This window comes from Actinia tenebrosa, unplaced genomic scaffold (genome assembly GCF_029948245.1).
Source record: "Actinia tenebrosa isolate PJP-AT-01 unplaced genomic scaffold, QUT_ActTen_1.0 PGA_scaffold3__52_contigs__length_22856419, whole genome shotgun sequence".
NCBI classification, from domain to species: Eukaryota; Metazoa; Cnidaria; class Anthozoa; order Actiniaria; family Actiniidae; genus Actinia; species Actinia tenebrosa.
The window spans coordinates 21158114-21298882 of NW_028292580.1; the positions used below are offsets into that span (position 1 = coordinate 21158114).

General features: G+C 37.5%; 17 protein-coding genes, 1 long non-coding RNA gene and 2 pseudogenes across 23 annotated transcripts; 10 read left to right on the forward strand and 10 right to left on the reverse strand.

Annotated features, from left to right (window-relative positions):
- Positions 1–2173: 2173 nt before the first annotated feature.
- Positions 2174–7269, reverse strand: LOC116296654 (uncharacterized). The gene has a single exon (XM_031704708.2). It carries the CDS (start codon positions 6542–6544, stop codon positions 3788–3790), a length of 2757 nt encoding a protein of 918 aa, XP_031560568.1. The 5' UTR covers positions 6545–7269; the 3' UTR covers positions 2174–3787.
- A 3670-nt stretch (positions 7270–10939) lies between these two features.
- On the forward strand, positions 10940–17776 carry LOC116296655 (EKC/KEOPS complex subunit TPRKB). 3 transcript variants are annotated; one of them, XM_031704709.2, is made up of 6 exons: positions 10940–11249; positions 12771–12893; positions 13306–13395; positions 14067–14153; positions 15035–15150; positions 16809–17776. In XM_031704709.2, exons 1-5 carry the CDS (start codon positions 11094–11096, stop codon positions 15119–15121), a joined length of 543 nt encoding a protein of 180 aa, XP_031560569.1. In that variant the 5' UTR covers positions 10940–11093; the 3' UTR covers positions 15122–15150; positions 16809–17776. The 3 variants fall into 3 exon arrangements, with proteins under 3 accessions (XP_031560569.1, XP_031560570.1, XP_031560571.1); XM_031704710.2 differs by lacking the exon at positions 10940–11249 and adding an exon at positions 11464–11661; XM_031704711.2 differs by lacking the exon at positions 10940–11249 and adding an exon at positions 11465–11619.
- LOC116296656 (uncharacterized) lies at positions 15878–17671 on the reverse strand. The gene is made up of 3 exons (XM_031704712.2): positions 17606–17671; positions 17434–17531; positions 15878–16841 (listed from the first exon to the last, which is right to left on the reverse strand). Exons 1-3 carry the CDS (start codon positions 17623–17625, stop codon positions 16612–16614), a joined length of 348 nt encoding a protein of 115 aa, XP_031560572.1. The 5' UTR covers positions 17626–17671; the 3' UTR covers positions 15878–16611.
- Positions 17777–22774: 4998 nt separating the features above from the next.
- LOC116296661 (uncharacterized) lies at positions 22775–29195 on the reverse strand. The gene is made up of 3 exons (XM_031704715.2): positions 29079–29195; positions 24156–24259; positions 22775–23441 (listed from the first exon to the last, which is right to left on the reverse strand). The coding sequence occupies exons 2-3, from the start codon at positions 24232–24234 to the stop codon at positions 23206–23208; spliced, it is 315 nt and encodes a 104-aa protein (XP_031560575.1). The 5' UTR covers positions 24235–24259; positions 29079–29195; the 3' UTR covers positions 22775–23205.
- LOC116296660 (dol-P-Glc:Glc(2)Man(9)GlcNAc(2)-PP-Dol alpha-1,2-glucosyltransferase A) lies at positions 28170–32453 on the forward strand. Its single transcript, XM_031704714.2, has 2 exons — positions 28170–28548; positions 30742–32453. The coding sequence occupies exons 1-2, from the start codon at positions 28174–28176 to the stop codon at positions 31801–31803; spliced, it is 1437 nt and encodes a 478-aa protein (XP_031560574.1). The 5' UTR covers positions 28170–28173; the 3' UTR covers positions 31804–32453.
- A 689-nt stretch (positions 32454–33142) lies between these two features.
- On the forward strand, positions 33143–50628 carry LOC116296651 (uncharacterized). The gene is made up of 11 exons (XM_031704704.2): positions 33143–33223; positions 34720–38701; positions 39402–39579; positions 40659–40862; positions 41686–41767; positions 42061–42311; positions 42832–43060; positions 44159–45510; positions 46066–46422; positions 47167–47731; positions 48011–50628. Exons 2-11 carry the CDS (start codon positions 34764–34766, stop codon positions 49207–49209), a joined length of 8355 nt encoding a protein of 2784 aa, XP_031560564.2. The 5' UTR covers positions 33143–33223; positions 34720–34763; the 3' UTR covers positions 49210–50628.
- Positions 50629–50694: 66 nt separating this feature from the next.
- On the forward strand, positions 50695–55300 carry LOC116296672 (QRFP-like peptide receptor; annotated as a pseudogene).
- Positions 55301–58541: 3241 nt separating this feature from the next.
- LOC116296665 (QRFP-like peptide receptor) lies at positions 58542–61181 on the reverse strand. The gene has a single exon (XM_089036060.1). The coding sequence runs from the start codon at positions 60403–60405 to the stop codon at positions 59353–59355; it is 1053 nt and encodes a 350-aa protein (XP_088892186.1). The 5' UTR covers positions 60406–61181; the 3' UTR covers positions 58542–59352.
- A 2084-nt stretch (positions 61182–63265) lies between these two features.
- On the reverse strand, positions 63266–72559 carry LOC116296653 (protein AATF). 2 transcript variants are annotated; one of them, XM_089036068.1, is made up of 12 exons: positions 72235–72559; positions 71442–71705; positions 70538–70675; positions 69602–69849; positions 68599–68721; positions 67941–67985; positions 67460–67567; positions 67211–67279; positions 66522–66586; positions 65985–66065; positions 64859–64930; positions 63266–63401 (listed from the first exon to the last, which is right to left on the reverse strand). In XM_089036068.1, exons 1-12 carry the CDS (start codon positions 72539–72541, stop codon positions 63326–63328), a joined length of 1596 nt encoding a protein of 531 aa, XP_088892194.1. In that variant the 5' UTR covers positions 72542–72559; the 3' UTR covers positions 63266–63325. The 2 variants fall into 2 exon arrangements, with proteins under 2 accessions (XP_088892194.1, XP_031560566.1); XM_031704706.2 differs by having other exon boundaries at positions 71442–71708.
- On the forward strand, positions 66022–68321 carry LOC148908885 (uncharacterized). Its single transcript, XR_016120868.1, has 3 exons — positions 66022–66162; positions 66505–66734; positions 67477–68321. It is a non-coding gene; the product is annotated as an uncharacterized LOC148908885 (long non-coding RNA).
- Positions 72560–72840: 281 nt separating the features above from the next.
- On the forward strand, positions 72841–82627 carry LOC116296652 (eukaryotic translation initiation factor 4E type 3). The gene is made up of 8 exons (XM_031704705.2): positions 72841–73049; positions 73141–73213; positions 74035–74129; positions 74750–74810; positions 75362–75428; positions 76171–76265; positions 76692–76752; positions 77720–82627. The coding sequence occupies exons 1-8, from the start codon at positions 72856–72858 to the stop codon at positions 77794–77796; spliced, it is 723 nt and encodes a 240-aa protein (XP_031560565.1). The 5' UTR covers positions 72841–72855; the 3' UTR covers positions 77797–82627.
- A 3728-nt stretch (positions 82628–86355) lies between these two features.
- On the forward strand, positions 86356–90081 carry LOC116296658 (beta-lactamase-like protein 1). The gene has a single exon (XM_031704713.2). It carries the CDS (start codon positions 86667–86669, stop codon positions 88308–88310), a length of 1644 nt encoding a protein of 547 aa, XP_031560573.2. The 5' UTR covers positions 86356–86666; the 3' UTR covers positions 88311–90081.
- Positions 90082–90086: 5 nt separating this feature from the next.
- Positions 90087–91965, reverse strand: LOC116296657 (beta-lactamase-like protein 1). Its single transcript, XM_089036067.1, is given in 2 exon segments — positions 90087–90757; positions 90760–91965. Coding segments are annotated over 2 exon segments (1713 nt in total). The 5' UTR covers positions 91909–91965; the 3' UTR covers positions 90087–90193.
- A 2956-nt stretch (positions 91966–94921) lies between these two features.
- On the forward strand, positions 94922–97482 carry LOC116296668 (beta-lactamase-like protein 1). The gene has a single exon (XM_031704724.2). The coding sequence runs from the start codon at positions 95497–95499 to the stop codon at positions 97246–97248; it is 1752 nt and encodes a 583-aa protein (XP_031560584.2). The 5' UTR covers positions 94922–95496; the 3' UTR covers positions 97249–97482.
- Positions 97483–97683: 201 nt separating this feature from the next.
- LOC148908886 (uncharacterized) lies at positions 97684–100090 on the forward strand. The gene is made up of 2 exons (XM_089035444.1): positions 97684–98103; positions 98427–100090. The coding sequence occupies exons 1-2, from the start codon at positions 97889–97891 to the stop codon at positions 98842–98844; spliced, it is 633 nt and encodes a 210-aa protein (XP_088891570.1). The 5' UTR covers positions 97684–97888; the 3' UTR covers positions 98845–100090.
- Positions 99668–102815, reverse strand: LOC148908887 (uncharacterized; annotated as a pseudogene). The gene is made up of 2 exons (XR_016120748.1): positions 102418–102815; positions 99668–102007 (listed from the first exon to the last, which is right to left on the reverse strand). The product of XR_016120748.1 is annotated as an uncharacterized LOC148908887 (transcript).
- An 864-nt stretch (positions 102816–103679) lies between these two features.
- On the reverse strand, positions 103680–107999 carry LOC116296667 (cytochrome P450 3A1). Its single transcript, XM_031704723.2, has 2 exons — positions 107418–107999; positions 103680–106585 (listed from the first exon to the last, which is right to left on the reverse strand). Exons 1-2 carry the CDS (start codon positions 107899–107901, stop codon positions 105609–105611), a joined length of 1461 nt encoding a protein of 486 aa, XP_031560583.2. The 5' UTR covers positions 107902–107999; the 3' UTR covers positions 103680–105608.
- Positions 108000–109581: 1582 nt separating this feature from the next.
- LOC116296664 (mitochondrial inner membrane protease subunit 2) lies at positions 109582–112414 on the reverse strand. Its single transcript, XM_031704720.2, has 5 exons — positions 112244–112414; positions 111963–112066; positions 111754–111819; positions 111404–111506; positions 109582–110672 (listed from the first exon to the last, which is right to left on the reverse strand). The coding sequence occupies exons 1-5, from the start codon at positions 112364–112366 to the stop codon at positions 110400–110402; spliced, it is 669 nt and encodes a 222-aa protein (XP_031560580.2). The 5' UTR covers positions 112367–112414; the 3' UTR covers positions 109582–110399.
- Positions 112415–113210: 796 nt separating this feature from the next.
- Positions 113211–118621, reverse strand: LOC116296663 (proton myo-inositol cotransporter). 2 transcript variants are annotated; one of them, XM_031704719.2, is made up of 5 exons: positions 117922–118621; positions 116716–116872; positions 115784–115989; positions 115518–115632; positions 113211–114993 (listed from the first exon to the last, which is right to left on the reverse strand). In XM_031704719.2, exons 1-5 carry the CDS (start codon positions 118370–118372, stop codon positions 114195–114197), a joined length of 1728 nt encoding a protein of 575 aa, XP_031560579.2. In that variant the 5' UTR covers positions 118373–118621; the 3' UTR covers positions 113211–114194. The 2 variants fall into 2 exon arrangements, with proteins under 2 accessions (XP_031560579.2, XP_031560578.2); XM_031704718.2 differs by having other exon boundaries at positions 115518–115635; positions 117922–118618.
- Positions 118622–119039: 418 nt separating this feature from the next.
- Positions 119040–134450, forward strand: LOC116296662 (sugar phosphate exchanger 3). The gene is made up of 25 exons (XM_031704716.2): positions 119040–119199; positions 119837–119942; positions 120391–120423; positions 121574–121633; positions 122338–122369; positions 122512–122563; positions 123119–123197; positions 124046–124112; positions 125151–125217; positions 125453–125482; positions 125740–125824; positions 126253–126303; positions 126716–126798; positions 127275–127352; positions 128121–128196; positions 128287–128352; positions 129032–129057; positions 129562–129637; positions 129952–129999; positions 130548–130612; positions 131030–131116; positions 132024–132095; positions 132492–132544; positions 132950–133044; positions 134314–134450. Exons 1-25 carry the CDS (start codon positions 119141–119143, stop codon positions 134328–134330), a joined length of 1563 nt encoding a protein of 520 aa, XP_031560576.1. The 5' UTR covers positions 119040–119140; the 3' UTR covers positions 134331–134450.
- The last annotated feature ends 6319 nt before the right edge of the window (positions 134451–140769 follow it).

Consider the following 140769-nt stretch of genomic DNA (forward strand, 5'->3'; position numbering starts at 1 on the left):
ACGGATGTATAGGTTGGTGTGTGCGTGAGTTCGTGAGTAGAAGAAGAATCAGTGAACGGAGAGATTGATGAAAAGATAACTGATCAATTTCAGATAAGAACTCGATCCGACTGATGATGTGGATAGCACGCAAATGTGAGAGAAATACAGCAAGTAAAATAAATATATGAGGTATAAAAAGGCGCAACCAAATGTAGAGGCCAAGAAGGCGCTTTTCCTTATTTTTGCAATTTGAGTTTGACCAAAGACTAGTTTTATCTTTAAGGTTCAATATAAAAAGCCAATTTCAAAATAGTTTTGAGCTATCGACGGAAGTTTGTCCATCAACAAGGTTAATATTCGTTGCGCTGTCAACTTTGTTATGCCGCTATTCTCTTATCTAAATGGATCGATTAGTTTAGGTGGTAAAACAAAAGGATACCAATACTATTTCATATTAATTATTACAGCAAAATGATCACAAGTTTCCCAGGAAAAATAGAATAACCTTACTTTTCTAAACAGAGAGTGATATATCAATGATGACTTCTTAAGTTTGCCGCGAGGCGCCGGGGAGATCGCAGGATCGAAAGGCGCCATGGGCGTGGTCCAACGGGAAATTGATTATTGGACCATTAGATTACTGGAAATCTTCACGCCACATGCAGTAGGTACCATTTGATTAATGGATAAAGGTAATAGCGGGATTGATTGTTTGCTACATCAAACAGTCCCTTGGAATTTTGAAAGTTATTAATCTAGACAGTCTAAAATGCGTGAAAAGCAGCGTTATTACGTTCAGGCGCTAGTTTACTCACGGCCCTCTCCCACGTTTCCTCCCTGGTGGCGGGGAGTAGCTGTGCGCAGGCTGCTACTTGTGTGTGTATGTTCTCCACTTACTTATTCTTTTTGCCATAGATATGGAGTTAGGAAGAGATAGATAGAAGCAGCAAGTGGAGTATGCCCGTTCGGGGTTTTGGAAAGGAATGGCAGGAAGCCAATGCGACATAGACCTGTAACTGAGTCAAAATGGGATGAGATAAAAAACGAGTCGTTTTAGTCATCAACTGAAATGTTGCCACTGAAAAAGGACTAATGAGATGCAGACATGCAGCCGGTGCAAATCAGGAACGTTAACTCGATCTGTCCTCGTACCTAGCTGGACCTCAATATCTCAATATCGCTACTTCTTCGCATGTTGGCTGTATAGGCACGTTTTTTTTTGTTTGTTTTTTTTACTGACAGGAGGGGCCGTGGGGCTTCACCACCCCTGGATCCGCCCCTGCATGAACCAAAGTCTTTGTTTAGCTGAAACAAATATGACGGTCTCCTGCCAGCCAGTTATCCCAACAATGTCATTCACCTCTACCCACAAGAATTCCATACCAAGTATATATAGTTAACATGCAAGCATGGTGTGCTGGAAGTCAGGGATCAGTTCTTAGTGAACCGTGAATTGATGATCAATAACATGGCTAGTTGCATTAGCGTAGTGCATTACAGCATGGCAGCTTTGCGTGACGACCTCTTTTGGCGTGACCCTCCTTAGATTCCATTTGTCCTTCAAAACTAGTGCATAACAAATCGACCCGAAAAAAAATCCAAGGTGGTAAATGGCATTATCAATCTAAGACTGCAAAACATATAAAACTGACCGCAGTACAGTCACCGTAATAGGCTCCTGCAACGAACAGAATTAAAATTTGATCCTCGACGTTTAGGCATCTGTCATTTTTCAAAATATTCGCTTTCATAACTTCATGTTTTTGGGCGTGATACGAGACATTATAGATATTATTCTTACCGGATGATAGAGTATTAAATGTCATTAAGATATTAGTGATATGAATAAAATTTAATCTAAGAAAATGGTGGTAAATCTAATGTTCAAGCTTTGTAATTGTGTGGGTGGTAAAACGAATTTTCTTAAAACATGGGTGAGGAATTCTAAAGAAAGCTGTTATACACAGATGGTGTTTTTTGTTTTTTTCGAATGACCGAGAAAAATATCAAGCCAGCAATAAATTATGAAATTTTGGCTTTAAGTTGATGATGCATAAGCTTGGAAGCCAAACGCCTAACCCAAACAAAACCGCAAAAGCCACTGAACCAAATGGTGAGACTCCTTCACACACCTTGAGAGGGGAGTTGTTTACAAATAACATGAACTTATAATACAAATAAAATTACACGATTTCATGTGCAAAAATATTTTATTCTGGTAATAATTACGGAATAGCTGAATAGTAACCTTTTATGATACAATACTCTTTCGCTTTTGAAAACCATTTTATGTACATAAACAAGTGTTTATTTACATGTTAAAATGTTCTAAGGCTGGGTATATAACTAACCTAGAATGCTGTTCTATAAGTATTAAAATTTCAATCAAAAAGATTAAAAGGCGAAGATGGTCTCTCGAAGTCTGGTTACTAAATTGACAATGAAAGAAAACATCCTGAACAAAACCAAAATGGGTTTTATTCTCGCCTGTTTATTGTATAGAGAGACAATCTTTCGCCATACCGGTAAAAGCCGCTAGTTAATCTTTTATAATGAGAATATGACAATTTTTGGTCAAAATTCCTCGGCTTAAACAATAAGTGTCTTGCTGGGAAGCTAAAGTGAATGCTTGCATAAACAAAAACGTCAATAAATACAACTAAACTAGTACAATTCAAAAGAGAAGCCAATATTATTGTTGTACAAAAATGGTGTTAGAATAGACATTACATAGAGAAAGCTACAAAAATATTTTTATTGTTTTATTAGATTTGAATAATACAGAAGCTCTGGAATATGGGGAATCAAAATATTTCCGTTTTAAAGAAAAATACTGCAATATTGATACCAGGAATAACAAATGCTTAATTATTATTATTAATGCTTTAGTTTAAGCTTCTGAAAACCTAAAAAGTTGCTACAGTTCCTCTTAGTAGTATTTTCTGAAAAAGTTGTGCAAAAACACATAATTTGAAAGTAAAACTGAGTCTATTATTAGAAAAGAAAACTTAAATCTAAAAATAAAACAAAAGCAAAACAATATAATATAATTTTAAAGTAAAGGTCAAATAGAGTGTTTGTGATCTCTTTTATGTATGAAAAAATATGTTTCCGATCTAGAATGAAATTCTTACTCTATGGAAATAGCTCTCTCTCCCCTATTTTGAAGATAAAATACAACTTTCTTTACTTTTCAAAAATATGAATAATTACAATTAGAAACACAAAAATAATACTCCTTCAATCTTAAGTGTAAATTGGAATTGTAAATTAAAGATTAATATACAATAACAATAACAATAACAATAACGTCATATGCTTTAAGTATATCCTTAACACTCATTGAATGTAGCTGCATTTGTTAGAAAATAGTTGTCCTTTGAACTCAGTAAATAAATGTTTTATGCTCAAATACAAGGATCAGAACAATTTCAAAGTTATAGTGAAAATGAAGCTAAAAGCAAAATATAGAACAGCTTGTCATCTTTTTATGACGGAATATTGACAGGTATATTTTGTTTTCATGTCAGTACATGAAATTAATCTTATGAATGCAAAAAAACTTAAATTCTTTTCTCATAAGTGATGAAAGCTTTTTTTTTTCCTTATTTCCATTAGTTTCATACTTCCAATAATTTTGAAAGTGCTCTATAAAGTTTGCTTTCAAATTAAGTTATAATAACTCTTCAAGATTACACACATTTACATCATCATGTATGTACATATTTTAAATTAATTGGCAATACTTTTAACATACTTTAGTTTAGTAATAGTGTTCTTTGCCGTATGGAGTTAATTAGCCCGATCATGATCTTGGCTTTAACTTTAAGGATCTTTCAAACAAGTCATCTTCATTCAAAAAGTTGTTGAACCCTCCAAAAAATTGTCGAATTTCATCCTTGACTTCAAATTCATACTGCATCAGTTTAAATCTTCGGAAGGTATCGAGGATGTTAAACAATTGCCATCGCTTGACAAAGTTCACCTTCCCATCAGGAAGCTCATCTACATTCCCAAGGCAGACAAACGTCACATCTTGTAGGATCAACCCAAGATAGGGTATACAAGGAGGTGTAGCCTCGGCTAGAGCTGTGCGATAGGCTCGGAATGATGAAGAGCTGTCAATCAAATCAGTGTATTCTGCCAGCTGGTCCAAGTAGTGTCTTGGCCAATCCAAACGCCTTACTGCTGAGCAATCCATTGCCGAGAGAACAGCCAAAAATGAATTAAAGTTATTGAATCGCCGAAGGTGCTTCATGATTTTCAAAAACTTGGCGTAAACTTTCTCCCTATCTTGTTGCTTCTCAAATGATAAGATGTACGATCTTGACCAGTAAGACACTTTGTTGAAATTGTCAGTGAAAATTGCTAAGTTGGGACTGTTTGTTTCACTTTGTTCTTTACCCCATGCAAGTATTTCAGGGATTTCAATTGCTCCAAAATTAGCAGCATCAATCAAAGTCAACTGTTGTGCGAGATCTTGTGCATGGAAATCCAAAATGGTGCAACTACTGTTCCCACTGGAAGGCTGAGGTGTGGATGGATTAGATGAGCTTCGCAATCTGTTGTAGTAGTTGTCACACTTTGGCAGCATTTTACTTCTCAAGATCTTGCCAATGTAGAGATCTCCATTGCAGAGAAGACGGTAAACCTCTTTCATAAGCTGCTCCAAAATACTTCGCTCAACTTTGCCGTTTAACTCATCAATGACTCTTAGAAGTAAGAAAAAGGCATTCTGACTTGCTTTCTTGTGGCCCCTCTCACGAAATCTTCTTTCTCTATAGAGAAGTTTGTTAATTAAGTCCTTGGGAGAAATGAAAGTTCTATAGGTTGTTAAGAATGCTTCGTAGAAAATCAAGTCACTTTTGCTAGCACCTGCTGCATATACAATCAAAGCATCTATAGCTCCTCCTACCAGCATGTTTCCTTGGCCATCGTCACGGTAAACAAGGAATCTTGAAACATCCAGACAATCTAATGCTGGTGTGGATTCATCTTCATCTGTGCTACTGATGCTACTAGAGCTTGCACTTGTATTACTGGCTTTCCGACTCGCTCCTTCTTCTACCAAAGATAACAACTTTTTCTTTGGAATTTCTTGAGATCTACTGTTTTGGTTCCAGTCAATCTGGGTCTCTCGTGTTGGGGATGGCGACGGTAAATGCGGAGTAGAAAATGCACGGTTGTCTTCTGTTCCATTCTGATTATACTGTCCTGATGCATGATGATTCCCTCTGTGACTAAGGGAATGTATTGCTGTAGAGCTTGCACTGTGTGATATACTCTTTCTAAATGTTTCCTCGTATCCATCAAAAGCTGATGTTGGTCGTCGAAGTATGTCTTCCGAAGGCTTATTGTAGCTTCCTAGTAGCTCAATATAAACTTGGAAGGACTTTTTCTTTTTTTGTAGTGGTGGTGGTTCATGACTGTTGTCCTCAACACCAATTAAGGTTGCCGGAATAACTTCATGGTCATTGTGGTTGTCAAGTTCATCCACTGAGTAAAAAGAACCTTCAAGGGAACTTCTGGCAGAGTGAAAGGGAGTCCTACCAAATTCCTGCGAGCCAGATGGTGATACCATTGGAGACTTAAATACAGTACTATCACCACTAAAACTGGAAAGTTCAGAGTCTTTTGAAGTTCTACTAGATAGTGTGTTGCGTTGTGCTCTCCTAGGAGACAGAAACTTGTCTGACGAGTGAAATGACCCATCTTGTGCCATGTGACCATTATTTGTGTCTATAATACAGTTATAAGATCCTCTGCCTGAGTCTCTTACAGCACGAGGAACAGGAGAGCGTGGTGGATCCCTCATATCACAGGTTCCACTACCTTCACTGATCCCGGAATCTCTCTTGTTCCATACCTGCATTTCATCACCATTTTCTCCTCCAACTAAGATACTTTCAGTACTCCCTTCAAACAAGAATATAGAATTCCTGATTTCTTCTTGAACTTCACTTTTTCGAAGTCTTGGAATAGTTATCTCGACCACTTCCATAACACTTTTTTCTAAAGCATTCATGTACTCGATACCTTCTCTCAAGTCGCCTTTTACATTGCCCCGGACAAGTAATTGGTCAGTCCATCGAGCTAAATCAGCCATACACTTGTGAACGGCTTTCCGATAGGGAACGAGGTCTTTATTGACTTTTTGTAGCTTTATACAAGTAGTTAACAGATCATCGATGCTGATAACCGAATCAAGAACAATCGCCGCATTATCCGGAATTTTTGCCATGATAATATCCATGTTTTTGCGTTCGAGTACGAGACAAAAATATAGAGCTGCGCTGTTGAGTTCCTTTTGAAGACGTTCAAGCTCTTCAAGATCGCGAGCTTGCTGTGATTTTCGGGAATTTGGACGTCGTAGAGTGTCTTGTTGGTTTTCATAATCAAAACTCGGGCTTTGGGTTGAGTTTTTTTTCTTATTACTGAATGAAGCCCTACGCAGAATCTTCAGAATTTTTGGCTTCTTTCCTCTAGGGAGAGTAAAATGTCCTTGAGGCGATTGGAATTCTTTAGTGAAACCCATAATTTTGCTAAAAGAACTTGCCATCATAAACTCAAATACCTCGGTTATTACAGCATTATTAGGCAAATTTCATATTCTCCTTTACGAAATTTCTCGCTTGAGAGAACCAAGAAGTTTTCTTTGAATATTTTCACTTTCGAAGCCTCGACAAGAAAATATTAAGTTCCTTAGTCTCGTATTCTCTAGTAAACAAACCGAAATGATGTCGGCCTCGAAGCATCCGCCTACGTCAACCTTGCCTAGTTCTTTGATTGAATCCAGTAATGGTCTTTTGGAGACGAAGAAAGGGAGATCAACGCTGCTGTTGTTCAATTTGAATAGAAGTCGGCTCACTGACGACAATTCGAAGTAGAATTCCTTAACAACATCAAAATCAGTTTTGCTGAAGCTTGGTTTCCTTTCAGATAATGTCGAACAATCGTAATCTGCGAGTTTTCAAGCAGCTCTGGAACCCATGTTTCGCCAAATATTCCCTGCAACGTACATGTGTGTCATTTACAAAATGAATTACTTTCTTCAGAGAAATCGCTAATTGCTCAACGAATTTTCCTCAATATTCCTAAGCGATTGCCAGTAAACTCGAACGGATGTTGAAGTTTATCCTCCAGCAGCTTTCAGGGTTCGCGAGTTCAGCTTTTTGGTATCTCTTTTTCGGTTTCTTTCAACCTTGATTTCTGGGTCGTTTTAGTTCGAATCCACTCAGGAACCACTTTGCAAAGGAACGTGAAAAGTACCTTCCGCTGACCTCTGCCTGACCCATACTGATCTCTGATTGGTTGATAAAACAAAAGAAATGGTAAATAGCCATAGCGGAATACAAAAGTCAGGGTTCGTGTATAAAGGACCCTCCATAAATGGATTTGAGGAATGATAAACTGTTTGAGTTTAAAGTTCACGGTCTGTTTTGTACTTGTGATTCGTGAACGAAAAAGGGTAGTTTTTTATCGTGATGTAATTTTCAGCTAAGTTGACAGCTTTGGTTTCCGGTCTTTCGTTGAGCGAACAATCAATTTATTTAGATAGTAGCGATATGCGGTATAGGCAAGTCTGTCACGGAATGAAGGAAGTCTTACGAAACTTTATATGTATTGATATCGTATCGGAATAGTACAAAGTGTTGCGAAAGCCCTCAAGGGATTGCAGGTAGAACAGACTTCACTCTAGTCGTATGTACAAAGGTCGCAACGCAGTAGCGAGCGTGGTTCGACTACCCCACCCACGAAAAAGACTAGACAAGATATTGGTTCAACGTCGGTCCATGCCTCACCTTTGTGATATCATAATTTTGCGTGACAAAGCAATGGTAAAGCCTCCGAGTACTTTCGAAAATTCTTTCAAATCATTATATTATACCACCCTTTTTTTCATTTGTAGGTCTTCGTACAGTACAAGTTAAAAACACATACGCGCACGCGATGATATCACGAATTTATAGGCACGCACATTAGAATCGCCATTAGAGATTCAGTTTGTTTCTGAACCTCATACTATAAATTAACAAAATTATCATTAGCTATAAGATTCAAATTCTCTTTAGAAGGTAATCTTTCCTAGTGTAATCGTATTAGCACAAGGCTTTACGTAATATGTCAAATAGAGGACAAAGATCAAGTAGTGTTTCTGTGTTAACAAACAAAGCAAAAAATTATAATGATAATAAAACTTACGTCACGGTTATGCTTATCCACCACGTTGCAAAGGTTTGGTCCCGACTTCCGTTCATACATCGTAGACGACCGGAGATAAGTTAGAATTGTGAATCAGGAAGTGTTTGGGTTTATTATGGCATTCTAGTTTTCAGTATTACAAAGCTTTGCTAATCCTTTTACATTATAGATCCTTGGATCCTAGGATTAAGAATGTGAGGAGGGGCACACAGACAGTAGTGTCATAAGATTAGGCTATTCTGATTACTCGTGCTTTACTTCACGTACAGTTCTAATATCCATAAAGAGGTTTTAGCGTATCGAGAATAAAATAATGTGAAAAAATCTTAATCCATTGTGGTTTCCTATTCATCACATAGTTAACTAAAATCTTTAGAAACAGAATCAAACTGCAGCAGAAATGAAAGAAATGTGACGCACCCACCGTCACATACCAAACATCAACCTCAACATTTGTGTTTTTTTTTTATGCCATACGTGGCCGACCAACAATAATGGCTTCTATTTGTTTAGTGTTTAGTTTAAAATCCTGTTGTAGTCTGAACCTGAGTATCAGGCCTAAGGGGAGGGGAAGGGGAGGAGAGGAGAGGGGAGAAAGCGGGGCGAGAGGAAACTCAGATTAGTTTTAGTGGCGATCTTTGGGAATGGTATCTTTAGTACTAGGCTTAGGCGAGGATGGATGGATGTCTTAATTGATTGATTAATAGATATGAATCGGTTGCCTTATTTAGGATAATTATGTGTTGTATATTAGAGCAGTTTTCGTATGACTGTGAAAAGCTCGGTGCCGTATGCGTGCCTTGCCGCGACCGTGATGTTTTCTAGCATTTCAAATGGCTGATATTTTTACGCGCAATTTGATTGGTCTGGCAGTGCCGTGACTTTGGCTTGATTTTGTACACGCCATGTTTTACATTTATGCGTTTCACACGACTTTAGACTCATAAAAATGAGGAAAAAAATCCACATTCATAATTTTGCCAGTTACCATTTTATTTACTATTTAAATATTGAGGCGCTGTTTTCATTTCTGGTGTTCATTTTAACACCATTTGGGTATTTTTTGGGGAAGAAGGCTAGGGGGAGCTAGGGAGTAGGACACATAACCTGTTAGTGCGAATGTGTTTTCAAATTATTAAAAGTGCTGTTACGCTAGACTGACAATATAGTCCTCTTTACCTTCGTATGCAAATTGCCCATTTCAGATCATTTGACATTCCCTTGAGAATTGTTCTTTTATTACTAGCAAGTTAAAATATATTTACTCATTCTCTACTTTCACATCCCCATAATACTTTGCGTCTTTGGGGGGTAACCAGAGGGTAAAAACCCACTTATTTTGCTGAAGGCTGATCAGACAATGTTGACAATACCTTGTTTGGTATCCAAAAATAAAATGAAGAAGTAAAAAACAGAAAAAGGTAGAAGCTTGAAGATGTTTAAGGTAAATTTAAAAAAATGATGATCTGTACACGCAAAAATAACTTGGAATAAACTGATAATCAGTATTGTACAGATAAAAGCAGGTATAGTATAAATTCAATTAAGAAATTTTCAATTTGGGACAGTTTTTTGATTGGTTACCCCCCAAAGACGCACGGCATTATGGGGATGCGAAAGTAGAGAATAAGAGAATCAACTCCCAAGAGCTAGTGGCATCACATATATGGTCTGAAATGTGCACAACAAACCACGAAGCTAAAGAGGTCTATTTTCCTTCAATTTGTCTCAGTCGTAAGTTTGTTCCTGCAACGAAATATTATAACACCACTCCCGCAAAGGGTTTTACTCTACAATGAGGCAAAATAGAATAACAATTCACAAAGTCTAATGGTTGTGACACCTTGTTTGGGTTAGGACGGGTCTATGTCCGAGAAGTCACTCAATCTCCACTACCTACCGTCCTATATAGGCAGTGGTTACCAGATGACTACCATCGACTCATGGACCATGAGACTTGTGAATTGTTATGCATTTGTTTGACTCAGTTTTGTTAGACAGACATGCTCCGTGGCCCTTGGGGCAAGTCTGCGTGACTCGCTTGAGCCAAACAAATGCACTCTATAATAAGTATGGTTACATATTTATATGAGTGTCCAGAGCCACTGAAAACTAATGTGGGATATGAAAAACCATGTTCCAACAAAGTGTAAACCATTTTTATTTCCAAAGTTATCCTTCTGTGATAAATATTTCATATCTTAATAAATTCACGAGACACACACAAAAAATGACCTCTTACAGCTGTAAAAGAAACCATGTGCTTATATTTATTTCTATACCATTGTATTACGTCAGAGACATGCGCCTTGATTTTATAACAGCACGTCATGAGATTAGTCAAAAAACAAGCTTTGAGTAAGTTTTTAGAAACAACATATAATGCATCATAGTTACCAATACCATTGTCGATGAATTGCGTCCCGCAAAGTTCAATGTCTCGCTTGCCAACCAGCATTTTAACGACCGTCAATCGGCCGAAAAACTGAAATTTAAAAACTATCTTTAGGGAGATTTTAGACTGAATTAAAGATTTTAACCCTCTAATCCTGTAAAATATTCTTAAAGATTGAAATTCAGGCTAAAATATCACTCAATATATTGTTTTTTATTTCAGTTCTTTGATTGTCTCGGGTCGCACTTAACAGATGGTAGTCATTTAGATCCATTAATGGTATCATATAACAAATTTCACCATTGAAGTTTTAAAAACAACGCACACACACGCACAGCATTTTCCTTTAAGGATAAAGTCCGCCAACACGAACTTCCTAAATCTACATCACAAGACTTTAGAAATTTACGAAGATCGAAAAAGCAAAAATATCTCCTTACCCTCCCGTCCCCTATCTTTTTTACCGTTTATATGTACTACCGCTGTTTTGTTTGTTTACTTTTCATTTTCCAAGATGGCGGAACAAGAAGAAATAAGTGTTTATCAGTTAGAGAATTCTACAGAACATTGTGTTGCTTTATCATTATTTGTGGACATAACGAATAGCCCTGAGATACGAAAACTTGTTATGGAAGGAAGGATTGAAGCTACTTTCCTAAAACCATCTATGGTGAGTGTAATTTTGAGAGTGATTTCAATATCTTATTTTCCGTACTTGCAACTCTCTGGATCCTCATATAAATATGTAATCATTATATAATAGTAGGTGTATTTGTTTGGCCTATAGTCACACTGACTTACTGCGGGGATCCACGGAGTCTGTCTCTCTGATCATGGGTCAAGCAAATGCGAGGAGTCTCGGTCATGTGGTTGGGAGTTAGCCAAGGTAGTCTTCTGATAACCACTGCAATGTATGGAGTGGCAAGCAGAGGATGTTGGTTGACTTCTTGGATATGGATCCACTCTATCTATGTTTAATTAACATAGAGTCCCACAGCCATGTGATCGTGCAGGCTCCAGTGTTGGGTTTATGGATTAATGTAAGGTTTGATGAGAGATTTTGTGGATTAATTGGAGTTATGGTAAGGCATTTGATATAAGCGCGGAAGTTGCTTTTTAGTGTCAAAATAGTCATTCTATGTTTATTTTTTTATTATTCTAAAGCTTGTTTTACATATGATTGCTACAAATATTTGTACAATGTCAGTAAATAAAACACTTCTGTTGGCTGGGATATCAGCTGATAATGCCTGAGAATGAGAAATGATCTGAAAAAAGAACAGTAAGTTGGCCAAGAAGTGGAGCTTCTAGGGCATATGTATGTAACTGATCTAAGGTGGATAACTACTTTGGCAAATAATAAACAGAAAATTGAAATTGAAACTTTCTTAACCTGAAATTTAATGCTGATTTCAAAAATGTTTTTGAGATAATCACTCCGGAATGACATGCGTTTGTACAATTTTGTAAGAAAAATAGCAAAAATCAAGGTCTGTACAAAAAAATCATAAAACCGAAACTAAGGAAGAAATATGAGTAATTTTCTCCGAACTCGTAACTTACACTATATTTATAAAATAAGGATAAAAGTTGTTTTAATGAACTATTATAGACATTGGAAAAACTTTTTTGGGTTCAGGTTCTACGGTGTGCAAGTTATCGTAAAAATTGAGCACAAAACAAACAGAATGATTTTTTACATTGTTCTAATAAACAGAATTGTCTTAAAATTTGAAAAATGATGGATTATTACCTGTTGTTCTGGAAAATAAGTCCTGTGCAAAATTTGAGGGTTTTGCCCTCTTGAAGTTCAAAATGTGTATGGTTCTTCAATAAATTCGTGAAGATTATTCCGCATTTTTCGAGCGCGCACATTGTGGGCTTAAATCGAATGTTGCAAAGTAGTCCATCCATCCATCCATTCATCCAATGTCATCTCATCTCATCTATCTTTCTGTATTGACAGATATCTAGACTTAGATCAGCCCAGGAGGTTGTTCTGGGTTCTATCTGTGAGAAAGCCACACCCTGACTTCGATCAGTTCAGAGGTTGTTTAGGGGTTCAAAGAATAATTATGAACTTTTCTTTGCCCAGTTAATACTGTAAGTGACAGGGCAGGGCACCAGAAATGAAAAGTTTCAGCTCATAAAAAATACAAATGTCTTTTTCTTTTTTTTTTTTGTCCTTTAGATAGCAGATCCCTTTCAAGTTGTCCTAGCTGCACATAAGGCTCTACACTTATCAAAACTACAAAAAACTAAAACTAAAACTCTTCATTCAGAAATTATTTTCAACCTTTCACCAACAAATAATGTAAGTGAATAGTAATATTGCCATATATTATGTAGATTTCCTTTGATAAGCTTGATATAATAAATATATGTTTACTCATTTCAGACCAAATGTTATTCTCTTGAGTATTATTTCTTTGCTTTCTGATAACACTTGAGAAGATACTTATTTAATTCATGTAAATGTATTTCAAACAAATTTTTTAAATGAATTGCAGTCTAAAATGGGAAGAAATGTCATTCCCAAATTTTGTTTTTCTTCTGTTAATGAAGTTTTATATTGCCTTGCACAATCAATACAAATGCAAATGTCGGCTCACTTTTTTGTTATCATTAATCTTGTAGAGATATAATATTTTTATTTTGAATTGAAATTCCACTTACGGACCAAATTTTAATATTAGTTTTTCATTAATTTCTTCTTTAAATTCTAGATAACAGATTCTTTTAAAAAGTTTGGTTTATCAGAAAATGACACAACTCTTCTTCTAGCTGTAATAACGACAGGAGATGGTGTTGAAAAGGTGAGGAACTCTTTTAGAATTGTAAAGGATTGTTAGTTTGGAACATGTACCACCACCCTGTTGGCTCTGCTGATTGCCCATCATACTTTCTTACAGAAGATAGGGGGCTCAATATCCAGCTATACCAAACACTCAGGGGTCTAAAGGAGAAGGTGCTGCAGCAGGCTTAGATTGTAGTGTGATATCCACAAATGGTTAGACCTTCATTTGACTCTTTGATGACCACATAAAATACCCGGGGGTACTCTTGCCAGTTTAGGGTAGGGATGTGCCGCTGAGCCCTCTGAACCCAGACCCCGTTCCAGAGTAAAATCACTGAAATTCATACCCTGTTCCAGAGCAAGATTGCTAAAAAACCATATCCCAGTTCCTGTATTGTGAAAATATACCCTGTCCCAGAGCGAGTGCGATTTTATACACCCTGTTCCAGAGTAAAATTGCTAAAATACATACCCTGTTCGGCAGCACGTACCCGTATAGTGAATATAGGGGAGCACTCCCCCCTCACGATAAAATAGTGGTTGAATCTCTCCACACTTACCTTGCATCTGAGGTACATAAGAAGAAGCTAACTAAGGACATAAAGTAACTGAATGAAATGAGGGGTTTCTCAAGACTGAGGCAGTTATGAAAGTTTTGGTTTTTATTGTCAACTTTTGTCTATCTTCCAGATGAGAGCCATCAGTCAGCATGTTAAGGGAAGACAAGTTCCTATATCAAATTTAAAGACTTTGGCCGATCAACAAGCAATTAAAAAGGTGAGAAATACATGGTGGGTGGTAAAAGTGAAAAGTAACTAATAGCATCAGTACCATCAGTGTCCCAGTTACCATTTGATGACCATTTGGCACCTGTTTTTTTGGCCCCTTTTTGGCCATTTCCTGGTCAACGTGTAAACAGTTTGTTGAATAACTGTTTCGATAACTTGTTATTAAACAAAGACTGTCAAGCATTTGTCAGCAATGCCATCTTCTATTCTTCTTTAGAACAATGTGTTGTGTTATTCCCTTGAGTATTATTGTTTTACAAGTCATGCTTGTGAAGATATAGTAATATGATATGATTCAAGCAATCTTATTTCAATTAGGAAAATGACGCATGTTGTTAACAAATTATAGTATGGGTTATAGTCCATCTTCCCCTTTTGTCAATGGCTTTTTGGTGTTTGGAAATATGGCTCTTTTTCATACCAAAATCTCCAGTTACTGCCAATATATTTTATTATGCAGCAGGCACAATTATTCCTTTGATAGTGAAAACCTTTGTGTATGCCCTCATTAACTGCAATCAGATTTTGAGTAGTCCCTTTTCTCATTCAGTAATACTGTTGTGTTTTATGACTTAAGACTCATCGGCACAGGCTTAGCCTCACATAAGAGTAAAATCTTTACAAAAGTCAGCTGTAATGTAAAGAAGGTACAGCTTGTACAATACCAATGTTTTGAAATCCCACCGACTTTTAATGGTATTATCTGTTAATAGCTGACTTATGAACAAGACTAAACCTTTGCAAATGAGTCTGTGGTCTTCAAAAACAGTGATATGCATTGAATACGAAACTGGTTTATTTGAGGCTGTGCAGGAAAAGTCTACTGTTCCAGTTAACATGGCTGCCCATTGATCTCTTTGTTTTTCATAGGTTTACAAAATACAGGACTGTGAGTTGAAAGTCAGTTCCCTAACAGAATCAGTTATTTGTAGAATGGCTACTAAAGATGTTTTATAGTCAACTTGTAGTACTCCAGTATCATTAAGGTATGCAACTTTATGATGAGTTTATCCAAAGGAGCACGCTAGACCAGCTCATTTTTACAAGTTTCCAGCTGTCATTTGTCTTTCGACACCATCTTGAATGGTTTTCCCCATTCATGTATGGAAGGCACGGGACACAAGCGCATTTTCTGTGACGTCTGCTTAATCGATATACTTGGCTTTTGTAGTTATTCTTGTAGAATTTCCACACGATAGAAAACGACAATATAGACCTTTTCCAAATTTGTATGATACCACTGTGTTCCTTGATTACAGACTTATTTACTCAAGATTAGCTTGGTCATTTCAGAGTCAAACTATTCCTAACAGTATCAAAGTAAAGATTGCACAACTTCAAGGATACGAAAACTTTAAAATTCCACTAATCTTCACTGGAGTACATCAGGGCCGTAACCAGAACTTTTACAGGGAGGGTGCACATCAAAAAAAATCGGACCATTGATCATTTTTTTTAAGAAAGCAGAAGCAAAAAAAAAAAAGGTGACCAAAAGAAAGTAGAACCAAAAAATAAAAAATAAAAAAAAATAAAAAAAGGTAACCAAAAGAAAGCAGAACCAAAAAAAAAAAAAGGAGATGGATGAGCGGACCTTATGCTTTTATGGGGGGTGCACATGCACCCTGTGCTCCCCCCCCCCCCAGTTACGGCCCTGTACATGAATGACTCAAAATCAAGGTTAACCCTGAGCAACAGATAATATTGAAACTCCAGTATCATGAAGACAATACTTTATTTAATCTTCATAATTTCTTGAACATCTTGATCTAAGAGAATATATCTGTCATAGAAGTTTGTTTACTAAATTCTATTATTCCTGAGTTCTTTCATATAAAGAAATCATCCATAAAAAACCTCTTCATATCTGTTCTATTTTGTACGTTTTTTCCTGATATATTTCCATAGTAAATGATCATAAACTATTAACTATACATCTTGTTCTCAGTAAGACAACAATACTTTACATCAACAAAATATTTTGATGATAACCAGTCTATATCACAATTCTGAACTCTCGTAATGATACTTTGTATCTTTGTTGTGCACAAATTGTCAGATATAGATTAATAATGGGAGGGCCATTGTTTTGGGGGGAGGGGGGTGGTGCTAATTTTGACTTTAGGGTAAGGCTGAGAACACTTATGGAACCATAATTGAACAGACCTTTTGCGGAATGCAGCTCAATTTGGAGGACATAAGAATAGGTTTCCAATTCTCCCAAGATTTTTTGTTTGTTTTGTACTCCAAATTGAGCTGCTTTGAGGTCACATGCAAAGGATTGTCAAAGTAGTGTGGATCCACGGGGCATGGAGAGGTCAGGATAGGTGCGCATCTCACAAGGAATTGGTGGGGGAGGGGGGAGGATTAAGACAAGCCATAATTTGCAACAACCCTACCTCTCTAAACCTAATAATTCCCATTCCCTAACCATGATTATATAGGTACATTTATTGTTTCTTCTCACAGCGTTCCCCACACACGTCCATGCCAATTATTTCATTGTCCTTGACTTTAAGCAATGGGCGCTGGATGCCATGAAGAGGATCCCTTCCCTTGGCTCCATGTAACAATAGTTCTGCTGGTTTGGAGTCATCTGATATTATACTAGCTGAATATTTGAAATCTTTCTTATTGTCATCCACAGGACATCGATGGCAAATTAGGAATTCCTTATAACCTGGAAATAAAAACACGAAAATGCTGGCACCAAGTCTAAAAGTATTGTAACTTCGAGATTGGATCGTGAGAGCTGCAAAAGAGGTAGTTATAGAAAGATTGTTGAAGATAACAATGACTTTGACAAAGGAATTTGATAGCATATACCTTATGACAAATAATTGTTAAACCTTGCAAGTGAGGACGAAGCTGGTGGGGACTTTTTCTTGTGAAATAATTCGAGAAATTTATGGTTTGGAATTGTTTGGAAAAACTAATTTCTATCTTGAACATAAAATATAAGAATCTAAAAATGGGAAAGTATAATGTAGGAAAACTATTGCAGTACTTAGAAGAAGTGCGTGTCATAAGTTATGTTATACATGCGTGAGAGAAGAACTTCTTAGTTTTGTAGTTATTATCTCTCTCTCTCTCCTAGTCTTCCTACATTTCTTTTCTCTTCTCGCAGTAAAAAATTTCTCAAACTGCGAGGGAGTATTCTGCAATAGGTTATCTTATGACCCCTCGAAATCACAGGATTAGTTAACATTCCCAAGGTATTATATATATTTATGGAAAAAACCTGCTTCATGATATCATGAAACAAAACTCACCTTCCGAGGTTGGATCTATTGTCGCGTCTACAGCTTGCCATTCGCTCGACAAATTATCAATCATAAAAGCCATGTTTTTTCTCCAAAGATACGAAAACCTGCACAAAAAAGAGCTACCTTTTAGCAACTTATTACTGTATCAAAAATGCTCAGTGTACGTTTAGGAAATAACCTCCAATAAGTCTTTCGCATCTAAAAGACCAAGTTTTAGTATAAGCTTTGATGTCAGACAAAAGACTATTCAGAAGCACATGTGAGGAGCTAGAATGTTTGACTTTATTTATAAAGGAATCAACGACAATAAAGACAAAACAAATAAAGTGCCAACCCTCAATGAAACGTATTCAAAGTACTTATAACTGTCGCAAGTTGTTAACTTAATGGCAAAGACGCTATTTTTATTAGTTTATAATTCGTGTGCTGTGATGCATCTGGGAGCGAAGTTCAAGTTTTAAGAGTTTTTTTAAGAGGCTGGTCGAGCTACATGTAGGACAGGATTTCTCATGTCACAGTCGCATGAAAAACAGCATGGGTTCTTTTTTTTTTTATTTAGTCTTTACAGCGCTTCAAGTATGCTTTACTCCCTCATTAAAGATAGCACGTTTAATTGAAAGCAAGCTTCAAAATAAAGAATGTCTTCCACGTGTTTTGATACAAAGAAGGCTCATCTTTTGTCTTGTCAGGAATTTTATGTTTTCAATCCAAGGACTCTAGGCATTACTAAGATGTTTCGGGATTTTGGCGTTTTTAAAATTTAGTACGACTTTGTCATCGAGAGGTCGTCCACAGTTCTCTTCCTCGTGTTTCGAGTTAGTTTTGTATTTTCGCTATTACATTGAATAAGGTGTTAGAAAGGACTTAAAAAGGTGTTTGTTATCAAATTAATCTTGGTAAAATCTGTCATATCTCAGCAGTGTTTTCAATGATCTTGAATACTCCTTTCTTTCAGTAAATCCGTCCTTAACTCGATATGCTTATCACCTAATTTAATTGAGCTGTGCTATAAATATCCATTACAAATCGCATAACTTCTGTTTCAAATGTAGAATACGATACGAAATGATATAGCGGAGTTTAAAACAACTCGAAATAACGAAAATAAACCCTACGGATGAATATACAAGTTACAACTAGAACCTCTCGCTGTTTTTAAGTTTTAAAAACAGTTTTTGTATTGTTTGATTTGTACTTTGACTAAGTAAATGAACAATACAGTTCAAAGCTACTCGCCGTAAGTGGCCAACAAACAACGTCATTTGGACAAAAAATATTATGTGTTGATGCTAGCGTTCAAAATGGCCAGTTTTAGAGGCAGACAAGAGTTTGAAACCTCTATCTTTGCTTTAAGTTAAATCCTTAAATAAGAAAGGTACGATCTTTATGTACACTAGTAAATAAACAATTAAACAAATGGCTCGCTTGAAAATACAAAAGGAATGCATTAAATTATTGTATGGAAAGCCATTTTAATGTAATATATATATACTGTTTCAATTTCTGGTATTTTTTGCGATTCGAATATTCGTAAATTTTTAAACAACCGGAAGAGAAAATTACATTAAAACTGGGAAATTTGAATAAATATCTTAGAGGAAGGATCCGGACAAGAGCTGTTTCGGTTTAGTTGTGTTGTCATGTGTTATGGTATAAGTGGTTTTGGCCATACATTTACGCGAATTTTCTGAGTCTACTTCAGTGATGTTTGGATGTTACAGGAAGACAAGACGAGAGGTGTATGAAATACGTAATTTTATATGCTTTATTACTTTGAAATCCAAAGATATTTTAACCATGATTTCTTTCCAAATTTTTACTTCAGTGAGCGATATATCTAGGTTAGAGGGCGAAAAAATGAAGAGAAAATGAAATAGAAATCAGAAAATATCGATCATACCCACCTGATCGGCAGTAGAAATTGAAATAAAGTCCCTTATCAGCCACCGCCTTCGCATCGACCACAAGTACGAAAACATTAAACCAGTGAAATATAGAATATCAATTGCAAGGTACCAAGATCGACGGTGATTGGTCTGTCGATTTGCACCTATAATTATTCATCGTTATAGACTATAAGCGCATAAGCTTGAACAATATCATAGCGCAACCGAGGGGGTATGGCGATATGGTATAGTTATAAGGCATCATATTTTTGATTTAGAGAGAAAAAGGTATATAGATGTAAAAAATATATAAAATATTACTATTATAACCCAGTTGACTCCCGCTCTCTATACCCTTCGTCTACACTACTATGACTAATAACAGAAACAACACGAGCCGCTTCAAAAACAGTCTCCAGTAATACAATAAGCCTTTTGTTCGTGTGTGGGCTGCCTGTGGTGAGTAGGATTTACTTTTCTTAGTCGCTCGTGTGTGGCGAATTTGACTATTCTGCATCATTGTGATGCAATCTCAAGTTATCAACTTCGAAATATCAGCCCTATTTATCTTGTTTTTTAAGTTTCTCTTGATTAATTTCAAGGAGTTTTCTCTCAAGATATCAAACATAAGTTTATTCACACAATTAGAGTTTGTTTTTGTCAAAAAAAAAAAAAGATGACCAAAGATAGAGTCCAATTAAATAACGCCTTTTAAGTACTTTCATTGAGGTCAAAAGGGTTGAGACAAGTATGATAACAAAGTTACAATTCTTAAAAAGCGAAATGGTGCAACTTTACACGCCGTATTTACTACTGGGGTGAAGTTTCTCTGCTGTGCCATCCTACTGGGTCGAAAGGACTCAAGCTGTTAGTAAAGGTCTCCGTTACAGTAACATAACAGCTAGACTACTGACCATTAACATACTGAGAGTTTTTTTGTCATTCTTATACTCAAAATAACTCATCGCGAGGATGGTAACATTAGTCGTTGGGACATTATTTAAGGTAAACATTTCAAGCGCGATCTTTTTTCTTCTTCTGAGGGGGCGGGCTAGGGAGGAGGGAGGCAGAAGGGAGGCGGGAGGTAGGGGCGGACAGGGAGGGAGGGAGGGGGGGGAGGGGGGGAGGGAGGGAGGGGCGGGGAGGGGGTGGGGGTGGTAGGTGGAGTGATGGGATGGTAGGGGCGGTGTGGGTGAGTGTGGGGGGGGGGGCGTGGGTGGTACGGTTAGGTATTTTGTTGCTTTCCTTTCTTTCTTTTCATCTTCCTTCCTTCCTTCCTTCCTTTCTTCCTTTTCTTCCTTCCTTTCTTCCTTTCTTTCTTTTTGCCCCTAGAACTCTCAAATCCCAATACCTTTTTTCAACGAATTATTTTTTCAACACATCACAATCATACGCAGTGTCCAATATTCAAATTGAATGTAATTATAATTTAATAGTGGGCGCGCCATCTTAATAGGCCCAGGATACAATCATCGGCTGCGCTTATTAAATTTGGTTTCCCAAAGCTATTACCAAACGCGGTAAATCTCCTTAAATCTTTTTTTTCGTATTATCTGGTACCCGGCAGCACAAAAGTAACAAAATGTTTGCAGCGATTGTTTCAGTCTGTAGCAAACGCGCGGTAGCTGTTGCTTTAAAGACCGCATAAAACCGGCAAGTCACGGCACAGCACAGCAGTCTACGAGTTACCGCTGAATAAAGCGAAGAATCTCGAAACGTTCAGCCGTGCTAGCAATGGGATATCAGCCACAGTGTGAACAGCCGAAGTGAAAGATTAATAAATGGTTTTTAAATGGCCAGATGACCTTGGAGGTCCGTGCGTCGTGTTTGAACAGTGTTGTCTGACCGAGCTAGCGACGCCAAAAAATTCGAACAATTTGATAGAGTGCGTACAATATATCCGTGAAAACGTTAACTAACAAAATCTTTGATCAAATTAGGGCAAAGTATTGTAGTTATACGGTCTACTGAGCTTACTAAGTTGTTCAAATTTGTGCAATTTCTTTAAAAACATTTCACGGATATATGGTCTGCACTCTAGTGGATCAAAGTCTTGGTAAGCTTAACCCGATGATTATATGGCTATCATCTGAAGAATCTGATAAGCGCGAAAGTTCATGCATGTAAAAATTGTAAAACTATTGCATATGTCATGCATAAAGCAAAATTTTTGGCCACGTGAGCCAGTAGAGATATAGCGAGTCATACGCGAAAATATTGAATACTGTCCTGGGCCCGGTTGTACGAAGGGTGGATAGTGATGTCCGATGGATAAATCCTTATCCAGTGGATAAGTCGATGCTGTTATCCAATAAATTTATCCAGTGGATAAGGGTTTATCCATCGGATAGTGCTATCCACCCTTCGTACAACTGAGCTGGGTCCATGTCTCATAAAAACACTCGGACCAAAGGAGAGAATCAATGGTGGCATATCGGTAGCGCCTCTCATGATCACCTCTGGACTGATGGACTCGGCATCAAATGTGAGTAGAGTTTGTTAGGTCTCTCCCTCGATTCAAGGTTTTTCGCTGGGTTTTGCAGTTTTGACTAGTTTTCCTCCCTCCTTTACAAAACCAAGTTAAACGCGCTGAATTGCTATTTCATCTGTGAGTTTGGCGCGTACCCCTCTGAGTACCATCATGTCAGCTATAAGGTTGTTTTGAAGCTTGATAAAAATAATTGGTTTGCGACCCGCGCGTTTAAGCAGATGACGAACAGTGATAACATTCCACCTCAAAACCAGCCGCGCTTCATTCATCCTAAGCATACCAGACATTATCGAATAACCTTAAAGCCATGCGTCCCGTCATTAACCGTTACTGAATGCGCAAAATGTGGGGTCACCTCTTTTGAGGTTATTGCGGTCTGTCATGCATAAAAAATACCCATTATGTAACCAGTGCTAAGGGACCAGTCATTATTTAAGTCGGAGGGGGAGGGGGGAAGGGGGGAGGGGGAGGGAGGGGTGGGGTGGAGGAGAAAATGTTTTTGATGCAAAAAATTTCCAGACCCAAACCTAACAGTATTAATTTTTTTCGGGTACCCCCTTCAATCGTTAAAAAAATCCTCCCAATCCTCCTTCTGACCTTTCAAGCTTCCCCCCCACCCCTGTTCCACTAAAAAAATTTTTAGGGTCCCCCATTATCTCCTCTGCCCCCCCCCCCCCTCCCCCTCCCCCTCCCCCTCCCCTCCCCTCCAACTTTAATGACTGGTCCCTAAATTTCAATTCGATTTGTCAGGTAACCTTGCCATGAATAGTATAGTCCGCAGCCGTCATTAGTTTCGAACCCAGATCCTAAGTGAGGAAGGCCCGTGAGGATCTGGGACCGAAACTAATGTTTGCGGAGGGGACAATGCTTTGGGATGCTGCTTCGATTAGAATGGTTTTTAGTCGAGTGTCGAGAATAACAGGTCGAAAGTCGAGAGAACAAAAATGCGACGAATTTGCAAAACTTCGACAAAGTTGTAAAAAATGTTTTACTACGCAATTCAATAAGATAAACGTAACACCTTTTGCTATGGATATATTGTTCTTCACACTCATATGGATTTAGCTTGAAAACATCTGTCCGCTTTGATAAGGTAATTCACAAACCGGGGCGTCTCATAATTTGGAAATACAGTTCTTCAAATCCTATTTCTTAAATAGCCCATATACGAAATATGCACTAGTCACGTGATCAGTGTCCACCATGTTGAATGACAAGAACAGACATTTTAAATACCTGAATTTTCATTCGCTCGTTACTTCTGGAACTGGCTGGCAGAGTTGAGAGTTCACGTTGTCATCCAATATGACGGAGATTGGTCACGTGACTTGGTGGATATTGACTATCATGGCATCACAATGAACACGGGTAACCTAGTAACACCCTTGGATCTCAATCGCTCTAGTCCTTCCTAACGAAATAGTCGCCCTCCACAGACACGATGGCTTTGATAGTCTTGCGATCATCTTTGATGGCCAAGCTGACAATTTGAACTCCTTTGAATGGGTCAGCATTTTTGGTGTCGGAGATCATGAGCTGGAAGATATCGTCGCAGCCTTCTTCGGTGCGCTGGGCTAAGTAGATGAAGTTCCCTCCTCCTTTTTCCATGTGTCGCGTGATACGGAATTCCTTGATATCTAGTTTGAAAATAAGAAACAGGATTCGCCAGTTGATCTGAGAAAAACATCCTAGACAATCAATGGAGACAATTTGCAAAACTGAGGTCTCACTTATCCTCTTGAAATCACGGATTTCCAGGTCATTTCCAGGAATGAAAAAAAAAACAACTATTTTTATTCCAATGGCGGGCATTTTTTTTTTTCGATGGTCAATTTTCGCAGGCTTCAGGATACCTCAGTTTTGCAATTACGTCATTTCTACGTCGCTATTTAAGATCAGTTGGTTAGGGGTGAGTTCAAAACTATTGTTATCTTTAGAGGGGAGGGGTAGGGCTATCCATTACCCACCATGCACCTCTGCAAGTGAAACAATGAATTTTGGTCTCAAATATCTCCAAAAATAAAAGTCAAATCGCCAACATGAATGTGCAGTCTGTTTTCATTATGCTAAAGATATTTATGTCACTATACGGACACCCACTACAAGCGGTCAGGGAGGGGGTGTCTTCCAACTACGTCAATGAAATGATCTCGGCATTTGATTTCATTCTATTTTATTCGTTGCCCCTTAATTAAGGTTGTATGAACTATTGGGATTGTGTTTGGGGGGGGGGGGGGGGGTGGAGGGGTTGAGTGTTTATGGAGAAGAGCGAAGCCCGGTAGCCTTGGTTGAAAACGAGGACACTAAATACGCAGACCGCTATGTATTATTGATCTTCTCTTTACTCATACCATCTTTATTCGGATAGTCACTCTTCTTCTCCCAGTGTGTTTCATTCAAGCGGTGAACGAGATCAGAGGTGTCAACCATGGTTAAATTAAGAGTATACTAGGACCTGAAAGTACAAAAAAAATAAAGTTCATATTTCAATAAAAAATACAAATTGTACGTTAACTGGTTTATTCTTGAATTGTGTTAAAATTCGAATGAATAATCTTTGATGAAAGGTCTCTGGGCATTTTTTTAAAAACCAAGATGCCGGGAATTCAAGTTGCTTATAACTACTCTTCTAGTGAATTTTTCACCCTTTTACTCAGTTGGAGCAAGGTTTGAGTATTGAATCTGCGCACAATGGTGTAAGAGAGATACTGAATATATCTGCGTACTAATCAGCGTATATATTTTTACTTGCAATACACGTAAGACTAAGTATGACAATTAACACTAAAGCACGCTATACAAGCACGCGATACAAGCACGAGATACAATCGCGCGATACGAGCACGCGATACGAGCACGCTATAGGTACACGCAATAGGCACACGCAACACAAGCACGCAGAACAAACACGAAAAATATGCGTCAACACGCTACTAAAACATCACGCAAGCAAAAAAAGTAAACACGATATTAAAATATCAACTCCAGCGATCCTATAATCAAGTTAACATCAAATTCATCGCGTCAACGAATTAAAATTTTAAAAGATGCTGTATTCAATACTCGTCACGACCAGACCTTGATCTAGGAGAGACGGTCTTGGTGCTAGCGCATACACTTCCTGGGCCTGGTTGTACGAAGGGTAGATAGCGCTATCCGACGGATATATATTTATCCAGTGGATAAATTTATTGGATAACAGCATCGACTTATCCACGGGATAAGGATTTATCCGAAAAGTTTGCTCTGATTGTATTGAACTCACTCCCAGCTTAGTTGTAATAGAATGCATACCATATATCCGTGAAAAACGTGGTGAGAAATTGCACAAATTTCCACAAATTAGTACTGAAGTTCAGTAAACCTCAGTACTGACCGTAGACCTACAACACTTTGCACTGATTTGTACAATTTTGTTATTTAATTTTTTATGTTAAGGACTGCGGAGTACCCGATGTTTGATAAAGGATAAAAACACTCAAAAGGACACCAAAGTTAACTTATTTTCTCTAAGATAATACCTCGACAGGAGGTGTCCTTCTGAAGAGTGTGAAGGAGTGCAGGGGGAGTTGCGTGAGTTTTACAAAAATCACAACACTCGAAAGGACACCAAAGTAAGCTTATAATTTAGGCCCCGTCCACACGTATCCGGAAATTTCTGTATCCGCAATTTTTTTATTTATTATTATATATATATTTTTTTGCGCATACGAAAATGTTCGCGTCCACACGCAGCGTATTCGAATCGTTTTCGAGTCGTTTTCACTGTCTTTCTTGATCCGCCCTAATACACGCTAGTGCCTAGTTCCTTTAACAGATAGTTTTTCTAATTGAGCATGCGCAAAATCGTGTTTGCGTCAGCGTATTTGAAAATTTGCGGATACGACCGTCCACACGTCCATCCGTATTCGGAGCTTATTCGAAAATTTCCACTCTGGAGACCGTTTTCGAAAATTTGCGGATACGGATACAAAAATTTCCGGACACGTGTGGACGCAACCCGTATCCGCAAAAAAAAAAAAAAAAAAAAAAAAAAAAAAATGCGGATACAAAAATTTCCGGATACGTGTGGACGGGGCCTTAGAAAGCACATTGACAGAAGGCGTCCCTTTGAAACGCGTGAAGGAGTGTGGAGTAGCGAGATTTACAAAGATAACAACATCCCACTAATATTCATGTCTCAGAATAAATTCATTGACACTAATGCAAACTTATTTCCTACTTATCAATTATCGATCGCAAGTCAAATGTCACGAATTAATCGAAGTTACAATCTTCGTAATCCAACACGTTAGCTCACTTTTCTTCAAGAAAACTAATCTTAGAAGATAATTGGAAGCGGTTTTACTGGCGATAATGTAATCGGTTAAATAAGCGCTAAATCTTCTCTATCGTCTCATTAGCCCAGTATTGACCTTGTCATGAAAATACTAAATGGCCGGCAGTTTCATTTTCTCAGGATTTTTCCTCTACTATATTTCAATTTGACGGATTTGGGTAGACAGAAATAGGTTTCTCAAAAATAGAAAAGTTTCACTATTCTATATTCTATTATTTAAAAAATCAAAAAAAAAAAAAAAGGAGCAAAAGCGTGAGTAGGTATAATAATTAGGTCACCCATCCAAGTGGTAACCCTTTTCGACGAGCTTGACCCAGTATCTTGAATGACAACGATTTCTCCACTGGACCACGGTTCCAGGTGAATCCGCATAACAATAGCCGTGAAAACAACGCACCGAATAGACTAGACTTTTTAACATTAATCTTTCAACCGATTCCGTGCGTGGCAGAGATGCAAGGGATTAGCCGACATGGTCTGGGGGCCGGCTGGTCTCTCCCCTGATGCTTTGGCTAGAACATTTTCTTGCGTAATTCGTACACCCAAGGGCAGAAGGATTTAATCGCCGTCAGGTCCGAAGTCCATACGCCGCCTCAGCTCTGCGGATGTCTCGGGGGTATGGCACAGTGGAATCGATTTTTTTTATTCTCTCATTGGGTTCGAACCCCATTGCATCCAGATAACATTTTTCTTTTTCTTTCTTTCTTTTTTTTTTTTTTTTCTTCTTTTAATCCATTTTTTATTAGATTAAAATCTTCCATGCTTTTTAATAAAAAAAGGTTTATTCCTAGTCGATCAGACATTATCAGTCATACAATCATAATCGATTTGCGAAAATTCAATTATCTTTTGGCTGACATTGCAAACGTCTTCCGCTGTACTAGGCCTCTGTGCATGATACAGGCAACCCAGTGAACGCCTATAGGGCGTCTTGTTTTAATCAACTTAGGCTCAAAAAATAGGAATGAGACCTCCTTTCAATACTGACTAGTATAGTACTCAGTTTTTTAAAGTTAGTAGAGTCATTTACTATTTAAATTTAATGCATAAATGCATAAACAACCAAGCCCCTGAATATCTTTCAAATTTGTTTAATTTGCTATCGGAAACGACATCACACAATCTTAGAGACTCAACATCGAAACTTTTTATCAAAAGATTTAATACTGAATATGGAATGGGGAAAGAGGAGTTTAACTTACAAGGGTTCTAAGCTATGGAACAATTTTCCTCATACTGCTGGAAATCAAGCAAGTTTTACATCTTTTAAAAATGCTGTTTTAGCAGATTTCATCTCAACTAGCAAGCTCTGACCTTACCTCTAGTTTTTCTGATATTTTTATTTTATTAATATTCAATATTATACATTAATATTATATCTTAGTTACTTGTCTTAGTTATATATATTTACGACTGTCATGTAAACCACTTTTTCTGTTGGTATTATCGTGTATAAATACTGAAAGGATGATTAATTGATTGATTGAAACACCAAAATGAAAAAATACATCATTTGTAAAGATTAGTTGATTTATAACACACTCAATACACTATGAAAACGAGGCTTATGTGTGTGCTGCAACAAAACGTGCAATTAGTTTTACCAGAGCAGAATAGTAAATGTCTTACTGAGCATTAAAGCTTCATAGTCATTTCACTTCTTGAATCTCAAATTGGTTTGAAAATAGGCTTTGTGGGACTTGTAGAAGTATCACATCTCTATAGAAACGGGGTTTAGGGAGTTGGATACAGATCGTCAGATAATGATAAAAGATTTGTAAGAATAGTTGAAAATAAGCTTTTGTGGGACTCGTAGAAATATCACATCCCTATAGAAACGGGGTTTAGAGAGTTGGATACAGATCGTCAGATAATGATAAAAGATTTGTAAGAAATGTCGATTAATTCCTTAACACTTAATTCGACTTAAAGTATCACATCTCCTTAGCAACGACATGTGTTTAGAGCTCCCTTAACTACCTTGAACAGGATATCGAGAGAGCCTGGGTGTCGTGTTTCAGTTTACCAAGATGGCGGACGCTATGGAGAATGTTTCACTTTTTGTCTTCTTGCTCGCAGTTTCCTTAGGCATTTTACTCAACTTCCAATCTATCCAACCCGAACCTTACATGGATGAACAATTTCACATCCCCCAGGCCCAAAAATACTGTCAATACAAGTTCAACGAATGGGATCCAATGATAACAACTTTGCCAGGACTGTATTTGGTGTCCTTCGTCCTACTTCAAATAACCGCCTTTTTTACGAGAATCAAGCTTATCGTAATTTGTTCGGCCTTTTGGCTACGGTTTACCAATGTCCTATTTATGATGGGAAATGCTTTGGTACTACGGAAATTGCTCTTAAAAATTCATGAGGAAACAGAAGTTCAAAAGAGTGTGAAGGTAAGATAAGCTCTTGCCAAGAAAACCAAATTTCTTTATCTTTAAACATAATATAAATATTGCTCTAAGTTCTGTTTGGATAACTGTAAGGTAAACAACGCCTTCTTTTGTTTCCAACTCTAAAGAACCGTCCAAGGATTTAGCTTCTGCCACGTGTTTTGTGTAATAATTTGAGCTTGTAAATGAATTCACGACTGTACTATGAATTATGTTTACTAACAAATTAATTAAGCTTCTCTTGGTAATTGGGTCTATACATTTGTACCCCCACTGTGTTATTAACTTAAGATATTTTGTGTTTATTCCCAACACACCCCATAGCATGCCACTCCAACGTATAAGTTACCCTTAGTGAGCACCATACAAAGCTTCATTTAGAGTTCAACTCAATTATCCCCAAAATTATTCAATTAAAGCTTTAGAAATCATAATTGGGTCACTGAGGAAGGCAATTTGTGCATAAAAATTAACAAAGAATATAATAATAGTCGTGAGATAGCTGCAATATAAGGAACAAATGTTTTACTTACTTCGTGTTGGGTAACCTGTAAGCAGATAGCAGTACAAAGAGTTACCCTTGGTATTTCACACAACTTTATCCCTGTAATGTGATAGGGAGACCATTTATGACCTTACGTTGAGAGATGTCATAATTGATGAAGACTTGAGGATTTCTGACTGGTTCTAATTCATCTATATCTTGACCTCCTAATGTTCAGAAACACCAGAGTCTAAAATGTACAAGTATCATTCTGGATTGAGCAAAGAAAGATTTACCTGTTAATTTGTCTCCTTCTTAATAGGTCTTCATCAAAATTTACTATAGTTTTAAGTCTGCTTATGACATCTAGTAAATGTTCCTACACCCAGTCAATTTTGTTGAGTTCTTTTGTTAAGCCTCACAGTTTTTTAAATGAAATCTTGATAATGGAGTACATGAACACTAAGGGTGTGTGCAGCTTAAATAATACTAAACAGTACTACATTATGCTAATTCTATTATTTAGTTAGTGCTATTTAGTGCTAAATATTATTCATTGCTAAGTATTGCATGCTTTTAGCATTCGTACTCTATTAATGGGTTTCACGTGAGGTCATTTCCTGTCTCAAGCAGAATAATGTTTATCAGCTCAATCACAAGTTTTCAGTAGAATTCTTTCTGGCTGACAACACATGGTGGTCAGTGTTTGACCACCATTTGGAGCAGATAATGAGATTCAAAGACTTTTATCAGCTGAATGAAGCTCAGCAATTATGGCAATTATAAATGATTTTCCTGTTATTTTCAAGAACTTTAAAAGGTGCATAATGTATTTCCTTGACTTAAAAAGAATCCCAAACAAATTCATCAATATATATTTCAACTTTTTTTTTGCTGTCCAACATTGTAAGATGTTTGAAACATGTTTTAATTTTCAATTTTCAATTAAAACATTCCAAGCATTGTTTTGTCGATTAACAACAATTGTTTCAGTTACAGCCACATAAGAAGACAATATTTTAGCTCTGGAATTTTCACAAAAGCAACGTCTTCTTGCAAAACAATTTCTTCTTGATTTTTGGTTTGGCTTAGTCTGCACAAATAATTTACAGACAAATTATTAGTTCAGGTGAAGTTGATATACCTTTATCTAATAACTAAACTTACATGACATGGGCGTGATCATACCGTTACAGTATGTATTCTAGTGTGAGGCATATTGTCCCAGAAAATATCTATACTTAACAAAGTGGGACTGCACCTTCCTAGGGTGGGAAGGGTCTGATGAGGGTATACATGTACCAGGAAAACTCCCTCCCCACCCCCACCCCCACCCCCCCTCCCACACACACGCACACACACTCTTAGATAAGTGTTGAAATTCCAAAGGACTAGGGTGGATATGATGAGCGTATATTGTGCAGTTCAAGGAAATATTGGTACTAGCAACCCCCATAGAGGATTATTGAAATCCAAAAGGACTGAAGTGGATATACGACCACAACAATAACAACAACTACAACAACATTAACAACATTTTATTGGCTCCATATAATATGTGTAGTTACAGGGAATCTCCATACCCCATTCCCAACCCCACCCCACACCTACACCCACCCCCCATTAGAGGAGCATTGAAATCCCAAAGGACCTGTGAGGGTCTGCGAGTTGAGAGTATATTTTGTATTTAAAGAATATTTTTCTCTCAACAGGATAAGACAACATCCTCTGATGCCCAAAGACAAATTTCATCCAAGTGTACATTCACTGCCATAAACATTAGTATTCTTCCAGTCTTATACTTCTTCACATTCCTGTACTATACAGATGTTGGGTCTACATTCTTTGTCTTGCTGATGTATCTCTTAAGCCTGTATGAACGACACACCTTGGCATCCTTGGCTGGTGCATATTCCATTATATTTAGACAGACCAACATAATATGGGTCATATTTGTTGCTGGTACGACTGCCATACGAACTCTCCGCCCACAAGTCACCAAACTCGTAACAGACAACCATAACATACCAGAACCGTTTTATTTTCTTTATTCGTTTTTTAACAACATCGTTCTCATGATTCGTACTCTTTATTCCTATGGCCTGATTGTCGTAGGTTTCATTTGGTTTGTCATTGTTAACAAAGGGGTAGTTGTCGGAGACCGAAGCAGTCATGAAGCATGTTTAAATTTCCCCCAAATATTTTATTTCTTGAGTTTCAGTTTATTTTTTAGTAGCCCTATTCTATTGCTGTTTGATAATGTCCTTGAATTCCTCACATTCCTGCGGAAAACCCTATCAAAACCGTTGCGAATTCTAGTAATATTCTCAGCTTTGCTATTAGCAATTGGCTTGGTACATCAGTTCACTTATGTCCATAAGTACTTACTAGCTGATAACCGCCATTGCGTGTTCTATGTTTGGCATAAGATATATTCTAGGCATTGGTCAATAAGGTACCTACTTATCCCTTTATATTTCTATGCGGCATGGGCAATGTACACCAAATTATCTTCTAAACAATGTTTCACATGGCAATTACTGTTTTGGATTTGCGTGACTTTGTTGACTGCCCCACAAAAGTTGTTAGAATTTCGGTATTTTATTCATCCTTATATAATGTATAGAGTTCATATTCCTTTTACTTCCTACTCCAGAATGATTATGGAGTTCATCTTATATCTGAGTATTGATGCCGTTACTATACATCTATTCTTGAATAAGCCCTTCTACTGGTCACATGACCCTAATGTGCCTCAAAGGTTCATGTGGTAATTTTTGTGAAGATTTTGTGAATTTTGAAGAATTTGTGAATTTTGAAAAATTCGTGAATCTTGTCAAAGAATTTGTGAATTTTGAAGAATTTGCAAATTTTGTTACAAATATAGATAGAAAAAAAACAGAGATATATAACATATTAGTCTATACCTAGTGATGGTTTATCACAAATCCTGCACTCTGATTGGCTGAGCCAAAACAATGCTGGCCAACTCTTGTTTTAAACCCTAATTTCAAAAAAAAACAACATTTATTTGAGCAATTAGTAGGTTTCAACTAAAACAATTAGTCCTCTAGCTTTCATGATCTACAAGTCAATAGCTATTACTGCCATTCTACTCTAACCATGAACACTCAAGTTTATTGTATTTTATGTTTTATTTGTATAAATATACTTTTAGTTTTTCTTTCTCATTCATCATTTTATCTCCTTAGATTTTTATGGACTTTCAATACATGTAACTCGAATTCCATTGTTTTCAATTTGTAATTTGATTGGTTGACAAACTCAAGTGTTCAAGGTTAGAGTAGAACGACATTAACTCATAAAACATTTTGGCTTTGGGTCTAAATTTCAATTATGTAGACCCCTAAGAGACAATCTTTGATGTGAGGCAGGCATAAAAATACAATAGTTATACTATAAATTCTTGATGGAATTTATTATATTTTAATGTTAACTCTCTTCAAGTTAATTCTGAGTGAGGTCTATCAAAAAATGAATGTAGTCACGAGAGCTACTAAAAGTTTTTTTTGAGGACTAAAAATACGTTAGAATTCATTGGTTATGATGACATATTTAATTTAAGATTTATCTATGTAATGTCAATTAAATTCCATGTTAAACAATAAAGATTAATTGAAAATCACTCCAACAAGCATATTGTTGAAGAAATAGAAAACGCGAACGCGTGCTGTGTGCTGTCATAAAGCACGCGGGGGTTGGCAGAACACGAGAGAAGTGTTAGTGTCGACACTTCTCGAGTGTTCTGCCAACCCCCAAGTGCTTTATGACTGCACACAGCACAGCAAGCAAGTTTTTTATTTCTTTTATAAAATACAAATTACAATAATAGATAGGAATGACGCAACGGAAAGTGCGCGTGCAATGTGCTCTCATAAAGCACGCGCTCCAAACCAATCAGAATGCGACATTCATAACAGTTATTTTATAAAAGCCAATAGAGATAATGTAGAAATGAATGAAAAGATGGGAATGATGATGAAACATTTTTTATTAACGTATCCAGATTGCATGAAATTTTCACCGAGAGCTTTGGGCTTCCTGTGGTTTTCATGTTAATGTTTCGATTCCGAGAATCGCAGAACTTCGAGCGTTCAGCTTCCTGGAAGATGCGATGAAATTTCTGCTCGAAGATGTCGCTATATATACAGATAAAAAGATGAAGAATAAGAGGTAAACCCGAATACTTTCTGAATGAAACTCGTTTCCAAAGAACTACCTAGTAAGCAGTCAAAATTTTAGTCAAAAAGTAAAAGATTATTTCACTTGGAAAATCTTGAAATTGAGAAACGTCGTTTGTAGTTTGCACTGATGCATCGTGCATGGATTCGGTTTGAATGTTTTTCGTATATCGATCTTATAAAGAATGCCTAAGCTATATTTAGTTTACTGTAAAGCCTTTATCTCAATAGACAGCAATTTAGGAATCTCATCATGTACATCAAAAGTTAACTTTTCTCAGTTTTTCAGTTTCCTTGGTGTTCAAATGGCAGCCTGCCGTGAGAGAAGTTTTCTTTCTGGACCCGGCGCTTGTACGAAGCCTGGATAACGCTATCCGGTGAATAAATCCTTATCCAGTGGATATAAGTCGATGCTATTATCCAATAAATATTTCCACTGGATAAAGATTTATCCACCGGATAGCGCTATCCAGGCTTCGTACAAGCGGGGCCTGCTCAATAATTTTCTACGGTGATGTTTTGCTTTATCCGGTGTATTATGTTATTTCGTTATGATTAGTTTCACATCCTTGTCAATGTCAGATCGTGCTCACTCGCTTGTGAGAAGAACAGCGGGTCCACTCTGTCGCTGCAAGCGAAAGCTTTTTAAAACGAAAAACGAAATATAGGAATAATATACTAGTAATTTTGAAACGTTTTTACGGAAATAAAGGAAAAAGTAAAAAGCTTATATGTAATAAACGCTTTCCTTTATTTCAGCAAAAATGTTTCAAAGTCTTCTCATTATAATTTATTTATATAAAATTATTTATTTTAGGTCCAACTGAACTTTTAATACCCCAGTCAAAGTAAACTTTTTTAACTCCTTTTATGCACCGAGAAAATGTCATTGCGTTTTTTAATATTTATTTTTGATATGAGGAATAGTTTATCACAGGGACTTGAATTTTGGTCTGCACTAGGAATGAGAAATAAAATTTATGGACATGGAATTTTTTCAAGGCTGATAACTATAGGACTGGGAATGGAAAACATAATACCTATATGGGATTTCTCCAAGGTTCATCACTAGGACCATTATTTAAACCACTGGATAGGACTAGTATTTAAACCACCAAGATAGGATTTCTCAAAGATTCATCTCTGAGCTGGACTCGATTAAGGTCACTGGGAATGGGAAATTGTATCATTTAAGGTGGGATTCCCCCAAGGTTCATCACTGGGACCAGGATTTAGGTCACTGGGAATAGAAAATAGAATCACAAGCATGGGATTCCCCCAAGGTTCATCACTGGGACCGGGATAAGTAACTGGGAATGAGAAATAGAATCATTAGCTTAGGGATTTCTCCAAGGTTCATCTCTGGGACCAGATGCTTGGCAAACTTTAGATTGGAAAATAAGATTCGTTTCTTAAGTATCGGGATTCCCTTTAACACCCATATTATAAATATTTCAATAACGTATTGAATTCTTATGTTTCCCAAAGGTTGGTGTACTGTTTGAATAAAGCTCATATAACTTGAGGAAAACATGGCGTGCAGTTATCCACACAAATGGACACTACACTGCAGAAAGTGCAAGACTCAATTAGCATCAAACAACATCCTTGTCCTTGGCATTGTACCGCCATCCCAACACCATTTGGCGGTCAAACCAGGAAGAGAAAAAGACGTTCAAGACTATGTGAGAAAAGTAGAAAGACACGAAGAGAACGCTAGGAGAGCGATGATGTCCAAGTATAAGTTGCTCTGTCAAAGCTGCGACGCCAAAGTTGGAGGAGAAGAGGTGATAGAGGGGGAAGAAACTCTTTGTTTTAAGGCAGAAGCGATCTTTATTAAAGATCGCTACGGCAGGGAAATCAAGGAAAACAAGCTCAAAAAACTTGTACCCGAGCTAAAAGCGTGTGGGATTGAAGAAATGAAACTTGTTTCAGTCCAAAAAGTAAACCCGAGCTTTGTCATTAACAGACAGCCACCAATCCCCCTAATATATTGTGATGTTTCCTTGATGTCCCGCGAAGAAATCAATTCTTTAACGCTTCATAACCCAAGAGAGTACCAGGCTGAACTGTTTAGGTACGCCATGCATGGAAACTCTCTGGTATTCCTTCCCACAGGATCTGGTAAAACACTGATAGCAGCAATGTCAATCAGTTGTATGAAGAAGCTTAATCCAGGAAAGCTTGCAGTGTTCATAGTGGACCGTATTCCACTCGCACATCAGCAAGGCGAATACATCAAAAACCAAGTGCCCTCTTTAACTGTAGGGATAATGGCTGGTGACGCCGCGTCCTCAGAAGCAAACAAGTCCAACTCTGAACGAACCATAAAAGGCCTTGCCGAGAACAAAATTGACGTGTTGGTCCTGACTCACCAATTGTTTCTTAACTTCTTAGCCGACCCAAATGGAGCAGTTCGTATGTCAGATGTTTGTCTTCTTGTCATAGACGAGGCTCATCGTTGTCAAGGTAACCATGTCTTCCATCAGATAATCCGAGATTATTACGTTAAAGTGAGCCCTGACAAGTATAAACCGTTAATACTCGCACTAACGGCTTCACCCGCTGGGGAGACTACTTTAGATGGCACGTTAAAGAACTTGGGTGGATTGCTTGGTAGACTATCTTGCTCTGCACGCATGCCAGTAACATCCGAAGATTTACAACTCTATGCTAATAAACCTGTGGCTTGTCACATAGTTATTCCTCTTTCTCAACTCCAACGAAGCCTTGAAGAGGCAGTTGTGAGCTACCTTAAAACTATTGACGCACGCTTGTTAAGGCATGTTCCAAATAGTACCATCAATGGAATGTCCCCTTTGGGACCTAATTACCGAGGTGCCCTGAGACAAATCATTTGCAAGTGCCACGAGGAGGAAAATACAGAGGGACATGCACTTGGAGAGATGGCCATGCATTTTATTGGGATCTTGGAGCTCAACAATGTACTGGGGTTCAAAGTCGCTATGGAATGCTTGCAGGAATGTTTTGAATTGATTGATAATGCATCTACTCCGATGGAAAGTCAGAAGAAAGACCTTGTTTGCAATGATTATAACTCTGATCATTTTAGATGTCAAATATTATCACTAAGCTTTTGTCGAGAAGTCGACCACGGGAAGTTTCCTCATCTTGTAAAAGAACTCAAATCATTTGCCCTTCGATGTCAAAACGATCCTTCCTCGCGAGGAATAGTTTTCGTTTACATGCGAAAAACAGCCTACAAGTTCTGCCAACGGCTCCAATCGTACCTGGAGATATCCAAAATACTAAAACCGAAGCCGTTTGTGGGACATGGTGATGGAGGCGATGGAATGGCATGGCTTGGGGAACAAGAACTCACCTTAAGGCAGTTCCGTTCTGGGGACACTAAGCTTCTAATCTCTACTAACGTGTTAGAAGAAGGATTAGATGTACCGATATGTAACTTGGTGATTCGGTTCGACACTTCACCGTCGTTGCGTTCCTTTGTTCAAAGTCGCGGAAGAGCGTCTCGTCGACCCGACAGCAAGTTTGTTGTTCTTTACAGTGATCCCAAGAAGCACGAAGAAGCAGCTCTTGTCGAAGAAAAAGAGAAAAACATGGAACTAGCTATGAGAATCCTCCATAACACTTCATATGCGTCTGTCTCGCAAGCAAATAAGTTCGTTTGTGAAGCAAGGAAACCGGAGGTCCCTGACCCCAATAAACCACCTGAACGCGTTCTACTTCAGGAAGAAGCGCATCTTCAATACACCGAAGTTAAAACCCCTTGTGTTCAGGTCGTAGCGCACACGATGCGATCAAGCACGACTCAAGAAATGCCACCAATCATTTCCTTCTTTAATAGCCAATTTGACGTAAAATCAATGGAACCGAGTGAAAATAAGATGAATTATATAAAAAGCGAAGAAGATGATGAATCTCCATCCTCGGGAGCGTACCGGTTTGAACTAGAATACCAACACGGGCAAAATTCATTTATCTTCATGGAAGAAGTTGCTAAATCTTGGTGCAGTCGCCCGGTCGGCCCAAACATCGTGCATTCCCAAGCTTGGTTGGAACTCCTGGATACAGGAAGAAGGAAACGAAATGAAGAAGTAGATGTTCTTTCGGCGGAGATGTTGTCCGTAGGGTACTTTCGCCATCCTACTAGTTTCTGCCAACATTGGCCTGACCCCCTAGGAACAGAGCTACGAAATATCCGTCTTTTGTTCCAACACGATCTTAACATGCTCTTGGTCTTCTTCACTATCACTGAAAATGGGCGGATGAATTTATATGAAGTTGAAATACCCTACACACAACTGGCAAGCTTTATTATCGTAGACAGAAAGGAGAAGTATGCCAATCTCTTTCTTTCCTTGAATACTACGCCAAGATTGTACATGTCAGAAGACAGCGGGTTGATGTGGGAGAAAATTATTCAAGACAGAGAAACTGGTTATTATTCTGGTGATGAATCTGACACTGAAGAAGGTAGCGATGATGAAGGATATCAGGTGGACTTAGTTAACGATGATGACAATGGCGATGTTGAAGTTAGCGCTGTTTATGATGCCGATGCTGATGATGACGACGACGATGATGATCGTCCTCACGATGAAAATATTATCCATACAGCCGCTACTTCTGAAGAGAATGATGGCCCCACCTTTTCACACCCGATACTGCGGGCTCTGAATTCCATCACAGAGTGGTTTCGAGTTTCGAGCGATAGCCAAGACGCATTTGGTCGGTGTTCAAACTACATGCTTAAAATCTCCAACACAGATCTTGATAAAGTTTATTCTGGCCTTAAGTCGTGTGGTAAAGATATATTTTTTGCCACAGTGAAAACCGAAAAAAGATCCTTACTTAGGCCCACAGAGGTGTACCTTCCACCTCGTTTGGACGAAGACATAAGATATGCTGTTCAGTGTTTGTTGGCTTACCATCCAGTGGTACTTGGCCGTATCACAGTCCTCAACTTTGGTCTTCTTCTATCGAGCAAACCTAAGAACACCGCTCTGGCCGCATTAGACAAACTTAGCAAAGTTCTTGACGAGGACATATTCTGTCAACCTGAACAGACGCTTGAAAAAATCCTTCAAGACCCAAATCTTCGTTGTCTACGCTTCACGCCTCAGTCAATTCCTGGTCATTGTGCTCTGGTCAAACGGTTGATAATTACACCAACCCGTCTCCTGTTCAGCCCAGAAGAAATCATGCAAAATAACCGGGTTCTGAGAAAATACTCTCCTAAAGACTTTGTCTGCGCGAACATCCGAGATGAAGATTACTCCAGGATTTCATCATCGAACTGCGATCTGAGCAAAGTACTTTTTCATATAAAGAACGTGCTTGACGAAGGAGTAGAGATTTGTGGAGAACGATATCTGTTTCTTGGTTGCTCTAACAGCCAGCTTCGTAGCCATAGCTGTTGGCTTGTCAAGTCTTCAACGAATCCAGGCGCCATTCGAGCTTGGATGGGAGACTTTTCGAAAATCAGGTTAGTCTTGCAACGCAATGTTGTTACTACCATTATACCACTTACACCAGTACCGCCAAACGACAACCATCATTATTACTACCGGCCTCCACCACTGCTACCACCACTACTACTACCACTACTACCACCACCGCCACCGCCACTACTACTGCTACTGCCACTAACACAACCACTACCACTAATACCACTACCACTAATACCACTACCACTAATACCACTACCACTACCACTACCGCTCCACTACCACTACCACTACCAACACCACTACCAACACCACTACCACTACCAACACCACTACCACTACCACCACTACCACTACCACTACCACTACAACTACCAACACCACTACCACTACCATTACCATTACCACTACCACTACCACCACCACCACCACTACCAACACCACTACCATTACCACTAGCACCACCACCACTACCGCCACCACCACCACTACTACTACCACTACTACCACCACCACTACCACCAACACAGCTACCACCACCACCGCAACCACCACCACAGCCACTACCACCACTACTACCACCGTATGTAGAATGACGTCCATCTCCAATACTACCACTACACCACCAACACTACTACTACATTGACCACAATTTCCAATACTACCACTATACCACCACCGCTACCGGCCAACACCACTCCTGAGTTAAGGTATTATATATCCACTTGTCTTTTCCAGGTGTGTTGGTACGTATGTTTCACGAATGGGTCAGTGTTTTTCGACATCCTTGGACACCGTTGGTATAAGCATCGATGATGGCGTTCGTTGGAATGACCAAAACGATATTGTTACTGAAGACGGGAAGTATACGTTTTCTGATGGGGTTGGCGGATTATCACAGGAACTCGCCAAGGAGGTAACGAAGAAACGTCCAGGGGGAAAAATGGCAAACTCACAAATCGAAGTATTCAGGAACGAATAGACTACTTCGACGATACGGCGGCCATCTTGGATCGCTAGGCATTATCAGTTTGCAAAATAAAGCTTTGTTTCATTAATGAAGTCGATTGATATTAACAGCTCACAACGAAAGAATACGACAAACTAAGACGTCACGATCACCTTTACCCAAAAAGATATACAAACACACGAGACTATATTTTTCCTGTCATCTTTGTTTCGTTTTGCCCCCTGGCAAGATGGCCGCCGTATCGTCGAAGTAGTCTATTCGTTCCTGAATAAGACCGGAGAACCCCCCAAAAAAACCCTTGAATCCAACGAGAGACACAACAACCTCCAAAAAGGCCTGTGTTTCCTCGAACCTTCTGGCATAAAACAAACGCTGAAATACCATTCTCCATCTTAAATCCTCACTAAATAGTCGGGGCATTCTGGATTTTCGATTCACGAGTTGAATTTTGCATTTAAAGTTCAGGCTGACGCACACGAGGCAAAGAATACATAATGAAACACGTGATATTTCTTTTAGTCTAAATGTGTAAATGTGTAAACGTGCAAATGTCTTTTTTCGGTGAACAACGTTAATGACATTGACTGTATACACCTATTCCAAAAATCGTCGCTCCAAAAGCCTCGAGCAACAAGCCAAGACCGCAGAGAACGCTGGTACTTTTAGCTGTAATTAGTTTATTCATGGTGCATTTTCATTTATTGACTTCGCAAATTGCTCCAAGCAAGGCTGCTTGAGATGATAATTAATGTAGAGCTATAGCCACTTGCATGAACCATGAATAAATCAATTATAATTAAAAGTACCGACGTTCTCTGGAGCCTTGGCTTGTTACTTGAGGCTCTTGGTTCGACAACGATTTTCGAAATAGGTGTATATATATATATATTGATGGATATAATACAATGCTTGATCTACTGCAAAAACTGCTACAACGACAATGGGTTAGCTATTGTCTGAGTCGAAATCATTAATGGAGAGAATTTTAGCTATATATCAGTTTCTTATGACGTGAAATTTTGTAGGTTTTAAAGAAGGTCGGAAAGAAGTTCAGGCCATCTGCTTTCCAAATCCGGTTTGCTGGCTACAAAGGAGTCTTAGCAGTTGACTCGCGGCTGTCTGGCAAGGAGGCGTATTTTCGTCCAAGCATGCGCAAGTTTGAATCAACACATCGAAGATTGGAAGTTATTCAAACCTCGCGTCCACAAGCTGTTTTCCTAAACCATCAGGTTTGAACAAACAATATTCTTATTACTCTGCTGATTGTTCGGCATTCTCCCGATGCAGACTTGGTTAAACTTATCTATATGGCCACCCCCAATACCATCCTCGGAATCCCAGGGACAAAGTTCTGTCGCCCCTTTAATTATCGCTCCCAGAAAAAAAAATAGGGGAGCGAGAAACGATCGAGCGACAGAGCTTTACCCGTGAGTTCCAGAGGGATGTCCCAATAGAGGTTTTGCACCATCACGTGCCGGCACCATAATAAAGCTTGGACTGCCTGTGGTTAGATGGCAGAACAATAGAATCCATTTGCTTTTGGGAATTGAATTCTTTCTCATGTAAAAAGACTGTATGCCAGCCATCTAACATGGCTGTCGTCACGTGGTGGTGCAAAACCTCTATAGTCGACAACCAACATTTTCTTCACAGTCAAAAGTGGTAATTAAAAATTATCAATTATTGTAGCATCTAATATGAAGTTGTGAGTAAATGACGCCGTTTACTCAACCCAAGCATTGTTCTTTTAGCTTTTAACCTAAAATTTCTTGAGGATAACGTGCTTAAAACATGAAGAATTTTTGGTAGAGTAGTTGTTAAAAGTCATCCATATTCATCGCTAAATTACGTACTTCAACTAGGAATAATCAGTTTCTAATTTTGACGGTTTTTCGTCCAAGTGTCCCTTAAGCTTTCGATGCGTTAAAACCAGTTGGAATTAATTTAGAAGTTGATTATTACGGAGGGAGAAAACTACTGCAAGGGAGAACCTGAAGAAAAACCCTCGCAGCACAGGAGAAATAACTTGTGTTGTTGCTCGTTTTCTTGTAGGTGATTATGCTTCTTTCTAACCTGGGAGTGCCAGAGGAAGTGTTCCAACAGCTTATGCGAGAGGCTTTGAATAATCTAGCAGGTATGGATGGTTAGGCGAATGTTTAATTAGTTTGGTTTACGGAAAGTACGACATATTCCGCACATACATTAGACCTTGAACCTCTTGATTAGAGAAGAAAACACATATACAGACGGCATGAGTACTAGCCTCCTCCGCAGACGTTGTTAGGGTCGTCACGCAACGCTTCTTCTGGGGAGAGAAGCGTTGTGTGATGACCCTAACAACGTCTGCAAAGGAGGATACTTGACTACGGATTTGCTGTGTGTTTGGCACTCTATTACCTTTTATACTTTGTTCTTTTTTAAAATCAGGGATGCTGTTAGATGAACGTCGTGCCGTTCAACAGATGTCCTCAGCAGTAAAGATTGGTATAGAATATCGCAGTCTTTCTGCGGCAGGCATCCCCCTGACTGTAGAGCCGTTCTTTCGATGTGTTATCGCCGCCGTGTACTATGACAGCTTACAAAGCTTGTTGACTAAAGCGAGAATCAAGCTACCTGCAGATAAAGCAAGATTGATGATGGGTGTGATGGATGAAACTGGGACGCTCAAATATGGACAGGTATTGTTTATTACACGAATTATTAAGTCATCAAGGTAGATGTTTAATAATAACGAGGGTAAGGACTGAACATAGAGTAAGGACTGAACTTTACGAGGGTAAGGACTGAACATAGCCGAGACAGCGCACGATCACGGCACGGTTACCGTACAACAATTTCACGGTACGGCATGCACGCACAGTCACCTTACGGCCATTTCAAGGTACGGCACAGTAAACGTACGGCAATTTGACAGTACGGCACGGTCACCATACGGTAATTTCACAACGGTCACCACTTAGCAATTTCACTGTACAGCAAGATCAAGGTGTAGCACGATTATCGCACGCCACGGTCATACTCCTTCACGGTTACAGTACGGCACGGTCAAGATACGAAATTCATATTCGTTAAAATAAGCACATCGCTCGAGTGCCGTTCATCTGGGTCACAGCCTAATGGGCACGGCACGTAAACCCGTCAACTATTTCTTAATTATTTCGTCTATTTATTAAATATCTTGGCAAATCTTCCCACCAGGTTTTCGTGCAGTATTCAGCAGTATCCACCAACCCAAAAAGCAACGAGGAATTTGATTTCACCAAGAAGATCGTTCTGAAGGGACCAGTGATGGTCACACGAAATCCATGTCTACATCCGGGAGATGTCAGGAAGCTGGTTGCCGTGGATACGCCTCAATTAAGACATCTTGTAGATTGTGTTGTTTTCCCCAGTGTTGGGCCTAGGCCGCATCCGAGCGAGATGGCAGGTTAGTGTAAACTATATCCATTCTGTCGGTCCAATTATACTCTGCTCTTTTCTCCTCTCCTCGTCCCTCATTCCATCTATCAATAGACCCTTTTCGAGTTCCAAATTACCGCTGTGTTTCTTGATTACAGACTCATTTACTCAGGCTTAGCCTCGATTTTGGGAAGAATATTCACGTGTTCCAGTTAAGGTCCGTCAAGTTTCACTCGAAACTGGACTATTGTCCCAAACTCCATTTCTTCCACTTTCCAAAACGGCTATCCTTTCAACATAATTGTCATATAAATAAATATATAATAAATAATAAATAAATTAAAAGAATAATCAACCAAAACATTAATTACTTCGACCAATGTAAGTTTAATAAATAAATAAATAAATAAATAACGGGGTTCTTATATAGCGCATTTTACGTGGTCTCAATGCGCTTCACAATCATGACCAGTGGAGGACTTTACGGGCTGCGTATTTAGGCGCTAGTAGCAGCCGTGCAGCTTACAACCATGAGTGATTTGTTAGTAAGTTAGTATTAATGCCTCCAGATTGGGATAGGCTGTTGAACCGGGAGACAATCCCCTACTCTTACACGAATAATTCAACAGGTTCTTTTATGTCCCCCATTTACTGTTGGTTAGGAAGGGTTGGGAGACAAGGCCTACGCTTTTAAGTCCTTGCCGAGAAGACTTGAAGGTCTAACCATTTGCAGATGTAATTACAAAGGCAGCACCTTCTCCTCAGTTATTGTAAAACCCTGAGTGTTGGTCCGGCCCAGGCTTGAACCACGACCTCCCGCACAACAGACCGACGCTCTTACCAACCGAGCTAACCGGGTGGCGGTTAATGGACGGAAGCACTAGAAAACTCGTGGGTCTGGTTCTCAGATAGATGATAAATAGCGATAAAAAATCGGTTAATCAGCCGTTTACGTGATGGCGTCATTTTACTATCACTACCAAAATGCTTCGCGAATTTTCTTTCTTATTCAAATTTTTATTTCCTCATGAGAATACTAAGACAATTAGTCCTAATTAACTGAACAAAAAAAAGTGTGCAAAGGAGTCTGGTACTGGTAGTAGATGACATTATTTTCATTCTACAGGCGGAGACCTCGATGGAGATCTTTACTTCGTTAGCTGGCACCAAGATCTCTTCTCACATCCAGAAAAAGACCTCTTCCCGCCAATGGATTACACAGCACCCCCCAAAAAACGCTCGCCATTTGACATCACCCCAGCCGACATGACCAGCTTTATAATGGACTACATACGAAGTGATCAACTTGGGGTCATCGATAATGCACACAAGGCGCACGCAGATCGTCAGGCCCAAGGAGTGGAGTCAGAAAAGTGCTTATTATTGGCAGAAGCTCATTCGTTAGCAGTTGACGCGCCTAAGACTGGGGTTTGGCCTGACGTTAAGTCATTAGATTTAGGTCTAGACCAGTATCCTGACTTCATGATGAAGACAGACAAGCCAAGTTACAAGTCGAATAAACTGTTAGGTAAGCTCTATCGTGCTTGCCGTGCCTTTAAGAGAAACGCTGAGCATAGTCTTCCGACTGACATCCAAAGACCTGTAGTTGACCGCGCCTTTGTTGTCCAGGGTTACAAGAAGTATGTTAAGGAGGCTCGTGACTTGTACTCGGAGTACAGCGAGAATTTGGATAGGTTGATGACCATATATGGTATTAACACGGAAGCCGAATTGGTATCGGGATGTTTTCGGAAACTGCACAAGCGTCTTAGCAGAGAACGCACTGAAGTCGCCGAAATCGTCGAGAGACTCGTTAATGACGTCCGGATGAAGTTTAGAAAGCGATTTTTCGAGGAATTCAAAATGGATACATCAAGACACAAGGCAGAAAACCTTCAGAGCAATGAAATGCACCGAAAGGGCTCTGCTTGGTACCACGTAGCATATGCCGAAGCGCCCAGTACTCCTCGTGGAGGTCCAAAACCCACACGGTTTCTAAGCTTTCCCTGGGTAGTTGATGACGTCATGGCAAGCATCCGGGAACAAAGGAAAACTGGTTTAGCCTGTAGTTTTTCTGCCGCGCAGCAACGCGTTGTTCCGAGTGGTTTCGCTCAAGACGTCAGTGAGATTCACTTCAAGGGACCGAAAGTGGACGTTATATCTAGGGACTTGATGAAGCGTCTAGAAGAGGACAAAGAAATGTTGCTGCAACAATACAAACGCCGCCTGAGTGGAAGAAACCTTGTCGCTCAGTCAATTCAGAAGGTGTACAGGGGCTGGAATGTGGCGGTGTTTGGATCCACTGCGACGTTGCTGTTTCGTGAAAATTCCGACGTGGATTTGTGCGTGTACGAGACAAAGTGGAAAAACCCTCGAAGCAGTAGCAAGAAGGAACAGCTTAAGCTATTGAAGTCCTTGACACCATTGATGGGGAAGATGTTTAAGAGTACACGGCTTGTTGCTAGAGCAAAAGTACCGGTAAGCAGGCTTTAATAATCCTGAAAGTGATAATCTAAATTTTGCTCTCTCTTTCTTCTCCTCTTCCTCCTCTCCCTCCTCTTCCTCCTTTCCATCCTCTTCCTCCTCTCTCTCCTCTTCCTCCTCTTTCTCCTCTTCCTCCTCTTCCTCCTCTTCCTCCTCTTCCTCCTCTTCCTCCTCTTCCTCCTCTTCCTCCTCTTCCTCCTCTTTCTCTCCTTCCTTCTCTTCCTTCTCTTCCTTCTCTTCCTTTCTCTTCTTCCTCCCCTTTTTTCCTCCTCTTCCCCCAAGTCAATCTTATTATCTGCTCCAAATGGTGGTCAAACACTGGCCACCACGTGCTGTCAACCCGAAAGAATTCTATTAAAAATTAGTGATTCAGCTGATGAACATTTCGCACGAGACAGGAAATAACATCAAGTGAAACCCAGCAATCTCTGGTTGGCACATGAATAATAAAAGCTTATGTCACATGAAGTATCGCTTTATCCATTACACGGCTCATGAAACCACTAGTACTTGAGAAGAAATTCTTAAAGAATCTTTAAATCGTTGCAGGTAATCTGCTGTAAGAATTTCAAGAATAAACAAGCCCCGCCCTTGTCTCTTGAAGTTCCCTTCGATCTGAGCGCCTCGAGAGATGGTCTGGATAAAGCAATCGTCGTTTCTTACTATATCATGTCCGAACCACTCCTGCTTCCAATCCTACGCTTTCTTCTCCTGTGGGGTCACAAGTCTGGTTTGACGGGTCACGGCAAAAGAGTATGTGTCAACACCAACGCCCTTATGTTTATATTCCTGAGTCACTGTTTGGGTAATGGGTGTGTGAATGAACTGAGTGGAGACGTGGTGAGACACTTTTATGACAAGAACAGAGAACGGAAATTTGTTGATCAACTTCAAGACTGGGAGAATGTAAGTGGAATTTTAAAATAACGATATACACACGTTAGGACAATTAACTGAGTGGAAAAATCCGTAGGCAGTTACTAAGTAAATCTGCATGTGCTAGGAAACTCCTCAGGACAATGGCGGGTGAAAATAGAAAATAACTGAGAAGATTGGTAAAACTAATACACCTATTTACAACAGATCTCTTTACCTTTGAAGTAATAATGTTTTCGCATTTATAGACATGCACGTGCCATTCTCTAGAGAATAAGATTTTGTCGGCCGTTTTATGCACAAGCGTTAAACAAAGAAATGATACTCTAGGGAATGACACGTAAAATGGGAAACCATCTATAGTCAAGCCAAAAAGCTATATTCTTGAAAAACGAAAAAGGGTTTTTCAAGCACCGGTGGCGTAAGCTGCTAATGCGCCGCCTCTCACCAATGCGGCCCGAGTTCGAGTCCTGCCGATCTCGATGTCATATGTGAATAGAGTTGTTTGTTGGTTCTCTCCTGTGATTCGAGGGTTTTTCTCCGGGTTCTCCGGTTTTCCTCCCTCCTCAAAAATCAACTTCGACAAAATTCTAATTCGATCTTTGAGCTTTCACCTAGTTTGGAGCTTAGCTCTGTTGTATTGTCCCACGCTGCAGCGAAAAGCTTCGTAGAAACGTACTGGCGCCGAGAAGTGGATATAAAAGAACTGGCTTCTCAAACCATTAATATAAGAAAATCAAAGCGAAAGTATCGTTTTCCCTTCTTTCCTTTCAGATTCTAGAAGGATTGGTAGGTTCTAGCCAAGTTGGCGCAAACCAACCAAATCTAAAAGGATTTTTACCGGGGGAGGTGTTGATTGAGTTCTTTGCCAGCCATACTTCACTCGATCGACTTAGAATACCAGAAAGTATTTCACGCTTGGTTAATGCAAAATGCGTTCAAGATCTCCTCAAGTCTTGCTCGATAAGCTTTCTCCAGGAGCAAATGCAGCGCGCATATCATTTGCTCGCTGTCCATGGAGACCTAGAAACTCTCTTGAACCTGTGTGAAGCTGAAGTTCGTGAAACTATTCATTTATCAACCGGACTCTCCGCAGCAATGAGAGGAGCTGAAAGAGAGAACGCTCATGAAATTCAAGAACGAACCGGCGCTAAAGTCAGCATCCGACGGAAGTTCCAGAGTTTCATCTATCGGTTGATTGTCGAAGCTAGAGGGACGGAGCTCCAGGTTGAAGCTGTTGAACATCTTATACAGGATATGACTCGTACGACGAGTGCGATGAGGGCCGCGTTTATGTCCATGTGTTTTGTTAAGGGCGCCAGCCAAATCTTGTTTGAAGGTACGTATACGATTAACGTGGCCATATTTGTGGCTCCAGGCAGGAACGTTCTCGTTATTAATTCCTTAATTTATATCCTACACTCATCATATTATATTGGACTTCTATTTATTATACATTTTCCTACATGGCTGTCATGCTTATATCTATTTATTCTTAATATTGTTATAATCTCCAAGATGGCCGCCCGATGCCTTTCAATTTTTCTCCTAGTTTTGTTATATTCTCCAACATGGCCGATACTTTTCTTAATCTTCTCATTTGCACTTCTCCTGTAAGGTTACCGTGACGATGACGACGTAGTCACGCTTGTCCCATATCACTCTTGCCACCACCCTCAGCACGATGGATCCCGTCTCTACACCCCTATGCTGGCCACCCCCATGCGCTTTAGTCCCGAGGACGCCCTGAGCCTCAAGGGTAGAGAGTTTGATGAGTTCCGACGAAAGTTTCTCACCCAGTTCGCACTGGCTGCCAAAGAACACGAACCTGCACTGCACGGTGAAATGGAGTTCGCTGTACGGTTTGGCCGTATCTATATCTTTCGAGTCCCAAAGTCCTTTATTGAAGATGCTGAACCTGTTACAGTACAAATGCTGCAGGCGAATCTTAAGCGCGGTTATAAGGCCAAGCCAACGGGGACTAAGAAGCCTAAACGTGAACTAGTTGTCACGAATTCTGGCGTGACAAGACGAAATGCAAGGTCACGCCAGAAACGACAGAAACCAAAGGAGAAAAAGGTTAAAGAAAAAAAGATGCAAGAAAAACCGTGTCGCAGCTCGTACTTCACGATTATTAAATCCAAGGAACAAGTGGAAAAGTTCCTCAGAAGAAGTGGTTTTATCGAAGTGGCTTCTTTTGAAGTGTACGACGTAAACACGAAAGGAAATGAAGAATTGAATGTGAAATTTGACGGGGATCTAAACTTCACCGAGCTTTGCTTTCCGTCCCTTCGTTGGTACCTCACTGACGTTAAACGAAGGTGGAGGAAAAGTCAACAGCAGAAAACCCAAGATGGCGACGAGAGCGATGTTCGATTCATCCTTCAGTCGCGTCGCTCTTTGAATCAACAAGAAATTCAGGACACCGAGTACGAAGTTTTTCAAGAGCTCATGCAAAAGCCAAGCCAGGCTGTTCCCGCAACGAAACCAACCAAGAAGCAAAAACGCATGTTTTGTATTAAAGACGATCTCTGGAATGAAGTCAGTATGGTCAGGCACAAGAAAACTCGGCTTTTTCGCAGCGAGCAAGATGATGATCCGTTTCTGTCGCTTGTCACCGTAGAACTCAAGGAAGTAACGGAACATTCGCGTCCGATGACCGAGTGCTCTTGCTTTCGCAAGAATTTTACGCGTCATGAGCTTGACATTCAGTTAGATACACCCCCCTTATCGACGAGTGAAGGGGAGCTGTCTGTGTTTTTAGAGAGAATTTGGCAGTTAGCTTTCGAAATTTCAACTTTTTTGTCTAATGGCTAACTTCTCCTCTTTCCTTCCTTTTCCTCAAACTTCATTCGACGACATTCACCCAATTTACTTTTTTTTCGGCGCGAGTCGTCACCTTGTATAGTTGATGCTGGAAGGTGTTACGAGGACCAAAAAGTTCTGACATTGTTCTCGGATTCCCATACAAATAGCAGATATAATAGATGCATACAAAGTTGATGCAAATAAGACAACAAGCACTGTATCGACCCGATAGCTTCACTCGTATAATTTGTAAACAAAAGAATATCTCATTGCGGACTCGACTGCAAAAACAGCTATTCACTGAAAATTCAGATTTTTAAATTTTCTTTCTAAACAGCAGTAAGAAAAGCTTTCAATGAAGTTAGAAAGGTGATATTTTGCTCGTATTTAGAGAGCTAACTAAACAAACCAAGCAAATATTATAATTTGTTTAAAAGGCAGTACATTCGTACGGAAATCAGAGCCGAACAATGTGCGAACTTCTTGGTGACCGTAAAACAATTCAACAACAGTTGATACCACACGATGGCTAGCCTTGTAAAGGTGAGTTAAAAACAAATTTACCCAGTTTTCGTGGGTTATTTGGATAAGTTCCGTTCCCTCCCATGCGGGACTCAACAGAAAAATTAAACAGCTGGAAAACCAACTGAAGTTTGATAAACGATCAAAGAACGTGTTATGTGGGTTGGTATAAGACTACATCACATCAACGGCATTAACCCGAATGGAAAACATAGCGGTTCATATATTGCAGTTTTGAGAAGCATTTGATGATCAGATTTAAGAACTTCTAATGACCGTCAACACGTGTGGGTTGTAAAAAGAAGAGGCCGGAAACTACTTAACAAGAGATATTGTTTTCTTTTTTGATTTCAACTTGTTTTTAATATAAAACGAGTGGTTATTTCGTCTAAGGCCTGCGGTCATATATCTATCAAGTGCGAGATATTCGTAGGCAACGAAATCCTCCTACTCGTTCGTTCAAAAGTCTAAATAGTATAAACACTTATTTCAATAAAGTTAGTTACCTGAAAAGCTACAAAGCTAAGACCGACAAGGATTATGGGTACTGAGATACATTTTACATGTTTCAACCGCTTGATAACTGTTGATGGACTCGAGATCTTCTACCAGTTACAAGTTCACCTCCTCTGCGCATCCTCAACTGCTGCAGTTTGTGTCAAAAGCTTTACTTATTGGATATAACACATTTTCCCATGATTCTCAGCGATCACAGATTTCTAGGTTTTTGTTGACTAACTTTATTGAAATAAGTGCATATAGACTGCTTTCTGCTTAAGAACAGACACGAACATTAAGATAACTGATGGAACAGAGTGATTTATGATCAGTCAGATGTTCAAGATCTAGAGGTTTTAAAGAATCGTTTCCCCTATTCACATCAATACACAATTGACACTTGTTTAATTCTGGGTTCAGTGTCGTTTTTATTTTTTCTTTCTTTCTTAAGTTTGATTTTTTTTTTTTTTTTTTTTTTTTTGTCATTCGCGTTTAGGCGTTTTTATATCAACATATTTCACCTTCTTTTAGAATGGTTCGGTATTTAAAAAAAAAACCGTCTCAGGTTTTTGCTTTCATCAAACAATATTTTACAATTTCACATGTTATGATCATTAATTTTGATGAAGTCAAAACAACAAAAAAATAGAGTGTTTTTTAACATTTTTATTGTGACTTCTTGTATTTATGATAAAATTTGAACCAATGCAAAAACTATAAAAATAAAGCAGAGAAAGCTGAAAAAATAAATGGAAAGCCACAAAAAATAGCTTGCAAAAGTTAAATGTTATGGTAAAAACGAACGAAAACCGAGGTGAAATCGTAAAACCATAAAACAATAGCTCTACTGGAAATAAAACTGTAATTGGATATATCGCGCGCATGAAAAAAAAGAGAAAAAAAAAAAATACAAGACTAAAATATTCAAAAATTGTATTCCGATATCTTTGGAGTCGTGTAGCCAAATCAGTATTTGTTCAAAATTCAATATTTTTATGTATAAAGTTCGTTAATATTGTCAAATTTGTTCTTAAATTTTTTAGATAATAACTTGAGTCGATGCGAAAAAATTCATGTTGTTAGAAACAGTTGTTCATTAAACATCATTTTTGTTAAGCCTTAGAATCTTTCAATTCATTATTTTCAACAAGATAAATATGACACTATAATGAAGTACGTGATTTGGCGCACGTATTTAATTTTCTTTTATACAGCACCCTTGCATAGATTGTCATGTCGTTCCCCGACAGTCTAAACCTCAATTAATTTTTGATAATTTTTCTAAATATTTTCTAAATTTTTCACATATCTTCCAAGCGCATTGTTTTCTTTTTCTCAGCAGAAAACAACAAAAAACATTCTAGATATAAAAGTAGCGTTTAAAAATTTTAAAAAAAATTATAAAAATATCTATATTCTCGCATTTCAAACTTCTAAAACTTCTTCAATTGATTGAGTGAACTTCAAATACACTTCTTTTTGGGGAAAAAAAGCCTAGGGAGAATTAACACGAATTTCGAAACTACGGACCGAAAATTATCTCAATCAACTTGGAAGCCGCTTTGTTGCAAAGCACTGTATCTATAAACGTGGTTTACATTTAAAATGTATATACCGCAGTGTGGTTTAGTTCCCTAGATAAAAGATTGTTTTTCGATAATCCTTCATTATTTTTGGTTCAAAATTTGGTCAAACCGTACAGCAACCTAACAATTCTTATATTTTTACCCAAAACAATTAAATATTTATTATCTTCTATGCCCTTCTTTAATTTGCCGTTTGATTTAGTTTTTCAGTTGAGCCTTTTTCTACCCCCAAGATTTTGGTTGTTATATTTGATTGCTTTGATCTCATAGAGAGAGATAATTTGATAGATCATCCAGAATCACCATGAGTTGTATGATTAAGTGCATGTGAAAAACATCGGCATTGAGACACGTACACCCTTAAATGAACTGCACAAGCCTTACAAGTCTATACTTGATAACAAATTATCTCTGCACGTAGCAAATCAGGTTTTTTCCACTTTTGTCTTACCAAAGGGATGTCATTGAATTCAAATGTAAATGTGAGGACAACTGCGAGAAAAGCAAATAAACTAATTGCCCTATTTCAAATGACGTCACATCAAAACAGTCTATTGTCTTAACGCTATGGATGACAACAACAACACAAAGAAAAACACAATAAATTGCATTCACAAAACAGAGAAGGGAGGAATAACAAAATGCTATTAGTATAGAAGGATAAACCTTGACACCTAACATATATGGAAACTGGACAATTTGAAGCCTCGCTTTCGGAGAGAAAGAAGATTTTGTCGAAACTCCCAGTGTTCTCGATGATTCTGTCCCCCTTGTAAACAAGTTGTGACGTCATTATGGAATAGGGCAATTAAGAAGCAGCTAAAGTAAATGAACTGAAAAATGGATTAAGCTGGCACTCAACCGAACATGATGAACATATCGAACAATTTAGGAGGAAACAGTTGCAGCTTTTTTACATCAAGCTCGGCAACAACGGGCAAAATCTTCGCCTACTCAATCCTCATCCCAGTGGCTCTTTTAGGGAACATTCTTACGATTCTCGTCATCTACACCAACAAGAACATGAGAACCACTCTGGACTACTTCATCATCAACATGGCCATATCCAATCTTCTGATTCCGGCTGTTGCTCTTCCTTATCAAATCATCAAGACTGCCAACAACTCGAATGTATGGTTGGTAGACGGTACGACTGGTGAATGTCTGTGTAAAGTAGTTTTTTTACTGGTTGATGTAAGTCCAGTTATTTCAATTTTCAGTCTTGTAGGATTGACGTTTGACAGGTTTCGAGCAGTTGTTTGCAGAAATAACAGTTCCTTCCTCGAGAAATCAAAATACATAGCATTGCTCATGGTGTTTATCTGGTTAATGTCGTTGACCATTTTTTCTCCGTATTTCTACACTTTTCGTCTTCACCGCCATAACAACACTGACGTACTGTGTACAACGCTGGAGCCCAGCTTTTGATCAAGTCAAAGCACATCGTACTTTTTCAGCCATCGTTCTAGTCCTGGTCATCATCATTCCATTCTTTATCCTAACTACTCTTTATTCGGCTATTTTGATTACCTTAATCAAATGGCTTCCACTCTACAATCCACAATCATCAGCAGCGCGAAGCCGTAGGAATCAAACTATCAAAAACACTACAAAAATGGCCTTTACTCTGGTGCTTGCGTTCGGGTTATGTTGGGGTCCGTACAATGTTTTTATGATCCTCTGGGCTTTTCCATGGGACTGGAAGCCATTACTCGCCTGCAGAATACAGATTGTATTCTTTTTGTTTCAGTTCTTCACGTATGTCTATAGCTGTGTTTGTCCCTCAATTTATTTCTTATTTTTAGCTAAATACAAGCGGGGAATCAAAAAGTTATTTGCTAAAATATTATCATTATCTTTGCACTGAAAAAAAAAATCAATGGAAAGCGTCTGGAACTGAGACACTCGATACTAAAATCTTTAATATCAAAAACTTTTTTTTAAAGCAATGATATGTATTTGCACGATTTTCGCTCTTTCTTTACAGTCGCTGTTGACATCGGAAGTCATATATCGATTTTCTTTAGAGAGGAAATCGTTTTTATGTCGTTAAATATAGGAGTTAGACATTATAATTAACGTTTTCAAGGTTAATGGTGGATCTAGAAGGGGGAAAAGAAAAAGAATTTAAAGCAAAATAATAAAGAGGAGAAAGAAAAAATAAAGCCGGTTTCTATACACTTATCTATAGGCACTTTTAAAACAATCATACGACCGTGTAGCCCCCTTTACAGCCAATCGCCAATATTTTTATAGTTTTTTCCAAAACAGGAAAAGAACCAGAAAGAGAGAGAAAGATCTCTAATCGATAACAGAACAGCCGTCGGGGGCATTTGAACTCCAATAAACGTTTCCCCGACAAAGTTTAATTACTAAAATAAAATAAATTATTCGAGAGTTCTAAGGGATAGAATTTGGTTAAATCACATGCGATACGCTTTGCCTATAAAACTCGTGATATACATTATGAGGACTGCTTGACTAATATTAAGGAAATCGAACACTTTGCTTAAACGTTAATTAAAAATAATAAATTTTCATAGAAATTGCTTAAAATATTTCAAGATTTTTTTTTTAACCTATCATAATGTTATTTAAAAAGTCGATCGAAAGCGATATCTACATATTGTTTTTATTAGTTTTACCACTTCGTCGTCGCATTTCAAAACAACGGGGGAAAAAGAGAGACCAACCTAGAGAGGACTTTCAGAATTGTTTTCATGGAAAAGATTCAAGAGTAGTCGTGCGTGCTGTAGTACTTGCTTCGCTACTGACGATTTCTGGCCAAAAAAGCACAAACAAAAAAAATTCATTAAGAATTTGAGCAAATTACTACATAACCGGTTTAGTAAATTATCGTCATTAGCAGCTACACAGCTTATAAAAATAAATAAATAAATAAACTGAACTAAATATCGACGTTAACTAGTCCATACCAGCAATGAATGCGTGCCGCGAATCGTACCAGAATTTGGATTATCTTTCCATTAACTGGCTTAAAAAATCGTATTAATTTTCAAACCAAAATGAGAAAAGAAAAAAGATTATAAAAATGGATAATTTTGTAATTATGGCTTTTTAAAATCAAAGTAGTTAGAAAGGGGGAAAAAAATGTCACTTTTGCGTACTTTGGTTGCTGTACAACCAGGCCTTCACTTTCACGTTTGCGCATGCTCGGTTGGAGTACAGTGCTGCCCAGTCTTTGTAACCAGGCATGCCTCACTTGGGGACCTTTCTCTTCGCTTCTCCAAATAGATTTTTGTTTCTTTTTCGTCTTCAAATAGCTTTTGAACTGAGCCAACCAGCAGTAAACGTCATTTTAGAGAGCCAATCAGTAAACGACATTTTTATAAAATACAAAATAAAATACATAATAATGATCTGATAATGATAGAGTACAAACACTAAAAGTTTTCAACACTTTGCACTATTTAGTAGTAAATAGTGCTAATCAAACAATATAAAGCAATAGGATTAGCATAATTTAGCAGTATTTAGTGGTATTTATGTTACACACTTATAGTGTTTGTACTCTAATAAAAACAATAATGTTAATATTGGATAATGAAATAAAACTGTATGATTCGGAAACCTCTCTAATACGACCTATATCTCCTCTGTTTTTGTATACACTCAATTGAAGAATCGTTGTCGGGTCCAGTAACATAGAACATAAAAGCTGAGACCGAAATGGCACATGGGAAATGATATAATTATATTATAATTTATTCATTTGCGCCATCCATGCATTCGGATTAGAATGCCAAACGCGTAAAACAGTAGATGGTGCCACGCGTCGCCGGTCACAGCATGCATCTAATTAATGTACTTCCCATGTTCCATGTCGGTCTCAGCTTCTATGTTCTATGTTTCTGAACCCGACAACGATTCTTCAAATGAGTGTAGGCAAGATTTGATTTTATATGACATTCATCGTTAAGAACAGCTATGCATCATACGTTCAATCCTTGTCTATTTAATATTTTCTTATAAAAGTAAACCTGTTTAATGCGGGCACCTTTATGATGTCCGTATTCAACAGGTGCGTGCTCTCGTACCTTCAAAACACTACTTGTGAAAAGGTCCAATCTAAGCGGGTCTTTAGGACATTAGAATATATAGTAGTACGCTGATAAAATGGTCGGGCTAATTTGAATGGAGAGACAAAATACGATTCATCTCAGTACTCTTGCTATCTCGTTGTGCACCTAGTTGCCAGTTGTATTTCCACCAGCCTTTGCATGGACAAATCTTAAAAGAAATTTCTATGAATGAAAAATGAGTTTTATTCCTTCCTTCCTTCCTTCCTTTGTTTGTTTGTTTGTTTGTTTGTTTGTTTGTTTCTTTCTTTCTTTCTTACATCTACCATCCATCCATCCATTCACAGATAGAATCGAATTTACCGCACGTTGCGTTTCGTTACCATTTTTTCTTTCTTTTTTTGCATTCAAGAACTAATTTTGACAAGTCGATCCACGGCTTTTCCACCGTACTCTACTCGCCCCATCCACATAAACGTAAAAATATTCGCCCTCATATGAAATGCCTTTTTAACATCATCTTCCTCTGTACTCAGAGCCACTTGACAATAAAACCACCATTAAGAAACAATATTGATATTTCAAAAGCAACAGTCAAGAAATACGATATCGAACAAAAGTTATGATGAAGGCAGACTGACACTTTAACCGCCCTTCATTTCGAGAAGTCGGTGCTATAATTTCTCTAGAAGTTGAAGAGAATTCTTTAAGAGCTCTTTGGCATAAAAACAATCAATCCTAATGGCTTTTTTCATGAACTACTTTTTAGTATTATCAGTAACGTGATGCGATAGCCCTCTATGAAGGGAAATATTTTCGTAAATGATTTTATTTTTATCAAGTCCCCGGTGTACGGCATATTAAAAATGCCCGGTGTCGCTTTAACCTTTAAAATACTGCGGGGACCCTAGATGAATCTGCTGTCAAAATGCCCGGTGTCGCTTTAACCTTTAAAATACTGCGAGGATCCTAGATGAATCTGCTGTCAGAATGCCCGGTGTCGCTTTAACCTTTAAAATACTGCGAGGACCCTAGATGAATCTGCTGTCAAAATGCCCGATACTTGATCAATGCTTTTTCAAAATTTCAATGATTGCATTTAATTGTACCACCATAATCATACAATCTTCCATTTATACAGCTATCTTGCTTTTTGCATAACAAGCCCGAACTACAATATGAGAGATTTGAATTCAATCAGCGAGAGGTCATATCGATATGGCATTTTATTTGTTTATCTGTACCTTTTCCCGGCATATTTGCATTAATATACGTTTCAAGAGTTCTGTTAGTAAGCAACAATCAAGATATATGCAGCACACAACATGCAACAAAATATTCTTCACCAACTGTTTTTGAAATAGCTGTATTTACAACACTAGACTAATGTTGTTTACGTTTTTGTCTAAAATAGAAAAACCCTTTCCTACCACAAGGGTTTTGTCAGGCTTCAAGATCGACATCTGGGTTGAGTGTTTTGTTATTAGATGAAAATCGAAAATAGTGTTGAGCGAGTAGAAGAGCGATTATCTGGTCGTAAAAAAACCCGATTAGTTGAATCCCACTGCAAGAATCACGCAAAACTCCAACTCCATCCAATCTGTGGGATCGAATTTATATATTAGTCCTTAGATCAATATTATCGGATATAATTTATTAGTATTAATGCTGATCACGCGCCCGGAGGGATTTTGCACTTTTCTTCCTTCATTCGAAGGATTTTCTCTGGATTATTCTCGATTTTCCCCCCTCTGTAAAAGTCAGTTCTAGCCAATTGGATCTGTGAAGCCATGCTTTGACTTCGATAAGCCAAGAGGTTGTTTTAAGGTATTGATAAAATTAGATAATTTTTTCCCCTAATGTGAAAGGCATGAGTACTAAGATAATAAACCGCTTCCTACGTGCTAAGCGTTGAGACTGCCTGATTCAAGCGACAAGGCAGTCAAGGCAGACAGCACGACTATTCCATTCCCATCTGTTGCCAGACGTAAGCGCCGGGATGGACAACAACAATGAAAAGTTAGTCGATTGTCGGATAAAACTTATCGTCGAAAAAAGATCTAGAACCGCTTGGGAAATCAGATGTCTCGGATTTTGAAACAGAAAAACCCTAACAATTATCTTTAAATATAAACTCTGTCCAAAAAACACTGATTATATTTTGAAAAGAGCATTTATAAGATTAAAAGTGTTTACTTATAGAACAAAATGTTTTGCAAATGTTATTTGAAATTCGCTTGGATTGGGTGCTTGAATTCTGTCAATAGGATCTCTTTTCAAGCGTCAGCAGTAGAGAAAGGAGTAGAACTCAAGGGAATGACATATGGCTTAAATACCGATCTGTAAAGCCGAGCGCCAGTTTTGGTTAGGCAAAATCCGAGAAATTCAAAAAAACTTTAGTTTTTGGAACCATCTTGAAAGAAATTGTCAACAGCAATGTATATCTCACAGTTGGTTGACATTATCGTTGTATCGTGGTTTGACTTCATTAAATTTTGATTTTTTAGCCAATGTTAATTCATTCATCTGTAGTTATCTTGAACAATGAAGCCTGTGCAAGCGTCGCACTGGACAATATCCCGAAGGGTGGGGGAGGGGGAGGGGGAGGGGGAGGGAGGGGGTATAAGAATACATCGCGCCACAGACTGTTCTCGCCAACCTTGACACCTCACAAGAATAATATTAAAACAAACCCCGCAATTATACTGTTTTATTAAGCTAAGTATTTTTCAAAACAAAAGACATACATACACTGAAATGACTTTACTAAGAGACACAAGTGCACTTAGAGTGAATAGTCTTCTCAAAATGAAGGGTTTAAAAGGAATGAGTTCGAATACCCCATTGAATATCTTATTCCAAAGTTGTACACATTCAACCAATAGAACCCTCGTCCACAAGCCCTTCCAGATGTCCCTAAAGAACCTTTCGGGTTTCGATACCATACTCACTTCATTTTCTTGTATAGAATTAATGAGTTCACATCCGCTATAGGGTAATGCATTTTTTTTCCTTTTAGTAATAGTATATCATTATCATTATTTGTTTATTTTTTGTTCAGAATCTCGTTTTTAAGTCTTAAGGTTTAGGCGTTGTTTTTTTATTTATTTAAAATATATAGCCGTAAATTGAGTGGCGTTCATAAGAACTGAAAGCGTTTAAGAGTTGATTTGAATTATAGACATATCCATGTCTGCAAGCGTAGCATCAATTTCTAATGAAGTATGCCACGTTGCGCCTTTTATTCGCCAGCGGCTCGAAGGTTTTTTCCACATTTTCTGAAGTGACAATTGAGAATAATATTCCCAACTCGAGTTGAACGTTTGCTGTGATAGTTTTGGTTTGAAATTCCTGCTGCAAACTTAACTTTGACTACTCCTTTGAGGCCGGCGCGTAAATTTTTAAATTTAACTGGAAATCCTGTCCCTGAGGCTCATATTAACATTGCATCATTTAACACCAAATCAATAAAATTTCAGCCCCACGTTTTTCAACATTTGCTAAGTTTAGCTTCCATTTGAAGTAACATATAGAAATCTTAGGAAAAGTCTCTTCATCCCTCGCTTGTATTTATTAAAAAACAAGAAATGAATCGAGGGACAGAGACAGCTGTATGCATAGGTGAGGAACTGTGCACAGAGGAAAATTAGGTACCAATTACAAGATGGAAGAGGCTTCCAGTCCCAGGCAAAACCCCAGAAGATCATGAAAACATTGTACGGGCCCCAACATAACCCGAACGCAAGCACCAGAGTAAAGGCCATTTTTGTAGTGTTTTTGATAGTCTTATTTCTACGGCTTCGCGCTGCTGATGATTGTGGATTGTAGAGTGGAAGGCATTTGATTAAGGTAATCAAAATAGCCGAATAAAGAGTAATTAGGATGAAGAATGGAATGATGATGACCAGGACTAGAACGATGGCTGAGAAAGTACGATGTGCTTTGACTTGATCAAAAGCTGGGCTCCAGCGTTGTACACAGTACGTCGTGTTGTTATGGCGGTGAAGACGAAAAGTGTAGAAATACGGAGAAAAAATGGTCAATGACATTAACCAGATGCATAGGATTAGCAATGTCCTACGTCTTGAGCTAACAAAGAAGTAGCTCTCGTTTCTACACCTGCAGACTATTGCCCTAAATGGCTTCAAGCTCATGCCTATTAAACTAAAGATCGAAGCAACTGGACTTACATCAACCAGTAAAAAAACTACTTTACACAGACATTCACCAGTCGTACCGTCTACCAACCATACATTCGAGTTGTTGGCAGTCTTGATGATTTGATAAGGAAGAGCAACAACCGGAATCAGAAGATTGGATATGGCCATGTTGATGATGAAGTAGTCCAGAGTGGTTCTCATGTTCTTGTTGGTGTAGATGACGAGAATCGTAAGAATGTTCCCTAAAAGAGCCACTGGGATGAGGATTGAGTAGGCGAAGATTTTACTCCGAACAACAGCACTCGAAGGAGAAAAGAGATCACAAGGAACCATCGCCTGAAGGCCATCACTCGATGTATTCATAATAGACGCATTAAAAGCCCCTTCGAAATTCGCCATTCTACTTTCAACTTCAATTTGAATAACTGTTTTTTTCTTTCTGCGCCAATAACCAATATGTCATTAACACTTCGCGCCTTTTTGGCTTTTCAAGACAAGATATCGCCTGCAGGCGGGTTTTCGGCTATATAACACTAGCTTGTCCAGTCTTACCGGCTATCTGCTTTAGAAACGGAAAAAGAAAGCAATGTCATCTATGTGAGCGGTAGCTGGGTTTGCAAAACCTGATCCTTGATCAAACAAATAATTGTGAAAGTATATCAATGTCCCGGAAATTTATACTGTGGCTACGTGCTGTCGGATTTGCTATCTTCTATTGCGCATGCGTAGACCATTATAACAGTCAAAAGTTGTCAGATCTTACCAAAATGTAGTTTAGAAATTCAAAAGACACGCCATCCATATATTGGCCTTATTCATACTCGGAAATTAAATTGCCGCCCTCTTTGCGCATGATGGCGACAGAATATACATTTTACTGTGGGAAAAGAAAAAAAAATCCTTGCAATTGTGAGGATTTTTGTACGCCAGGCAATTAACCTTATGTGCTCTTCAAGTTTTACGATGCGGTTTTACTTGGAATTGTTGATCAGATTGAGAGAATTCCGTCCAACTGTCAACCCTGACACCTTACAAAAAGAATAGCGTTCTCATGAGGTCAATATCCAAGAAATTCTGTGGTTGAAATATAGTGCTTGAGAAGCTTACGAAAATTCAAGGGATCAGTTTTGGAAGTACTTACTTTCTTGAGGATATCAGATTAAGTCGCGGTGCGCAAAACTGGAGTTAATTTGGTTGGTTCGTAATCAGTGGTTTGTCCACACGAAACGTTATATCAGTCTCTGCGTTATATGACTGTCGTTTTTTATATGTCCCGAATCATACCTATATTGGCCTTTTTTGGTTTAACGATTCACGACCTTGACACATGTCAATCTACAATGATATAATTAGAACATCTAGGAATATATATTACTATGGTTTTTGTAAGAAAAAAAGGGTTTAGTCATGAAAAGCGACATAACAAAAGGTGGAGTTTACACGAACTTTAAAACCACTGACATTTGCTATGCGGATTCCACACACTGCGAGCGAAAAAATAAGAAAATGAAGCCCCTTTTTCTTGCTTACTGATCAAGATATCTAAACCTTAGTTAGTGGTCAAGTTTTCAATTTATTCAAATCCACTTCCTAAGTCGTTTAAAGCAATTTCATATTTTTTTAAACTAAAGGACATCTATCGCTTGTTTTTCTTGCTATCTCCTCCTCAGTGCTCGTATATACAAGTGAGTGGAGAAGTGCTCGTTCTAAGTACTACCGGGAGTGTATATTGTTCTTTTAAAAACTCACGTTTAAAAACTCACTGCACGTACTAGTTTTGTATTAATACTTCTACAAAGAGCTGACAATTCGTCAAAAAACTCGTCTCTCTCTTTTTTTCAACTTTTTTAGTTGAAGACTTCACGGCTTCGTTTATATTTCAATCACAACAACGCAGTTTGGTTAATTTGTTTTGGTTTGATGAAAGCAGATTTATTTACATATCAAAACCACGGAATTTTTCAATGTGTCAACGATATTAATTATTTTGGCTTTAAAGAACACTTAAGAAGTTGTCCTACATAGCGAAATATTTACGAAATTAGTGGGTATAAGTAGTGATTAACAATAGCACAGCAAAGAAAAATAATGAATTGCCAACTGACCTTATTAATATCATTGATAAATATATGCATCAATTGTTACGTCTCTGCAATAACTGTATAAACCTAATTTGTTTACTAGCTTCGGCTGAAACTAGAATACAGATTATACACCTAATTCCAAGAACGTTTTCATATAAAAATAAAAAATAACAAATAGGACTGATTATTTTTTAAGCAAAACAGGTGTAATTATTCACAGTTTTGAAGATATAGACTATCCTCGTTCGTATTGACTAAAACAGATATTTTCATCAATGTAGGGAGGTTTAGAATCAAAATGAAAAAATATTATAAATAATTCCTTTATTGGAAATATGCGTATATAGATATAAAGTTGATAAAATCTCTTACATTCTGCATCAGGTCTGTGCATTTGTTTTGTAAAGATTAGCAGCCAACGTATTGAAGTTTCATTTGTGTCAACATACGTCGTTCAAAGAACGCCTTTCCTGCTTTTAGAGCTTCTGAGAATTTTGACAAGAAAAGTAATGAAAAATAAATCATAGAATCCCAAAAATCTAAGGATTTCCTCCTGCATTCGACTAAAATCTAATTCCTTCCAGCTACAATACCCTCAATATTGAAACAAATGAATAAGTATCATTTAAGAGTAATTTCTTTATTTATTTTGTGCAATAGATAATTAAACTTAGAAGTTAAAAGCAACAAAGCATTCAAAGGTCACGTCGGCGACCCCAAAATATGAGAATTAAAAGTTCCGCGATCCATTTCCTACTAAAAACCAATCTCTTTTATTAGCTTTCTTTTAATTGAAGAATATGAGCGTGCTTTGACAACTGGAAGTTTCTCTTTTGTGGCAAAGATTTGTTATCGAACTATTACACGTGTTTTAGAAAATAGGGCGGGAATTGGGCAAACGCGTCAGTGAATGTCACATGAGTATCTTGAAAATATACGAAAATATAGTAATGTAAAGAAAGAAACTAGAAATAAATAGAGAAGCCTAGTTATCATCTTATCGTGCAATACGACCAAAAAGGGTGTTTCCTTTATCAAAACAAATTCTTTGCGAACAAAATAAAACAAAATTTGAAAAGAAATATGTCCGCCTACCTGGAACTAAAACCTATTGCGTCAAATATACAAGGTCCATGACATATCCTCATTAGGTAAATCAAGATAACTACATCAAATGAGGTACAAACTATTTTATTGAGTAGATTTTTTATCGTAAATACTGATCAATGTAAATGTTATCTGAATACGTCCAAGTCAAATATTTCTGTCTGCGTTTTGCTTTGTCCAAACAGTGACGAGAACAGCTCGTTTCTAGAAAAACAAAAGATCTGATAAGATATTGTGAATGTAGTGAGCCGTGGAGTAAACGACACACGGGTGGAAAGGGAGGGGGATTGATTGATCATTCGATAATTAATACAATAAAATAAAACAAGTAGAAGAATTACAATGTAAACCAAGACACAGTATAATGACAATATGAAGAAAAACAGCGGAGCAATAGAAGCAACAACAGCAACATATCAACAACAACATATCACTTCATATCACATCCTTCTCGCAGATTCCGTTGAATTTCTAGTGTGTGATGCACGTTTCTCGTCGACATCACGCAAAAAAAATAAAATCGAAGCGTTGCTAAGCGGCCACAGAACGTGCTAGATAAAAACATCGACCCAAGTTTGTGGAACACGTAAATAATAGTCAATATACTTGGCTCGTGCACGTGACTCATGGAAAAATATCATGGGCCAAGTAAAGTAGCAAGCATAATACAAAGAAGTGCAAAATAATTCCATTTTTTTTTCTTGTTTTACTTTGAAAATTGAAACAATGGATAACAAGGCGGTCGTCTTTGACGTTATTAAATTCAGCTCATGTGAAGTTCGACGTTTGACCTGAACCTTGGTCACTGATTGTATAGAGATTATTATTATCACACAGTTGTGTAACCTAGATGTGTAATAAATTTATTTATAAAGTCATTTATTACAATTAAAGGTACGATATCAGTGCGATCTAGCCTGCGTCACATCCGGAATTTTCTACGAAGAAAATTCCGGATGTGACGCAGGCTAGTGCGATCAAGCCGTGAATAAAAACCATACTATATCAGTGAAGTGATACGATATCAATTCAAAGTAAACTGAAAACTGTGAGTTTTGCTATTGTATCGACCTTACATGTGTAATAAAAAAATTATTAAGAGCCTATCTTTTCTGTTCACTCGTTTTCCATATGATATCACTCACTCATTCGCTCGCAGAGTCGCTCGTTCGCGATATGATATGGAAACTCGTGAATAAAAACGATATCAAACTCTTAACATGTTTTAATTTTTAAAAAATAACAAAAGACACGTCGGCCATGTTGGAGGATATAACGAAAGAATTCATTGACAATTCTTTTGTTAAAGTCCTCCAACATGGCCGACGTGAAAACCATTAATTGATTTCACCGGCCTAGTAACGTCACTCTAGTTTAATGACGATGGATTCCATATCACCAACTCGGAGTGATATTTATATAGTTTGACGAAATTTTTGTCTTCCCACTTTTGACCCCAGAGCTCTGCATTATTACTGCACATGATCAAAATAAGACGTTTACATGGTGTCATTTGACTTCCACTACCATAATGCTTCGCGATTTTTTTTTTAATTGAAATTCCTTTTATTTTTCTCTTTTTCTCCAAGCCCTTTTTCTTGGCATGTTTTACTAGTTGCAGAGTCAAAGAGAGAGCTCATAGCATATTATTCGGTACTGACCTTGATGAATCTGGCATGGTTCCAGTCTCGATAGGAGGCATGTATCCTTCCAACTTGCTGTGAACATTGTACCTTAAATGATATCATTGTCATCATCAGTCACTAACGATCGGCACTGTAATCATCTTTATCATCAACATCCGTCATGGAACACCAGCACCACTTCCAACAGTGTCAACACGCATCATCATCTACACTATCACCGTCATAACTATCATTATGAATACCCCAGTCATCATTCCGCTACCACCTACATCATCATCAAAAACACCATCCCACCAACACCATCTCCGTCACCACTATCATTACGGATACCCCAATCATCATCGTCATCATCGCTACCACCACCACCCGGCATCGCCATCGTCATGCTGGTGTTCTTTCTTCCTGTGGAAGCCTTCTTGCAACTAGGTGTATATATATATATATACATATACATATACATATACATATTATATTTTATTTTATATTAGTTTTATATATTTCTTAAGGACTAGTGCACGTGCGCATTTTAACTGAGTATGTGAAATGCTCCTAGGCGTTATGTGGATAAATAAACTATTATTATTATTATTATTATCATTATTATTATTGTTATTATTATTATTATCATTATTATTATTATCATTATTATTATTATCATTTTTATTATTATTATCATTATCATTATTATCATTGTTATTATTATTATTATTATTATTATTATCATCATCATCCCCACTACTCCCACCACCATCGTCACGGATACCATAATCATCATCATTACTCCTTCTGTCACAAACACCATCACCATAACCACTCTTTACACTGCTACGTGCTGATCGAGACAACAGTCGCAACAGGGAAATAGATCAATGCACTGCCGCCAATCAGAGAATATAAAGTTACCGACCAATTTATTTGATCGACGGAAGTGTATTGCCCAATTTCACTGTCGAGACTGTTGTCTCGATCAGCGCGTAGCAATGAAAAGAGTGCAAACACCACCATCTCGTCATTGTCGTAATCAGCATCTTCAAAATCATCTTTACTGCTACTTCATGAAGGCAACACGTCAATCCCTTGAAATATCCATTCCTTTCATAGCACTTGCCTTAACGCATAAAACAAAACGTTGTTCAGTTACCTTAGTTTTCTTCCCTTGCTCGCCTTCGTGTCAATTTTCTTCTTTATTTTGCGCCTTAATTTTTGTAATTCTAACCATTGCCTAATATGGAATGGAAAACATGGTTAAGAAGAAAGCAAGCAAGTACAAGATAGAATAGAAGAAAGGAAGGAAGGAAGGAAAACACAAAAAGAAAAAGGTATCGTTTGATTGCAATGAGAATTAGAATTTTTGAGTATCAATTAGAATTAGAATAAAAAATAAGTTCACAGTTCCCTGCGCCATCTTGAAAGGTCGCCGTGCCTTTGCATCGAAGCGAGACGAACGGTGAGCTTGCAATGATAGAGACCTGTGAATAATTGTCCAAGGTGTTAAAAAAAGGTCTCTATCATTGCAAGCTCAACGTTTGTTTCGCTTCGATGCAAAGGCAGGGCTACCTTTCAAGGTGGCGCAGGGAACTGTGAAGGGGACAATTGAGCTTTCATACATCAGTTAAGCTGTGTTTCTACAGTTTTATAAATCAGACTAGATTTTTTTTCAGTTTCAGAACGTATTTACCTTCCCATTTCAATGGGATCATCAGTGTTTGTGGTCGTCCGTCTCTCTATCAGTTCACGCAGGAGCTGAAATTTAAAATATGCGAATCAAGATGACATACCTTTCTAAATAAAACGTCTATAAATGGGAAACAGGTCTGGTAATGCAATGGAAAATCAAGGTTTTTGAACAGAGCAGTAAAATCAGACTGGATTATACATTGCATGACTTAAGGTAAATTGTTTAAATTTACGATTTAGAAAACTTTCTTCCAAGGCCTTTAAAGGCAAGAAATGCATGTCATCATTATCAACAAAAACATCACCACCTTCACTTGCATCACTCAGTATCACCTCCACCTCCATCACTGCAATTATGATCATCACCATCATGATTACTGTCATCATCATCATCATCACCAGTATTTATCTGAGTGTACTATCCTCTACTATAAAACAGTAATGATAAAAAGGTAAATTATACACCGTGAAAAGATGAAAAAACTTATTGATGTTTTGGACGCAAGTCCTTTGATCGGAGTAAAATAGAAAGAGGTGGTAGAAAGGAGTGGAAACGTCAGTAAGTTTTTTCATCTTTTCATGGTGTATAATTTACCTTTTTATCATTACTGTTTCATTAGAAACACTGACGCAGCTCACAATAGTTTTTAGCTAGTTATATCTTCTTATTCTCTACTATGTCTGACTTACTTGGTGATAAAAATCATCATCATCAAATATTTCACTGTCGTAGTCTTTAAGATGAGCATTTGCTTGTTCCTGAAAATGAAAATAAATATCCATTCATTTAATCACGTAATTCGATCATAAATTCATAATTTTATTTTTATACGGTCCCAAAAATATATTATTAATCTTTTACACACACACACACACACAAAACAAAACATAAAAGATTAAAATTCAATTTTGAGGATTATTTCAACTCCACTAACATACCTCTGTCTCTGTTCCAGTTGATGCATCTTTATCAGTTTTCCCCAAAACTCTGTAAGAACTTCTTTTTAGCTGAGTTCTTCTTATTAATCTTGGTTTATCACTCAAAATCTGACAAGAAACACATTCAAATTACCACCAAAGAAGCTACAAATGGCTGCTCAATAACACGGCACACATGACGACCATGCATATCTTAAAGTGAGCAACCGGTGTGACCAGTCAAGTGGACATATTTTGACCAGACATTGTCTTTGTCACAAGTCATTGGTCACAGGTTGATCAGTTATCAACAAGGACTTCTTCTGCAGGTATTTTCATTTCATTTCAAGTTTGGAGTTTCTCTCAAACGATTATCACTTAAAAATTTTCCTAGAAAATTGACTTTAGCAGAAACAAATTTCCATCTTAAATTAATCAAGCATTAATTTAGCTCAGTTTTTGCAAGTCTGTGTGTTCTAGTTAATGTATCATTTCATGTTACCTGTTTAATTTGTGTGAGAGCTGACTTGTCAAAAGCACTGAATGACTATAAAAGAAAGAAATAATATAAATTATTTTATCCTAATTTCATTTACTGCTATTATCATAAACATGTGAACTCTGTAACTTCAAGCTGCAAGCAGAAATTTGGTTTTTCGCTGCTGCCATTCAAAAATATGAAAGGTTTTCTCAAAACTATTTAGCGATTAGAATGGTCTACAAGTCAATACCGCACCATACCGCATGAGGCCAAAGGCAAATTTGCTATTGACTAGAGACCATGAGGGCCAGAGGTCTAATTGTTTTAGCATAAACCAACTAGTCAGTCAAATAGATAGATATAAACAATGTTGAAATTAGGTTTAATAAATAGTCTTTTTTATGTCTTGTTTTTTTTTTTTAACCTGCACAATTGACTACTATGGTCTCTATCAGTACCATAGCTCAGCCAATCAGAGCACAGGATTTGTGATAGACAACATTTTACTTATTTCATGATTGAATTGCAATTTAGAAGAGGATTTTTGTGGAGGGAGGAAAACCAGAGAACCTGGAGAAAAGCCCTCAAAGCACAGGAGAGAACCAACTCCTTAAAACTCTTCCACAATTATTGTAAAATTAATACAAAGATAAAAATGTTTATCAAAAATTTCGCACACCTTACTGCTGAGTTTCCCTGAAGCAAGCCTCGTTTTTTCACTCCACTTCGAGATGACTGAATCACGATAGCTCTGAAAAGCAGCATGCCGTTTGGTAATACATTCACTTAATTCCTCTTGGGTCTGTGAAAAAGAACAATCAAAAGCATTCCACATAAATAAAATATATTGCAATATAAAATGCATTGTATATACTGTATCTAGATAACGAGAAGCTTATGTGCTATGTGCTGCTGATGTACAGCCTCTTGTCTCTGTCATCATGGGTTCGATTCTCAAACCTTCTATCACATGTGATTAGAGTTGTTTGTTGGTTCTCTCCTGTGCTTCGAGGATTTTTCTCTGGTTCTCTAAATTTTCTGCCCTCTTTAAATATCAAATTCGAAATTCAAAGCAAAGAAAACTGTAGAAAAACCATTTAAGTGTCATGAGAGAACCAGCAAACAAGTATAATCGTAAACGATAGTACATTTAGGTCCAGGGATCAAGTCCACGACCATAAATTAACGTGTACACCACCAGGGCATTTCATGGTGGACCATCTGGGCCATAAAATAGTGGTTAGTAAGTTGTTTCAGTTTGATAAATTACCATCAGGGCTTAACTAATGTCTGGTCAGTCCCTGGTCATGATGACCAGCCAAATTAGTTTTAGCTCGTCCACACCTTGTTTCTGACTTAACGTTGCTGGTCAAAATGACTGACAAGGCAAAGATTTGACTGGACAAGTTCAAATTCTGGTCAGACATTGTCTGATGTCAATCTGCTATTTTAAGCCCTGACCATTATCTTACTGTGACCTTACTATTATCTTACCAATACATTGTTACCAACCAATTGTCAACCATTATTTTATGGTCAAGATCATTCACTATAGCCCAAACCTTACTTATTACCTCACCCTGCAAAAGCACTAATTCAATAGTACATTATGAGGCTCAACCCAAGCAAATTTGAGGTACTTTTTATTTAATCAGTATATAACCTGATAGTAATTTGCATACCAGGTCTCTTTTTCTCTTTGCTGGTAATTTTAAACTAGGAATATTTTCTGATTCTTCTTCTTCTTCGTCTGACTTCTTTTTCTCATCTTCTCCTTCGCTATCACTGGGTATTTCTTCATCATCTTCACTATCTTGTTTACCATTTTTGTTTCCAGGATGTAAAATACTTCTTGTCTCTGGATTTCCTTCCAGTAACTTTTCTTGCACCTTAAGTAACTTGTACAAAAAATCCATCAAGGATTTCCTCTCTGTTAGAAATTAAAAATATCAACATTAAAGGTAATTAAACTGATGATGACTAGCAGTAGCTTAGTAGGTCTATTGAACAGCTAGTGAACAAGAAGGAAACTTAAACAGGGCTAAAAATAACAGCCAGTTATTGGACAATGTCCAGTCAGAATTGGTACTTGATTGGTCAAATCTTTGTCTTGCCGATCATTTTGACCAGTAACATTGAACCAGAAACAAGATATGACTGAGTTAATACTATAGTTTGTACAGTCATTATTTAATGCGTTTACCACTCCTGGGTGGACAGCCTAATACCTATAGCTGTAACAGGTTTTGCAACCTGCAAATGATAAGGCAGCCAAATAATTGAATTAGAATTTAGAAATTGATTTTTGTGATCAGGACCGGCGACTGACCAGCAGTTACTATTAGCCCTGTTACACACTGTTTAAAAACATTTACTGCACTGTTGTTTGGAACATTCCTTCTTCATTAGTTTTGTTTTTCTACCAGGGTGTACTCCTTTACTTTTACTCTTTATTAATAATATGCTCCAAGGAAAGAAGGTCCCCTTTCCCAAATCCTCCATATTTTGATCAAATTTCATATTTCGTTTTTTACAACCATTTTCGTTTTCATTCAGTCAATTCATACATCCTTTCCTTACTTTAATGCTTCAATCATCTAAGTACAACTAGTACTTACCTTTGTCTTTCACAGATTTCAGGTTAATATCATTTGAACTTGTGAATACATTAATATTGTCTGACTGGGGTAATTTATTGGCCAACATCATGGCTTTCTGTATCCTGATACGATATTCAAGTATACTGTCCCATAGACCTGAGTAACAAAATAAAAACCATACATTCTAACAGCATATACGTGTACATATTAGTATGTTACATATTTATGTAGTATATTAACAGAATGACTGTTTTACAATAGAGGATTTGCACCATCACGTGATGGCAACTATGACAAGAGGCAGGAACAATTGAATCTGGACTAGTCTGATTTACATGAGAAAGAACTCAGTTTTCCAGAGGAAAGACTATTGTTGTGCCTCCTGTCATGGCTATTACATGATGGTGCAAAATCTCTATACTCCAGTTAAATTCAAATTTTCTGGTGCTCCAGCCTGGTGTCTTAATTAACATTCTTCTCCACCAAGTGTAAATAAAAACATTTACTGTTCATATGTAGTGTGCAATATTGATTCTCATATCAAACATTGAGTGTTGTATTTCTCTGCGTCTGTTGTCTGCGAGGCAGACCCACGAGTAAGCGTTGTCCCCGTATCCTTCCTTGATTTTCCAAAGTTTTTCTTTTTTTACTTGTCTTTTTTTTTCTTTTCTTCAAAAAAGTTCATGTCGAATTTGTTATAAACGACGACCTTTTTGTTTTCCGCTTTTCCGCACAATCTTCCAAATATGGAATTGATCATACCAAATATGGAGTGAGCTTTCTCTACTCCAACTTCCACACTAACATATAGAGTAAAGCTTGATATGCTATTTAATACCGTATGCTTCTCATTCTTTGCTTTTGTTGCAAATCAAAACCAAGATAATATATTGAAAATGAATAATATTACAATTGAACTTACTGAGTTGTTGTTTGACTGCTATTCCTTTTTCTATTTCATCTTCTCTTCTTGATGATGAAAAACTGTCTATACCTCTGCCTTCTTCTTCTTCATCATTAAGACCTCTTCCATTTTCAACATCATCATCATCTTCATCACTATCATCACAATCAACTTCACTATCATCTTCATCGTCATCATCATCTTCAACATCCTTCTCATTTTCATTGCTTTCCTCTCTGTTTTCTTTTTCTTTTATTCCATCATCATCATCTGATTCAATCTCTTCTGAGAGAGAGAAAAAGAGTAAAATTTTAGATTAACTCAACATATACTGTACCATAAGACTGTTCAACAATAGCATAGTATGTATGTAATAAAATAGACTCTAGCTAACCCTATTCTCCTCTTTAAATATAAAACTGGCTTCTCAATTTTACTGAATTTGCGTTTTTCAGTTTTGTGGCTCGTCAAGTTGGAACCTTGAGAAAACGGCCTATAGAATATTCTCTGGTTTATAGCTGGTACTATAGGTTGGTAGTAACAATATTAATTATATTTCATTCAGCTGATCGATTCCAACAATAAACTACTTTCTGGTGGATGGCAAATGATAGGCAGTGTTAGTATGATAATAAATTATCTGCTGAACCTATACATAGTATAAGACCACTACAACATTCAATCAGAACACTATAGCAAAACATTTATTCACAAATAAGATATCATTTAATTAGACCACGTGACTTCATTCATTTTACAATCATAGAGTATATAAGTTATTATATAATAGTATTTATCCTAATAACACTACCTCTTTCATCACTGTCATCTTCCTCATCATCTTCTAGTGATTCATCGCTGTCTTGAAAGTCTCCTCTCATTCTAGCGATTTCACCCCTCGACACAGGCCTGCCATGATACTTGCTGTCTTCGTCCGCTAAAAGCGCAATATTCTTCTTTCTCAAGGAGCTTGAGTCCAATTTTTCACCATCTAACTCTTCATTATCATCTTTACTAACTAGCTTAGCTCTTGTGATATCAAAATCGTCTTCCTCGGGGTCAAAATGCGTTGGTTCTGGACGAGAAAGGCTTCTTATTTGCTCTGCGATGGACGCCATCTTGGAAATGAGTAGCCTGGCCTTGCCAGTGTTGAACCTATTCGGTTTCCACGAGAAATAATAATCTAACAGGGGTAGGGTATGTATAAGTTTAAACAAAAGTCTTTTAAAGAATATCAAAAGCATATAAAAGCTAAAATATGTGCTAATAAAAATCTTATGAATTTAATAGTTAATGTAAATTGCTTAATAAAGAGTTTTTAGATGGTATTGTTGCTGCAAAGTTTGGTTTTCTCCTATCCCCTGTGAGGTTAATGTTCTTGTAGCGCGCGTGACGTAATTTGTTGTGGTTCTGACAGCTTTTCGTCGAGAAAATGGCCGTCGAACACAAAACGTCTCCTTTTCTTTCCGATCGAGAAGACGATGTATTCTCCCCCGAAGTAGAATACCAAAGAAATTCAAGCAATGTTGAATCACCACAGCTTTCTCGCAAGTCTCTATGTCAGCTAGAAGACTCCGAAAAGAGCGGAATTCTGTTGAATTCTCCTTGGACTTTGTGGCATGATAGGTAAGACATTGTTATGCAGTCCTGTTGACAACTGACCTTAAAACTTTTTTATCTTTCTTCTAACTATTTTTCTTTTTTTGGGGTTTCCTAGATATGTACGAGGTGCAACAGCAGCAGAATATGCAGCTAATCTGCGTAAAATCTACACATTTCGGACAGTTCAGGTATATGCAGAAAAAAAATATGCCAAATATTCTTCCCGACAGCACAATGTCAGTCTTTGTATTAATTGTGCACGAAATCTTTTATTTAAGACGTTTTTCTTTATCCTTTAGTGCATAAAAGTGAAAGTAAACGCATTTGACGAGAATATATCCGTTTTATCTAAATCTGCATGCAATTATCGTAAATTCGATATCTAGATCCATTTTATGCTCAAGAGACTTTGGACTTGCAGGCCTGCTGATCGAGCTCAGATAATTGAAATTTATAGCGATCGTGTTTTTATTTCTTATCTAAAATGCGTTGGTGATGACGATCTCTAAGGTCGACTAAACAGCCACTTTTATTCATTCTCGATTTACGTCTACATTTTTTTCTAGAACTATCTTCAAAATAAACAAAATTTGCATTAAGCTTTCTCCACATAAAGTAAGGGACCCATTCGTTATTTAATGAAGGGAGAGGGGATGGGTGAGAAAATGGGGTGGCTTGACATTTTATTGACCCTGAAAAGGGGCTATTGAAATAATTGATATGTCTTATATACAGGAGGGCTTCAAAATGTTGAAATACAGTTAACAAGGGGTCCCAAAAATATCAGGCAAACTATTGGGGGGGGGGGGGGGGGGTTGGAAGATTTTTTTTTACTATTTTATCATCCATATCCCTGCTTCAATAAATATTAAACAGCCCCTAAGGCCTGGCTAGGGTTTAGCTAAATGAAATGCATTTTACTATCATCAAGCTCTATTTTTAACATAAACAGGGTTTTTTATTATGTTTATTGTTTAGGACACTGTCTAAAGATATTGTTTTTCTGCAGAGTTTTTGGAGTGTTTTTAATAACATACCCAAAACATCACAGCTTGGCTCAAGAGCAAGTTATCATTGTATGAGGGGAATGAGACGACCTATCTGGTAATTACTTGAATGCTTGCATGTTCAAAATACTCCCTGATTGTGTATTCCACATAAATATTTTATTTAAGATAATATATCATTTGAAAAATGTTTTGGGAAAATTAGCTGTACGTATATTAAAAGCTATGGGGAAAGAATTGATTGTCCCATGAGGGCTAGACCTCTTATCTAGAAAGTTCTACTAATTATAAATTCCTAGAGTGTACACCCTTCTGAAACCTTTCCCAACCCCTGATAGGAGATTTTAATCCCCTCTAGTGTATTTGAATGCATTTCAGACACTATCCTGGGAGAGGGGGATGGTATGTTAGAATGTACCATTATTAGACCCATCCAACCCCCTGTTGGGAAATTTCAATCCCATTCATTGAGGAGAAATAATTATTGTGCAAATGCTTCAAATATTATTTACAGCATACATACAGTTCCTCCCTCTCCATAGAAACTATATTCTCCCTCTTGGGGGGAGGGGAGGGGGAATTCTGATTCCTTTTGGGAGAGGGGGAGGAGGAGAGGCTTATACTGTAGATGCAAATAGTTTTATTTAACAGTATGCAATCAAACTTTTTGATGTAAAATAAAGTAGAAAAAACTGCTAGATAATTCAAATTTGACAGGGAAGATGAGGAAAATGCCGGTGGTGGTTACTGGAAGATGAGATGTCCTAAAGAAACAACGGTAAGTATACTTAATTGATTACTATTAGTATTACATGTGCAGTTCCTCTAGCATATGACATATGCTGTGACGTATGCTGTGACGTATGCTGTGATGTATGCTGTGACATATGCTGTGACGTATGCTGTGACGTATGCTGTGACGTATGCTGTGACGTATGCTGTGACGTATGCTGTGACGTATGCTGTGATGTATGCTGTGACATATGCTGTGATATATGCTGTGACATATGCTGTGACATATGCTGTGACGTACTGTATGCTGTGACGTATGCTGGCATAGATAAATTGAATTTGGGATATGTCATTGTTTTACCCCTTGCTCTTATATAAATTATTGCAAGTTATAGTTTTCACACAGAAGCTGGGGTTTCAAATTACAAGGAACAACATATAACCATAAATGCCTCCTCATACATCGCAGTATTATTAGTATACGGCATGGAAAAACCTTTATAACTTCAAGAAGCACTGTGACATTTTTTCGGTTTACAATGTATTCAACATCTTACCCCATTTTGAATGGAGTAATTTATTGTTGTTTGTGAACAGGATGAAGTATGGAAAGAGCTTTTATTGGCAGTCATTGGAGAACAGTTTGAAAATTGCATGGGAAAAGGTATCGGGATTGATAATAGATAAACATGTATGTGTAATATATATATGTGCAGGTACTTTGAAGGCAGAGGTAGAATGATCATTTGCTTGCATGCTGTTAGGAACTGGTTATGGGTAACATGGGTGGCGTTCGTGGCTAATGCGTCGTCTTTCACTGCTGTGAGTCCAACAGCTTGGTTCGCTGGTTCGAGCCCTGCGGTCACCACATGTGAATTGAGTTTGTTTGATGTGTTGTTCTCTCCTATGCTACAAGGGTTTTCTCCGGGTTCTCCGGTTTCCTCCCTCTGTAAAAATCAACATGTGAGTTGAGTGTTGTATGTTGTAAACATAAAATGTAGTGGTAGTGCTTGTGGAGGGAACCTCACGGAAAAGCCCTGTACGGGGTGTGGTGGCTGTAGAATATTATTAAATATTATTATGATTTAAGAGGGGCATGCTGTGGTATGTGTGCCTGGATAAGGGGTGCAAGGACAGCTAGCTAGCTAGGACAGGTGACATCTGGTCCATCCAAATGTTCTACAGTATCTCTCATTTATTGATTGATATAGTATATCTCATCAAAAAAAATTATTAAACATGATGAATCTAGAAGCGAGGGGATGTTGAGGAGTTGTGGGTGAGCCCCTACTCTTCTTTTATTATTCTGTAATACTCTTCTGTATCTGCCTTAAATATGCTGTTAGTGCAGTTATGTAGGCCCCAGCATTTGTTTGACTTCTTGTCAATCTTCCTAATTCTTCAAGGTGATCAAGTGTGTGGCGTAAGCGTTAGTTTGCGTGACCGTGATGACATCATTCAAATATGGAATACAAATGCAGCAGTTGGAAATCAGTCTAAAGTAAGCATTGCAAGAATGATTCTCATATCAAACTTTTCATTAAATGTACTATATAATGCAATACCGTATATAAATATGTAAATGTTTATTTATTATTATTATTTATTTATTAATAATTAATAACCTGGGGAGTCAAGCACTAGAGCTCCGTGGACCTCATTACCTTTTCCAGCCCATACAGACAGAATTCAGGCATATGGCAGGACCCCACCCCTACTTAATGGAACCCATACTGTACATAGGGTTCATGCGTGACACACACACTTGACCCTGAAAAACCTCTGGCCCGTACTGTAGGTAACTGAAAGTATTTCTTGTTTTCCTCCCTTAGGAAAAAGAAAAAAATATATAAAATAAGAAACTTAATTTCAAATTTGGAAACTAATTTAACTAAGATCTGTAATTATTAAAATGTTAATGTTGCAGGTACTAGAAAAAGTGAGGACATTGCTCCCAGATGTTGACTTCCGTGATCATTTCTATAAATGTGAGTAAAGTTTTTAGAGATTATATACATACATGTAATCTGTGTTCCCTAGCTGTCAAAAGGGGTGAGAAAAATGGAATGATTTTGGTCATTTGCTGCAATCTCAAAAAACATATTGGGGAATGAAATTATTCTTTATGACCTGCTGAAGTGTGTCAGTTGACAACCAGCTGACTGTTGCCAGTCATCAGTTGATTGCCAGCTGATTGTTGGCCAAAGTTTGGGTGAGTTTTCAGCCAATGCATGATTATCTAATAATCAGCTACTACATGACTATGCCTCGGCAAACAGGTGCCTGTTCGTTGGTGGTGGTGTGCATGGCTAATGTGTCGCCTCTCACCAATGCGCCCTGGTTCGAGTCCTGTCGGTCTCAGTGTTGTATGTGAGTAGAGCTGTTTGTTGGTTCTCTCCTGTGCTTCAAGGGTTTTTCTCCCGTTTCTCTGGTTTCCTCCCTCCTCAAAAATCAACTTTTAATTTCGAATTCGATCTTTGGGCTTTCACCTAGATGGAGCATAGCTCTGTTATGAATGTCCCATGCTTTGATACGACAGCCAAAGCTTAATAGATTTCTTAAGAAGTATTTGCATATACTTCCCTCTTTTAAAAAATCCTAGATCTGCCGTAGCAGTATTATAGGATTTACAATGCAACCATTGTGACCGGGGCCACTTAGACCAGTTAGACAAGAAAACCAATTAAAACGTAGAATGAAAACAATACATCCCAACTTTGGATAGTGGAGCCAATCAGAAACCTAGACTGCACGACAGTTGTGATTAGTCATCCTCATTTTCTCGAAGGAATAAATAGATATGTCGAAAGGCTATTGTTTTCTGCTGCTTTCTGATTTGCTCCACTACCCTAAGTGGGAATGTATTGTTTTTATTCTACAACTTGATTGGCTCTTGCTGTCTAAGTGGCCCCAGTAATAGTAGTTGCACTGCAACTGTCTGTTTAACTTTCCAAGGTCATAAAGAACACACAGCATTTGAAGGTCAAAAACCAAAGATCTCCAAGCCTCCAGGATTCCCCAATGTTTTCTGATCCTGGTTTGTGACGCGGTAACTATATTTGAGGGAGGCATGTATTGAACAATTTGTATAATATATATTAATATTGATAATAATTTTATTTTACTTAACAGTTAGGGGGATATGAAGTCTCCTACGCAGCTGCTATTAGTGTCCTCACTCCCCTACGTAGCTACTTAGGGGAGTGAGCATTGTGTGACGGCACTAATAGCGCCTGCCTAGGAGACTAGGTGATATGTTGAAGCTTCTTATTAGTATTTTTCCACATTGTTATCAATTCTGTATGAGCATGGTTACCATACTGCACATATTCATGTTTGTTCTGGAAACAGACACAAAAGTAGAAGGATAGGTTATGTAATACTCTGTACTGCAACTCCTTTTTATTTGTTAGATTTATTATATTCATTTTTTGAATTTTTAAGTTGTTAAAACAAGTTGGTTCTTTGGTTTTCAATTTAAAGGTCCTAAGACAAGTTGAGGGAGAATTGCGCAGTGTAACAGGAGTTGTCTCACAATTTTTTTGTTGCACATAGCATTGCAAAAAGTAGAACTTAGTTCTACATTTTGCAACAAATTGTAGCAACTGGCAATGCCATTGCACAGTGTATCACCTCTCCAACAACGTTTCTCACAATTTTAAGGCATATTTTTACACCAAATATTTTTGTGCGTTCTCCCCAGCCTACCCTGGCCCAAAAACGTTACAAGTTGCTGGGATGGTGTTGCAGTGTAACACCTCACCTTGGCAACTTGCAACACTACATTTGCATGTATTGCGAGACAAATTGCTGAAAAAATTACACAGTATAACAGGGCCGTTAGGCCAGTTTAAATGTAAGATTTTGGCCTCATTTACTAAGTTATGCTGTACAAGTCAGTACTAGAGGGATTTTGGCCACACTAACCTTCCCTTTAGCATCTTTCCTTTTAGCATCTTTCCCCTAGAGAACAATTCCTATCCTGCAGCTTAATCTTTGCCTCGGCATTATTCTTTCTCCTGTAAATGAACAGCACTTATTAGTATAGGTGATAAAGGGATTTTGTATAGAATAGTTTTTGATAGAGTCTCTTATGAACTAGGTTAATAAGTGTTTCAAGATTGGAAATGGGACAAAAATGGGAAGTGGAATGTGGGAGGGGATAGTTTCACATTTTTAAAGCTAAAAACAATGAATGTGCTTAGATGTGTACAGCTAGTCATAAATGTTCCAGAATTTTTTTTGAATGGAATTTACCAAAACATGATATGATAGAGTAGTTTTTGTGTGACTGCAAAAAGCTCAGTGCACGCCATGCGGTGATAGTGATGTTTTCTAAAATTTCAAATTGCTGATTTTTTTCTCATACAATTTGATTGGTCTGACAGTGCCATGACCTCGGCATGAGCATATCTGCTCCATGTTCATGCAGTGTTAACCTTCCTGGCATTTGATTGGATGGAGAGTAAATTTTTGTGCAATGTGATTGGTCTGGCAAATCCCTTGTTGCATCATGACAGTGTTTGTGTCGCCAGTCATACTAAAACTGCTTTAAGGCATATAGTCTGGGTAATCATATATCCTTTAAACTAGCTGTATAAGATTGACTAGCTGTCAACAAATCAAGCTTTCTCATTTTTAAATTTAAAATTTAAGCTAAAAACTCGTTTTTAATTTATAATTTTTATGTCTTTATTTAGTATTTATATATAAGTTTTTGGCAACAATTTGTATAAGATGATAAATGAATGTTGAGCTGTATAGAAATGAGTTACAGTAAATTATTGCTACTTTAGTGTCGGTTAATTTACCTCCTTTATTTTTCTATGCACTGTTCAACGATTTATCATTATTTTAATGTGTTATCTTTACATCAATGTAGGCCATACTAGTTTTATACTTGCGTAGCTTATAGGTTTTTTGTTTGTTTGTTTGTTGTTGTTGTTTTTGGTTTGTCACTGGTAGTGTAAGGTTTTTCATTGAATTCTAACATATTATATTACAGTATAAAAGAGTATAGTATTTTTTTACAATGAATTTACTTTTACTCTTAACGTGAAACAAAATTTTAAGTTTTTTTAAGGTTTATTGTCAGTACATACTGACAATAAACCTTTGAAGAAAAAAGTACTGATTTGTGCAAACCCTTTTTCTAATAGGGATATTAATTTTGTGATTTAATGCTCTAATAAGCTCCATTTTACAGTTCAGTTCAGTGACCACGAATAATATTTCCAAGTCGAGGTTGGAGTTTCCGCGCCTAGCAAAACTATACTTTTTATGATGCGCGGCAACTCCAGCCTCAGCTTGGAACTAGTATTCATGATCACTGAACAGAACTGTAAGATTTAGATTTGTTTTACTTGGCCTGTGAAACAAAGTTGAGTAGAAAAACAAAAGAAAAACGATGGGATTAGTGTATACTACTAGAGCAAGTGCAATAAAACCATGAAATAAAAACAAAGTTGACACTGACAAATATTAGCTTTTTAATCACTAATAGTTGCTTACTCATCAAGAACATTCATTACACAAAAGAGACAAATGGTCTCTTGTGTATTTGTCTTTGTATGATGAATGTTCTGGTTGAGTGATAGCAACTATTAGTCACTAAATAACTACTATTTGTCAGTGTCAACTTTGCTTTAATTTAATGGTTTTACTGCGTTATTGTCTTACAGGTTTATTTATTTCCGTGCATGTCTATTGTATCATTGAAAATAGGCGAGTTCATGTGATCAAATCTGCCATTGTGGCTGACATTTTATCGTTTTTTAGTGTGCTAAATAACTTTCCTTTTATCACCAAAAAGTTACCCCAATTCGCAATATTTTTTTACATTCTCACAAACCTAAAATCCTGTAGAATGCCAGCTACAATGGTGGATTTCATCACGTGACCTCAGTGCAAGTCGCCTATTAACTTGTTATAAAAAGAATTTTGTAATGACAAAACTTGTTTCTATAGCAACAAGTTGTATTATTCCTACCCAGTCTTTTCTCTCTTCTAGTCTTTGCATATAGTCAACTTATTTACATTATACTGCCTTTTTAAATGTATGACGTTTTATAAGCATCTTTAACTTAACTTTTTACGAAAAAAATATGAATTATTATAAAAGGTAAGGAAATAGATAATATTACTTTGGGTTTAATTTTTTTACTGATTTTAAATCCATGAGTATTATTTCTTTCTTTATTGTTACATTTTGAGATAATTAAGTGCATTAATCATACAGCTTCTCATTAATCCCATATAGGTAACTGTCCAATTATTTTCTTAATTGGACAGGTCTTGTTGATATGGGATTAATTAGGCAGCTATATAATTAATAGGTAATGGGATTTCATGCTCCCCAATCAAGAAATAATTAGACTCGAAAAATTCCTCTGACTGCCAAATTAGACTCGGCCTACGGCCTCATCCAATTTTGGCAGTCCTCGTAATTTTCCTCGTCCAATTATTTCTTCATTGGACAGCATGGAGTCCTATTACATATACTAATTTGGATGCAATTCAAAAAATATAATCTTCCTAGTAGCTTTAAATTGGAAAACATTACACCCAGAGAAAGAGAATTGAATAAGCAGAAATGTATTGATCACTAGATGAGTGACAATGCTTATGGATAAGTACCCCATTTTATATTTGGTTGAAGTCGTGGCAGTACAAAAAGTACAGTTCCCTTACCTTGAAAGGTCCTAAAAATCCTCAAAACTGATTGTCTTTTTAAGACAGAGGGTACATTTCTGCCATTTTGAGTACTGGGTATCCCTGCCCGTCTCCCTCTATGATCTGGTCCCGTCATGCAAATGACAGTTGTTTCGAACTTATCCCAGATGCATGCAGCTTACAGCAACCTTTTCTTGTGTGAATGAAAATTATTTCATGTACACGAAAAAAATATTTTTCGTTATAGGGGGAAGTCACTAAACACGTGAAATAGATATTAGACTAATGCGCATTAATAGACACTAAAGGCACGGGCACACGGTGCAACATTGCGCGCAACATTGTTGCTGAAGTAGGATAGTTTTCTACTTCAGCAACGTTGCGTGCAACAAATTGCGTCGTGTGTCATGGCTCGCAACATAAATCGCATGCAATATTGCGCGCAATGTTGCACCGTGTGTCCGTAGCTTAATAACATCCTTTCCGTTTGTGTCTATTTGACTATTACACGTTGACTAGTATTTTTTATTTCACGGGTTTAATGCCTGAATAGACCGTTTTCTCAAAGTTGCGCGCTCATCCAAATTTATAAAACTTGACGGGCCACGATATCAGAACAGGAGCTTTATAACGAGAATTATCATACATCTCTATGAGTTTTTTCGATAAGAATTCATAAAATCGATTATTCTTCTAAAACTTGCTTCTCAATTTTACTGGATTTGCGTTTTTCAGATTTGTGCCCGTCAAGTTGGATGCGCACGCAATCTTGAGAAAATGGTCTATTTCTATTAACCCCCGGTGATCCTGCATGCGATTAGTACATTTCTGTCTAGCGATGGAACGCCACAGGAAGCCCAAGCTCTGTATCTGTATCCTTTAAAAACCAACGCATGTGAGAATGTTCATCTCATTATACGTAAAAAAAATTTGAATGGGAATGAAGATACATTTAGATTTTTTATTCATTTAGATTTTTTATTCAAGAGATTTGGGTGTATACGATTAGTGTTGCCACCTGTGGAACGCTATAAGTTTAGACACTTATAAAGTTATTGAGTAATTGATTGACACAGAGCATGGGCTTCCTGTGGAAATGTGAAATATTGTTTTAGCTTTTTTAGACACGTATCTGTATTCATCAAGAACGTATGTAATATATATAAAAGATTTTCATGTTGGGTTTTTAAATCTCATCTGTTCCTTGATATCTTGTGGTATACTTTTCGTACTAAGCATTCTCACTGCATCTCACACATCAGCAATGCTGCGGTACAAGTTTCGCGATTTCAAGTTACCCGTATCACCGCACCCTATACCTTTACATACGAGCATGGATGATAAAGCGACTGATGGTTCCGACTCGGACAATTGATGGGTTGCAAGCATTCCCAAGAGAGTTAAAAGACAAAAACATGGCGGCCATTGTGGTACCGTTAACAATGGATGGTAATGAGAAATCTTTTGTTAAATGGTACCAACATGGCCACGATGACGTAACGTCATCAAACACAAAGCGCTCAAGCAAGGCGCCAAGGTACTTTCAAAGGATTATTTCAAATTTGAACCTTGAAACCTTGACTGAATGCTTTGTGTTTGACCAGTGAACCGATGTATGGAAAATGATGAATTCGACTACACAGTATCTGTTTTAAAGTGCTACTATGACGAAAATCGCTCAAACTTGGATTCAGCTGAAACTTCCTAAGAATACTCTTTAAAGGTCCAATAATCACAGTATGAAGTGTTTTCTCGATATTCAGGACGAAAGTATGATATTTTTACGATTATTTTTTGGAGTCTGTGACGTCATACACTCAACATCGAACATCGCTCCATACATTTCTTTGTAGTTTATGATCAAAATATCAGTAGTAAAGGGAGAAAGAAATACCCAAACACCCCAAAATATAAATTATAGTCACAAGTAATGTGAAATAAGCACATTATCCACCCTTTGGGCTTCATAGGAATAAAATAAATTAAGGATTTATATACAAAGAAATATATGTAGCAATGTTTGATGTTGAGTGTATGACGTCACAGACTCCAAAAAATAATCGTAAAAATATCATACTTTCGTCCTGAATATCGAGAAAACACTTCATACGGTGATTATTGGACCTTTAAAGAGTATTCTTAGGAAGTTTCAGCTGAATCCAAGTTTGAGCGATTTTAGTCATAGTAGCACTTTAAAGAGTACTACAAGGATTACGAGGCAATTTTCTATTCTTTTCTCAGGACAGTAAACTATTGAAACGATTTATAGTCCATTTTCCGCGATCAGAGCATTAAATCTAAGATATTCTAGGTAATTTGTTGAGCTTGTGGAACATAGCAACGGTTACTAAGGGGAGTCGGAACCATGAATATTTCAGGACAAGTTTCGCAATCTTAAGTTACCCGTCTCACCGCACCATACACCTTGACATACGAGCATGGATGATAAAATGACTGAGTTCTTTTTATCATCCATGATATAAGGGGCAATCCTGAAATGTGCACGGTAGACTTCGAGTTTGGATGTAATTATCACTCTTTTCAATCCTGATGATGATTCTTGGCCTCGTACCTTACAGCGCTAGCCCATTCTATATTTGACCTTTTCTTATTCATTTTTTTCTCAATATCCTATGAAATCTCTATGAACTCCTATCGAGCGCATGGACAGTTCCCAAATTCGCTCATTAAAGTTTGTTAGGACGTTGATTTTTATTTTTTGGTTGTTTTGAATATTTGAATTAAAATAACCAGGACCATACTTCCAGACATCGAATGCTGAACCGTCGTATGGACTTACGGCCACGCCGGAGATTTCGACCCCGACACCGCTATCCCGGGAGGATTTACAGACTGATCAGGAAGCTCGGCCGAAGCCTAAGGGAGAGGTTAGTCGGCCCCTAGACCATAAATGATTAACCCCTTGCTATGACCAGCAGACCCAAAGCATCGATTCTGTCACTGATGGCTAAATACTCATTGTCATTCCTTTCCATGTGGGATGCGTTTTGAAACCTGCGATGACACATCTCATCACGCAGACTCAGTGGGGTCTTAGTATTAATCTCATAAGCATTAACTGTTGCCTTGGACGCTCTGTCTTACTCCAGGACTGAATTAAGGAATTCCTGAGAAAGACAAATACCAGCCGAATGTCCTACTTTCCTAGTTATAGCGCAGTTTTTAAACCAGAGAAAGGGCGATAAAAATTGTCCCTAATCCACAAACTAATCACTCCACCAACCTTTTTGTTTCACGGTAAAGAAATTAATTGCAAAATCTTCGCAGTTTCACATTAAATTTAGACTTATTGCACACATAGTCGAAGCAAGCTCTGTATTTGCGAGTACTTGTCCAAAAACGCTTTGTACAATGTACTAAGTATTCTTTTATTCAGAATTTAGCGCTTATAAAAGATGAGTGAGTCCGATCCCCGTGAGTTCAAAACTTTGAAAAATCTTGTCAAATTCAAAATCTTGCCAGTTGAGCAAAATGAATCCAGAGAGATTGTTATCAAGGTCGGGCCATGTCATAATTTCACTAAACGTCAGCTCGCATTTAATGCATATGGCCCAAAATAATCCTTATCGTCGGATTTTCCGGCAAAACTAAGTGATATACTTGATGTCATCCAAAAGTCTACTGGCTCCATTTTGTCTAATAGGATAAAGTTCCTTAAAAATCATTTTCGTTAAATCCAAAATTGAAGGTGGAACTCACTTTAAGTGACTTTATCCGACATTAGGAAAGAGAAAAATACAAAGTGTCAGATAGTAGTAACTGATAACGCTAATTCCTTATCTATTAATTGAGATTTCAAGTTTCTTGCCCAAACTAGAAAAATGTTAAATGGAACTACAAAAATTTCCTAGTGCGACCCGGTCCATGACATCAGAAAGCGATTAAATTTTTTACCTAATTTTATTCAAGAGGATTCAAAATCGTTGAACAAATCCATCAGCGGTTTTAGATCGACACTACATTCATTACTGTAATTTTCTGTGTTTTTATTGAAGGGTAAATTGATTGATGCTATGATACGATAAGATAAAGTTACCTCAATGGGTTCAATGGACTCGTGGCCGGACGCGTGTAATTTAATTTTCTTCTATCGTTTTCCCGCCTAAAATGTAAAACCATTTTAGACCATTTGGACATAAATTTGACTCAAATGCCAACAAAAAAGAATACAATTTTTCATCTCTAAAATGGTTTTTACTCAAAAAGCATTTGAAAGCGTACAAAATAAAAGAACTTTCTAGCAATTTCTTCCAAATGAAAATCATTAGCTAAAAACGGTTTCGTTTTCGGTGGTCAACTTTTAATTAAGAAAGCGTGAGTTTGTGGTTTGCGTTGTTTTTCTTTTTCAAAATTGATGGCTTTGTAAATAAATTAAATCTTGATATGTTTATATCACCTAAAACTCGAATCTCCTCAATTTTTAATTAATCTTTCGCTTTCAGCTGATTGAATTGAATTGAAGGATCTAAGAATAGCTAGTTGTCACGTCTGTCCATGGCCTGAGTGCTTTAGTCAAAAGATCTATAAACGAACAGGTCACGTATCTAAAGATAAGACGCTTCACATACAACGCAAAATGGTGTCAACAAACTATTATGAAAATAATTAAGGAAAGCTATTCAATTATAGAAATAAGTGCATTCACACTTGTCAAATGCTTAGATCTGTGATGAATTTTTTATTGAATTTCAGTGGTCTAATAATAAAAATATGGTTTTAATTTGAATTGAATGGAATGAGCTCAGCATCTGTTTGACCTTTTCAACTTGCAGTGCTAAACACCCTGTTCCCCAATGATGTTATCAAAGGCAACACAAAAACTCTTGGCAACCCAAGCTAAGTCGGTTGTTATGCCTGAAATTAAATCTTACAGAATATTTACTCAGTTCTGGCAAGTGTTTGCATTTGTTTTGTCATGTAAATATTTGTGTGTGCATAAGGATTCGTCCTTGCATGCCATTATCGTTATCCCAAACCGCCCAGCATGGTTTCTCTCGTTCAGCAGTTATTCAGCTTTTCGCTGCTACGTTAATTTGCCTGTCGGATGTAAATGCTATTTATAACAAGGGTTTTCGGCGTCAGCACATTAGGACACTGAGGGGTCTGAGTCGTCCAAGCTGACACAATCCGGCCTTCCCCGGATTTTACACGCAAGGCGACATTATACGGGTACTATTTGGTTAGGCATTAATAAGTCTTGATCTTTGTCATGGCCTCTGTTACTAACAAAGTAAGCATGGAGAATCTAGTACCAGAAACGAGTACCATCAAATCCAACAGAGTGCATAAGATGCTGCTTCTAATAACTGCAATTGCTTGCATTTTTGCCGTGGTAATGATGGCTCTTTTTGTTTGGGAAGTGACAAAATCTTCTAGTGGCTCGGGGTCTAACTCGAGTCTCGGCGACTCAAGTTGGCCGGCCAAGAAATTATGTCCAAAGATTCCTTTACTTCTGTCGTTACCATCTCCATTACCTCTGGATCTTCAAAAGGCCCTTAAAGATCTCGACGCATACTTGGAATCTCAAGTAAACGCAAATGGTTTGCCTGCTATTTCAGCGAACCTCTTCTACAAGAATCGTACATTTTGGACGGGGCATTATGGAACCAAGACAATTGGTGGAGAAAGACCCAATGATGACACGGTATACCGTATTGGAAGTATAACCAAGGTTTTTGCAGTGCTTATGCTATACAAAATGTTCGAACAAGGGCTCATAGACTCAATCGATGATCCATTGAGTAAATACGCGCCAAATTTCCATATTAATAATCCATTTAACGGCGAAAATATCACGCTGCGTCAAATGGCAAGTCAAATGTCAGGATTGCCCCGGGAAGCTCCTTGCGTGACGTGTGTTTCCAATGAGACGACTGCAGAACAGCTTATGTTACTCAAGAACCGGAGCCTTGTGGTTGAACCTGGGACAATTGCATCTTACAGCAACTTGGGATACGCTCTCCTAGGGCGAATATTAACCGAAAAGATGAACATTACATTTGAACGATGGACCATGGACACATTACTGACTCCTTTAGGTTTGAAAAACACTGGATTCCACATAAATAAAGATCTCCAAAAGAACTTGGCATTCTCATATGATAAAGCGGGGAAGGTAATGCCCTTTATGAATATAGGATGGTTAAGTCCCGCGGGCCAGATGTACTCCACCATAAACGACATGACAAACTTTGGGATGTTCTTAGTAGGAAATAAAAATAAGGACTTTTTTAAAAAGAGTAGTCTTCGAGAAATCCTTGCACCCGTTTATATTTCCCCTGATGGCCAGACTATCGTTGGATCACCATGGGAAATGGTATTCCATAAACATTTCTTGGTTCGCACGAAAGGAGGGAACATAGATAACTACTTGACAATGCTAAGCGTGGTGCCCGAGATGGAATTTGGCTTCAATGTGTTTATCAGTTCTCTTGCTAATATGACAGCAGGAATCATGAACGAGATTTTGGACCGAGTTTATAGGAATGTTCTCCCTGTGTTTAACCAGACCCTTTCTGAAGTCAATACAAAAGGGACATTCCATGGCAACGCCGGAATCTTCTGTGGCGATTACAATGCGACGCAGGTTGACGTGATCACAGGAGTGACGAGGAATTTCTCCGTGACTATAAGGAAAACAAAAGGCCCAAGTCTTGAGCTCCGTTCTGTTGCATTACAAGTTTCGTTGTACTATATCAAAGACGATAGCGTTTTACAAGGAAGAAGAGATATGGGGACGTGTTTGTCTCAAATGCTGAGTGCTACAGTTGATGTCTATTTTCAGCCAAAAAGCAAAGGAAAGTCGCATGGTTTTAACATTCCTGGGGATGGAATCGTTGCCTTTCGTGTGTAGGGCTAATAACAAACACTAGTTCTATAAACGTGGAATCTGGGACGGAACTATGAGAGATCCAGTTGGTCCCGTATATTAACTTTTCTTAATGTCATTTCTGGGAATATTAGATTGACATCCTCCTAACTTAAAATCTTGATCGACCAGGACTTTTGAATAACATATTAAACAAAACAATTAGCGCTAGAGGGGATTATGAGCTTTATAAAGGGACTATATGAGATACATACGCGAAAAGGCCCACATATATTACAGTGCGACTACATCAGTTAACCAAGCCATCCCGAACAAATTTGAAATCATATTCACATGATCACGTTTTTGACACTTAAAATTACAGGATGGTGACGAATTCTGGAGTTGAAAATGTTTCTATTTCACTCCTGATCATACAGACACGTATAAAGCAAAATATATGCTTTTAAAAGGGAAAATGTGAAATTTTTTGCAGATTTTATTGTTTATATACGCAATCGTGATTGGCTAATTTGTAAGACAATTTAACTGGGTGGCCTTGGTTGGTGAAGTCGCTGTTAAACTACGGACACACTGTGCAACATTGCGCGCAAAGTTGCATGCAATTGATGTTGCGAGCCATGACACACGACGCAATTTGTTGCACGCAACGTTGATGAGGTAGAAAACTATCCTACTTCAGGAACATTGCCTACAATGTTGCGCGCAATGTTGCACCGTGTTTCCGTGCCTTATTACGCCGGAGCAATTTATCATCATACATTCATCTTCATGAAAAGATAAAACTTTACGAATACCTCGTTGACATGAAGGTTGGACAACCCATTTGTTTGCTTTTCTCAAAAGAAAAAAAGAGCGCTGTTTAGCACTAGCAATAAATTTCCGCACCTTTATGTAAACGGGCCATTAGTCTAATCTTACATTGTGATTGACAGCTCGAATCTCGAGCATTGTGATTGGCTGCATTTTACCGATATTTGGTGCTTAAATTTGGCTAGCCTGGTAAAAACGGGAAGGGAGTGTCGCTCCGTCCCCTTTTTTTCCCGTAGGGGGAAGGTTGGGATGCAGTTGTACACAGGCTAGCGGGAAGCAAGCAAGAAAAGTCCGTCGCGCGCCAGCTGTAGAGATGCACAGCGGGCGGCGGACTTTCCGAAAGTCTGCGCGATTTATGGAATTCATGCAAGGAGTCATGAAAACTATAACCATGCTAGATAAAGTTATCAAACTATTCTATCAAACATATATTATATAGCTTTAAAGGGCATTGATATAAAATTATGCTATTATTCTAATTATTCTAATCATAGTGTATAATTCTGTAAATATGGTTTACCTATACTTACAGCACATTAGCTCTGCTTATTGAAATACATTTACTTTCTTGCTTATTAACTTAATTTTTTACCAAGGGCAGCGGGGAATTACCTCGAGGGAGTAACAAGGGATCTAAAATGGAAAATGAATATTACGCCAAGTTAAAGAAGGTATATTATGATTATCATTTATTTCAGTTTATTTTTATCAGGAAGAAATAGAAAACGCTCACGTGCCGTGTGCAGTTATAAAGCACGCGGAGGTTAGCAGAACACGAAAGAAGTGTTAGGAGAAGCACGACGCGTAGCGTATTCTTGCTTGCTTCCCGCTATAAAATACCAATTACAATAACCGTTATTTTAGATAGCAAATGACGCAACTGAAAGCGCACGCGCGTGCTGTGTGCTCTCATAAAGCACGCGCTTCCAACCAATCGAAACGGGAGATTAATAACAGTTATAATATAATCATTATTATTGTGGTTGTTGTTGCTATTGTTGTTTTAATTCATATTATTATTCATTGATTATTTTTAGTGATTATGAATACGGTGAGATTATCGTTTGTCTTCCAATTCCATTGAGAAAGGCTGGTCAAATACTGAGAATATCTTCTTCTCTCCATAATGATATTTTCTCTTTGAGGCTATCAGGTAGCTTGTCGCTAGAATTAATTCGCTTAACAATATAGTGACTACCGAAAAGAGTTGCAGAAAACCCATCACAAAGACCATCAGGTCCAGGAGCATTGAATTCGACCATCCCAAGAACTCCTAGGTGAGGGAAAAGGCATGACGAGTTGACAGCAGAGAGTAAAGTACCTTGCAACAGCAGTGGCTTCCCAATGTATTTCAATACGAATCCTGAATTTGACTCAGTCGAGTCTGCGGTCGAGACAACCAGTGTGTCCATATTAGACTCGATGGTTATCGTTGAATTGAATACCTTTCCTGTTGATTTTATGAATTGGGTCACCGAGTACTCTCCGAGGAACGGTTTAGATTCAATGGGAAAAGATTGATGGCGTCTCATCTCGAACAATGTCTCGTTCAAAGCAGGAAGTACAGTCGAGTGAATCAAGTCTGCGATCACAAAGCAAGACATGGACCGTGCTGGGAATACATATGCAGCATTCACCAGCACACTAACACCCATTTCATTTTCATTTCTGGGATGACCGAGAACACAGCATTATAGCTGTCGATGTTACCTCCCTTTTGACGGGCAAGGAAACCTTTGACGAAGCGCATCTCCCACGGTGAGCCCCACAACCACAAACCATCTCGCGCGATGAAATCAGGTAAGAGAATCTGGTGTATGGTTTCTCGTTTTAATATCCCCTGTCCGTCAACTGTAGTGAACATCTTTGCTAGCTTCATCAAGTCGTTAGTCGTTGAGTACATTTGACCTGCAGGTGCTGCCCATCCCACGTTCATAAAAGGGAGCACTTTGCCATCAGGACTGTAAGGAAGAGCCATATTCTCCAGGACTTTCTTGCTTATTTCAAATCCAGTGTCTTTCATGCCGAGTGGCTGGAGTATTTGCTTTTCAACCCACTCCTCGAAGGTTGTGTTGAGAAGGTTTTCAGTCAGAAGTCTTCCAAGTTACGCATAACCAAGGTTGCTGTAAGAAGGAGATGTCCAGGGCTCGATCACAAGGTTCTGAGATTTGAGAAAATCAAGTTGTTCGCTAGAGTTAGTGTTGTTGCAGCTGAAACCACACGACGCCTCGCGCGGTATACCCGACATTTGGCTGGCGATTTGTCTGAGTGTGATGTTGGTCTCAGTGAAGGGATTATTAATATGGAAGTTTGGAGCATATTTGCTCAAGGGATCGTCTAATGAGGTAATCATTCCATCTTGGTAGAGTTTGTACAAAAGTATAACGGGAAAGATTTTAGTCACGCTTCCAATTCGATATCTCGTATCATCGTCTGGAGCGTTGGAACCTCTGTAAACTTTGCTGCCATAATGTCCTCGCCAAATAACCTTGTCACGATAGAATATATTGACCGAGATGGCCGACTTGTTTTGGGCAGTTTTGGCAAGGGATTTGAGGTGGTCGTCGATGAGTGTGAGCGAATCCTTGATGGCTTTTGGCAGTGGATTTGGTAATTCAAGTAAAGGTGGTTGTCGTGGACAAGGTATCTCGAAGATGCTTGGGTTTCTTGTAGATAGAGTCATGGGTTGTTGACTGGGTTTAGCCACCATCCATATAAACAGGGCTGTCATGATTATAGTTGTTATGAAGAAAACCAAGGCGAGGACCGGCCAGAATCGGCAACTCTTACCTTGGGTGAAGGACACCATATTTTGCAGTGATTCAGAAAGAATGATGAAACCAATGTATTTGATATACTTTGACCACTTTAGGGCAACTCAAGCGTTTATTGATGAGTGGCAATATATGCAAATGTAACAAAGAGTACTCCATCTAAAAACTGAGCCATTTCTCCCTGCATTTTCTATTTGAAATAAATATGGCATTTTTGCAGCCATAAGAAGACAAGGCTTTTGGAACATCTTTTTCGATGTTCAGAGTACTGCAGGAGGACTGAAGCCCATGGTTAAATTTTCGTTACTTGACTGAATCCGTTTACTCTCGTTGCATAGGCTAGCACAGCACACATTTAAAGTTGGGCTGCATGGATTTCGTGCTTTTCATAAACCCGGCCGTGAAATACACTTCAGCTTATTTAGCAATATTGCACTCTAATTCTTTTGTTTTCATAGAATGAAAGAGATTATTCATTGTGGAATAATTCAAAGATTATACTAATTTATTTGTCTCACGATTGTGCCAGTTGGGAGGACCGCGACGTCTCGACTGCTACTGCTGGTCGTCATCAGGCGATGGAGTAGACTGGACGGTGGTCTTCTTATATATCATCAGTCTTCTGTTTTCTGTTGTATTGATCTGACTGTTACATGCACTCTAACGAAAATACTTTCTTACGGTTTTATGAAAACAACTCTATGATCACAAGATCCGCGAAAAAGGAAAAATTGAAACTTGTGGACACAAAGTTTGAACTAGCGCTCGTGCAAATGACCAGCAGCCAACGACATTTTAGCGGGTTGTTCATCTGCTGTCCATCGCTGAAACTAAACAATGTAGTTTTGTGATCATTCATACGGGCCAACAACTTTATTCTATTTTGTTGTATAGCTTAGACAGTAAACGTGCTCTCTGATTGGTCGAGAGCTGTGCTGTATTAATGAATGGAGCACAAATGCTGACGCCATTATCATTGTTACTAAATAAGAAGGAAACTTAAACACCGTGTTAAAATCTTTGCAAAGGCGTGGACACACGGCACCTGCCATATTGTATTGCAGGCAATGCTGCTGAAGAAGGATCGTTTTCGTGTCGTGGCTCGACACATCGATGGAGGTTGGAGTTGCACCGTGCAGTGTGTCTTAAGTTTAAAGATGCTACCGTTAATTAGTTCTGGAGGTTGATCCTTTGTCGGAGTAAAACAGATTTCATCATCATAACGATACCATCACCACCTGCGTTATTGATGCCATCATTTTCATATGTCATCATCATTTTGAACATCATCATCGTCTTCATCATTATCATCATCATCGTCTTCATCATTATCATCATCTTCTTCTTCGTCTTCATTATCATCATCTTCATCATCATCATCATCATCTTTATCATCGTCATCTTCATCTTCATCATCATCATCATCTTCGTCATCATCATCATCATTATCACCTTCATCATCATCATCTTTTTCATCATCATCTTCTTCTTCGTCTTCATCATCATCATCTTCATCCTCATCCTCATCATCATCACCATAATCTTCGTCATCATCATCTTCATCATCATCATCATCATCTTCATCATCATCTTCTTCTTCGTCTTCATCATCATCATCTTCATCATCTTCATCATCATCATCATCATCATAATCTTCATATCATCATCATAACCATATCATCATCATGTATTTCTATTTTTATAATGACGTCCATCGTCATTATCACCATAATCACCTTCACCACCTTTCATCATTATCTTCATTATTATCATTATCATGTGTCTTCATCACAATGTGCTCGTAGTTTTGAATCTACCCACTTGCATGGCTGCTACACAACAGTCCTTCAAAGGTCGGTGTGATGCATGTTACGTAATATCTAACTCGACGTCCAAGGTTCTGCTCTATGAGTTGACCTGAACGGAATTCTTTATGAAACGATTATTGGATTACTGTGAAGAAATTTCCTGCGACAGCAGCTGCTTCTCATATCTTCTCATAGCCTTGATACATCCTCTTTCTTACTTCTGGTTGCGTGACATTTGTTTTTTCCTTATCTTTTGAATAATATTCTACAAACGTTGCTGTGCGAACATATTGGCCGAGGTATATATGTTTTTCAAAAAAGACAAACCAGTCCTAACAAGGGAAGCAGATAGACAAACAAAATTGCAAGTTCAACTGAGGCAGAAAAACCTGATCATAAAAATGGATTTTTAAAATTTTTGTCGCAAATTGATTTGGTTGAAGTAGTTCTCTCTTTGAATATTCATTAGGATTTTACCATGGAGAGCTAGCTTTTTAGCATACCACTTAACGAGAGCTTTTTATACGTTTACTTTCGAGGATTTGAAAAAAGGATAGACTTCACATCGGCGATCGGTTGGTTTATTACTTTCAAGTTGAATTAGAGAACGGAACGAGATAGGTAAATATGATAAAATCCATTATTAAGTTGATTTTATCCGTTTTGCACTTGTTCACCATGAATTTAAAATAGTCAAAAGGTTATCCATAGCCAAGGGTTTATTAATTAAGGTTTACTTAAGGCCGTTGTGAGTGATTGACATTTAGCGATGTAAGCCGATATATCAAGGCATAAAGATTGCAACAGCTTTGTAATCCCGCACTTTGAAAATAGGATAAAAACTATTGTGATAGGACTGAGTTAACAGGTACTTCACTGTCTCCTTGCGAATGAAAACAGTAATGGCGCTTTGGATTCGCCGTCCAATACATTTGAGGACTGGAATTTGTAGAGTAAAAGGTCGAGAAGTCTCGTGAGCTGAAGCATTTCTCTTTGGCTATTTATGCTGAATTACATGGACTATTACGCGCTCTGTCACAAGTAATTACTGTCGCTTAAGTGCGAAAATGGATCAAGGATGAAAATCGAATAAAGGGTCGACTTTAGTTTCAGGAAAGCTATAGAAAATTTCATTTCCATCTGGTAGGGGGCGACAAACAAAATGGGCTGAGATTCGCCTCATCCTGATAAGAGAAATAAAATCATCTAGATGAAAAAGAGTGTTAGGCGTTTTTCAGTTATATGTGCGAGGGTTTGTGATTAAAGGTCTTGAAGTTATGAGAGATAAAGGGGTCGAGACGGATGGAAGAAGGATCAGTGATAGGATGGAGAGAAGGGTGGATGGGTGGATGAATGTATCAGATGGATGAATGAAGTGGATGAATAGATGAAATTGTTACTCCAAGCTTGCATCAACTAAATAAACCAAACAAAATACGAGCATGTTTTTAATTTTTCTTGGCCAGTGTCTGTCAAAATTCATGCTCAAGTCTTCCAAGCAAACTACCGAGCTAGACACAGTTCTGTATATGGAGTATTATATTTCTTAAGCTACATAAAAGAAGAATCGTAATTAAGTGTCACGCAACGCCAAGCCAAACCAAGCCAAACTAAACTGTCTCGACAGCTGTCCGCTACTGAACAAGAACACCGCACCACTGATACAATATAATTCTCAACAAACAAACCTCTTTGTCAACGGCCACTCAAGCATGTGACGTCAAATCAGATACACTGTATCATTGCTTAGTCGCAGTGCGTCGGCTTCATAGCGACATCAGTGATAGAACTAGAGTTGGTTGCAGTGCAGACATCATGGAAAGATTAGGTCCACCTAATATTAAGTATCGTATCCTGTTCTCGCCAATCTGGCCGGTCCTCGCCTTGGTTTTCTTCATAACAACTATAATCATGACAGCCCTGTTTATATGGATGGTGGCTAAACCCAGTCAACAACCCATGACTCTATCTACAAGAAACCCAAGCATCTTCGAGATACCTTGTCCACGACAACCACCTTTACTTGAATTACCAAATCCACTGCCAAAAGCCATCAAGGATTCGCTCACACTCATCGACGACCACCTCAAATCCCTTGCCAAAACTGCCCAAAACAAGTCGGCCATCTCGGTCAATATATTCTATCGTGACAAGGTTATTTGGCGAGGACATTATGGCAGCAAGGTTTACAAAGGTTCCAACGCTCCAGACGATGATACGAGATATCGAATTGGAAGCGTGACTAAAATCTTTCCCGTTATACTTTTGTACAAACTCTACCAAGATGGAATGATTACCTCATTAGACGATCCCTTGAGCAAATATGCTCCAAACTTCCATATTAATAATCCCTTCACTGAGACCAACATCACACTCAGACAAATCGCCAGCCAAATGTCGGGTATACCGCGCGAGGCGTCGTGTGGTTTCAGCTGCAACAACACTAACTCTAGCGAACAACTTGATTTTCTCAAATCTCAGAACCTTGTGATCGAGCCCTGGACATCTCCTTCTTACAGCAACCTTGGTTATGCGTTACTTGGAAGACTTCTGACTGAAAACCTTCTCAACACAACCTTCGAGGAGTGGGTTGAAAAGCAAATACTCCAGCCACTCGGCATGAAAGACACTGGATTTGAAATAAGCAAGAAAGTCCTGGAGAATATGGCTCTTCCTTACAGTCCTGATGGCAAAGTGCTCCCTTTTATGAACGTGGGATGGGCAGCACCTGCAGGTCAAATGTACTCAACGACTAACGACTTGATGAAGCTAGCAAAGATGTTCACTACAGTTGACGGACAGGGGATATTAAAACGAGAAACCATACACCAGATTCTCTTACCTGATTTCATCACGCGAGATGGTTTGTGGTTGTGGGGCTCACCGTGGGAGATGCGCTTCGTCAAAGGTTTCCTTGCCCGTCAAAAGGGAGGTAACATCGACAGCTATAATGCTGTGTTCTCGGTCATCCCAGAAATGAAAATGGGTGTTAGTGTGCTGGTGAATGCTGCATATGTATTCCCAGCACGGTCTATGTCTTGCTTTGTGATCGCAGACTTGATCCACTCGACTGTACTTCCTGCTTTGAACGAGACATTGTTCGAGATGAGGCGCCATCAATCTTTTCCCATTGAATCTAAACCGTTCCTCGGAGAGTACTCGGTGACCAAATTCATAAAATCAACAGGAAAGGTATTCAATTCAACGATAACCATCAAGTCTAATATGGACACAATGGTTGCTATGATGAATCACTCTATGGATAGCTTGAGTGCAGGATTCGTATTGAAATACATTGGAAAACCCCTGCTGTTACAAGCTACAGTCATATCTGCTGTCAACTCGTCATGCCTTTTCCCCCACCTAGGAGTTCTTGGGATGGTCGAATTCAATGCTCCTGGGCCTGACGGTCTTTGTGATGGGTTTTCTGTTATTTTTTTCGATTCGCTTTTTGTTGGTAAGCGAATCAAGTCTAGCAACAAGTTACCTGATACCCCCTTTAAAGAGAAAATATCCTTATGGAGAGAAGAAGATTTTCTATTTGACCAGCGTTTTTCAATAAACTGATATTTAGACCAAAAAAAACAACTCCAAAAAAAAACAGCAAATATCTTTACAATTCATAACCACCACAAGCAGTATTCCTCGATATTCCATTCTTATCTAAGTCTATCTAGTCTAGCCACAGTCAGCTCATAAAATTTGCTTTTAGAAAACTTCCGTTGATTAGTGATATCGGTCAATCGAATATTTTTTTTAGCTTATCAAAAACCTAATAGAATAAAATACATATGACACAAAGTTTACCTTGTTTCCTATTCATCTTACATATTAAAATTTACGACTGGGTAAACAAATGTTTAATAAGTCAGGTGAATTCGCCGGAATATTATAAGCAACTATATTACCATTTATTTATTATTAAAGGACAACTGACCCTCCAAAATGACCCATTTTTAAGAGGAACTACATCATAAAGGGGATAGAGCATCCATTTTTCTAAAACAATTTTTTGAAAACATCGCATATATCGCTCTGGTGGCCGCCATCTTGCGCTTTTATCGCGGGCTCAGAAAAATAGCGTAATGACGTCACAACGTCACAAGAGTTCAAGCTTCCAGTTGTTTGCCTGACTTCTTCCTCAGTTTCTTATACTTTTTACTCAATATTTTGCGAAAAAATACAACTTGGTCATCAAATTAAAGGCATGTCAGAATCTAATTCTTCTTCCGAAGGCTCGGACAGCTCGGGAGACGATTTCGCTCAAGAATTTTTCGGAATGGACGACGAATTTGGTTTACGGCCATATCAGTTTGAACCAGAAATAGAAATCTCCTCAGATGAAGAGTTCAGAGAAGGATCTGACAGTGACATTATTGAAGACGATGAACAAGAGAACAATCGACTTACAAATTCAGATTGGTAAGTCGTACCTCTGTCTTATCACAAAACTGAACTACATATCCATTTTATATAAAATCGTATCTTGCCACTCGTGTTCTTGCAATCTGTTCTTTAGATATTGGTATGCATGAATCCAGTTTGCGACCAAAAGCAATACCAACTTTCACAATTTTAATTAAAAACATGTTTAAAAACATCGCTTGATAGTCAATAAGTTATATACTGCAGGATATAGATACAGGGATATAGTTGTGTCACAAGTTGTGTATGTATATTCTCACTTGGGACAATCGTTGATAATGTTCAAAGATACTAAGAATTGTTTTATTTCTGTTAAATAGGTGTACCTGTGGTAGCTGCCAAATTATGGATTCAATATCTGAATGCATTTGTTGCCAAGAAATCGAAAAAGTGGTTGCAACATGCCAGTCTGTTGTTGAAGATGGAGATGCTGATGAACCACCACCATGCATTACTCAACATCCTGGATTCTTACCTGTTTGTGCCAATAAGTATGTTCTTCGAACCGCATGGGCTCAGTACAAACAGCAGTACAGTAATGCGTATGAAGGCCCAGAGCACAAGCAGTACAGACACATTGCATATAGGCAACTAGCAAGATGGTGCTGGGGAGTTCTTGGAAAGGAAGTTCGGGTTGTTCTGCCCTCTTGTGCTGTCATGTGCATCAGAGCACACTTCCCTCCCCCTGGACTAGAGGAGGACTTTGAATTTGAAGGTTTTCACTATGCAGATGATTAGCTTGGCCTAAAGTTACATGGAGTTATTATATACATTTTATTTATTCCTTACTTCATTTCATATACACAGAGTGGATTTTTTTCTATCAGGATTTCTGAATTGATAAATTGAAAAGGAAAACATGGAAAGGCTGAGACCAAAATGTATAAGAGTAGTCATGAATTTATTTTTAGATGAAGTACATATAGAAAGTTGTTTATATAAATGTTTTCTAGGTTTTGCATATTTTATTATTTAAAAACAACTACACCTAGACAAAATATCCAGCTGAATAGAGAACCTAGTGTACAAAGCACTAGTGGACAAAATCATGAGCTAACCAAGCAAATTTTGCAGTTATACTAGACATGGATAACCAATATTTCCTGGGCACCAATTTGTCTGAAAACAAGGCTAGTCAGTATTGTTTATAAAGAATTTGCCTTGAAGTAGCATGCTATAATGGATTCAAAAATTGTGCTAAATGAAAAAAAAATTCTCTTGGTGATAGAATCCCACCCCATCTTAGAATCTCGGTACTGACTAGTCTCATTGTCAGACAAATTGGCACTAGGAAATCTTGGCATCCAGGCTTGTCAGCCATTTATTGCTCATATATTTTTTTTCCAGGCAAATAGGCCCTTTGCAGCTCAGTAATCATGTGCTGATTAATTCACTGAGAGCAAATGAATGAACATCTTGATTCCCATGAGTGAAAGCGAAAGTCACTATTCAGCTGGAATTTTTTCTATACTACATTCATACTGGGAGAGACCCCATATATAATGGAGCGTAGATAGTTAAAGAAAAGACCTCTTTTAAGATTTCATTTAAAAGTCAATCGTTTCCTAAGTGGTAATGATATTTTAATACAATTTTCATCTGAACATCTAAAAACTGCAAACTTATCTACCACTTTAATCAGGTCCCCTTCACATTAATTACATATTTTGTTTATAGCAGTTTTACTTGGGTCTGTCATGTACCTTCCCATTTGTAGAAGCATTGTAATTATTACCAGTAATGAACACAACTGTTCAAAGATGAGGGGGATTGGGACGACAGGCTTACTTGACAGTTCTTTCAAAACAGCTATTCACTAGAGTACAATCACTAAAAGAGTGCCAATGATGCTTTGCATTATTTTCTACTAAATAGTGTTAATTAAAAATAGGAAATGGTTAGAATTAGCATCACTTAACACTACACATTTCAGTGTTTTTAGTCTCTACTACATTCCATTTAAATTAATTACCTAGAAAATCTTGACCGGTGTCGTTCAATCAATTCCTGTTTGTCTGGGGCAGGAACACTAGCAATGTTTCTTGGTAATTCAACCTCTTCAATTGGGTCAACCCCTGCAGCCTCCATGCCACCCTCACAAATTTCAAGTACTTTCAGTTGTAGCTCAGGGAGGAAAGCATAGCTTTTTCTTTGTAAGACTGGCTTAACAACCCAGCGCTTGTGCATCTTAGGGAAGCACTTGCGATAACGAGCTTCTCCACTCCTTGGGCCTTTTTGAACAATTGCTTGAATTCTAGCTGTATTGAAATTGTTGTCAATGGCAGCAAGTTGAGTACGAGCAACCATTCCCTTGTAAGAGAAGTGCTCTCTTTTTGAGCAATACTTCAGCATCATCGAATGATAAACTTCAAGCCCTCCTGTGTGACAAAAGTCGGTCAATCTTGCCAAGTCATTAAGTAACTTTGGTTGAAGGACAACCTCTTCTAGGGCCACATGAGCTGGTGACCCCGGCTTGATCCAGTGTGTGGTGCGCACTTGTCTGCGGGTTAGGGGAGGATGGGCACACTTTTTGAATACCTCTGCATCCTTCCAGGAATGCTTGTTCATGCAATGGTGAACAACAGATTTCCACTTCTCTCTCAAAAGTTGTACATCCCCATTACATGTAGCAGCACACCACCAAAGATGGTTTGAAATGGATTGTATCCAGGGTGCCAGCTCTTGGTTTTTCTTCAATTTTGCTTTCTTGTTCAGCTTTTTTACAATTGACTTGGAAAGATGCCACACATCATACTGGTGTTTGATGTGGCTAAAATCTTTTGCCATAGTGCTGGTGATGGATGTGTGTCTGTCAGTTGTGATACATTTTATACTGACCGTGTCTTCTATAAGTGTTCAAACACCTTAGAAACCCCTCTTTCTCCATAGCATTGGAGCTGGTTACTTCAGAGACTTGAACAATGCTGAAGGTGGCAATTTTCCCTGTGCTTGTCTCCATCATAGTATATGTGCCATATTTAGCACTATGGCCAGGACTGTCACTTTGGCCATCACCATTGAGATTTACTATGTCCTTATTTGACAGCTCTTCAATTACAGCAGCCTCCTCTCTCTTCCAAGCATCATTAACAACAGGAAATAGGTAACTTTCCTGATGTCTGTAAAAGACCCTCTCACTCAGAAATTTTAGGCCAAGACAGGATGCAAAGTTTTGAAGTCTGGTAAAAGTATTACCAGTAAATAATATTGATGAGGAAATCAACAAGTTCCCAATAGCTAAGCGATTTAACATTGGCTGTGAGTACCATGTCAAAGCATGATGTTTCATACATATAGTTGTCACAATAAGTAGGCTGCCTTGACATACAAAGTTGACATCAGCGATAGGTGCTCCACAGCTTCTACAAAACTTGAATAACTGCTGCAAACAAGAGTTAAATACCAAATATTTAGGTTCTTTGATATGGTTTTCAAGAGTTTTATTGCAGTCTTTGTTTTCTGGCTCTAATTCACTGTCCGTTGTTGAAACTGTCTCTTGCGATGAAACAATGAAACCATCATCATCGTCACTTAGTGGGAGTCCCTCTTCCTCTGAAAACAAAGACTTTTCTGACTTTTGTGGAGACACTGTTAGCATTGACTTTACTGGTGAGGGGTGATAGCTAGTACTGTAGCTGTGGTCGTGGAAGCTCACACTGAGTATTTCATCTCTACTGATGTTTGGTGAAGGGGAGGGATTGTAAACTGTTGTTGTGTCGGCATCTTTATAGTATCCAGGCTCTGTCTGAGTTGATGCAGTGGATGTTACAACATATCTACAACCAAGGCAACACTGAACACCAATCTCCTTACAAAGTGGTTCAGGAGAGAACTCTGGTGTTTCCATACTTGGTGGATCTTCACACGAGGGATTTATTGTGGCACATAGCTGCTCCACATTCTTTGAAAATACAAAAATAAACAATGTTTTCAACAATACTATAAACCATTCTTCGAGGCCTACTTTACCTTAAATAATACAAAATAAACATATTAACCAACAATGCTATAAATTATTCTTCCGTGGTCATTTATCCAAGCAAATTTGGAATATTACGGCAACATTGTTATGGTTTACGAATAAATATCAAATGTAAACTAAACACGTGCAAATAACCATTTTGAAAATTTCAAGTATCGATCAAATATTACTAGCTATACTTATGATTTTAAGCAACATTTCATCTATGAAAGCATAAATAGCTAATGATTGATGACTCGCTTCGGTATGCATTAATAAGTCTTTTTCATGAGTGATTATTTCGAAAAACAATGTAAACTATGTTATGTATAAATGACATGTTATCTCACCTCTTCGTTTTGTTTGCGTTTGAGCCGGTTCTCTGATGTAGCTCTTCTTTTAGCTGGCTTGCAAAAATTGAATACTGACGGAACAGCATCGCTCTTTAATCTCCTCTTCCTTTTTATCCCGGTTAACTGCTCCATCAGATCCACTTCAAAGCATGAATCCTCGAAGTGATCGCTGCAAACGTAGCAGTTCTTCAAAGGCGGCAGGTTCTCTCTTTATCCGCGCTATCCATGCCTTCTGAAGAGCTATTTTGTTAGGAATTTTGTGGTAGCTAACAGACTCAGTTTTGGAAGAATGGTTGGTGCATTCTGGCACACAACAATGGACCATCTGGATTAAGAAACTTACTCTAACTTAGACTATTAAAAGATCGACTAGCACTCGAAATATACAAACTCAACAAGTTTGGAATGCAAGCTTCACGTTGTGACGTCACGGCATTAATGCGGTAATTTATTGCGGGCTCAAATATGGCGCTCTTCTATTGCTATTTTTCGCGAATTGATTATTTCTTTTCGGCGACATAGAAGCTGTATCAGAGTTCAAAGTTGAATTTATGTGATCTATGTACGTTGTAGTTTTATATGAAAAACGGCAATTTTTGGGGTCAGTTGTCCTTTAACCTTTTTTATGTACTATAGTTCAGGGACGAATTTAAATGGTTTTTAATGCTTTTTGGGGAAAAAAAAGTATTCAAGACAATTTATTTTGGCAAACATTGAGATCTAATTAATTTTCCCATTTGCGATTTATTTTTTATAATTCCTTTTAGTTTTAGGTATTTTTTTTTTCTTTCAGTGACTAATTAAGAGTTATTTTATGTTTGTTATGGCGTTAGAGGTAAAGGCGGGAAAATGAAACGCGGCTACACAGAAAAAAGGCGGGAAATGACAGTCTCAATCAAAGGGAGCCGACTTCGAACAAATGACGAGATATACACTCTGAAATATAAAATGAGGAAATAGTCTAAAAAGAAAACCCCAAGGTAAAAATATACTCGGCCATTAATACAAACAAACAGAAATATCGACTAAAAGGTATGATAAGTTATTCGTTATTATTCGAGCGCTTAGGTTTTTCGACTGAGTAGACGCCATCGCTCCAGTTACGCGCGCCTTCTCGAGCGAAATGATGATGCGCGGAAAATACACTATTAACGCTTTCAAAATGAATAAACAAAACAAAACAAAACAAAAAAAAAAAACACGGTAAATTAATTTAGCTTTCATGAAAGCTAAAGTAGAAAAGCAAGTATACCACATAATATGAACAAGCCCCAATACATGATTTATTTCGCACATGTCAGTCGTACACGCTAAACATAATGATGATGATGATGATGATAACAATAATAATAAAAGAGTATTTGTATAGCGCATCCTGAGAGCCTCGATGCGCTTTACAGTAAGATCATAAAAGCAAAAATTAATATCTATAAATATTAACTAATACTGAGAAATATATACGAACACAAGCTAACACACACAACTCGCACAATAAAAAGAAAAACGTAGAGCGTTTTCACTCACGTGAGAAGGCAGCCATAAACAATAGAAACTTTAATTCTGTACAGTATTTGCATAAAAATAGAGTTCAATTCCCGGAGGATAGAAAATGTATTGTTTTGGTACCCCATAATGGCCGCTGTGACGTCACGTGAAAACGCTCTGTACATGCATGCACATACATATTACTTACATATATGTAGCGACATACACATACGTAAATATATGCACATGTATATACATACTGCATGCACATAAAGATAAAGAAACACAGGTGTATATATGTAGTGTTTAAAAAACGAGTAGGAGTGTTTTATCAGGTATAAAAGCACAAGTGTTTTTATACCTGATAAAACACGATCTACGAGTTTTTTGAACTGCTTAAGACACTCATGAACAATTTATAAGATTTTGGTTCAACTGGAGCCACCATACACGTCACGAACATGGAATTTTATACTTCGATAGAGATTTGACGTCATGGGCATGCGCAACCAGATTCAATAGAAGCTCCCACACGTTGGATATTGCGTGCCAAGGCAAAGACAGGCACGTTAGTCAAAGATCATTAGGGTTGACTATGACCTAAGCTCTATGTCTTCATCTAAACTTGGATGCATACTTCATCCCTGATGAAGTCATCCTCATAGTATTCGAGTGGTCTTTATATAAAGATCACATGTGTCTTTATATAAAATCACTTGAATACTAATGAAGAGGACTTTATCGGGTATAAAGGTTCATGCACGTGACGTGTATGGTGGCTCCAATTGGACCATAAGCTTAAGAATTATTAATGAGTGTTTTAAATCTAGTATAATGATAACGATATGAAAATAAAGTATATAAAGTAAGGAAAAAATGAAAGATGAAGCTATGCCTCTCTCAAGTCCATCCAGTGCAGCTCAAAAGGAGAGAGCTTGAGGAAACCACAGCTCATACCTTCAAAAAATGCAAAGGTATATATATTGCTCATGCTGATCAGTTTTTTATGATTGTAAGTTAAGCACCAATTGTCTTACTATTCTCAAAAGGAAATACAAATTTGAATAACAAAGAGAATTTGCTAAGCATTTTGGTAGTGGTAGTACTATGGCGTCATCATGCCTATTTGGAGCCGAATCGTTAGTGCATTTAGACAAAAAATAAATGACCTTCACTCTTCCGCACTGGTGACGGAGTAGATGAAGTTGATTTCTTATCACGGCAGTGAAAAGTCACGGCACGGAACCGACTCTTTGTTGAACCAATCGCAATGTCAAAAATCAATTTTTACATCCTTGGCACGGCACGGCACCTTGAGATTCATTGACAATCATAAATTTGCTTTTTGGTTAGTGTGTCGTGACCACACGTCACGATACGTGACGTGTCTGAGCATTATCATTGGTGGAGCAATGATTTCGAGCGCTGTGATTTTGGTTCAAAGGATATCGTCATTTGTCGACATGTACTACTGTTCGGTAGTGCCGTTTTGTAAACGATATAAAAACGATTAAATTAACGATTAAATTTGATCGGGAAATCTAAACCACAAATAGACTACCCCTTGCATGTTACGTCAAAGGAGTTCAATTTGGAGGGCAAAACAATAGGTTTTCAATTCTCAGGAGATTAGAAATATTTTGTTTTGTCTTCGAAATTGAGCTCCTTTGACGTCACATTGAGGGGGTCTATTGGAAGGAACTTTAGCGCTCAACAATTCTGAGAGTAATGTCATCCTTTGGGCGCATCAGGAGGACCGCCCTCCCCTCGATCTCAACAGTCTCCGGTGCTTTTTCGAATTTGAATTTCTCAAGCACATTGAACAAGCCAATTTTGATCTCATTCATAGCAAAGCGCATTCCAATGCATTGTCGAGGTCCGATACCAAACGGGAGATAAGAGTAAGGGTGACGCTTTGCCTTGGCCTCAGCTGTGAAGTGGCCTGGATTGAACTCCTCTGGTTTCTCCCATGAATCTGGATCGCGATGGAGAGAGTAGTTTGGAATAGTCACGTCTATTCCTTTGGGAAAGCGGACCCCTGCGATCACAACTTCCTCATTGCACTCCCGAATGAGGTTGAAGGCTGGGCTATAGATGCGAAGCACTTCTGAAATAAACTGATCAAGGTAATCGATTTTTTGGACAAAATCATACAAAGACTCACTTTCCCTGTTTTCGCGCGCTTTATCTATCTCTTGTATCAGCTTTTCCTGTATGTCTGGTCTTGTCGCTAGCACGTGGGCCGCACATGACAGGGTAGTACCCGTGGTCTCAAAGCCTCCAAGCAAAAATATCACCGACTGAGCTGCCAATTCTTCGTCACTTAATCTTGTGAGACCCTCAGCTAGCTCTTCCTCGTGAGCATCCAGCATCAACTGCAGCAGGTCGCGTCTTCCAGTTTCGACGTGTCCAACACTTTTTCGGCTCTCTATCATCGATCGAGCAATACCAGCGAAATATTCGAGGTGTCCGATAGGGTTTGTGAGCTTGCTGAGGTATTTGTTAAAGGGAAACATGGAGAAAAAGCGAATCCAGATTGGTGTTTTTAAAGCTTCTTTTGCACGTTTTATGAAAGTTGCTTCGGCATCGTTTTGAATGTCTACGTCGTATCCAAATGCTGCCTTCATAATGACGTCCAATGCAAACAGACTGAAAAGCTTCGTGCAATTCACGCTTTCACCTGAGTAAAAATTAAAAGAATATTAGCGTAACATTGTGTATACAATCCGGCGAAGAATGAACAAAAGATGACAAGAAATAACTAATAAAGAACTAAGAGGACATAAGGAGATCGAATGGAAGAAGAAAGAACAAGCTAGAAGAAGATCAAGAAGAAGAAGAAGTCAAAGGAGGAGGAGGAGGAGGATGAGAAGCAGAATTAAGGAGAAGGAGAAGAAGAAGGCAGAGAAGCAGAATTAAGGAGAAGGAGAAGAAGAAGGCAGAGAAGGAGAAGAAGAAGGAGAAAGAGAAGGATGGAGGAGGTCTAGCAGAATATGATTAATCGTTGAAGAGAACAGAAAATGAAACAAAAAAGAGGCTAAAATTGCAGGCAATATATGTAATAGTTTCATGATCGACGTACTGTATAATTTTTCTTTATAACGCCTGCACATGTATATACGATCATGTAAATCTTGTTAGTGTTCAAGGGTCAAGTGCACTTCGTTGCAGTAGACTGATCACAGTGAAAGGAATTTCTAAAGCGTGACAGTTGCTCAACGAATTAAAATAAACATTACCATTAACGATGAAGAGCTCGAAAGGCTACCAAAAAGATGGCCCAAATAAACTTCCAAACCACAAAAATAACGCTTAAGTCTTCTGCAGGACTTTTCCCCTGAGGCCACAAAAATTACCGATGGCCGTGCTTAAACATATTTATACATCCCAGGTGAACTCAACATCTTTATCCCCAACCATTAATTCTGGCTACGAAATTTTATGTTTACTTATGATGAGAAGAACAGTTCAAGGATATCGTCTAAATTTGCTACCAATTTCGCAGCCCTTACCTGTTTCTGCAAACTTGTGCATTTTCTTGGCCAACTTATCACACGACGTCTCAATAAGAGGCACGACTTGCCTCAGTTTGGCAGCACTAAACGTTGGATTGAGAGTCGTGCGAATTCTCTTCCAAGTAGCATCGCGTGCAAAGAATACTCCAGATGATAGCGGTGGATTTAACTGTATAGGTGGTGTTCGGTTTCGAAATTTGCTGAACTCTTTCACAGTGATTTGTTTGACCATTTCAGGATCGTTGACGACAATAGTTGGCTTCCTACCGATGGCCATTTTGTAAACGCGGCCGTATTCCTTGAAGTAAGCCATATATGTTTTGTGCAGGCCTCCATATTTGAACACATCGAGAATGTTACCAACATACGGCCAAGGTTTGGGCCCGTTTAAAGGAATCTCTGCCAATAAGGAGAAGTCTTTGACTCCATTCCAGTAGATAAGAGCTAACAGCACAACTACTGCAGCTATCACCAGCCACATCTTGCTTAATGAGCGATCCTGAATATACTATAGCCGGGGAAATGGTGCAAAGTAATGCTGGCCTTACTGGAGTTTGGAGCAATGACTCAGCAGATAGCTTGCACTGACTGATGTATCCTTTTCGACGGCAACTTCATTAGGGGGAGGGGGGTCCTACTCCCATTTTGACCAGATCGTATATATAGTCCCAGCATATGTTTTGCTGAAATCTCAATACCATTTTTTTAATGTTTTTGTTTTTTGTTTTTTGGTTTTTTGGTTTTTTTTTTTGTGAACGGGGCCATTCCTAGTGAACAAAATCCCATTTTTTCCAGCCCAAAAAAGGTGACTTTTCAGCTCCATTCTTTATTGCAGCTTGAGATGGAGAAAGAAAGAAAAAAAGAAAGAAAGAAAGTTAGAACTTGTACTTTCAGCATACAAAGCTCAACCTCGTTGATAGCAAGTTGAATATTCCAATACACTGTCGAAGTACGACGATATCAAACCACAGGAGAAAATAGTCTGGTCCCTTTGATTAAACTACGCTAGTTTCTCGCGAATGAGTCAGTCGACTTTTGGAATATTCACATCCACTCTTTTAGGAATCCTTTGATCACAATCTTATCTTCACAGCCACGTGCAAGATTGCAGACAGGAATTTCACGGCGGCCATGTTGGAGGAACTTAACAAAAGAATTGCCAATGAATTCTTTCGTTATATCCTCCAACATGGCCGCCGTGTCTTTTTTTTATTTAATTCTCTTGGGAATGGTTGAAAACCATCAATAAAACCTGATCCAGGTACTATCTTTTTTTGGGACACTCGTCCGTGCTCCCCGGTTCTGGCGGTGCGCTTTATCAAGGTCCACTATCAACTTGTCTCGTATGTCAGGGTGGGCTGATAAAAGGTAAGCAATGTCCAGGCCCGTAGCTAGGGGGGGTGCAGGGGGTGCGTTCGCACCCCCCCCCCCCCCCCCCCACGCGAGCTAAAGGTCCGCTTTTTAAGCAAGTGAGATTTTGGCTGGTATGATATTTTCACGTAAAACTAAGTAAAAAAAATCAATTTTACTTTAATAATTTATCTATACCTATGCGTCCTATGGGACTTTAAAAAAATAAAGTATATGGTTGGTCCACTTTTTGTAAATTAGCACCCCCCCAACAAAAATCCTAGCTACGGGCCTGATGTCTGACATAGTTTCATGCTCTTCCAACATTAGCCTGCGTTGCATCTGGAATTTTCTTCGTGAAGTCCGCCTTAAACGAAGAAAATTCCAAATGCAACAAAGGCTATTCCAACATCAACTGCAGCAAATTAGGCCTTCCAAAATGCCCCACCCAAAGGCAAAGCGGGGAAAGGGGGCAGGTCCCCCTTCCTGGCAACAAAATTATTTAGAAAATTATTCATATAGTTCCAATTTTGCTTGTAGAAAAAAAAAAAAAAAAAATCATACTGTTTCTTATATTTTCGTAAAAATGAAATACGGAAGGCCGTTTTTTTTTTGGTTCGGCGTTTCAGGGGCACGAACAAAATGGCAGAATTTTCCCCCACCATTCGAAAAATCCTGGGTGCGCCCATTCCATGCATCTGCTGTCCACTCTCTATCATCATGCATGAGGTCCTTTTTGAAAATCATAATTATGAAAAAAAATAAAAAATAAAAAATATTATTATTTATTATTATTATTATTTATGCGAGCAGTAAAATTATGAAGTTATACAAACATAAGGCCTCGTTTATCGGAGGGCCTTATAGGGGAGGGAAAACTAGTATACTTTTGCTTGAAAAAGTGAGGTGAGCTGATAGTGAAGAAGAGTGCATTTATTATCCACATGTGATATGGAGTGCTATATTTTTTTCGTGACATGGTCTAGTCTAATGAAGACATGCGCTTTGAAGGTTGTGATATGAGAATGGGCCTTACTTACATGGCAGCCATGTTTTTTTATTCTTATGTGAATACCAGGCTTACACGTGTAGGATTCTGTTGTTTCAGTAGACAAGGCTGCCGCATGACTAAGGTCCATGCACTTTATTCCACACCATAAAACATGCAGCTAATCACGTTATAGAAAATGCAGTATTCCAACCATTCTTCCTGTCAATCACATAAAAATTTCTGAATGGTATGAGATAAAATCAATTTTAAGATGCTTCATTTGTTCATGGCACACACACCATGAATTATCACACTAGAAAATGAGCTTTTAAAAAAATACTAGGGGCGAGGTCAAAACAATGGTCCAAAATAGGGACCCGATTTTATGAACTAATACCCCCTCCCCCCTAGAGACTTGTTCAAATGCTCGATACTGGGGGACTGTAGTGGCAATTTCTGTACACAAATATGCTTTTTAGACAGACAGTCTATTCATTTCTGTGATTTGGCTTTTAGTTTTGGAGATATTTGGGGACAAAATATAAAATTTCACTTCCAGAGGCGGTGGGTGCTGGGTAACACCACCCCTCCCCCCTAAATTGGGTCCCGTGAGATGACAATTGTTTTGCCCTCATCCCTTAGCTGACTGGTCCAAATTTTCCTGGTATTAAACTACAATCATTCATAGATTCATAATCAGCAAACTTCAGTCCATTCACATCTTTGGAAATTCTTTCTTCCTCACTGTCTTCAATAATGGCTGTTTTATCAGTCTTTTGTTTATTCATTTGTTCACATTCTTCACTTGTTAAAGGTTCACGACTGTCAGGTATCATGCTATGTATTTCCCCCCATCGATGTATGGGCCATAATATGTATGTTGCTTTTGCTTGAATCAAACCAACTGCTACCTGAGAGAAATGGAAAAACTTTTAAACCTTCAAATTCTATCAATTGATGCCCTGAAACAAGCTCTGGGCTGATCAAAGTCAGGGCATGGCTAACTCACAGATCGAACCCTGAAACAACCTCTGGGTTGATCTAAGTCAGGGCATGGCTAGCTCATAGACGTTTCCCAAGATACAGTAAGTGCCACTCAAAGAATCTAAATTTACTTAACAGTAACATTTTTTATCAAAGTAGGATTTAGTTGATAAATAAATAAGTAAATCCTGCCTTGCTTTATCTCAAATTATCTAATAAAATAAACGTTTATGGTAAGTGTAAGGTGACCACAACACTCAGTAGTAACACATTACTATAGTACATCTATTAGACTGTAATTTGGGAAAGGTATATTCAATCTATGAGCTAGCCATGCCCTGACAGGACAGAGAAAAGCTGGAGAGCCTGGCAAAAACCCTCAACTCGACAAGAAAGATATCCAACACACTCTACTCACATGTGATACCTATATACATATATGATACAGGGGCCGCAGAGGGGGAGGGGGCAATGGGGATACAGGCCCCCGCCCCCACATTTACTCTTTTCTTATACTAGTCTCTTATATTTTTCAATCTTAGCCTCGAGCTCCCCCACTTTTTCCCACACTAGTCTCATACATTTTCCTATCTTAGCCCCCACCCCCCAAGGTGCTCCGCAGCCCCTGTGATAGAAGTATTTATACATAGTGACTTACTGGTCCAAAAGTATTGCTGTCCATACTGTGTGCATTATTGTCACCTTCAACCCAGCAATGTCCTTTTGGAATCTTTACGTACTTATTTTTATATCCTAAAGTCCTGTCAAAAATTGCAATGGTATTGTCAATTACAAAACATTTTCCCCCTGCATTTTGATTGGCTTGGATAAACAATTGTATCAATCCAACTTCTAACTTGGAAAATTTACAGGGCTTTACTGGAAGACAATGGAAATCAAAGGCATTTGAATGTTACAGCATTTTGTACCGTGTAGTGCTGTGAGTCAATACCGTATGGTTCTCACTCATGTGACAAACCATTCTCTATAGTATTCTTCATTACTTACTTGATGGTATCACCTTGTAATCCTATTATCCTTTTTATCAATACTATGTTGGGGTCATGAGGATCTCTGAAAAGAGAAATGAGAGAAACATAGTAGTTACACCATCCAACCACAGGCATCCCATAAAGATAAAATCAAAACCAAATTTCAAATCACTCAGCTTAGTCATTAAAGTAGCATAGTTAAAAAGAACTCGTTCTGTTTCTTACACTATAGATACAACGTCTCCTCTGTTTATTCCTTGGAAGTTTCGTATAGCAATTTTGCTTAGCATCACTACATCTAGTGATCTGTGGTCAGGGTTAAAACATGGCTGAAAAAAATATTCAAAAAAACATTTTCTTTTGGCACACGGCATTATTTTTACGAGATCGAGGATTAATAACATCTATATTGTGGAAATACGACGATGCATGGTAAATAAATAGGCACAAAATAGATCTTTGCTTGAAAATTTAAGCTTCACTGAGCCGAGAATAAGTTTTTTTACCTTCATCGATGCTCCATGGACAGTAGCTACGTTTCCTATATTGTCTACTAGGGCGATATAAACTGGAAGACTTAGGACTAATCCTTTTGAAAATGCTTTAACGTATCCAAAAACTCTACTCATTTTGTTAGAGATTTTCGTACTATACGTGGAGTTTTGGTTTTGAACGGAAAGTTTAGGAGGACTGGGAAGTGACAAAAAACTTCGCGGGGATGGGGAGGGTAAGTATCCGCATAGACAGTTGTGACGTATTTCCGGATCCAACTGCTAAAATCACAACTTTGGACAATTTATCCTTTTCAGATCGCTGCCATTCTCTACTTTCACATCCCCATAAAACTTTGCACCTTTGGGGGGCAACCAGAGGGTAAAAACCAACTTATTTTGCTGAAGGCCAATCAGACAATGTTGACAATACCTTGTTTAATGTCCAAAAATAAAATGAAGTAAAAAACGGAAAATTTTTTCTGTAAGACCAAAACTCTTGATGATCTGTACATGCAAAAATAACTTGGAATAAACTGATAATCAATATTTTACAGATAAAAGCAGGTATAGAATAAATTCAATTAAGAAACCTTTCAATTTGGGACAGTTTTTTGATTGGTTACCCCCCAAATACGCAAGGCATTATGGGGATGCGAAAGTAGAGAATGAAGAAAAAGTAAGGAAAATCTTTATAGCACTGATATTAAATTCGAATATGGAAGTCATTTTCCCATGCAATAGAGGGTTTGCACAATCATGGGATAGCAGCCTTGACAGAAGGCAGAAACAATTAAATCTGGTCCAATCTGGTTTACAAAAGTCTTATGTAAGACTCTATTGTTGCTTTCCATCACATGATGGTGCAGAGCTGTCTACTGAAAGGAAAGGATACAGAAGGGATAACTTTGTCCTTATTTTTGCTGCATATTCCAATTAAATTATTCTTTCTTCAAATAAGCAAAAAATATAACCACACCAATAAACAAAAATTGTTTTTAATAATTCCACCACAGAAATATTTAATTCCATTTTCCAATCCTTGCTTTTATCTAAATATCATTATTTTAATTATTCCTTTTACTCCCAACCTGGTATACCTTGGGTCTTTCTTGGTATTACAAGATGGTTTGTATTCTGTTTGCTGTTCCTTTGTTTTGTGTATTGTGTAGTTTCAAAAGTTATCCCTACCCCCTCATGGAGGAATTTTTTAAAGACACCCCCTACCCCCCAAAAATCCCAATTTTCTTCCATACAAACTCTGTAATTTTTGTTCTTTCTCTGACCCCCCTACTCTTAGGAAATTCCAAATTCCTCTGTGGGGTGGGTATGGATGATTTCTGGAACTACACATTGCAGGATATTGTTTTGCTCCAATCTCATCGTTCTCAGCTATTGTTTTATTGTCTTCATGGCTCAAGTGCCTTGCAACACCAAGTAAGAGTCAGAAATCTCCCATTTTGGCCATTTGTAAACCAAAATTTCAAGTATTTGTCATAGTTGTAACTATACAGTTCCCATATTATTGTTTTTAAATAGTTTTTCAAAACCCCTTGGTTTTTGGAATATATGTTTATAAAGTTTTTTAAAGAAATAATGAACTGTGGAATGAATGTGATTGTCATTTGTTACAAAATTTCAGTATTTTTCAGTAAGTAAAATGATGTGCTTGATGTTTTACAAGCAATTTTCTGCTGTACATTATTCACAACTTTAGTCTGACTATCACCAGTCACTTCCACTTACTTATATACAGCAGTGGTGCAGCTCAGTATATAAAAGAAAAACGTAATTTAACAGCAATTAAAAGCAATCAATAATATTTTTTGTTTGCAGTGAAAATCCTTGTAAAACATACCTTAATAATAAAGTACAATTATTTTGTTATAAAAATGTGCTGATAAGGAATTTTTCAAAATATATATTGAGGCAAAAGTAAAAGTGTTACTTTTGGTATATTCTGCAATTATTTTCTTGAAGATGAAATCATTATAGTTTCTAATTCTTCCAGTGATTTTCCCTTTGTCTCTGGAACAAAAATATAAAAGAATATCCAACCAGCGAAAGCAATAGAACCATAAAGCCAGAATGCTCCTGGCCGAGTTATCAATTTCATGAGATGGAGAAAAGATATTGCAATAATGAGATTACAAGTCCAATTCACAGCTGTTGTACATGAATTTCCCTTGCTTCTGGCCCACAGAGGAAAAATTTCTGAGTTAAGTGTCCACGGCATTGGGCCAATTCCTGGAGCAAATGTAGCGATGTAGAGAATGAGACCAAGCACTGCTAGCCAAGCATATTTTGAAGGGCATGAACCAAATGTCCAGATAGCACTTGATTTATCGCTGCTGCATCTTCCATTTAATGGGCTATGATCTGATACATTTGTAAAAACACAAGAGCCATTCATAAAGTTACCCCTTGTGTCCTCCTGGTAACAGAATCCACAGTCCTCTTTTGCTATACAGTCCAGGCAATCCTTTACACTCACACAATGTGAAAATTGTGCTGGCCCTGCCTCAGTGAATGTCACTTGAGTATCATTTATCTCCGCAAGATAAAATGCACCTCCAATAACAAATAAACTCAATATAACACCAGCAAGGCTGCCGAGAAGAAGCTTGCGGCGTCCTACTTTTTCAACGAGAAGCAATCCAACAACAGTGAAAATGAAGTTTCCGAATCCAATGGCAGCTGCAAGCCAGATGGCCATGTCCTCTGTCCCAATACCAGACATAAAGATTATTGTTGCACTGTAATACCTGAAACATTAGAATGATTTTATAAGGAAAAACATGATTATGACATTACTTTTTAACATCACGTGTGAGCAGCATTTGTCAGGTCTTTTCTTGATCCCTCATTTTTTTTCTGGCTTTACTAGTATGTTTTTTTCCCTCTGCAAAACCTAATAATTTCACAATTTGATTTAGTGTGTGTTAGCCGTGCCCTGACTTTGATCAGCCCAGAGGTTGTTTCAGGGTTCATTCTGTGAGTTAGCCATGCCCTGACTTTGATTAGCCCAGAGGTTGTTTCAGGGTTTGATCTGTGAGTTTAGCCATGCCCTGACTTTGATCAGCCCAGAGGTTGTTTCAGGGTTTGTTCTGTGAGTTAGCTGTGCCGTTACTTTGATTTGCCCAGATCATTGTTGTTTCTGGGTTCGATCTGCGAGATATAGCCATGCTCTGACTTTGATGATACCAGAGCTCGTTTTATGCATGTTTCAGTGAAATTTAATAGTCAAAAACCACCTAAATGGATTTCAAATACAAAATACAAAACTTACATCACTGTGTTAATTCCACTTAGTTGTTGTACAGCTTGAAGCATACAGCCAACAAGTAAAGCTCGTCTCGTGTTGGGATCCATCAACATACGCATGCAAACACCCTCTCCTTGTGCTGCTAAGAAATTTTTTTTTAAATTCTTAGAATATCAATAATTATTAAGCACTTTTTGCTGATCTGAAATAGTGATGTAATTGGCATAGCAAGGGGAAAAAATATGACCTGTACATTGTAGCCTAAAAAGGTCTCTTTCAAAATGCTCTACCTTTTTCATTTTCCTCTTCTTCTTGGCATATCGTAAGAACAGATTGTATTTCTTCTTCAACATTATGTGTTCCAAAGAGCTTCTCTACAACTTGCCTAGCCTGGTCCATCTTTTTCTTTTTGACCAGCCAGCGTGGACTTTCAGGTAGAGCTAAACAACCAAAAAACATGATAATGGATGGTATTCCTGCCAGACCTAACATGTACCTTGAGAAAAAACATCATTTGGTTAGCAATGCTTAATATCTAAAATCATCCTTGTACTCGTTTTATGAGTGTAACACTAATAGCAAGCAGTGGCAAGCAAACCTGCTGCCCTCATAATAATTATTTTCATGATCAAATTGAAATTGAGAAGTTGATTTTTGTGAAGGGTGGAAAAGTCAAGAGAAAATTTTGATGCAGTAATGCACTGATCGATGATGCTCAGGTGAGTACTGAGTTGAACTTGCATTAAGAGACCGTTAATAGATCCGACAATGAAATATGACTAGCTGCCTAATTCATTTTATATTTTGTTGATAAAATGTCATGTGTAAATAGATATATAGACCTCCTCGATGAGTCTTTGCTCTTGGGGTTAATGTGTGATTAAATACGTTTAAAGAAAAAATAAATAAAATAGATAAAATAAAATAAATAAATGGGATTTAGCAGTGGCATTTCTACAGAGTAGCTATTCATCCACTGTAATTCCAATTGGAATTTAGGAGTTGATTTTTGGGGAGGGAGGAAAGCCGGGGAACCCGGAAAACCCTCGAAGCACAGGAGAGAACCAACAAACAACTCTACTCACATATGACACTGAGCTCAGCGGGACTCGAACCCGGGTCGCATTGGTGAGAGGCGAGCGCTCTCACCACTCCGCCACCCGTGCTTCCCATTAAAAAAAAGAAAAAAAGTGAGCTGTTGATAAAGTTGTTCAGCACTTACCTCCACCCTTCTGGATGTTTACTAAAAAGTCCATCAATAACACATGCGATAAACTGCCCACCAGTGATAAATATATTATTCATCGTGATAAGTTGACCCCTGATAGACGTTGGTGTGGACTCGGCAATATATAGTGGTACTGTCATGGATGCACCTCCTTCAAGGAAAAGTTATAATAGAGGATTTAAAAAACACTGTCATTGCTTCACTGATAGAAGCCAAAATCTCAGACACATACATGTGGAGTCATCATGATTGCATAATTCCATTTAGACCATAACTTTGAAAATACAGCCAATCACAATTCAGAAAAAAAGAAAAAAAAAGAAAGAAGCAGGATATCCCCCCCCCCCCCCACTGAGGAATTTGGAATTTCCATGGGGTAGGAGTGGGGGTCTGAAAAAAATCATCTGTGGGGGTATAAGAGAAAGAACAAAATTACAGAGTTTAATGGAAGAAAATTGGAATTTCCCGGGGTAGGAAGGGGGTCTGAAAAAAATCATCTGTGGGGGTATAATATCTGGAACTGGAGCAGGATTTCATGTTTTTGAGGTTTCGGGAATTGCAAGGGTTTGCAGCAGGATATGGGATTACAGTTCTTTTTGTGAATTCGTAAGATGTATAAATTCAATTTTTATGTCAGAAGAAACCAATATCAAGTCATAGAACAAGAAATGGTAGGATCAGGGTTTTTATATAAGGGACCACGGAGATGGGGGCTGGAGGGCTAATGCCCCTTATCCCCACTTTTTCCCTTTTCCCCCCAATAATTGTATTACTAGTCTCCTCTTATATTTTCCAATCTTACCTTCCCCTCCCTCCCTAGATTTTTAGGTTGGCGGGTTTGCCAGCAAAAATGAGCAGTCAGGATCTGGGAACCCCTATTGTGGACCCTCACTTATCACTAGTGGTAGCTAGCTTCATGACCCCATTACAAAACACTTCAAGCCCTATTTATAATAGCAGTTAAAATTTTTGCCTTCTCAGCATTTTTTATTACATTTTGGGGTGCTCTCTTAAGTCTTCACAAAGAAATTTTCGTCTCAATGAATTATATATAGTTCGAAAAATATGCCATATGCTATTAACCTGAGTATCAGGCCTGGCTGGGGAGGGGTTGGGGGCCTGATTTTCAGGTTTAAAATGCTATTAACTTTTTGAGTCATGAAGTTATTAAATTTAATTAGCAAAATAAAACTGATTTACCAATCCCAAGACCAACGATGCCTCTTCCTAGGAGAAGTACTTCTTTAGATCTCGATACTCCCATGACTAAAGCACCAGCAGTAAACACAGCAGAACAAATCAATAAAACAGGTTTACGTCCAAACTTATCGTTGAGAAATCCTCCTACCAAGGTTCCTATAATGGCTGCTGCAATAGTGATACTGACCACGAACTCTTTCCACAAGTCTGATAGCGAGAATTCTTTAGCTAGAGGCAACATCGCCCCTGATACTACCCCTGTGTCATATCCAAATAGAAACCCACCCAACGCAGCGAACATGGTGAGTAGATAAACGTAGATGGTGTGGGTGGCTTTGGCAGGGGCGCCATGTTTGGGTAAATCTCGTTGAATCAAGACTTCGCGTTCTGAAGAAAGTACAGTACTTGGTATTCTGAGTTCTTCATCACTGCTTTGAACGCTCTGGGACATATTTGAAGTCTATTTATGATGAATAGAAGTTTTCGAAGACATTGAAAGTATGTACGTGAGGAGCTCGTGAAGAACGAGTGATGATTTCATCCATCCGACCAGTTTACGAGTACATACCGACCTTTAACCAAAAGATCAACCACAGGAAGCCCGAGAGGTAGACTTTTTCTCGCAACGTTAAGAAAATGTGTTAATTTTGGAAATAAGACTTCTTAACAGAAAGATTATACTTAACCAGGGTTTAAGTCAGGCTTCACAAAGGTAGAAAAATTCAGAGTGCAGACTACAAGGTTTTTTAGCGTTGGTCAAAAATCATACAGTCGATTCAAAAAACGTTGTCGTCGACCGGCTCAAGCCTACGCGACTGGACCGAAAGGAATATGGGTAAAAATCACTGAAGCGGTTAAATATTCGTTCTGAATTAATTGTTTCCGCTAGTAATAAGATAATAATGGCGAGAAACAATCCATCAAATGCATGTCTTTGGGTTTAGGGAAAGAAAAACAAAGTAGTTATGATTCAGTTCACAATTTCGAAAATATGAAGGCATTAAAACAACGTCTCCTTCAACACTTCCCGCTCGCCTACGAAGGTTCGTGCTGTAAACCAGGCATAACTAATCAGATAAAATTATAGAGTCAACTTGGCTACAATGATTACTACCCAGAGTTCCTTTCGGTCCAGTCGCGTAGGCTTGAGTTGGTCGACGACAACATTTTTTGAATTGACTGTATTTTGGGCTCCCTGTGGCTTGGGTCACGCGACAAGATGGCGTCTCAGAAGTGGACAGGGTATCACTTGCTTGTCTTTATTCTCACTTTTATGAGGTATGTCGTGGTATTTATTGACTGGATTATTATACATGTATACATCATACTTCTTACTTAACCAATGGGGCATTTCTGTTAAATTTTGATGTGATTTATAATGTTCTAAGGCCTTTTAAAGCTATTAGCCTACATTCTGATTTTTGACTCTTTGATTATTTATTGAGTGTGTGCTGTTCTTTAGGACTGATTTTAATGATGTAATGGCTTTTTTAATGGGTTTGGGGGTTGAGAATCGTGAGGGAAAAAAAACCAGCTGATGTATATGAAATGTGAGCCATATTAGAAGATATCCAACAAAAAAATTCATCGAAAAGCTTCCCTATTCCTTCTAATATGGCAGCTATGACTTCTTATGGAACAGAGAATGATACACCCATCTATGTTAAGCCCCAATTAATTCCAATTGGAATTTAGTGGATAAAAAGCCATTCTGTGAAAATGCCACTGTTAAATCTCATTTATTTTCTTTTATTATGTCATTTTGGTCTGTGATTGGGAAAACATTACGCAAAAGAGGTCTTTAGATACCCATAATTCAAGACTAGGCCTTTCTCATTGGTTCGCTTGAATGTCCATGAAACGATATTTCCAAGTTTGACATCTTAATGACTATTTTTTTAATTTTAACTTTCAGCTATGCCTTTTTCCATGCAACGAGAAAAGCATTTAGTAATGTCAAGGACACGTTACAAAAAGAATGGACGCCACACAACAATACATATGATTTAAAACCATTCACCGTAAGCAATTAGTTGTTAGAAACTATATAAATGTATTTATATCTTTTTAGGCCATCCAAGTACTAAGTAATCTGTTGCAATTAGTTGTTAGAAACTATATAAATGTATTTATATCTTTTTAGGCCATCCAGGTACTAAGTAATCTGTTGCTTCTGCTTGAAAAGAAAAGTTTACTACTGTACCTGTACAACTTCCAGATCCCTTTTTCTGAGCTTCTCTCAACCAAAAAAGTACTAATACTCCATTTTACAGTTCCATTCAGTGACCAAGAATAATAGTTCCTAGCCGAGGCTGGAGTTTCCGTGCATAGCAAAACTACAGTTTATCATTTGCAGAAACTCCAACCTCGGCTTGGAACTATTATTCGTGGTCACTGAATGGAACTGTAAAATGTAGTATTCAGACCTTGGTTAATATAATAATTTGATTTTTTCTCTCTTTGTTATAGAAATGGAATTCAGTCCATTTTTTTAAGAACAAGGTAAGTTAATTGCCATCCTTTACAAACAGTATAAAGTTTATTGTAATTTTTTGCATGATTTATCATCACTTATCCACTCACCATCCACTCCATCCTACAGTATAGTGCAGTTTTCGTATGACTGTGAAAAGTTCACGGCACGAACACGGTCATGACACAGCAAGGGATACGCCAGACAAATCACAGTTGCACAAGAATTTACTCTCCATCCAATCAAATACCCGGAACACGGCATAAACATGGTGCGGACATGGTCACGCCAAGATCACGGCACTTTTAGACCAATCATATTGCACATGAAAAAAAATCAGCTAATTAAAATTCTAGATAGTATCACGGTCATGGCAGGTCACGCTTACGGCACTGAGCTTTTCACAGTCATATGAAAACTGTCACAGATGCCTTGATTTGTTTAGTAAGAAGTATGAACGATGCACACTATATATTATGTTTTGTATTTTATCATTATATGATAAGATATTCGAAAAACAAGACTTGATAGATAAATTTTATCTATGAAGTCCTCCAATATGTTTTACGTCAATTTTCAATGAAAGTAAACTCTGTGGCTGCTAGCTACTCACTGAATTTGTTTTTTCACTGCTGCCAGTCGAAAATGTAAAAGGTACTGACTGATAATTTATTCTGATTGGTGATAGTGAAAAACCAAAATAATTCTAATGTAGATAGATCACAACAATAGAGTTTACTTAGAGTAAGGACACTCTAACCATAAACACTTCTAGTCTAAATTTTTTTGAGTTCATTATTTTCTAAACTTTCTACTATTTAACCACTAAAATGAAGCATTGTTCATGGTTTTTGTATCTTCACTATAATATAATAGTCCCTTTCACAGTTCCATGTGCTATTTGAAAGGTATCTGTGCCTTTCATCGAAGTGAGGCAAACCATAAGCTTGCAATGTTTAAGACCTTTTTTTTACACCTGGGACAATTATTCACGTCTCTATCATTACAAGCTCACTGTGCAAAGGCACGGCTACCTTTCAAGATGGCCAAGGTATTGTGAAAGGGACTATGGAGAATTTGTTATAAATATAATGTCATTTTGTTTTTTCGCTTCGTGGTCATTACATGCAATGACCACAAAGAGAAACTTTTTAAAATTTGTTTTGTACTTGATTACAGGATAGTGCTGCATTATTTCTTGGTGCGATGGATACGACCTTCCTTTCTACATATGCCTTGGTAATAAACAGAATTTATCTTTTTAACCTCAATATATTTCTACCATTTATAAAGTTTTGAATATATAATTTTACAATGAAATTACAGCGAGGACACTTGAACCGTGAACAGTTCAATTTTTTGTCACTTTAAAAAATGCAAACAGCTGTAAATAATCCCTTGAGCCAATCAATCGGAAATAAGATTATTAGAGATTATTAGGAAATAATAAGCTGAAGAAACTTTAAGTGTTTAGGGTGGCATGGGTGACGTATGTACGCTGCTAACAAATCGTACGTCTTTCACTGCTGTGAGTCAAACAGGTTGGGTGGCTGGTTGAGCCCTGCAAAACCACATTTGAACTGAGTTTGTTTAATGTGTTGTTTGCACCCATGTCACAAGGGTTTTCCTCAGAGTTCTCTGAGTTTCCTCCCTTCGTGAATATCACCACGTGAGTTCAGCGTTGTGTGTATAAAATATTCAAATGTTGTGGTAGTGCGTGGAGTAGTTTGGAGATATTAGCAGTCTCTGTTAATCTCAATCTAAAAAAGAAATAAAATATAAGTGTAAAAATAAAAGACTATTATTATAATTAATATATTCACAGTCAATGTCAGTTTCTATTACATATCTGTGTTGGAATAGTTAATAAGTTTATATAATTGCTGATTCATGTGTAACATAGGCAAACTTATAATTTTGCCTTTTTCTTCTTTTTCTATCAGGGCCTGTATATCAGTGGAGCTCTGGGCGATAGGTAATAAATTATCGTACCACAGTGTTGGTTTTTCAGATTCTCAGGAACACTATCCTAATGCTAATATTGTGACTAAACTGATTTTTAAAAAACCAACATTTTTGTGTGACTATGATATTTTATGATATCTTTTTTTAATCAGATTTAATCTGAGGAAGGTTCTTTCTCTGGGGATGTGTTTATCTGCCATTATGGTAAGTATTTGTCAGTATTCTAAGTGTTAGGAGAATTACTGAATTAAGGTACATACAATGCAGCTCAGATGTGTATTGTAACATTGCATAGTGTAAAAATTTATTTGAGTGTATTACAATAGGTTTTGTCCAAACAGTGAGTGTAGACTGAGCAAACGAAACTGCGTGGAACTGTGTGTAATTTCTTTGTATGTGTGTAATTTTCCTTCGTTCATATGCATGGATGGAGCTGCATGTTTCCTTTACATCAAGAACACTCATACGAGTCAATTAGAAGAAAGTTATGGGAGAAAACAATGAAAATTGTGCGAAAAATGTGAGCCCTACTGTAATAACTTAAACTACCAAGGACTGAGTAGCACCCTAAAAAGGGGTAATGAGATTGGAAAATATAACAGACTAGCTCATAGTACAGTACACACCCTATATGTATAAGAACAAAGTTGGGGGCTGTATATGAGACTTGAAAATGTACATGTACTGTAGGGCCCCCTCTTTCTGTATTCCCTGATTACTGATCTTCAAGTTGACATATTTTTCTTTCATTTATTTGAGGTTTTCATGTTTGGAACTGCAAGCAAGTGGCTCGGCATCTATAACATCTGGTATTATGGCGTATTTATGGCCCTAAATGGTAAATAATCAGTGAACATGGTTCAAAGGTGTCAATGAACCCTCTCTCTCTCTCTCTCTCTCTTCTTCACACTCCTACCCAGTCAACATTCATGCTTTTTCAATATGTGCGACAGGCTTTTGGGAAGGAGAGATAAAAAGTGATGATGCTTTGCTTTTCTCTTTCTTCCTTCCCTTGATGCACTGTGAACTCACTAAATCCTTCCCATCAAACACAGTGTGAGATCATTAAGAGAAGAGAAGCAACTGGGTATGAGTCTGTCTTTTCTACATTACAAACATAAAAAGTGGAGGATGATTGTACAAGGGAATGAATATGAAACAAATTCTACTGTAATCCTTTTGACAGATAAATAGCACAGCGCACTAATTCTAAAAATAGCTTAAAGATTCGGACAAATATTGCATTCTGTTTAACCGCTGCAAGGATTATACGAACCGATTTTATTATCTTTACTTAAAGTTACAATAATAACCCATGTAAACTAAAATCAACTGCGATCGGCTGTGAAAATTAACTGCTGAAAGTAAACTTGTAAGTTTGTTTGTCCGAATTTTGCCTTTGTCTTCGTTTTTATGACGTCATGGTTGCGCTGCGCTATTGTTTTATTTTTTACATTGAACACATCTCAGTCTAGCTTCCAACTGAATTATATGTTCAATATATTCAAATTATCATTAATAAAAAGTCTATAACAATCTATAATCTCTAATGGTAATATAATATCTATAAGCTAATTCAAGCAAGACCGTATAATAATAAAAATGAGGGGCCCTGTAGAATCTTACTAACAAATGTTTCTTCTGGAGTAATATTTTGATATGATTTAAAACCTTTACAATGTTCAGGATTTTTTCAATCTGCTGGTTGGCCATCATCTGTTGCTATAATGGGGAACTGGTTTGGAAAGTCAAGGTTAGTAGACATAAACTAGACACAGGGAGCCCAATTTAGATAAAAGTCAAAGGTGAAATCAGATACTCCAGTTTTGAACTCTCTATTGCTCAAGGTTAGCTACAGAGAATAAGCCTGAAGCGAGATGACGTTTTACCCCACATCTCTAGACCATAATCCTTTTCACATTGCTTTTGTTCTTTAATTATGACTATTGTTCCTGTATTCTCTAAGGAATCAAAAATTTTAATATGATAAGAATTTCAAAAACTATTATGGTATTGAGTCAGGGGTAAAACGTCATCTTGCTTCAGGCTTATTCTGAGTTCACTTTGTATACCAAAATTATTTTGAATATTAGCATTTCAGTGAAGGCCTTTGGAATTTCAAAGTGTTTGTATTGTTGAAGTTTTGTATTTTTGACAATGCAATCAAGAAAATGTGGTATTTCTCTAATTTAAAAATGGGCTATTCTGGAAATTTTTTTAATATATGTATTATCTGATCAATATTTTGCTCTCAAAATTAAGGGAAGGTACATCTCTTAGTGAAGGAGATCAGGGTCACTGTTTACAAATTGAACTTTTGTGGAGGTTTAAACCTTTTTATTTTGAAGAAAGCTGACTTAATACATGTAGGAGGGTACTGTACTTCTTACAGAGTAAAAGGGGAATCAGGGCTGCGACCATCTAAAAAAACGTTTACTGATAATCCCCCTCCCCTCCCCTGATAAAAAACACACCTTCCCTTGGGTAGCAGGAGGACTTGGGTCTTAAAATTACCTTCCATTCATTTCACTTCCAGTTCATATTATATTGTTGGAAGTAAATGTGTTTGAATGAACTTAAATAAAGCAGAGGCAAAAAGTCTTAGCAGCAGAAAGAGCCAATATTCTTTCTTACACAAGGGTTATTGTCATTTAACATATTGCAAGGGTTAAATACAATCATGTAAAATGTTTGTCAGGGACACTAGGGTTTAACGGGCATGGACACAAGGGTTTCCTTCTCTGGTCCTGCATTTGATATCTTCCCTCATCAAACTCAATTTATTTTTCAGTCGTGGTTTTGTTTTTGGACTTTGGAGTGCTTGCGCATCAGTTGGCAACATTATTGGTGCATTTGAGGTACGTGTTACAATTGCTTGCAGACAACTCCAAACACATCTTGCATTCATTAAGCCTAGTTTTCACTAGTAGCCTAAGCGCAAATGCCAGAGCAAGAAAAAAAATGCTGATGCCTGTGCTCTTACTAGCATTTGCACTTGTGTTTGTGCTTGCATTAAGCCTGTTTTGTCAAATTCCTTTTTAAGTAATGATAAACCTTTTCTAACATAAATGTCTTTGTTTTTGTGATCATTAGGCTGCGTCAGTCCTGAATTATGGTTATGAGGTAAGGATGTCTAATAACTGTATTCAAATGCCGAGAATCACAGCTACTGTACCATCATACTTTGTACTATAGTTAACTTCTTATTACCTATTATAGTAAAACTTTCTTATTACACATTTAACTATTTTGCCTTTGATAGACTGAGAAAATTCATTGAACATGACATGATAAATTTATTAGTATCTGTTAATTTTGTTGTTGTTGTTGATGATAATTTACAATAAATTACTGTTGTTTACTGTTTTGTTATTTTGTAGTATGCCATGATGTTACCCTCCGTCATTCTGTTTGCTGGGGGTATTATAGTCTTCTTTTGTCTGGTTCCTTCACCTGCCGACATTGGTGAGTCTGAATGTGTGATTCAACACCTTTGATTACCTGTAATCTAATGTGTTTGCCTCTCCTTGGTGGAAGTCTTAATGCATAACAGGTTTTACAACCCTATAGCCCACTTCCGAGATATGATTTTCTTGTCACGCAAAAAGGTTTCAGTATGACGCTACGTGCTAAATGAAATTTATTCTTACTGTCTGTCACGAATGACTTAGCATTTAGTAATCATAATTTAGAAGTTGATTTTTTTGGAGAGACCACCACCTAATGCCACAAGGCTTAAATATCGGCCAGTCAGGATTAGAACTTGTACAATCAAATCTCAGCCTTGCTAATTTTAAGTAACGTTTTGCTAGAAAAGAAATATGACCAAGCTAAAGCTACTTCTGTTGGCTGATTCATAATGGGGACTGACTGGCTATTATTTCATCCAATAGGTCTTCCTATGCCTTGTGAGGATGACAGCACAGAAGAGGAGAGACAGCCAGGCTAGTAAACATCATTGATAGATGTCTTCCATCTTTACTTCAATATGTAATATAAGTGATTGCAAATCAATGGCTCAAAGCGAGGGTGAACTTATAGTGCTTTCATTTGCTTGCCGGTAGTTCTGTGTTAGATTACGTCTAAACCTCACCTGGAACTATTGTTTATGGTCACTTTTGCAAAGATAGTTATTGAACTATGATTATAATATTATTGAACAGTGGTTAGTGCCTCTGACTTTCGCTTTAGAGGCCAGTGGTATAAGCTGGCCCTGGCTGGGGGGTACTATTCGTAAAGTGTAAAAACATTATCTATCTAAAAACTATTGCAGATGAATTTCTAAAACATGGTTGATGCGAATACATGTATTGTATAATTCAGTGTAATAAATATTTGTCTTGCTTTGAATCATAGTTTTTAGCGATACTGAGGGTGACAACCAACAACAGCCATACCCAAACAGAGCTCCTTACTCCCTTCCAGATACACTTTTCCAGGTAAAGTTGCTATTGTAACTCACTATTAATTTATTCCAGCTTACAATCCTTTCGTAACTCATATCATACTTGTTTCATGCTTTCATGCTTGCTACGGTATATTACTGAACAGAGCACAGAAAAAAGGTTTACGTTTTTTATTCAAATCCTTTGAATAGACCATTCATTGAATATTGAAGTTGAATTTCACTGTGTTTTTTCTGTTACCTAATTTCGGCATCAAAATATTCACAGATACCAATGGTTTTAATAAGTAAAAAAATAGTAATTAAAAAAACAACTCATGATCTCTAATCAACACCGCAAGTACAGCAGTGGTGCAGCTCACAGGGTTCGAACTGAAAAACAATTTCAACAATACAAGGAACACATGAATATTCTACACAATATCAAGGCTTACCCTGAACAAAAGAGATTTTGAAACTGGGGTATTTAATAAGTGGATATTTCTTACTCTCTATTCTTTTATATTCTAGTCATCGTCTGTTACTCCCAAAGAAAACAAGAAAGCCATTGGATTCTGTCAAGCTTTGCTTCTACCAGGAGTCATCCCTGTATGTATAATCATTTTGGTTTTATTTTATATATCATTCCATTATTATTATTTTATTTATTTTAATCTTTGGGAGGTGTGTTGCAGCAATGGGCCACTTCTCATCAATGCAACCCAGGTTCAAATTCGGGGCTCAGTGTTGTATGTGAATAGGGTTTCTTGATTGTTTGTTCTTGCCTGTGTTATGAGTGTTTTCCTCAGGCTTGTCTGGTTTTCCATTCTCAAAAATCAACTTCCATCTATGAAATGGTGACAAATGCTTTAGTCATGAACTTTTATTTATTCATTATTTAGAGGCTTTGATCATGCTTGAGTTGTAACAAAAAAGTAAATAAAGAAAGCAATCAAGTGTGCATGTAATGAGGGGCAGGCGAACAGACTCTTAGGTCACGGCAAGGCGCCCCCCTTACAGCTGTACAATAACAATTATAAAACAACATTACATTTTAAAAGCTCATAGCCTGATTGCTTTTCCTAGTGAACATTGTGGTTGAATTTTGTTGTCACAAACTCATGACATTTCCCTTGAAAAAAGTATTATTACCAAGTTTGAACTTTCATTGTGTAGTTCCAGAAAATATCCATTCCCCACTCACGGACGGAATTGGGCATTCCAGAGTGGAGGAGTGGTAGAGAGAGAACAAAATTACAGAGTTTGTATGGAAGAAAATTAAAAGTTTCTACTAGGAGTAGGGGGGTCTTTTTATGAATTCCCTCCCTTTCGGAGGTATGGATATTTTCACTTAACAAACGTTTTTTTTCTTTTTAGTACTCATTATCATATGCCTGCCTGAAGCTTGTCAATTATTCCTTCTTCTTCTGGCTGCCATATTATCTTTCCAATGGTAAAGAACATTTCAGAAATCATAAAAACATACATACACACAAAAAAAATTATGATAGAAAATAACTTGCAAACAATCCTTTTCCCCCAGCTTTTCACTGGAAAGACACAGTTGCAGATGAACTTTCTACCTTCTACGATATTGGTGGTATCATTGGTGAGTGTAACATTTAGTACCAGGGTTCAAAATAATGACCAGTGAATGGACAAAGTCCTACCAAGTGCCTGGTTCTCTCCTGGGGGGGGGAGTACTCCCCTATATTTGCTATACAGGTACGTGCCGCCATGGGGTATATGAAATCACGCTCTCTCCTCTCTGGAACAGGGTATCTATTTTCACAATACAGGACCTTGGTATGGTTTTCAGAGATCTTGCTCTGGAACAGGGTATGAATTTCAGCGATTTTACTCTGGAACAGGGTCAGGGAACTTCAGAGGGCTCAGTGGCAAGAGTACCCCCCAGGGGTTCTCTTGAGCCATGGACATGGTGAAGATTTAGGATAAGGTTACTTGCAGATGTATGTATTTTTAGACCAAAATTAGTATACCTTCTCAGGTAATGCTGTGGTAGTGCAGTTTTCAATATTCTGTGAGAAACCTACTGTGAACTCGGTAGTTGCGAGCTGCATGCTGAAATTTTATCTTTCACTGCTGTCAATCAAAATAATCAGTCGGTACCTCTTATATTTATGACTAGCAGCAGTGGAAATCCAATTTCACAACAAGCCGTTGAAATGTCGGAGTTTGCAGAATATCAAAATCCCCAGTAATGATCAGTGATTACTATAATATTACTGGTAGAGCTAACTATTCTCTATATTATTATTTGTGTTTAGGTGGAGCAATAGCTGGATTTATTACAGTGAGTTTACCTTTTTAATATCAATATATTATCATTATGATATTTTTTTAATTTAGCGCTCTTTTCCATACCCATATGTTCAAAGGCACTTAACAATGAATTATGAACAAGGGATGGTTAAGTATGAGGTGTAAAAAACAGAACCGCCATTTAAAGTGGTCATCCAAGCCACATGAAGGTCTACCATTTGCATAAGTAATTACAGGCAGCACCTTCTCCTCAGTTATTTTAAGACCCTGAGTATTGGTCCGGCCAAGGCTTGAACCACAACAGAATGATGCTTATAAAAACAGTCCTTTTTTCACGAGGATAGCACTTAATAGCCAGTGGCTAACAAACCGGTTGCCCTCATTCAGTGATCAAATTGGAATTTAGGAGTTGATTATTTTTACCAACTGAGCTAACCGATGGGAGAAATATGTGTCAAGTGGCCAAGAAAGGCTGATTTGTTATATTTTAGTTAATGTCCAAACTAATCAAGTTGTGATTTCATTCTTTATTCAGGACAGTATGCGATCCAGAGCACCAGTAGTTGTCACTATGCTTATACTCTCTATAGGTTGTCTGTTTGGATACAAAAGTAAGATAACACATGTTCCAACAGTCTCGAAATGATTTAAGATTTCCTTGTACAGTATGGGAATAAAGGGTAACATAGTAGATTTGTTTCTAATGTCTGGGGTCTCTGGGGTCTCTGGTGTCACACGTGAGTAGAGGTTTTAGGTCTTTCCCTCGATTTACGGTTTTTCTTCAAGTTCACAAGTCATTTTACCTCCCTTTGCAAAGCCTAAAACATGGGAAAATAAAAAGAGCGTAAGAACTCAACATTGATTAGAAAGTTCATGCTAGGTTATTTCAAATACTTCTCATTCTCAATGTTAATCATATTTACAGGTACTGGATCTAATTATAAGCTCAATGTTGGCGTTATGACTTTAACAGGTAATGAGTGTTGGGTTGAAACCTATATAAGCTGCAACCTATTGAGTAGCCAACCTCTATACATTGTCCAGTTGTCAAAGTCTCAAATATGTCCCCCCCCCCCCCCCCCCCCCACCCCCTAGTATTTTATACCTCAATTAATCATAGCAGCTAAACTCTATTCAGTAACTGCTTGAAAATTCCCTTGTTCTACCGTATTAGATAAAGATAGCAAAGATAAAGAGATTCAGGGGCATAGCGAGGTGTCCATTATAGGTGGGCAATGTACCATTTTCCCACCAAATCCACAGGAATCCCGTATAACTTAAATTTTGGTGCCGAAAGCAAACGTGCCCCCCCCACCCCGTACTCCCCTCCCTATTCTAGTGACGAGATGATATTATGATATTCTTAAGAAAGTCCGCTATGTTTAGACCACGTCAGTGTTTCCAGCATTGCTGGTTTCTTGCAAGCTTTCCTCCCTTATTAAATGTTATCAAGTCCAATTTGAGTATTTTTAGTTTTTTAATAAATGAATTAATGTGATAAATTAAATTTTGTGTTTTTAGGGTTTATGATAGGAGGTCCTGCAAACCTGATAAGTTCAGCCATTTCTGCTGACTTAGGAAGACAGGTAGGGATACATTATGTTAAGGATCACAAGAGTTTTTATTTTATATCATCTTGTATCATGTCGTAAAAACTCCCACTGATCCCCACCCTCTCCCCCAGACCTACCGTACACCACGACACCCATGCTATTATGATAAACAACACACAGCCATTCCAAGGTTGAGGGAAAATATGGGTAGAATTTGCATTGTGGTATTGTTTAGGGGGAGATTATTTACTAAATAGCAAACTTCTTATCAAAAAAAAATTTGTACTATTTTTCAAAAGACTATATTTTTCTTTCCTTTACATATCATTATTTTCTATGCAAGTTCCTCTTATTTTTACTTAATTCATATTTGTAATTCTCAACACACATTTAGCCAGTTATCTTGCAGGAAATTTGAATCCTGAGTAATGTTTTATATATTTATTTTAGCCAAGTCTTAGAGGAAATAGTGAAGCACTGGCTACTGTTACTGGTATAGTTGATGGAACTGGTAGTGTTGGTGCAGCCATCGGCCAGGTATTACTAATAATGTTTGTTATCATTGTATAACTTAGATAGTATATGCATACTAATTGGTTGAGAACTGTGCTATGTTCGCTAATATTGGTGAAGCCATCCACACCCACAGCCAACTATGAAAGAGGAGCTTTATTAAGATTATTAAAGAACTTTCCTAAAAATGTGAATTATGATTCACAAATTGGAAAAAATATATCAACATGAGTTTACGTAATTCAGTTGTTTTGAGCGTCTGACTAGCAATCTGAATATGACTGGTCCAACTCCCACCTTGAGCTTCAACTGTTGTTTCTTTCTGACAAAAATTTGCTTAAAAGAAACAATGATCATTCACATGGATTTAATAGACCCCTTGCATTTGACGTCATTCTAGGGTACAAAACAATAAAAAAATTACATGAGAAATGTTTTCAAATCTCAAGAAAAGAAGGCTTAATTGCCCTATTTCACTATGACGTCACTGCTTGTTTATGTGGGGGACAGAATCACCAAATCCAATAGAAAATTCAACAAAATTTGCTCCTAGTGAAACAGTTTAATCTAAAATGGCCTGGTTTTCAGATATAATATGTGTTAATATGTACTAAAAAATATTCTGAGCGTTTGCTGGCTATTCTACTTCTCTTCGTGGATTGATACGGGTTTTAGAACAATTTTTGGTGAAATTTGCGTTGATTTGATCCCCTCCGACAACCATGATCCTTTGCGTTTAAACAATAGATTGTTTTGATGTGACGTCATAATGAAGTAGGACAATTGTTTTGACCCTGTGCTGGATAAAGAATTAGTGCACGGAGACTATAGCAAGCAACAAAAGCAAGCAACATAAACATCTTTAAATCTTTATTGTTTTTAATGGTGACACATGTTTTAAATATCTGAATATTATTGATTTTTTTATTAGATTTTAATCCCAATTATCAACAACTACAACAAGGGTGCCTGGGCTGATGTCTTCTACTTCCTCATGATCATGGTGAGTTACTTCACATTCTCTTTGTTGTGCCATTCTCCCCACCCCAATCCCCCAAGTATAAGCTCAATCAAGGGGTGTGTAACAATGTAATAGGCCCTTTGCAGTTGACGGTCACGTGTCTGTACTGGTGAGCAAAATTTTTTATTTTCTTTTAAATTGGTGATTCTTTTTAGCTACTTGTAAAGAACTGAATGAAACGATGTGTAACCAGTGTGTCACGAAATGCAGTTTTATTACGATCTCTCGAAACAGGTTCTAGAAAGTTTGTTTGCCCACCAGTATATTTAACCCATGGGAATCAAGATGTTCATTCATTTGCTCTCAGTGAATTAATCAGCACGCGATTACTGAGCTGCAAAGGGCCTATTGATTGTAAATATGCTTTATCTTTTTCAGACATTTATGAGTTTCGTATGCATTATTATCCCTCCAACAATAGAATTCTTCAGGTATGTATTGAATTATTGGTCACATACACCTAATTGAAAAAACGTAGTCGGGTTCGAGAAGGTCATATCATCCAAGCTAAGACCGAAAAGGATTTTGGGTACTCCGAAATGTGTATTATATTTGCATGTAAACATGTAAAAATGCACAGTAGAGCAAAGTCGGTTGACCTAGATTGACAACATGCCAAAGCCATGATGCATAAAATGTGCCCAGGAAGGGAAAACTGCAATACGCATGAAATTAGCACAATTGTTTGTCTTTCCATGCTCCCCCTCGGTCTTAGCTTTGATGATATAACCTTTTTTGAACCCGACAGCGTTTTTTCAATTAGATGTATATATTTATTATCATCAAAAAATGGTTTGAATACTATCTAATAATTTATTGGCTTTATTCATGTGCAGAAGACTGTGTTTTCCACCAAGATATGTGTATGATGAATCGGCTGCTTCATCTCTGATTCATTCAGAAGACGAGAGAATTAATGCGTCCCCGACAGGTATATGACAAGTTGCTGTGTTCATTTGATGTTAATCATCCTTATTACAGTCAAACTAGCTCCTAGGTTCTAACTGAGGTTGGAAGATTTGATTTATTTTAGCGCCTACGTAGCGGCCCAAAAGGGACACCCCCCCCCCCCCCCCCCCCCCACACACACACGTCCCACCCCCAAATTAATTATAGTCCAAGTTTGTAAATTTTAATGCAGGCCTCGATTTAAATCTCCATATGCCAGCTGATCTGAGAAAAAAAGCTAGCCAATCAGAATCAAGAAAATTGGCAAAACTGAGGTGTCGCTTTTCTTCTTGTAATGATAGTTTACAGGCCAACAAATGAAGACAAATTGTTTCTAATAAGCGCTTGATAACAGTGATACAATAATTAATAAGTTTTATGTTTTTATTGCAATGGCGGGCATGTTTCTATTTTTTGCTGGTCAATATCGTGAAGTTTAATGATACCTCAGTTTTGCAGTGGTGTTATTTTTGAGTTACTATTTTAGATCAGCTGGTGTGATTGCATTAATTAGTATAGAAAATCTCATGACCTTGAGAACCATTCTGAATTCATAGATACGAGTGATATTTCGAACGCTTTCAAAATTGGACGAGCCTTAGGTGAGTTCAGTTTGAGAACTTTCAAAACATTACGAGTATCTATAAATTCAGAATTGTACGAGAAGATTGTGCGATTTTTTTGTTTATAATACACTCAACAAAATCATAGTTAATAGAGGGGAATGGTTAGGAACCCCTTTTTTCAAGCGTGACCGTGCACAATCCTTTGTTTTAACATTGTTTTACCATTGTTGGCAATGGCTGAGTGAACAGACCAAAATCTTTGTTTTGGCTGCTAGTTCAAGATACTTAAAGATTTATGAGAGATAATTGAATATTCCTTACGACAATCCCATAGACAAAGTTTATGTTTACTTATTTTGCAATTTCGGATGAGCATAAATCAAACATAGTGCACGGTCAAGACCGGTTCAACATCAAAAGCGAACAAAGACCTGATAACAATAGGCTTCCTAACCATTCCCCTCTATTAACTATGACAAAATTGAGCAACTTAATTGGGACTCTACAGAGTACAACTTGGGATTTAATTGTACTCTTCCCCAATCAGAATCGAGTAATTGTGTTGAGTGTATTATAATATAAAGAATAATCGCTAGATGGAAGCTTGGATATGCGCTTTGGCAATGCCGACATTCAACAATGAATCATGGTTTTCGTATAACAGTCACTTTTCTCTTACGTTTCAGATTCATTTAAAGCTTGAAAATTATAGAAGATGTACAGAGGGCTGGGAATAATTGATTTGTGTTTAGAAACTGTTCTTTTGATTCAACTGGTCTGACGGGGAGATTTTAGTTTTAATAAAAAGGAAATGGAAAATAAAGAGCAGTCGTACGTAATGGACGCCAAATGACATTATCGAGTGAAACCCCACGATAGTTGTAATATATATTATATAGAAGCGGGAATACATCCCAACATTCCTTATTCCACTTTAGTTGTTTTCCATTCCCAGTGACCTTAATCCTATTTTTCTATGGGGAAATAGGCAAATAGTTCCCATTTTACCAGTGATCGTTTGTATGATATTGCTTCGTGCGCAACAAATTTTCATTGCACGACGCAGAAGCCCTCTTTGAGGTACAGACACACGGTGCAACATTGCAGGCAACATTGCGACAAAATCACGCAACATCGCTCGTGTCAGCCTGCTATGTTAAGATATATGGTCAGAAGTTATAAATTTGATGCAAGCTGATTGGCTGGAAATTTCAAAATGTTGCAGGTAATGTTGCAGCCATGTTCATATGATGAAATTTTATTGCGCGCAATGTTGCAAGAGTAGAGCGCGATTCAACTTCAGATTTGTTGCATGCAACAAGTTTGGGGTAGACACGCTGATACAGTCCGGTTTCGTGCAATATTGCATGCAATGTTGCGCCGTGTGTCAGCACCTATAGTTTTCTACTTCAGCAACGTTGCGTGCAACAAATTGCATCGTATGTCATGGCTTGCAACATCAATTGCATGCAACATTGCGCGCAGTGTTACGCCGTGTGTCTGAAGAAAACTTTGTGGGCGTAGAGTGGTAATGGAAGTAATGCTTGTCTTGCAAATTGCAACGCAACACAACGCAAGAAAGCCGCGCGACAAGTTGTATGATTTTCTTGAACCTATTACTGCACCCTCGAAGCGGTAGAATACTTAAGTCATTAGAATTCTCCAGAAGATTTACGCTAACTGTTCTAAGTGATCTTAAAAGCACTTGAATTAACAAAAATTATTGCTAAAAAAGCGTGCATTTACTAAAATACTAATATATCGGGAATAAGCCTGTGGTGGCTGAGCTATTTTTATTATAGATAGTTTTAATCGATGGGTTTTATAAATGCCTTATTTTATTTAATTATTTGAACAATCATAGAACTGATGTTTAATAAGATTGATATTAAATGGCATTGAATTGTGAGCGAGTCATTAAGTCTTGTTTTATCCTTAATGTGACGCTCACCCTTAACTGAACATTTTCAGTATTGATTCTAAGGGACCAGTCATTATTTAAGTCGGGGGGGGGGGGGGGGGGGGGTGGAGGAGGAGGAGAAAATGTTTTTGGGGCAACAAATTTTCCAGAGCCCAATCTAATGCTAACCTAATAACATTCATGTTTTTCGGGTAGCCCCCTTGGATCGTTTAAAATATCCTCCAAATCCTCCTTTTGACCTTTCAAACCCACCATGTTCCACTAAAAAAAAATTGAGGGCCCCCCATTTTCTCCTCCACCCCCCTCCCTCCCCTCCCCTCCCCTTCGACTTAAATAATGCCTGGTTCCACAATTAAAGTGCTTAGTTCAATGGTAAAATATTTTTTGTATGATTTGAGTGCTGCGTCTTGGAGATATCAAGGTTTGATCTTCCAATATGGACTCTTCTTCTATAGGACGTTTGCATGATGGCCTCATTGACCTCTACTACCAGACTCACTTGACACTCTCTTTTGTTCAGTTAATTAGCACCAATTGTCTTACTATTCTCATGAGGGAATACGAATTTGAATAAGCAAGAAAATTCGCGAAGCATCTTCGAGTAGTGAGTCAAATGGCGCCATCATTCAAACGTCCTATTGTCTTGAAGGTGAGGCTAATGTCAACATGGAAATACAAAAGGAATGCCACAAATTCCATCGAGAAAAAGTCTGATTTTTTTCTCTTCTTTTCACTGATTAAATATGATGGATATGTTCTCCGGCGTAAGTCAATACCTTTATGCCTCTTCTTGATAACGTTTTGATGAAGTATTCAAAGAGAACAATTACAAACATCAATATTTCTCTCAGTTTATTCAAAAACGCGTATTTTGAAAACATTTCATTCATGCCCATCAGCAACAGTGTGAAAAGTCTGAGGTGGAAATACAAACGTGCAAGAAATAATTGACAGGATGCTATGAATCCCTATTGGTTGGTTATGACATCATGAGATTACTATTGCTTTCCCATTGGCTAATTTTCCTCGGTGACATTTAACAGGATTTTCATAGCACCACATACAAGCCAATGTTCACTCACAGCGCGAATTTCGAATAGGTAAGTTGAAGAAATTTGTATTCTTAAAACATATTTTTGGAACTTCACCAAACATCATGAGAAGCCCTAAAGACTTCTATTTTGAAATTTAACAAAGTCTAGCTTCTCGTTTTTCGAGTTTCAGACCAAAAAGGTTTGAAATACGAACAAAATTGAGCAGAAATGTCATCGACTCGAGAGCTAAATTTTTATTAGCTCTGGTAGTAAAATTGAAACGTTTGAGGAACTTAGACTGAAGTAGACCGAAATATGTTTCTGGAACTTCTGTTTGTTAGTTCGTTAAGTTTAGTTTAGTAAACACTTTTTACTATATCAAACATTTCAAGGTCCATTTTTAGATATAAATTCCTTCGACAAAGGTCTCTTACATGTAACTCTACATTAACGTAACATTTTCTTTTCTTTTTTCTTCCAGGGTCTTGTTTTTCATTTTTGCTGCAAAATGGATAGATGCAGATACTTATTTACGATACAAACCAGGTGAAACGATTCGAAATAACTTTACTCTCGCGAGCAACAAAACTATACAGTTATTTTTTCAAAAATGCAAAACTCTTTAGAGCCATGAATAATTGTGAGCTGCATTAATTTATATTTTTACATCATATAAACAAATATATCTAATCATTCGATGAAAAATTAATAATTGCGCACTGCATTCCTGTACATTTATATACTTATTATATATTACAGATATATATTTAGTCATCCGATCCCTAATGAATAATTGCGCACTGTATTCGTGTACATTTACATACTTGTTATGCATTACAGATATATATTTAGTCATCCGATCCCTAATGAATAATTACGCACTGTATTCGTGTACATTTACATACTTGTTATGCATTACAGATATATATTTAGTCATCCGATCCCTAATGAATAATTACGCACTGTATTCGTGTACATTTATATACTTATTATATATTACAGGTGTATATTTAGTCATGCGATGAGTAATGAACAAATGCGCACTGTATTTGCGTACATTTATATACTTATTATATATTACAGGTGTATATTTAGTCATGCGATGAGTAATGAACAAATGCGCACTGTATTTGCGTACATTTATATACTTATTATATATTACAGGTGTATGCGATGAGTAATGAACAAATGCGCACTGTATTTGCGTACATTTATATACTTATTATATATTACAGGTGTATATTTAGTCATGCGATGAGTAATGAACAAATGCGCACTGTATTTGCGTACATTTATATACTTATTATATATTACAGGTGTATATTTAGTCATGCGATGAGTAATGAACAAATGCGCACTGTATTTGTGTACATTTATATACTTATTATATATTACAGGTGTATATTTAGTCATCCGATCCCTAATGAATAATTATGCACTGTATTCGTGTACATTTATATACTTATTATATATTACAGATATATATTTAGTCATGCGATGAGTAATGAACAAATGCGCACTGTATTTGCGTACATTTATATACTTATTATATATTACAGGTGTATATTTAGTCATCTGATCCCTAATGAATAATTACGCACTGTATTTGTGTACATTTATATACTTATTATATATTACAGGTGTATATTTAGTCATGCGATGAGTAATGAACAAATGCGCACTGTATTTGCGTACATTTATATACTTATTATATATTACAGGTGTATATTTAGTCATGCGATGAGTAATGAACAAATGTGCACTGTATTTGCGTACATTTATATACTTATTATATATTACAGGTGTATATTTAGTCATCTGATCCCTAATGAATAATTACGCACTGTATTCGTGTACATTTATATACTTATTATATATTACAGGTGTATATTTAGTCATGCGATGAGTAATGAACAAATGCGCACTGTATTTGCGTACATTTATATACTTATTATATATTACAGGTGTATATTTAGTCATCCGAACCCTAATGAATAATTACGCACTGTATTCGTGTACATTTATATAATTATTATATATTACAGGTGTATATTTAGTCATGCGATGAGTAATGAACAAATGCGCACTGTATTCGTGTACATTTATATACTTATTATATATTACAGATATATATTTAGTCATCCGATCCCTAATGAATAATTGCGCACTGTATTCGTGTACATTTATACTTATTATATATTACAGATATATATTACAGATATATATTTTGTCATCCGATCAGTAATGAAAAATTGCGCACTGTATTTGTGTACATTTATATACTTATTATACATTACAGATATATATTTAGCCATCCGATCCGTAATGAATAATTGCGCACTGTATTCGTGTACATTTATACTTATTATATATTATAGATATATATTTAGTCATCCGATGAATAATGAATAATTATGCACTGTATTCGTGTAAATTTATGTACTTATTATATATTACAGATATAATTAGGCATCCGACGAATAATGAACGATTGCGCACTGTATTCGTGTACATTTATATACTTAATATATATTATAGATGTATATTTAGCCATCCGACGAATAATGAACAATTGCGCACTGTATTCGTGTACATTTACATACTTATTATATATTATAGATATATATTTAGTCATCCGATCCGTAATGAATAAATGTGCACTGTATTCGTGTACATTTTCATACTTATTATATATTATAGATATATATTTAGTCATCCGATCCTTAATAAATAATTGCGCACTGTATTCGTTAACGTTTATACTTATCTCATATATATTACAGAAGTTAATATTTATCAATCCAATGAGTTATGAATAATTGCGCACTACTGTATTCGTGCACATTTATACTTATTATATATTACAATTGTATAATTAGTTATCTGATCAGTAATTGCGCGCTGTGGTAAAAAGTATCAATAGTGAAATTTATTTTCATGCTCTGCTCAACTTTACGGTGCATTTTTTTATTTAATAAATTCAAAATGGCTCTTTTTTTGCAACATTGTTGGATTATGCAAGGGGTATTTATCATGTGGATTTTTGTCTTTCAACCGGCGTTAGATGACAGATGTTTTTTCCTTCATTTTTTTGTAGTTACGATTATCAAGGTAAGACCTTTAGCAAACATTAATAATTAGTAGTTATGTCAAAATAAATTCTTTGCTAACATTCCTAATGCGATTTTATTTCAGAAACGAAAATTAAAATACAAAAAGCAAAGTAAGTAAACATTGTTTTAATCATTATTATATATATTTATATTGTGATATTATTGTTATTGCCTATTGTGATATTATTATTACTATTATTATTATTGACTATTGTGATATTATTATTATTATTATTGACTATTGTGATATTATTACTATCTTTATTGACTATTGTGATATTATTATTATTATCATCATTATTATTGACTATTGTGACATTATTATTATCATTATTGACTATTGTGATATTATTATTATCATCGTTATTATTGACTATTGTGATAATATTATTATTATCATCATTATTGACTATTGTGATATTATCATCATTATTGACTATTGTGATATTATTATTATCATCATTATTATTGACTATTGTGATATTATTATTATTATTACTATCATTATTGACTATTGTGATATTATTATTATCATCATTATTATTGTATATTGTGACATTATTATTACTATCATTATTATTGGCTATTGTGATATTATTATTATTATTATTTAATTGTTTTTTATATCTTACAAATATGTTTTTATCGATAAATAAGTAATTTGTACATATATTTGTTATTTTATATTCATAATTTACTTGGGATTATTCAAAACCATTTTTAAACTATATATTGGTTTCAAACTCAAGAATCTAAGCTTATTGCAAGTACATTATCTTGTTCATAGCAACTGGGATTCCAACTCAGATAAATGCTATTATTATTTTTCTTTGTCTACTAACATTTTTTTAGTTGCAGAATTCTCGTTTTTCACTGGACACAACTCATGGAAAATAAGAGGAAACATTCAGATTTGCACGACATTCGATACTGATTGAGATATTCTAATGCGCAATGGCTAAAAATAATTTGAGATTGAAAATTGCACGACATATATACTGAAGCAAAGAATTAGAATGGGAAAATAATCATTTTCGGTTCTATTGTGTTATTCGTTAATTAATGATTTGCAAA

What these genes read in the sequence shown, in the direction of transcription:
- LOC116296654 (XM_031704708.2), bottom strand. Translation starts at nt 6,544, where the DNA reads ATGATGGCAAGTTCTTTTAGCAAAATTATGGGTTTCACTAAAGAATTC.
- LOC116296655 (XM_031704709.2), top strand. Translation starts at nt 11,094, where the DNA reads ATGGCGGAACAAGAAGAAATAAGTGTTTATCAGTTAGAGAATTCTACA. An exon ending in CAGGAGATGGTGTTGAAAAG is followed by an intron (nt 13,396 to 14,066) that starts GTGAGGAACTCT and finishes TCTATCTTCCAG; the next exon opens with ATGAGAGCCATCAGTCAGCA. An exon ending in ATCAACAAGCAATTAAAAAG is followed by an intron (nt 14,154 to 15,034) that starts GTGAGAAATACA and finishes TGTTTTTCATAG; the next exon opens with GTTTACAAAATACAGGACTG.
- LOC116296656 (XM_031704712.2), bottom strand. Translation starts at nt 17,625, where the DNA reads ATGCGAAAGACTTATTGGAG. An exon ending in ATGCGAAAGACTTATTGGAG is followed by an intron (nt 17,532 to 17,605) that starts GTTATTTCCTAA and finishes TTTTTTGTGCAG; the next exon opens with GTTTTCGTATCTTTGGAGAA. An exon ending in AATAGATCCAACCTCGGAAG is followed by an intron (nt 16,842 to 17,433) that starts GTGAGTTTTGTT and finishes TTTTATTTCCAG; the next exon opens with GTTATAAGGAATTCCTAATT.
- LOC116296661 (XM_031704715.2), bottom strand. Translation starts at nt 24,234, where the DNA reads ATGGTTGACACCTCTGATCTCGTTCACCGCTTGAATGAAACACACTGG. An exon ending in TGACTATCCGAATAAAGATG is followed by an intron (nt 23,442 to 24,155) that starts GTATGAGTAAAG and finishes TTTTCAAACTAG; the next exon opens with ATATCAAGGAATTCCGTATC.
- LOC116296660 (XM_031704714.2), top strand. Translation starts at nt 28,174, where the DNA reads ATGGCGGACGCTATGGAGAATGTTTCACTTTTTGTCTTCTTGCTCGCA. An exon ending in AAGTTCAAAAGAGTGTGAAG is followed by an intron (nt 28,549 to 30,741) that starts GTAAGATAAGCT and finishes TTCTCTCAACAG; the next exon opens with GATAAGACAACATCCTCTGA.
- LOC116296651 (XM_031704704.2), top strand. Translation starts at nt 34,764, where the DNA reads ATGGCGTGCAGTTATCCACACAAATGGACACTACACTGCAGAAAGTGC. An exon ending in TTGCTAGAGCAAAAGTACCG is followed by an intron (nt 45,511 to 46,065) that starts GTAAGCAGGCTT and finishes AAATCGTTGCAG; the next exon opens with GTAATCTGCTGTAAGAATTT. An exon ending in CAGCCAAATCTTGTTTGAAG is followed by an intron (nt 47,732 to 48,010) that starts GTACGTATACGA and finishes TTCTCCTGTAAG; the next exon opens with GTTACCGTGACGATGACGAC.
- LOC116296665 (XM_089036060.1), bottom strand. Translation starts at nt 60,405, where the DNA reads ATGGCGAATTTCGAAGGGGCTTTTAATGCGTCTATTATGAATACATCG.
- LOC116296653 (XM_031704706.2), bottom strand. Translation starts at nt 72,541, where the DNA reads ATGGCGTCCATCGCAGAGCAAATAAGAAGCCTTTCTCGTCCAGAACCA. An exon ending in CAACTGGAACAGAGACAGAG is followed by an intron (nt 67,280 to 67,459) that starts GTATGTTAGTGG and finishes TTTCATTTTCAG; the next exon opens with GAACAAGCAAATGCTCATCT. An exon ending in ATGATGATTTTTATCACCAA is followed by an intron (nt 66,587 to 67,210) that starts GTAAGTCAGACA and finishes TTTAAATTTCAG; the next exon opens with CTCCTGCGTGAACTGATAGA.
- LOC116296652 (XM_031704705.2), top strand. Translation starts at nt 72,856, where the DNA reads ATGGCCGTCGAACACAAAACGTCTCCTTTTCTTTCCGATCGAGAAGAC. An exon ending in GGAATGAGACGACCTATCTG is followed by an intron (nt 74,130 to 74,749) that starts GTAATTACTTGA and finishes CAAATTTGACAG; the next exon opens with GGAAGATGAGGAAAATGCCG. An exon ending in CCGTGATCATTTCTATAAAT is followed by an intron (nt 76,753 to 77,719) that starts GTGAGTAAAGTT and finishes TAACTTTCCAAG; the next exon opens with GTCATAAAGAACACACAGCA.
- LOC116296658 (XM_031704713.2), top strand. Translation starts at nt 86,667, where the DNA reads ATGGCCTCTGTTACTAACAAAGTAAGCATGGAGAATCTAGTACCAGAA.
- LOC116296668 (XM_031704724.2), top strand. Translation starts at nt 95,497, where the DNA reads ATGGAAAGATTAGGTCCACCTAATATTAAGTATCGTATCCTGTTCTCG.
- LOC148908886 (XM_089035444.1), top strand. Translation starts at nt 97,889, where the DNA reads ATGTCAGAATCTAATTCTTCTTCCGAAGGCTCGGACAGCTCGGGAGAC. An exon ending in CGACTTACAAATTCAGATTG is followed by an intron (nt 98,104 to 98,426) that starts GTAAGTCGTACC and finishes TCTGTTAAATAG; the next exon opens with GTGTACCTGTGGTAGCTGCC.
- LOC116296667 (XM_031704723.2), bottom strand. Translation starts at nt 107,901, where the DNA reads ATGTGGCTGGTGATAGCTGCAGTAGTTGTGCTGTTAGCTCTTATCTAC. An exon ending in GCACAAGTTTGCAGAAACAG is followed by an intron (nt 106,586 to 107,417) that starts GTAAGGGCTGCG and finishes ATTTTTACTCAG; the next exon opens with GTGAAAGCGTGAATTGCACG.
- LOC116296664 (XM_031704720.2), bottom strand. Translation starts at nt 112,366, where the DNA reads ATGAGTAGAGTTTTTGGATACGTTAAAGCATTTTCAAAAGGATTAGTC. An exon ending in TCCATGGAGCATCGATGAAG is followed by an intron (nt 112,067 to 112,243) that starts GTAAAAAAACTT and finishes TATTTTTTTCAG; the next exon opens with CCATGTTTTAACCCTGACCA. An exon ending in TTACAAGGTGATACCATCAA is followed by an intron (nt 111,507 to 111,753) that starts GTAAGTAATGAA and finishes AATTTTTGACAG; the next exon opens with GACTTTAGGATATAAAAATA.
- LOC116296663 (XM_031704718.2), bottom strand. Translation starts at nt 118,372, where the DNA reads ATGTCCCAGAGCGTTCAAAGCAGTGATGAAGAACTCAGAATACCAAGT. An exon ending in AAACATCCAGAAGGGTGGAG is followed by an intron (nt 115,990 to 116,715) that starts GTAAGTGCTGAA and finishes TTTTTTCTCAAG; the next exon opens with GTACATGTTAGGTCTGGCAG. An exon ending in AGAAGAGGAAAATGAAAAAG is followed by an intron (nt 115,636 to 115,783) that starts GTAGAGCATTTT and finishes AAAATTTCTTAG; the next exon opens with CAGCACAAGGAGAGGGTGTT.
- LOC116296662 (XM_031704716.2), top strand. Translation starts at nt 119,141, where the DNA reads ATGGCGTCTCAGAAGTGGACAGGGTATCACTTGCTTGTCTTTATTCTC. An exon ending in TCCTTTCTACATATGCCTTG is followed by an intron (nt 121,634 to 122,337) that starts GTAATAAACAGA and finishes TTTTTCTATCAG; the next exon opens with GGCCTGTATATCAGTGGAGC. An exon ending in TTGTCTGTTTGGATACAAAA is followed by an intron (nt 129,638 to 129,951) that starts GTAAGATAACAC and finishes TCATATTTACAG; the next exon opens with GTACTGGATCTAATTATAAG.